The sequence below is a fragment of the Hyperoodon ampullatus genome (genome assembly GCF_949752795.1).
Source record: "Hyperoodon ampullatus genome assembly, chromosome: 17".
Lineage (NCBI taxonomy): Eukaryota > Metazoa > Chordata > Mammalia > Artiodactyla > Ziphiidae > Hyperoodon > Hyperoodon ampullatus.
Window position 1 is genome coordinate 50,427,835 of NC_136930.1, and position 121,896 is coordinate 50,549,730.

Genomic DNA, 121,896 nt, shown 5'->3' on the forward strand with positions numbered 1-121,896 from the left:
AGCTCAGTAAAACTTTAATCCACTTGTCTGCTGATGGGTGGGGCTGAGTTCCCTCTGAATTGGTTGTTTGGCCTGAGGCGACCCAGTATTGCAGGCTACAGGCTCTTTGGTGGGACTCGTGGCAGACTCTTGGAAGGCTCATGCCAAGGAGTACTTCCCAGAACTTCTGCTGCCAGTGTCCTTGTCCCCATGGTGAGCCACAGCACCCCGCCCCCACCCCCCGGGCCTCTGCAGGAAACCCTCCAACACTAGCAGGTAGGTCTGGTTCAATCTCCTATGGGGTCCCTGCTCCTTCCCTCTGGGTCCTGTTGTGCACATTACTTTGTGTGTGCCCTCCAAGAGTGGAGTCTCTGTTTCCCCCAGTCCTGTTGAAGCCCTGCAATCAATTCCCGCTATCCTTCAAAGTCTGATTCTCTGGGAATTCCTCCTCCCATTGCCGGACCCACAGGTTGGGAAGCCTGACATGGGGCTCAGAACCTTCATACCAGTGGGTGGATTTCTGTGGTATAATTGTTCTCCCGTTTGTCAGTCACCCACAGAGCAGTTATGGGATTTGGTTTTATTGTGATTGCGCTCCCTTGTGTCATCTCATTGCGGCTTCTCCATTGTCTTTGGATGTGGGGGTCCCTTTTTTGGTGAGTTCCAGTGTCTTCCTGTTGATGATTGTTCAGCAGTTAGTTGTGATTCTGGTGCTCTCACAAGAGGGAGTGGGCGCACATCCTTCTACTCTGCCATCTTGAATGAATCACTATCAACTGCTGATGCCAATGCTTTTCCTCCCAACACTGGGAAGCTGACTGATTGCATCACTAAGTCCTCTTGTTACTGAACCAAACTTGGGTCTGCTCAGCCACGTGCAGTAAAGCCAGTCTAATGACAGTGAGTTGTGGTGAAGGTAAGTGCAGTGTTTATTTTAGGGAGCCAAGTGAGGAATTCAGGAGAGCTAGTGAAGCCTGAACTCTGATCAGTTATTTTTGTAGAATGGATCCCAATTTGGGTTTTATTGATGTTTTCTCATGATTAGATTGAGGTTATGTTTAATATTCCATAATCTTGCTATTGCTAGAAAAATTACATCAACTGAAATCACTCCCCCTCTGCCTGTCCCTGCTCCCACCCCACCCACATGACCAATGTTCAAGCCCATTATCAAAAGATGCAAAAGAAATAATAATAGAAACATCATGAGCAGATGAAGGTAAAACATTATAATGCTGAAAGAACTTCTAGTAAGGTGGCAGCAATCTGAACCAAATGGCAGCTTTTGCAGCATACCCGTATTATTCCTTACTTCATAGTTTTAAGATAAAAAATTCCAAGTACAATTTTAAAAATTATGGTACATAAAGTTTTCAAAAAGTTGATATTATGCTGTTTCCTCAGGAATGAGGTGGTGCTGGAGGTGGTTGGTGGAATGGATTTAGGGGGTGGGCAGTTTTTTTAGAGACATTGTGCCAGGAAACCAGTCTCTTTCCCAAATAAATCCATGAGGTTGATTAAGTAAGCCCTCCTATATGTAAAAAAGCACATGATTTACTATCTGAAGGATAATATGGCCACATTATGCCCAGTGTGGCCATATTATTGGCCTTTAAGCCAACTTTAGCCAAGAGTGGTCAGCATGACCTTACAAAAAAAAGATGACCAGGGCTTCCCTGGTGGCGCAGTAGTTGAGAGTCCATCTGCCGATGCAGGGGACACGGGTTCATGCCCCGGTCCGGGAGGATCCCACATGCCGTGGAGCGGCTGGGCCTGTGAGCCATGGCCGCTGAGCCTGTGCGCCCGGAGCCTGTGCTCCGCAACGGGAGAGGTCACAACAGTGAGAGGTCCAAGCACCACAAAAAAAAAAAAAAAAAAGATGACCTTGTGTCCTGGTGGCAAAGGTAATATACCTCAGAACTACAGGTCTGAGCAAATCAAACCACCAAAGAGAGGGATAGTTGAAGAATGAAAATTACATCTGCAACAGAATAATATGTAATAATAAATGCATAAGTTAACATTCAGTATATTTTTGTGTGAGTTTTATTTATTGTGAATAAATACTCTTAAGAACGTTTTTCAAGTAAAGAATTCAGTTATAGTTCTATTGCAGAAAATGGAGTCTAGATGAGCTCCAGAGACCATCAAGTCACAGTAATAGTACATAGAGACTCCCAGATGTTTGGTACCCAAAAGGGATGTTTACAAAAACACATTTTTGCAAAAGGACTGTTACATTTGCACAGATGTATGTGTGTATCAGAACAGAAAATGCACTTTGGGGAAATTAAATAAATATTGTTTGAAAAAGTGGACTTTTAAGTATGGTTATAAATCTCAAAAAGAAATAGCTCTAATTTATTGCCCATCTAGGAGAAATTCTGGGTGTACTCTTTCTGGATGTACTTTCCTCTTCATTCTTACAACTACGGCACAGGGGAGTAATTATCAGTTTGTGAATTCTACTGTGAAAGGACCTAAGTGATTTCACTGGAAATCTTTCCCAGAGACTTTCCTTTGCTTTTTAAAATAATATAATTGGATGTGAAATGAATGGCTGGCACATTTTAGAACATATATATTGCAAATGATGGCAGACTTGAAAGAACTAGAAGTGCCTAAATGCTATGGTTGTGCCAGTAACGGAGGCATAGGCTCTTGGGTTTTGTGGGAATGTATTAAATTACAGAAACTTTTAAAAATAAAAAGGTTCTTACAAATAACCTTGTAATAAAAAACAATGTTCATAAGCTTCCTAAAACAACTCTATATTAATCTGGCTTTTGGTAAATAAAACTCCAAGGAAAACTTCCTTCCAAATGTGAACGTGTCACAGTAAAAATATATTGACATGGAAGGAATGAAGATGAAATAAGTAATATTTTCCCTTAAACACGAAGGGATTATAGTTATGATTCACTAAGTAGAAACAATAACATGATTTAAAAGCTATGATGAATTTTAAATGAGAGTTGTAGTAGACCAATTTATTTTGATGGATAATTGTCAGAGTAGTAAATTGAGATTATAAACTGTGCTACATAATGTAGGATATTTGAATTCACTATGATTAAGACAGAACAAAGCAGCCAGTAGATTCTAAATAAATGATTTGATGACTATGTTGAATATTGCAAAAATCAATTAACATGGTATTATGCTTTGTCCTGTTAAATAATGTCCATTTTATAAAAGCCATAAGGCTTATTAAATTTAAGAAGTTGCTTTAGTCTTTCATAATATCTGAAGACATTAATTAAGTAAACCATGAGCATAAGAAAGAAGCATTCTAAAGGGCTTTGTGGGCCAATCTGGCTTGATAAATAATCAAAGCTTATCCCATCTCAAAGAAAATTGGGATTATTCAAAGTTATTCATTTTTGACCCTAACTCATTCTGATGTATTATTATTCTAACTTTTCAAACATGATTTTGTAGGACAAAAAATGGAAATCATAAGATAGCTTCACATTTAAAAAAAGCATATAATAGATCACATTCATGTGTCTTTTTCATTCTGCTGTTGAGATCATTAATGAAATAGTAATTCCCATGGTGTTGGACATGGCATAATCTACTATTTGGCTGCTGGGATAGTTTCCTGATATTTGTCACCAATATTGGGCAGTTGTTCAATCAGATAAAGTGGATTAAATATTTTTAACGTGTACGAATGAAAACTCTTTTTCAAAGGAATGAGAAGGTGAGAGGTAAAACTTCGAGAACATTTGTAAAGGTGCATTTACAGAAAGTATGCTTGATGTTTATGTTGCCAAGTTTATGGTTTTATCTATAGAAGGTATTTTTTAATTTACTTTATAATTACATTATAAAATGTTAAAGAAGAATACAGAAGTTTTGTCACTGACATGCCAGTTTTTTCCTGAGTGTGTCTGAGGAAAGCAAGTTTTACTGGACATCTGAAATGTTATAAAATATGAAGTCACTGTCCTTGCTTCAGAGAGTACTATTGGTGACAAACATTTTTCCTGTAAATATTTCATCTTTCACCTATGAACTAAACATCTCATCTCCACCCTATGAATTTCCCATCTTTTTTACCTACTAGTAGTAAGAACTTGAGCAAATAATTTCATTTCAGGGCCTCATATTAGGAAATGCGTACAATGTTCATTAGTGTTTTTCAAAATATGGGTCATTACTCCATTTGTGGGTCACAACGAATATTTTTATAAAATAAAATGGAATTGACTCAATTTGAATAGAAAATATAGAGAAGACACAGTAAAAGCCTTGTTTGCAAATTTTGTTTCAGTTTTAAATATCTGTATGCACAGTGTGATATAAAGTGTATTCCTTAATATAAGATGTAGGCAAAAAAGTTTGACAAATACTGTTCTAAAGAATCATAAGTTCCTTCTAAGTCTAAAATGAAATTATTCTAGTTTCCAGCTCAAAAACTGTGATATTGACCTCTTTTAACCTTATGTCATATGGTTTATTGCCTGACAGACAACAGTAGCCAGTTATTGGGTTGGCCAAAAAGTGCCTTCGATTTTTAAGTAAAAATAAAAAACACATTTTTCATTTTCACCAAGACTTTTATTGAACAAAGTATTCACCCTTTTGTTCCACTGCCATTTTTCAGGCAACTTCATAATTTCATCTTCCCAATACTTTTTATCTTTTTGAGCAAAGAACAGTTCCAGGTGCCTTTTATGGTCTTCCAGGGAATTGAAATTTTTTCCATTAAGAGAATTTTGTAAAGACCAAAATAAATGGAAATCTGAAGGTACTATGTCTGTTGAATATGGCAGATGAATGAGAACTTCCCAGCCAAGCTAAGTTTTTGCCTGGTGATCAAAGAAACATGCAGTCTTGTGTTATCCTGATGGAAGGTTATGCGTTTTCTGTTGACTAATTCCGAATGATTTTTTCTAGTGCTGATTTCAGTTGGTCTAACTGGGAGCAGTACTTTCTGGAATTAATCATTTGGTTTTCTGGAAGGAGCTCACAATAGAGGACTCCCTTCCAATCCCACCATATACACAACATCACCTTCATTGGATGAAGACTGGCCTTTGGTGTGGTTGGTGGTGGTTCATTTTGCTTGCTTCACAATCTCTTCTGTTCCACGCTCTTGTACAGTACCCACTTTTCATCGCCTGTCACAATTTGTCTTAAAATGGAACGTTTTCATTACGTTTAAGTAGAGAATCACATGCGGAAATATGGTCAAGAAGCTTTTTTTCGCTTAACTTACGTGGAACCCAACCATCAAAGCGATGAACATAACTAGGTGGGTGCAAATGATTTTCAACGCTTGATTTGGATATTTTAAGTATGTTGGCTATCTCCGCCGTGGTATAACACTGATTATTCTCAATTAATGTCTCAGTTTGATTGCTATCAACTTCAACGGGTCTACCTGCCCGTGGAACATCATCTAGTGAGAAATCTCCAGCATGAAACTTCGCAAACCACTTTTGACATGTTCAATCACTCACAGTACCTTCTCTGTACACTGCACAAATCTTTTTTTTTGAGTTTCAGTTGCGTTTTTGCCTTTTTGAAATAATATGCCGAAAATGTTGCTTTTTTCCTTCCATCTTCAATGTTATAATGGCTACAAAAAATTCACCTATTTTGATAAGTCTTTTTTTAAATGCACGCTGATGTGACAGCTGTCATGTGCAATTTAATAAAATTCTTTCAATGAAGTTAAAGACAACTAAGTGCTACTAGAGCCATCTTATGGAAAAAACCGAGCGAACCTTTTGGCCAACCCAATACAAGGGTTAAAGTGAGTGAAAAATATTTACTCCCTCAATTAGTTGTACTCGTTATACCCATTGTAAGTCATTAAAAGACAACTTCTTGGGCTTTCACACACTCTGGGTAAATGCCAGACCTAAGGCAGATAGGAGTTTGCCATGTTTGAGAAACAGAAATAGGTGAGAATGGTAGGTATCTAGTGAAAAGAGACAGAATAGTAGGAGATGAAGTAAATCATGGTAAAGTGTTTAGAGTATATTTTTACTGCCAGGGGAGCCATTTGAAAGCTGTAAGCAGAGGACTTCTGTGGCCTTTTTTTTTTAAGACCAGTAGGATCGCTGAATAGAAAATAGATTTTTACACAGCAAGAATGAAACTAAGAAGGTTAAAAGACTATGACAGTCATTCAGGTGAGAGATGGTTGTGGCTTCTATTAAGGTAGTAGCAGTGGAGATGAAGAAAAATAGATGGATTTGGGGAAAGTTTTGGAAGCATACAATACAGAATTTGCTAATAGACTGGATATAGGGGGCTTGGCAAAGAAGGGAATCAATGATAGTTCCTAGAATTTTAGTTGTGATGGGGAAGAGAAAGTTGCGGGGCATGGTGGCAGGAATCCAGACTTCTGTTTGGGAGATGTTAACTTTGAGATACATTTTAGGCATCTCAATGAACATGTCAAGAAAGTAGAACTGGGTTTCACGGTAGAAGTAAGGACTGCTGGATTTTATGTATTTGGGCATCATCAACATATAAACAGTATTTATAGTCACAGGACTGCTACTTCCATAAGAGTGTCATGCAGTGTCTCTTTTAGTCTTGATAACAATTCAAGGGAGTTATTTTCTTTTTATATCGATATGATTAGCTTCTTTCTATATCTGATCAACTCCTATGCTCAGAGATACATAGGCTAACTGTCAAGCAGCTACTAAATGGTGGAGCCTGGATTCAGATCTGTCTGACAGAGTTCTTGTTCTTTCCATTACACCAGGTTGTTTTACTGAAGTATTAGAATATGTGAATTTCTGTGTGGAGGATTTTTAATTTTTTTGAATGAAGGTTTTTTTTTTTTAAAAGGTCTGTCTAGTCTAGAGAGAATGAACTTCATTCAGAATTGAATCCAAGTTTATAAATTCAGTAGTCTTTTCTATCCTTATGCAACTTCCCTTGGGCAGGTGCCACTGATAGTTCCTTTTTTTTTTTTTTTTTCCCTTTTTAACTCTACTCCTTTGGCATGTGGGATATGACTCTCTGTTTTCCTTTTTCCTCATATGTTGATTTTCTTTTCTTCACTGACCCTTAAGTATACGTGTTATGCAGGAATTTTTAGCCTTCTTTCTTCACTTTACACATTCCCCCTTTACATTTTTATGTTCTCATTGCTTCAAATACTAAATATTCCCTTATGACCCTCAAATTTTTTGCTTCCGCTCCAGACATTTTTTCCCTAGCTCTATCCAACCAGGTCCAAAGGTTTCTGAAAGCAATTAGCCTGGAGGCTCCCCCGTGTGAATAAAGAGGAGCGAAGTGTAGGGGCTGTGATAATTCATCTACTTATAATCATTTACATATCGGCTGCTTTTATGGAGTTTAAAAAATAGAGTGGCAAGCAGACAGTGATCCACGGGGAGCGTTAACTAAGGGTTTGGATTGGCACGAAGCCATTCATGTGAACATAAAGAAGTCCTCGGCCACAGGAACATAACTTGCAGAGCAGAATTCTGCTTAGTTCCTCAAAGAGATTTAACCAGAAATTTTTGAAGTGTATCAGTTCAGCCGAACATTAAAAAGGAAATCGAAGGCGAATCCCATCACGGAAGGAGGAAAGTTGGGGACAGATAACGGGTTCGCGCAGAACGTTGCATTGCAGCAGGTCATGAAGAGAACAAGGCACCGATTAGGGAGTGGGAAGAGAATGAATACACCTATGTAGAAAAAAGTGAAAAGCCGGGAGTGGCACACATTAAAGACCCAGAATTTGTTAAGAATCCACGGTAAAATAGACATCTCACCCCAAACCGGCTTCGGCGACTGCGGCTCCAGCGGCTCCGGCTCCAGCGGCTCCGCCCCCGCGTCCTCACAGACCTTACGCGAGGCGCACCGCCCACCTCGTCCCGCCCCCTTTCCCGACTGCCCCTCGGCAGAGCCGCGTGCACGTGTGCGGCGGATCCCGCCCCCTCCGCGCTCTTGGCCAATGAGAAATGGTGTCGTAATTCGCCGCCGCCTGGTCTCGGGTCGTGTGACTACATCTCCCCGCCCTCTCGCCCGGTCGCCTTCAGGTTCTGAGAAGATGGCGAAGGTCTCAGAGCTTTACGATGTCACATGGGAAGGTAACTGCTGCTGGGGCGGGCGCGGAAGGACCAGAAGCCGAGGGAAGCCGTACGGGAGTACCTGCTGCCCTCGGAGAGCTGGATTTTCCGGTCTCTCTTCGGCATTGGACCGGCAGAGCTGTGGTGGTGGCTGAGGTGGAGGTTGAGGCTGACCCCTTCCTTGGCCCGGCCACCGACTGGGCTCTGCGGTGTTCCCCACTTCTTGCGCCAGTAGGCTTACCGACCGTCCTACCTCCGCGCCAGTCCAACGGCCCAGGGTAGCTTCCATTGTAAGGCGGCCGGGACCTGGGGCTAGGGTTGTCATACGTTTCCTATGGCTGCTGGGCGGCGCGGAGGAGGCGGGATAGTTGCCTGCAGAAGCGTCTTTGCAGCCGAGAAATACACGGCCTGTACAGGCCTTTGAAGTGCTCTGTAAGGGTTACAATTCTCTGTAGTAAAGGTGTGTGGAAAACCCGTGAACATACCTGATTCTTTTACATGCCAGTTTGCATTTCATTCTCTCTTCAAAACTGGGTTTCTGATTTCTCCCCTTGTTAATTATTCCCTGTCCCACTCCCCCTCAAAACACATTTACACACACAACTTCCTTCTTATTCCCTACCAGTAATTCCTTTTCTGAAGGGGAAGTATCTCTGGTTTAATCTGAGGTGGAGTTTGTCTTTAAATTTGGAAGCAGCCAAACTTTGGACGTGTTCTGTAAGAGATTTTCCTTTCTTAAAAACTTTCGTGGGGCTTCCCCGGTGGCGCAGTGGTTGAGAGTCCGCCTGCCGATGCAGGGGACGCAGGTTCGTGCCCCGGTCCGGGAAGATCCCACATGCCGCGGAGCGGCTGGGCCCGTGAGCCATGGCCGCTGAGCCTGCACGTCCGGAGCCTGTGCTCCGCAGCGGGAGAGGCCACAACAGTGAGAGGCCCGCAAAAAAAAAAAAAAAATTTCGTGGGAGGCATGCATGCTTAAGAGAAGAGCCTTGAGTTTCTCTAAGGCATGAAATTTGTGTAATCGAAATTTATATTCCCAGCATTTCACAGTAGACTTAAGTAGCTTATTTATTCGGATATTTAAACAATGGCCTGATAACACGTGGACTGAAAACTATATTGATTGTTCAGTGGTGAGTAAATCTTTCCAGTATTACAAAGTTGAAAACAATAATGGGAAAAGGTAAAATTCTTTTATACTGGAAGTGAGTTCAGTGATTTATTATTGTTTTTGTGGCTTCTAGCACACTGAACCGCAGTGTTTCTATCTGTACTGGGGAATCCATTATATTAAAAGTGTTAAGTTCTCAGTGCTTGGAGACAGCAAATTAAGTAACACAGTCCCTACCTTCAGGGAGTTCATAGTCAAATGGAGAAAGACAGACTTGTAAAATGGTTTTAAAAGGCTTGTGTCAGGGTATATTCCTTCAGTAGATACGTGGCTGTTATTTTTAATGCTTTTAAGAAATGTTTCAAATATTTCATGGTTTTTCAAAGGTGCTATTTTGAAGGTATGTTCAATATAAGTTCCTTAGATGATAGTGTTGTGTAGAATGGTAGGGAATGAGTAGGTGTGTAACTACCAGCAGACAGGGTAATTTAAGTAACTTAGACCTTACCCTGTGGACATTCTAAAGATGAGTGACATAATTAGATTTAGAATAATCAATAATAACTACTTCACAAGTTTGTTGAGGAACAAAAGGGAAAACATTTGTTGAAGTGCTTTTAAACTATTAAATACATATAAAAAGATGATCTGGCTCCTGCCTGTGTCTCCAGCTTTATCTTAAGCTACTCTTCCCCTTGCTCTGTGAGCTGGCCACGCTGGCTTTTGTTGAAAGCTGCTCTAGATGCTCCTCTAGTCTTAAGACTGGATACAAGCTATTCCTTCTGATAGGAGTGTTCTTCCCTCCTGGTTCTATTCTCCTCTTATAGTCTGCTCTACCGACTATACTTTTATCATTTCTCGGAATTCCCCTCAAAGGTCACATACTACAGAGAGCCTTCCTTGACCACCCTACCCCCGCCCATTCTCCATCCCGCCACTAAAATATAAAAGAGAAAAGACAACAAAAACAAGCAACAAAACTTACCCCTGGTCCTTTAACTATGTGTCCTCATAGTATTGAAGTACTTACCCAATTGTGTTAAGTTTAAAAATTTTGTCTCTCCTCGAATGAAGAGGGACCAGGCCTATCTTGTTCTAGTGCATGACGTATTGGAGGAACTCAGTAATCTGTTGACTAAATGAGTTGTTAGTAGGATTAAAAAGTTAAAAAATCATCACAAAAAATACTATAAGTAATTTTCTTAGAGTTGGAGTGATTTTTTTAGTATCTTAGACTTAGGCAACTCACTTAGCAAATAGAATATAGTTTGCTCATTTTAATGTAATCAATAAGTAGAATTAAAATTCTATTTTAGGAGACTTTTAGGAAAAGAGTATTGTAGATTTTTCTTTCAGAGACTTTTGGTAACAAGAGGGTAATGGGAGGACCCTCGGGGTAGTTTTTTGTTTAGATTTTTGGGGGTCGGGAGTGTCAGTTGACCTGTGTCCTTTAAGAATTCCATTGAATAGCATCATGAATTAAAGTACTGGAAATGGTTAGTTCAAAGAGTAGTGTGATTTTTGTGATAGGAAAACTTATCACATATTTATAAAAGACATATATACTAAGTTTAACACTCTGTTAGTCTCTATTGGGCTCTGTAAAAAAGTAGGTATATGGTTTATTTATCAGCCAGTTGAAAGTTATTGATGTTTATTATATAGAGGAGTTTGGAGGTGGGAAGGAGTTGAAGGAGGGTATGGTCAAGTTTGTTGAGAATAGGGTATTTGGGCAGAATATGGATAGGATGCCTCGCACAGTGCCTGGCCTATAATAGGCATTAAATGAATATTTGTTGAAAAAATATTTATTAAAAATGTTTGAGGGGATTTTAGTTGTATATGCTCACTCTCTTTACTTCTCTTTTTATTCAGTCCTTTAAACAACCACAATTTGGTTTCCATGCTCTATTAGTCCAGTAAGATTTCTAGAGAGATCTAATGCCGGGTCTAATGTATCTGTTTTGTACATCTATACTACGTTTGTCATTGCAGGTCATTCCCTCTATGAAAAATTCTTTCGTTGGTTTCTTAATAGCAGTAAGGCTCTCTTTTTACTTTTCAGAACTTTGCTGTGTTCTCTACATCCATTTGCTCCTTAATTTTTTTATTATTTAAAAAAAATTTTTTTTTGCAGTACTAGTCCATGGCCTGGAGGTTGGAGACCCTTGCCTTACCAAATGAGATACTTTTGTTCCTCTACCATGGTTTATGCTCTTTGTTGTAGAATTCATCTAACGAACTCCATTTGATCCTTAGGGCTTAATTCACATATCACAGATGTCTTCTTTAACCCTTTCTCCCTGCCAGGTGAAATTAATCTTTCCCTCACCTTGTTTTCTTAGTGCTCTGAACATAACCACTATCTTACCTTTTATCACATTATTTTGCTGTTGTTTACAGTTTTTCTGTTAACTTGTCAATTTCTTAGGCACACTGGATGATTCTTTTTCATCATTACGTTTATAGCATGTTATAGAAAGTATGTATTAATATATTTTTGAATGACTAATTAGAAGTCATGGGGGACATGACAGTGGGTGAAAGGGAATGATTTTCCTGTAATATACTTTGATTATGAATAAGTAGGAGGAGACTGATGGAAAATTGAGTACTGTTGGTAAATGAGAAATTTGACAAAAAAGGAGATGGGACCAGTTTTTCTCTTTTAGTCTCTAGTTTATAGGAAGGAATTCTACAGTTTCTTTTTTTTTTTTTTTTTTTTTTTTTTTTTTTTTTTGCATTACGTGGGCTTCTCACTGCTGTGGCCTCTCCCGTTGCGGAGCACAGGCTCTGGACGCGCAGGCCCAGCAGCCATGGCTCACGGGCCTAGCCGCTCCGCAGCATGTGGGATCTTCCCAGACCGGGGCACGAACCCGTGTCCCCTGCATCGGCAGGCGGACTCTCAACCACTGCGCCACCAGGGAAGCCCTACAGTTTCTTAAAGGGCATTCTAAAGCAAGTTAAGAAATAATCTAATAGATTAAAAGATAATTCTTAAATTCAAACAGCATATTTTATTAATTCACCTGGGCTAGCATTTCTTAATTTGGGTGTCAGGGTACAGGCAAGGGGTGCAGTTTTGTGGAACAAATCTGTAAAACACTAAATAAATTTATATTCCCGAGGCTCTTCCTATTTTAAAATAGTCTGCCAGGTTGACAGAGAATGTCAACTTCAGACAGTGTAACTATGGTATAGGGGATGTGGTTTGAATGAGTTCTGAGAACCCAAGTTGTGGACCTTGTGGATATATGTTATATGCATGTTATCTTGTGGATGTATGTTACATTGTGACGTAATAAGGTATAATGTATATTTGGTCTTCATCTCCAATTTCTGACACAGAGCTCCTAAACCCTTGTAATTTCCTTAGTGATAGGGTTGATAGGAACATCTTCTGTTATAATATTTGGTCTTAGTCCTGGGTTCCACATATAACATCTTCTAAGATTTATAGTGATACATGTCTTTTTATATGCCACTGAATAACTGGTGGCTGGATAGCTTCAGGATGGGGGCTGGTCACTGGTAAGACCAAGACTTGAGTGAAGGGTTGGAACTTTCAACCCTACCCCTCAACCTGCTGGGAGGGGAGAGGATCTGGAGATTGACTTAATAACCAGTGTCTAAGGATCTAATTAATCATGCCTACCGACTGAAACCTTCATAAAAGCCCCTAAACTTCAGGGTTTGTAGAACTTCTAGGTTGGTGGATACATCAAGATGCTGGGATGGTGACTCACTCGGAGAGGGTACTCCTATGCCCCCGAAAACCCCCTCCCACCCCCAACTCTTTGCTCTGTGTATCTCTTCCATTTGGTTGTTTCCTTTATAAAAAACCAGTAATAGTAAGTGAAGCACTTTCCTGAGTTCTTTCAGCCGCTCTAGCAAGTATCAAACTGGATGAGGGAGTTGTAGAAAGGAACCCCTGATTTTGTAACGAGTTGCTCAGACGTATGGGTATCCCTGACTTGTGTTGGTTTCTGAAGTGGGGGCAGTCTTGTGAGACTGAGCCCTTCACCTGTGGGGTATGAATAACCTACTTTTTTTTTTTTTTTTTTTGCGGTACGCGGGCCTCTCACCGTTGTGGCCTCTCCCGTTGCGGAGCACAGGCTCCGGACGCGCAGGCTCAGCAGCCATGGCTCACGGGCCCAGCGGCCCCGAGGCATGTGGGATCCTCCCGTACCGGGGCAGGAACCCGTGTCCCCTGAATCGGCAGGCAGACTCTCAACCACTGCACCACCAGGGAAGCCCTAACCTACTTTTTTGTTTGCCTGCTCAATTCCTCTTCAACCTTTAAGATTCAGTTCAAGTTACTTCCTGTGCAGAGTGAGAGTCAAGGTGATTTCTAGGTTTCAGTAGAAGGAATTAACTATGTTAATTTGTAATGATTTTCTAAGACTTTTTGTAAATTCACTTGGGGTCTATTTTCATCTTATGATGATTTTTGTTTTCTTTTGTAGACTTCGAACTGTAGGGACTCAGATAATGCATATAAAGGTAGTGAAAATTCCATATGCTTCTCTTAGATATATTCTATAGAAGCATAGCATATTGTTTATTTAACTCATGAGTTCAACAACAACTTAATTCAACTATTTAAATCTGTACAACATGTATGTCAATAGAAGGAAGAAGGTAGTACTTCAGATGAATATGTAAGATTTCCAAGCGGTAAGAGTAAGAAAGCATGTATGTAATTGGTGAACTGTACAGTTAATTCTACCTTAGCCATATAAAAAAGGGATCTTTTTTCTGGTTTAGGTACTCCCCCACCCCACTTATTATTTCTGCTATTGTCAAAATGCTGTTCTTTGAAACTCCAGAGTTCCCTATTGTATTAATATGCAAAGTTATTCTCTCAACTTTTGTTGTTTGCTAGTGCCTTTGACCTTACTTTACATTATTCATTTTTTTCTTTATACATAATCAAAAGATTTGCTTTGTCCTAATTTTTTCTTCTGTTTATTTCCCTGTGTAATTGTGTATCTGTATATGTTATATGGACTGTTGTACTAATGTTGTTATTAAGAGAATTTTGTGATGAATGTTTCTTCAGTGCTGATAGCCTAATATGATACCCTGATTATGAAAATTTTATATTGAGTCAATGGGTAAACTTCAGGAGCACCTTGAATATTTGAGATTTCAATGTATAATTTTATTTGCTTGTCTGAGAAAATAATCCTTAGCTTTTATCAAATTCTGAACATTGTAACCCAAAAAAACTATGATCCATAGTTGCTTAAAGGGATAGAGGATCTTTGTAGCAGACGCATGCCATACACTACTTTTAAAGATAGTTGTAATATCAGTTGTAATGCATTTTCAGTCTTCTAAAGCAGGGGTCCCCAACCCCCTGTCCTCGGCCTGTTAGGAACCAGGCCACACAGCAGGAGGCAAATGGTGGGTGAGCAAGCAAAGCTTCATCTGCTGCTCCCCATCACTCACATTACCGCCTGAACCATTGCTCGCATTACTGCCTGAAACATCCCTCTCCCCCGTCCGTGGAAAAGTTGTCTTCCACGAAACCGCTCCCTGATGCCAAAGAGGTTGGGGAGCGCTGTTCTAAAGGATCTGTTGCTCTTGCTAAATTGATTTTCTGCTTTATGAAATTTGAGATACCATAGACTTTTACATTAGTGTGAGTGTATTTTCTTAAAAAGTTGATTTCATCTTGTCAACTGTTTGACATTAATCAAATATATATATATGTAATCGCAAGCATTTTTTTTTCAGAAATGCGAGATAAAATGAGAAAATGGAGAGAAGAAAACTCACGAAACAGTGAGCAAATTGTGGAAGTTGGAGAGGAATTAATTAATGAATATGCTTCTAAGCTTGGAGATGATAGTAAGTTTTTAAATTTATTGTGTTCATGCTCAACACATGTTTCATTTACAGTTCTTAGTTTAAAAAATATATATATTATTTTTTTTTCTGCTGTTCATATCAGTCTCTCTATGATTTGTTACTTTTTTAAAAACTTCTTAGGAAGTCTTAATGACAACTTTATTTTGAGAAGGACTTATAATTGTTGGTAGTAGTGAAGCTATCAAATAGGCATTTTTGTTTTAAAGCTCACAAGGCTGTAGTCCTGGTCAGGTCAAAATGTATTTCATAATGATCTTTTGAAACAGTAAAAGTATTAAATAATTAGAGTTTTTTTTACCTTATATTAAAATATTTTGCATTGCTGAAAACATAAGGATGCTTTCTTTCCTTAATTCCAGATGTAATACAATAAATCAATTTTCAGTTATGAGTAATGTTCTTTAAAATATCAGAAACAGGAAGAATTCATTATCTAATTTCTGTTCTGAGATTTTTATATTAAATTCAGTTTTTTCCTCTGTGTACCTAGTTTGGATCATATATGAACAGGTGATGATTGCGGCCCTCGACTATGGTCGGGATGACTTGTCATTGGTAAGTATTTAAACTTGTTATATTTTATTTTATATTTAATTTGCTTCATAAATTATGTGTAAGCAGTTAGTATATGGCTGTATTGAATGCTTTCTGTAGCTGGTTTTCAGTGCTACTCTTGAGAAGCTGGGACTAGCTAGGTACTTTGGGACACAGTATGTTTTTATACCTTTGTAACAATCCTTAGAAGTAGATGTTTAGTATCCCAGTTTCACTGAAGAGGTTAAATTAGTTGGTGAAGGTTATCCACTTAATAGGTGAATTATGCCATATTATAGAGTTAAAAATAAGAAGCATATAGTTTAAAACATTTATTTTTGGGATTGTTAAATGACTTACGTAATATATAATGTTAAGTACTGTTTACAATGTTTTAAATATATATGTTAAATTAGTAGAAAATCCTAACATGTACAGAACATGACTTAAAATATTAATATTAGATATTTAAGTGGGGCCTGACATATTATGGAAGTAATTTTAATTTAATTTTAAAATAAAAGAATGATAGCTATATTTTTAAACACTCATGTGCTAGGTGCTATGCTAAATGCTTTACGTCATGGTTTATTTAATCTTTATAATTTCTTAATTTGATTTGTGTTTGGTACTATCACTATATTCATTATATAAATCAGGAAGCAGTGGTTTCTGTTCTTTTGTTCTGTAATCCTGAGCTCTTAAGTGCTCCTTCACACTGCTTCCCCATTTAAGCCCAAAAGAAATACAAAAAAAAAACAGAAAGTAGAAATACCTGAGAACATATGCATGTCTAATTAGCTTTGTCCTTTTCAAGGTAATTAAGTTATGTTGACTATACACATAATTCCAGTGGAGCTACCAGTGATAAAAAATATTCCACGAAACCGTTGTATTACATTTAGAACCTATGAGACATAGTCTTTTGAATACCAACAAAGGTGGCAGCTTATATCTTGAGGGAAATTTTGAAATTGTTTTTTGTATAGCAAAATGCCATTTGGTAAAGTAGGAGATTAAGTGAATAGATAATAACTTCTTTTGTAACACAGTATTTTTTTTTAATGGTTCAGAAGTTCAGCACAGTTAGTTTGATTGAACAAGTACTATGAGTTTTGCATGATGTCAGAGAAATAAATGACCATCATCTTCAGTTTTGACTAACTTGAATATTTTTCTTATTAAAGAATTTATAGCCTCAGACTTTGAAGCTATATTTCCAGATCATATTAAAATTTATTTCGTTATTGGTTAATAGTTTCTTCATTAATTAAAGGCATTTTTAATCACTTATGCTTGGGGGAACTAGAGTGGACCATTTTTATCATGCTTAATATTTCTAGCACTTCCAAGACTCTTATAATCCCTTATAGGTTGCTGAGAACATAGTAGGTGCTCAATAAATATTTGATTATTTGTGTAGTTGAGTTGATGAGTGAATTATGGATATCTGCCAAAAGGAGATTGGTACTCCATTGATACAGTGTCTGTATTTTATGACCCCAAATCACGACATGTGTACTGACAAGGTGATTGATTAGAATATGACTTCAACAGGGCAAAATTAAACAAAGTGTTAACAGTATTTGCTAGGGACTTGAGGTTACTACCAAAAAACTTAATTTTTATCAAGAGAATGTTTGTGCAATAGTTAGGAAGAAAAGGCCAGGAAGCAGTTGTAGTTATTTAAGTGGTGCCTGACACATAATGGAAGCAATTTTTAAGTGATATGGTAGTAGAATTTGAAGAGTTATTAGTGGATCTCATATTCTGCTCATTTTCTTAGTTAAGAGCTTGATCAGTTTCTGAGAACTGATTGTTGTCCTCACTGTAAGTTCAGAGTTCTTCTTTCACCCCATTATTCATTACTGATTAATTTCACTTATGTCATTAGATTTCAGTAATGAAATTATTTAAGAAGAAACATTGAAGACTATATAAGCCGTTCCTTGTAACCCATTTAGTATATGTAATGTAATTATTACTCTTCAAGTCTTTTTTACCAATATATTTTTTTAGTTTTGTCTTCAAGAGTTGAGAAGACAGTTCCCTGGCAGTCACAGAGTCAAGCGACTAACTGGCATGAGATTTGAAGCTATGGAGAGGTAACTGAATCTTGTAAATAGTGTGATCCTGTTTTAAAATGGCAAACATGGGGTCTTACATTTAGGTCCTTCTATACCCGTGGCAACATCATTAATTGTGCAAGGTCTTTAGCTACTGAGCTTCAGAATAGTGTCAGAGTGCTTCTCAGCCTAAATCCTGCCAAGTTACTCTCCTTAAATAGGATTTGACATAAGAGTGTAATCCATTTACCATCTTTGGCCTAGTGGAATTGGGATTATGCTTTGGAGTAAGAACAGGCTTCCTATCCTGTTTCTAAGGATTTATTAGCTATTGACCTGGCAAATTATTTAAGATTTGCAGCCTTACTCTTCTGTAAAACAAGAATATTACCAACTTGTCAGGGTTGTTTTGGGAATTAATAATGATATATGTGTAGTGCCCACACAGGCACTCAAGGTGTAGAAGCTATTATTATCATTATTTTTTTTGCGGTATGCGGGCCTCTCACTGTTGTGGCCTCTCCCGTTGTGGAGCACAGGCTCCGGACGCAGAGGCTCAGCAGCCATGGCTCACGGGCCCAGCCGCTGCGTGGCATGTGGGATCTTCCCAGACCAGGGCACAAACCTGTGTCCCCTGCATCGGCAGGTGGACTCTCAACCACTGTGCCACCAGGGAAGCCCTATTATTATTTTTCTAACTGAGATATAATTGATATATAACATTGTATTAGTTTCAGGTGTATAACATAATTATTTGTTAAATGTGTACATTGTGAAATGATTACCGCAATAAGTTTAGTTAACATCCATCATCATAGTTATAAATTTCTTTTTTCTTATGATAAGAATGTTTAAGGTTTACTCTGTTAGCAACTTTAAAATGTACAACACAATATTGTTAACTATAGTAAACCATGCTGTATTATATCCCCAGGACTTAATTTATCTTATAACTGGGTGTTTGTACCTGTTGACCACCTTCACCCACTTCTCCCACTCCCCATCCCCTCATCTGGCAATCACTAATCTGTTCTATGTATCTGTGAGCTCAGGTTCTCTTTGATTCCGCATGTAAGTGAGATCATACAGTATTTATCTTTCTCTGTCTGACTTATTACACTTAGCATAATGCCCTTAAGGTCCATCCAGGTTGTCATAAATGGCAGAATTTCTTTCCTTTCTTATGGCTCAGTAATATTACATTGTATATACAATTGACCCTTGAGTAACATGGGTTTGAATTGTGTGGGTCCACTTAGTACGTGGATTGTTTTCAATAGTAAATACTACAGTGCTACACAGTCTGTAGTTGGTTGAATCTGTGGATGTAGAACCTTGGATATGGAAGGGCTGATTTTAAGTTATATATGGATTTTCCTTTTTTTAATTTTAATTTTAATTTTTGGCTGTGCTGGGTCTTCCTCGTGGCACGCAGGCTCTTCATTGTGGCACATGGGCTTCTCTAGTTGCAGCATGTGGGCTTCTCTAGTTGCAGCATGCAGGCTTCTCTAGTTGCAGCACGCGGGCTTCTCTAGTTGTGGTGCACGGGCTCAGTAGTTGTGATGCGTGGGCTCTCTAGTTGTGGCATGCGGGCTCTAGAGCATGTGGGCTTAGTAGTTGTGATGCGTGGGCTCTCTAGTTGTGGCGTGTGGGCTCTAGAGCGTGTGGGCTCTAGAGCATGTGGGCTCAGTAGTTGCGGCACGTGGGCCTAGTTGCCCTGTGGCATGTGGGATCTTAGTTCCCCAACTAGGAATTGAACCTTTGTCCCCTGCATTGGAGGGCGGATTCTTAACCACTGGACCACTAGGGAAGTCCCCTATGTATGGATTTTCCACTGTGCCGTAGGTTTGGTGCTTCTGACCCCCACGTTGTTCAAGGGTCAGCTGTACTTACACCAAACTGTTTTAGCCATTTATCTGTCGATGGACACTTAGGTTGTTTCCATGTCTTGGCTATTATAAATAATGATGCAATGAACATGGGGGTTCAAATAGCTTTTCAAGTTAGTGATTTTATTTCCTTTGGTTAAATACCCAGAAGTAGAATTGACTAGATCAAATGGTAGTTCTGTGTTTAATTTTTTGAGGAACTTTTATACTGTTTTCCATAGTGACTGTGCCAATTTACATTCCCATTGACAGTGCACAAGGGTTCCCTTTTCTCCACATCCTTCCAACACTTGGTATGTTTCGTCTGTTTGATAATAGCCATTCTAATAAGTATGAGGTGATATCACATTGTGGTTTTGATTTTCATTTCCCTGATGATTAGTGATCTTGAACACCTTTTCATGGACTTGTTGGCTATTTGTGTGTCTTCTTTAGAAAAATGTATGTTCCGTTGCTCTGACCCCTTTTACTTGGATTGTTTTTTTGCTATTGAATTATATAAGTTCTTACAATATTTTGGTTATTAGCCCCTTATCAGGTATGATTTGCAAATATTTTCTCTAATTCCATAAGTTGCTTTTTCATTCTGTTGATGTTTTTCTTTGCTGTGCAGAAGCTTTTTAGTTTGATGTAGTCCCACTTGTTTATTTTTGCTTTGGTTGACTTTGCTTTTTGTGTTGAATCCAAAAAGTCATCACCAAGATTGATGTCAAGGAGCTTACCACCTACGTTTTCTTCTAGGGGTTTTATGGTTTCAGGTCTTGTGTTCAGGTCTTTAATCCATTTGAGTTGTTTTTCTGTATGGTGTAAAGATAGAGGTCCAGTTTCATTCAGGCTGTCTAGTTTTCCCAACACTGTTTATTGAAGAGACTGTTTCTCCTACATGGTATATTCTTAGCTCCTTTGTCTTAAATTAATTGACCATATATGTGTGGGTTTATGTCTGGGCTGTCTGTTCTGTCCCATTGATCTATGGGTCTGTTTTTATGCCAGTACCATACTGTTTTGATTACTGTAGTTTTGTAATATAGTCTGAAATCAGGGAGCCTGATCCCTCCAGCTTTGTTTTTCTTGCTTAAGATTGCTTTGGCTACTCAAGATCTTCTGTGATTCCATACAGATTTTAGGATTATTCTATTTCTGTGGGAAATGGCATTGGAATTTTAAGAATTGCACTGAATCTGTAGATTGCTTTGGGTACTATGGACATTTGACCAATCTTAATTTTTCCAGTCCTTGAGCATGAGATAATCATCTCATTTATTTGTGTCTTCAGTTTCTTTCATTAGTATCTTACAGTTTGTAGTATATAGGGCTTTCAGCTCTTTGATTAAATTTATTTCTAGGAATTTTATTCTTTTTGATGCAGTTGTAAATGGGGTTGTTTTCTTAATTTCTCTTTCTGATAGATTCTTATTAGTGTATTGAAACACAACAGATTTTTGTATATTAATTTTGTATCTGCAACTTTACTGAATTTATTAGTTGTAACAGTTTTTGATGGAGTCCTTTGCACCAGTAAGCTGTGATTGTATTCGCCTGTCTCGCAGTTTTGGATGCAGTGGTTTGCCCTGTAACTTTAATTGTCTGATGGATCTAAGAAGAGTTGTTGGGTCAGCTTTTTTCTTGCAAGGATGGGAGTGATGACTTCCAAGGTCTTTATGTGCCAGACCAGGAACCAGAAATCTTGAGTATCTTTTCATGCAATAATTGGCCTTTTATATATGTTTTTTGGAGAAATGTTTGTTCACATTGTCTGTTTCTAAATTGTGTTACTTTATTTATTTACATCTTTTTATTATTTAGTTGTAAGAGTTCTTTATAGTCTAGATACAAGTTTTTTATCATATATATGATTTGCAAAAATTTTCTTACATTATGTGGGTTGTCTTTCACTTGCTTAATGGTGTCTTTGATTACAAAGGATTTTGATTTTTTTATGAAGTTCAGTTCATTTTTTCTTTTGTTTCTTGTCATTGTGGTGTTATTTCTAGAAACCATTGCCTAATTCAAGGTCACAATGATTACATGATTACACCTCTTTTCTTCTAATAGTTTTATAGTTTCAGTTTTTGCATTTAGGTCATTGACACTTTTTGAGTTAATATAGTATGAAGAAAGTGTCCAACTTTATTCTTTCTTTTGTGGATATCCTGTTGTTGTTCCATTACCATTTGTTGAAAAGACTGCTTTCCCCATTTAATTGTCTTGGGCAATTAAATCAGTTGAATGTAAATGCGATGTTTTATTTCTGGGCTTTCAGTTCTGTTCCATTGATATATATGTTTATTATATACCACACTGTATCGATCCCAATATTGATATTGTAGCTTTGTAGTAAGTTCTAAAATTGGGAAGTGTGAGTCCTTCAACTTTGGTTTTTTTTTTTTTTTAAGATTATTTTGTCTGAGTCTCTTAAATTTTTATATTCATTTTGGAGTCAGATTGTTGTTTCTTAACTTTTTAACTTGGTGTTTTAGGTGAGACAGGGTTAACTTGTACCTCAGTTGTAGTAGCTTTTTTCACATAGGATCTATTGATATAGTTTTTCTTAACCCTTTTATTTCTTGGCTTTTGGCTTATGTGTTTATGTATATGTATATTTTAATATCTTTGGATCTTCTCAGTTAGCAAAGGGCATGGATAAATAAAAATAAATAAAATTGTATTATTACAGGTTAGCTGAAAATAATTTTGAATCAGAGGACAGAATGGAAGAAATCTGCAAAGGATTGCTCCTGAATCAGTATTCTACTCTAATACCACTTTTTGTTTTACTTCAAGGAGTATGAGTTCCTAGCCCGTACTTAAAATAAGTGAATAGCAAAGCACATCCCAGAGTCCAAGATGAATGATTTTTCAAATTATCTTTTTAACACATTTTAATAGTTATCATTTCTCTAGCCTCTTTCCAGCCATACAAAAAATTGATATGGTAGCAATAATTTACTTTTAAGTATTAACTCAGGTTTCTAAGAAACCTAGTGAACTTTAATTTCTTTAAGCTTTTATTCTTTAATTGAAACTCATATCATCATTTTACCTAGTAAGGTTTTACTGTTTTTTTCTGAAAGAGTGGCTGTTATATGTTTTTGTTACATAGGACCTTTAACCATTGATTCTCATACATGATTGTGTGAATTAGAATTATCTGTGGCATTTAAAAAATATGTAGTTGCCTAGTCCTCACTACTGAGATCAGTCTGTTAGGGGTGTAATGCAGGAGAATAGACAGGTAGATTTGAGAACATTGCTGACTAAAGGTAAATATTTATGGACTTTCAGTGTATTAGGACTCTCTAGAGAAACAGAACCAGTGGGATATATATATATTTATGTGTGTATGTGTGTGTGTGTGTGTGTGTGTGTGTATATACACATATACATATATATATATATAATGGAGATTTATTATGAGGCAGTTATGGAGGCTCAGAAGTCCCAGGATCTGTTCTCTGTGACCTGGAGACCCAGGAAAGCTGGTGCTGTAATTCATTCTGAGACCAGGTCTGAAGGCCTGAGGACCAGGGGAGCCAGTGGTGTAAATCTCAGTTTGAAGTCTGAAGGCAAGAGAAAGTGAAATGAGATGTCCCAGCTCCAGCAGTGTGAGGCAGTAAAAAGAGGTAAATTCTTCCTTCTGCCTTTGTTCTATTCAGGCCCTTGAGGGATTGGATGGTGTCCACCCATATTGGGGAAGGTAATCTGTGTTACTGAGTCCATGGATTCAAATGCTAATCTCATCTGAAACACCCTGAGACATACCCGGAAATAATATTTGATCTCGGCACCCTGTGGTTGACACATAAAATTAATCATCACACCCAGTTTTTACATAAATTACTTTTTTTATTATAATATAACTTAAATATGTTCAAATATAAAACCAGTATTAGTGCCTTACATGTATATTTTCATATAACTGTGAAAACAATGTATGGTTTCTAATAAAATACCAAAAAAACTAGAAAGTACTGAAATTCAAATTATCATTCTATTAATGAAGTGAATGAATAGTTTCCTCTGTCATTTCCAGTATATTTCCTAGAAGTTATATAGTTGGGAAAAGATCCCCAAGTGATTCTCATATACTATGTCTTGTGAGAACCCATGCTCTATGGCATTAATTTTGCCCTTGTTTATATACTTCATTTTATAATTATTTAATGATATTATTTTCTCTTTCTCCATATAGTTGCAGGTTCTTATGACGCTAGCATACCTACTATATAATCATGTGTTTGATGTCCAAACTAATTTTCTTTTTTTGAGCTATTGCTAACTCTGATTAACTTAGTGTGCAGTGATGTTATCTGGCCTTTGCATGGTATGGACATATTTACAGATTAAGTCTGCTTTTATTTTTCTCAGTAGTGTGCTACAGTAGTTAAATATTCTTACCTACTGGCATGGCCACACCACAGATACAGGCTTGGTCACTACAATTGTGGGCCGGTGTTTGATTAAAAGATGTGTCACCATGATGATATAGAATATTCATGTGTTGAATAACATTAAGAGAAAAACTTAAAATTAAAAAATTATCATAGGGAACTTAAGAATAGATCACAAGAGTATATCTGCCATCCCTAGTTTTATAAATACTGCTGTAAAAGTGTTTAAACATCGTTTTTTGCTTTCTCTAAAGATCTATATCCGGAAGTGGAGAAATTGATTGGAAGGGAGTTGGGGTTGTGGATATGGTTAGGAGGGAATTTCAGAATCACTCGACTATTTCCTTGTATCCCAAATAAGATCACAGTATATAGGAGTATATTGTTAGGTAAAGTTTTTTATGTGATTTCTGATGTATCCCTCCCTTTGATTCACTATCATATAATGTTAATTTTGGCTTCTTAGTTATATGCTGCCATATTTGATTATTTTTTCATTTGATAAACTTGTTAACTATTTCCCATATGAGACTAACCCAGCAAAGTGTATTATGTGTGCATACTTAATAGGTACTTAATGAATTGAACTTCACCAGCTCAACTAAGAAAAGCTGTCATAAATATTTATTAAAGGAGAACTAATACTTAGATCATTTCCTTGTGAATATATTTGTTAAAATTAAACTTTCTTTCATGGTTTATTAGCTGTAATTCTATGTATAACTAGGACCACAAAGGTGTCTCTTTGAGCTGCTAGTTTTTAACCTTTCTATTTAGGCCAAATTGAATCAGTATGTTTTTGAAGTAAGTTTTTCTATAAATACTTTATACATTTTTTTTTTTTTTGCTTAGAAAATGACATTGTAGCAAACTTGCTGTCATGTGAAGATCAGAAGAGGCTTGGTAGCAATTGTAAATGCATATAAAGTCCTGCCAGTTTAATCATTTTCTGTATTTACTATTTGTCACTAAATTTTAAGGAAATGATTCTTGATATTTGTTTTTCTTTTTAAATAGATATGATGATGCTATACAGCTATATGATCGAATTTTACAAGAAGATCCAACTAACACTGTAAGTTAGCTGGTTGTGCTGAAGATCAGTTTGTTTTAAGAAGTGAAATTAATTTATTTTGGAAATAATGAAAAAAATACGTGGAACCATATTCTGTTTTGTTATTTTAAATATTTCATCATGGGCCATTTAAAAAAATAGATTTAAAACTCTTCAGTAAAATCTGATTTACAATATCTCTTATTAGAAAGAAGCTAGTTGAAATTTAGAAAGAATGAATTTTATGTGCTTGCAAAAAAAAACACCTAGCAGAGCTTATTGTTTTTGTAATATTTTGAAGTTTATGGAATACTAACTTCTCTGGTTTGGGTAGTTATATTTTAGTTGTCTTCATGAAAAATGAAAGATGTTACCTCAGTAATCAGTATATGGAATTGATGAATGAAGGGTTTTTTTTTTTTTCAGTTTTGCTTTCATCCTTATACCTGAATAGGGATATATATATATGTATATATTTTCCTTAACATAACATCTTTAATTTATTCTGATTTTTTTTTTTTTTGCGGTACGCGGGCCTCTCACTGTTGTGGCCTCTCCTGTTGCGGAGCACAGGCTCCGGACGTGCAGGCTCAAGGACCATGGCTCAGGGGCCTAGCTGCTCCGCGGCACGTGGGATCTTCCCAGACCGGGGCATGAACCCGTGTCCCCTGCATCAGCAGGCGGACTCTCAACCACTGAGCCACCAGGGAAGCCCAATTTATTCTGATTTTGAACAAATATTTATCTCAGTTTATTGGGCAGAAGATTTGTTTCAAATATACTTATGTAGTTTATCTGTTTTAAAAACACCCTGGTGAAAAAAATTTTTTTAATATTGAGAACATTTTAGTTTGCTATATTGGCATAATGGCTTCCCTCAGACTTACCTTTTACTAAATGAAAAGTCAGAGACGTTAGATAACGTATCAGGCGTTTCAGTGTTTCATATTATTCTACTCATGCACACGTATGCCTGCTAAAGTAAAGTAAATATTTTTAGAGTTTTTAAATAATAATCAGTTTGAGTTTGTTTTTTCCTTTTATAGAAACAAATTGTTATGTTAACACATAATACAACTACATGAAGGTTTTCGCTTATTTGGCAAGTAGTTTATTAAAAATATACATTTTAAAAAGTCATATAATGTATGATTGTGGATTAAAAGATGCAGAAATACTGATTGAACATTGGTAACTTGGTTCATTTTAAATTATTTATGCTAAGTTTGGAAGTTAATATTGAAGTATGCAATTTTAGATAGCATTTATACCAGGCATTTATTGATCATAAATCCCTGATCTCTCCTTGCCCCTTTTGTTACTCTATAGTAATATGTATTTTTTTTTTTTTGCTTAAATAATATTTTTTCCCAGCTTTATTGAGATATAATTAACATTGTGTAAGTTACACAACTTGGTGATTTGATATGTGTATATATATATTGTGAAATGGTTTAGATTATTGCTTTTAATATAGTCTCACCCCAGGGATATTTTCTCTGGAAAGTTTCTAGGTGTTTTGTTTTGTTTTGTAGATACTTGAATGGTGAGGATTCATCATTTTGTGAGGATTCTCAAAATATAGAAAGTTCAGGGAAAAGTTTTGACAGAGCTTCAAGCCTACCTGTTATTAAAAAGAAACAGTTAATTTAGATATCCCAAATAAAAAGAGAGTTAAAATTGAGAAGTTCTGAATAATCTTTAAATCTTATTTATCCTAATAGCTTGCCATCTGTCTTAATAAAACAGTCCCTTATAAAAAGCCCCATTTTTCTTTTCCTGGAGATTTTCTCATGTACTTATTTCAGCTCTAAGACTTTATCACAGTTTCAAAGGTATTCATTTTTTACACAGCAATATTTCTGTATAATATGAAATATGACATCAGATTTCTGAAAAAAGTTTGTTTCATGTAGTTTTCTCATACTAGTTTAAAAGATTAATAGTTTGTAATTTATTTTTTTGAATTAGGAGTCATATTTTACTTCTGTGTCAGTTTAAGTTGGGCATATTTTAAATAAATTATTTCACTACTTCAGGGTCTCAGATAGTATGTAACTAAATATTACCCTATCTTTGTAGTACTTTCCATGTTTTATGGTTTGGCTCCCCTCAGACTATGTATGAGGGGGTAATAACTAAATTATTTAGTTGTTAGGTAAACATTTTAGAACAAGGTGACTAAATTCAGCTTTGCTAGATGTATTATTCTTTCACCAAATATTATTTTTATCTAGTCTCCCCTCAGTCCCTCCTGTCCTTCTGTAAATGTTTATTGAGTACCTGTCAAGAGCCACAAAAATGTTGGTGTTACTAAGAATAAAGACACTATTTCTGTTACCATATCCATAGAAAGCACTGTGGTAGACATTAAGGGAGAAAAACAAAGCCATGTAAGACCTAGAACTAATAAAGTCTAGTAGGGGAAGACTTTTCTTATATTAAACAGTAAAGTTACTATGTAGAAGACACGATAGTTATAATTCAAGCTTTTATACTGTAGAGCTTTGCATTGTCTAAAACTGATCATGTGACTCTTTCATCTGCTTCTGAGTTCCTATATATCCAGTATAGAAATGAGGCTGTTCATTAAAGCTTTAAGGAGCTCTCTTTCCCTTTCACATGCATTCATTATTCTTTCAAAAAATGTTTGTTGAGTGCTTGCAACATGCTTGTTGTTGAGACTAGCAGGATGAATTAGACACCATCCTTGACTTTGTTTTTAGAGAGATAGCATGATATAATGAACACATTATGGACTTTGAAATAGACTTATTGAATCCTGACTCTGGTGATTTGCTGCATTACTTTTGAGCCTTGTAGACCTTGAAGGATGAGTATGGCTTAAATGAGACAAAGATGGTAGGCTGGGGAAAGACATTGTATCCCATGAATGGCATGAGTAAGTCTTAGCATTATTAAAGTACAAGGCCTACCTAGGGAAAAAAAGAATAAAGTGATTAAAATGGAGGTTTTCAAATTTTGGGAGGTTGCTAAAATGGGACATCTCATCTATTTTTAAAAAGCTGTAAAATATTCTTTTGAAAAAAGTAACATGTACCCATGTTAAAAAATTACAAACAGTACAGAGTATATGGTGAAAAATAAGTCCTCCCACCCTTGATCTCAAGTCCTCCTTCACTTAGGCAAACGTTGTTAACAATTTCTTAAGAACTCTTCCAGAAATTTTTTCTCATGCATACACAAATAGGTGTGTGTGCATGTGTGTCACTTTTGACAGGGAGAATGGTTGGAAATGCAAATGGTGGCATACTCTTCCTAGCAATATCTTTTAAAGTTCATGCGCTGTCAGCACATCCTTTACCTCATCTTTTAGGTATCTGCATAGCATTGTAATGCATGGATGTATAATCCCTGTCTTGATGGAAAACTTTCTTTAATTAAGTCCCCTTGGTATCTGATACATTCCTCCCAGAAGCAGTGTTGCAGTACATGTCATTTGTAGGATAGACTCCTAGAAGTGAAGTCTCCGAGTCAGGAGGTCCATGTATTTTAAAATTTGATAGTTGTTACCACATTTCCCTCCACAGAAGCTTTTTAGCTGTCTATACTCATTTATTTGGTATACGAGAGTGCTTCTTGCCCTGTATCCTCCCACGTGGTATATTATCAGCTTTTTTTGTGTTTAACCTTTGCCAGTCTAATTAGTTAAAAATGTTACCTGGTTTTAATTTGCATTATGAGTGATGTTTAATATCTTCTAATATGCTTAAAGGGCCAGGTGTATTTCTCTTTTTGAACTGCCTCCTTTAACACGATTTTCGCATGAAACTTCATTTCTATTCTTGTTGAAGAGAGGGCATGGTTCTGGTGCTCTGTGTAGTTTTAACCTCCCCCTTCTTCCCGACTGAATTACTGCTGAGGAAAACTAGGGCTCTAAGGAACAGAATTTAATACCTTTTAGTTGGTTCATTGTTCAGAGTGATGAGTGATACAAGAAGGGGTCTGCATTTGTGAACAACCTGGTATGTTACACTTCAGAATTTTAATTTTTTTTCTGCATTATCAATACAGTTTTATTTCTTTTTTTGTTTTCTTTTTAATTGAAGTATAGTTGATTTACAATATTCTGTTAGTTTCAGGTATACAGCATAGTGATTCGAGTCTTTTTGCAGATTAGATTCCATTATAAGTTATTACAAGATATTGGGTGTAACAGAATTTTAATTTTTATTCTCAGAAAATGGAGAATGAAGTCAAATTTTGATTAGTGAGATCCCACCAGATTTTTTTTTTAGAGATAACTTTGTCAGTAATACGGGAGATGGTTTGAAAGAGGTGAAAAGAGATGGAATAGTAATTTGGAGGCTGTTCTGTCTTAGGCTAGAGATTATGGGGATCTAAACCTAGGATAAGTAGAATTGAAGAGGATGGGGTTGGATGAAGGTATAGTTTGCAATAAAAGCGCACAAATGATGAAAACTTAGATATGAATGTTATTGTAGAAGGATAATTCTGAAATATGAAAATTTTCGTCACCAGCTCATCAAAATCAAGTATTGAATTAGGCTCACTGTGAACTTTTTATCGCTTAGATTACCCCAGCACCAGTCAGTTTTTTGTTTGCCTGCTTTTAAAGTAAAAGTAGGCTTTTCATCCTTTGAAAGCTCTTTGAGGGAAAAATTATGTCCATTGCATGCAACAATGCCTAGCGTATATGCCTTCAGTAAATACTTGTTGAATGAATGAATGCCTTTCAGAAAGAAAGGACAATAATTCTTGTCTTTTTAGTTAAATTTCATATTTCAGAAAGATCAGATTTTGCCTCCAATTGTGAACTGCTTGTTATAATATATCAAATATTTGAAGTCTTATTTTGGAATAAAATTAATTGTCTCTGTGGCAAGAGTGAAGGTGGTTTATTTTTATTTTTTTTAATAAATTTATTTTATTTATTTATTTTTGGCTGTGTTGGGCCTTCATTGCTGTGCGCGGGCTTTCTCCAGTTGCGGCAAGCGGGGACCACTCTTCGTTGCAATGCGCGGACCTCTCATTGCAGTGGCTTCTCTTGTTGTGTGCAGATCACAGGCTCTAAGTGCGCAAGCTTCAGCAGCCGTGGCATGCGGGCTCAGTAGTTGTGGCCCGCGGGCTCCAGAGCACAGGCTCAATAGCTGTGATGTGTGGGCCCAGTTGCTCTGCGGCATGTGGGATCTTCCCGTGCTCGAACCCGTGTCCCCCACATTGGCAGGCGGATTTCCAACCACTGCGCCACCAGGGAAGCCCCTGAAAATGCTTTTAGAATGCCATATTTCCCAGGGTCACGGCATAAGCCTCGGAGGCAGAAGAACTTGGAACTCTGCTTTCCCTTTGTTGGCCAGTGGTCTGTTTCTGTGTCCCAACATCTGGGGTAGGGGGCGTTCTAGTTTGTATTTTGCTGGTATACCTTAATCCTTTAATCATTTTCTAGGTTCTCTCCCTATGTGGCCTCATTTTTTTTTAAGATGTGATATGTCTTTCAGGAAAAATAGCTAGCTCCTTGTACATATACAGAGGCATGTAACAAATTTATGGTCATAAGAATGTTTTGAAGTTTCATATTTTATAATAGAAATTCTGACTCCATTATTAAAATTGCTTGTAAAATGTGTAACAGTTTTCATTTTTGACTTAAACTGACTTTTACAAAGGTTGATCTAAACAAGAAATTAAGAAAAATTCAGAATATTGGCATATTTTATAAGATAAAAAGTATAAGAAAGAAATATAAATGGAAATTGATAGTCAGGACTCTACTTAATGTCTAATTAGTGCTATTTTTAAAACTGTTTTGGCATATAATTGATGTAGAATAGACCGCACATATTTAAGGTGTATAATTTGGTAAGTTTTGACATTTGTATACACTTGTGAAACCATCACCACAATCAAGATAATGAACAAAAACATCATGCTCTAAAGTTCTCTTTGCTCCTTTTAATTTTTGTATTCTTATATATATTCTTTGAGCTTTCTTGTGGGATATAATTAAGTTACTTGCAAACAATTTCATCCTTTTGGGTCTTTGTTAGACAGGACCAGAACAGTGTTTATACTGGGACTAATTAATTCCCCATTATGTTCTTCTGGGTAGTCTGTTCACTGCCCCAGGAATCATGGCATTTTCCAGTCTGGCTGGTAGGAAGGGGCACTATTCCCAGCCCTGTGTGAGCTCTGGGCACATTTTCCCCAAAATGTTTCTGGTAGATCTTTCCTTGGCTCTAGTGGTTTCCACATACACATGCACTGATCAGTGTGAACCTGAGTACTCTAGGGAAACCCTTGAGATTCAAGGGGAATCTCTTCAGAGTCTTTATTCTGTATTTTTCTCTCTTCTCCTGTTCTCTGTCCCATGAACTGTAGCCTCTTTGATCTTCTTGGACTCTGAGCTCCTTATGAACTCACAGCTCAACCTGGTTTTCTTTTCTTGCACAGCACCCTTGAAACTCTCAAAGCAGTCAGTCAGGGCGATAAAGATAGGGCCCACCTCATTTGTTTCTGCCTGTCAGGGATCAACTCTCCTTTTTTGCCTGTCCTGTGCCTTAAAAGTGATTGTTTTATATATATAGTACAGTTCTTTCGTGGTCTCAGGCAAGAGGGTACAACCGCTCCCTGTTACTCCATCTTGGCGGGAAATGAAATCCCTGCTTAATGCTTATTTTAAATGATCATAGTTTTTGTGCCAGAATGTGGTAGTATTTTTCTGTAGAGGGCTGTTGTATGTGACTTAATGATACATTGTTGCCTGTATGATAGTGATTGCCATATAGGTTTTTCTTCAAGCTGTCATGTATAGTTTCATTAGGAAGACTGGCTTTGCATAGTTGAATAGTTACCTCTTAAAAGTGTGTTTTAAACCTTATAATTTTAGGAGATAAGTTACTGTTATCTTAGATCTTACATGGTTAAGCAATGTATTGCTTATTATAGTAGAGATTTTGAGGCATGTTTCACAAATTGATTAGTAAAACCTTATGTTTAAAATCTTTGCTTATACTTCACTGAAGTGTTTGTTAGGTGGAAAACTCTTAGTTTTTAAAATAGGCTATTACAAAGTTAATACTGAATTTCTGTTTTACATTATTATAAAATGATGGCATTCCACCTACTATAAATATACATAATTCAAAATAATAGTAACAAATTAATTTGTAAAATGATGGCATTCCACCTATTATAAATATACATAATTCAAAATAATAGTAACAAATTAATTTGTAATATTTCAGTTTCAGGAACTCTTATCAATAAATCTAGAATGGGAATCAGAAATTTGAGATCCTACTTCTCATCCTACCTCTTTTGATGCATTTAGGTTGTTTAAACCTCTGTTTTTCATTATTTACAAAAGGATTGTTTTTTAAAAAGGCTTTTTAAAGATTAATTATCTTTGAAACACTAGCAGTGCTTTATAAACTGTATTCTGCAAAATGCTGCTGACCTAAAAATTTTGGTGTTTGTTCAACAGTAGAGACTTGATTCTCTTGTCAAATCAATGAGAAAATGAGTTAATATTAGACAGGTGTTTTTAAAAAAACAAAACTAATTTTGTGAATAATGGTGTCCATTACAGTGTTCATACCACATCTCTTACTATGACTGTAGAGGTATTAGTTGCTATTCATGTTTATACTTTGACTTTTTGTCTCTTATTTGTGGCATTTGAATGCAGTATTTTCAACAAGTTTCACTGCATCTATACAATATCTCATTTCAGCTGATACAAATCCTGTAAGGATTGGGGCAATATATCAATATTAAACTAAGCAAGCCTGTGCCAGTTCTTCAAAGATCTCATAGGTAGAGCTTTTGGCAAGGTTTAACACATATATATATATTAAGCATAGACCAAAGGTAAAAAAGAAGGAAGATAACATTTATTCAGTACTGTTATATGCTATGTACTGTGTTAGATACTTCACTTTGATGCTTGGAGATTGGTGGTATTACTGAAGTTTGGGCAGGTCAGATGTTTTGCTCTTGGTTAGAAAGCTCGTAAGTGACAAGAGTTGGGATTCGGTTCTTTGTCTTTTTTTATTTCAAAACCTAGACTCTCCGCTCTAACATATTGCCTGTGGAAGAAGTAGTGTCATCAAAAATGAAATGAATAAACAAAAATGTTTCAAATTCTGTTGAACTGGTGAAATTAGATAATATATGCCCCAAAGAAATTAGTTTCTTAATTATGTTAATTTAATCCTCACCTGTTTTCAGAAGGACTTGGAATAAGGCGTACATTTGAAGTCTAATATTCTTCCTAAAGGCTTTAGGATTGAGTTACTTTTAGAGCTTTACTTTTACTTTCCTTCTGAATTCTTGAGACTTAAACTTTGCATTTATTATGGCGCTTTCATTGTTGTGCATAGTGAAATTATTCCAAAAATATTTGAGTTCCTGCTGTGTGGCAGGTGTTCTGGTAGGCATTCAGCATGAGCCATATAATCAGGGGTATACATTTTTTTTTTTTTTTTTTTTTTTGCGGTATGCAGGCCTCTCACTGCTGTGGCCTCTCCCGCCGCGGAGCACAGTCTCCGGACGCGCAGGCCTAGCGGCCATGGCTCACGGGCCCAGCCGCTCCGCGGCATGCGGGATCCCCCCAGACCGGGGCACGAACCCGCGCCCCCCGCATCCGCAGGCAGACTCACAACCACTGCGCCACCAGGGAAGCCCTCAGGGGTATACATTTTTAACAGATGTGTCATTCTTCCATTACCGAAATATTGTTATCACTGTAATTATAAATATTGCTTTTGGTCATATTTATTGGGAGTCTCTCGATTCGCTCTGATTTTTTTTTTTTTTCTTTTTTGCGGTACGCGGGCCTCTCACTGCTGTGGCCTCTCCCATTGCGGAGCACAGGCTCCAGACGCGCAGGCTCAGCGGCCATGGCTCACGGGCCCAGCCGCTCCAAGGCATGTGGGATCTTCCCGGACCGGGGCACGAACCCGTGTCCCCTGCATCGGCAGGCGGACTCTCAACCACTGCGCCACCAGGGAAGCCCCGCTCTGATTTTTTGACTTTCAGTTTTTCAGAGCAAAAACCCACCTTTTCCACCCCAGGACAGATAGCTCCTTAGGTCTAAAGAGGCCCCATTCATTTTACAGTACTTCCCTTGTCTGTATCTTGTGGAGTGTGTTTTACATAAAACAATGACAATCATGTTCATAATTAATAAGCCTAGCCTAGCCCTAATTATAGTGTTTTATTGTTTAGTCTTTTGCATTGAATTAAACAGAGATGGAGGGGATGTAAATTTAATAATTCACACAGAGCCCTCCAGTCACTTCAGCCCCAAACATGTAGTCTTGATTATACACAATGCTGCCATCTCCTATGCCTTTGCTCCTGTGTTCTCCTACTATGCAGTATCGTCCCTCCACACAACTTTCTTTTCTGCTTTCTTAATGTCTACTTGCACTTTCTCTTTCAGTCCAGGTATCACATCTGGGACGCTCTTTGCTTCCTGTCCTTCCACTTCCTCCCATCTGCCACAGCCTTGTTAGGATCACCTCCGTGTTTCCACAACATCTTAGATATCTCTATTATTGTCTTTTTATTTGATGTCTCTTTCTCCTATCAGACTGAGCTCCTGCAAGGAATTATCTGTTCCTTTTTTTTAATCCATATATTTTCAGTGTCCAGCACAGTACCTGGCAAACAACAGATGTTTATTACATATTTGATGAATGTATAAATAAATGGCATTGATTTTTATATTTATATTTAAAAAGCTTTAAGTTGCAGGTTTTAAATGTTTTGTCTATTATAAAATATTTCTTTCAGGACCTATATTATTCTTTTGAAAGACTCTTAGGTAGATTTTTCTCTTGAAATTGTGAAAAAAGTTATTTGAAGCCATATTTGTATAATGACATTCAAGTGGCCACAGTAAGATTATTTTCTAATCTCCACTATCCCTCTATCTCTTAAGATACAGATCTTATGAATGAGACAGAGTAAAGGACTTTAGGCTGGATAAAGATTAGGATTCCCTGCTGGCTTGTAATTATCAGAATCTGGATGGTTATTTATTTGAATGAAATGATGCATACATTGTGTACATCAAAAGTAAAGCACATGTGATTGTTAGAGGAATGTTTGAACTCCCCAGTGGGATGTCATGGGGTATGTTTATAAACTCCCACTAAGCAGTAGTTCTACAATGGAATTTCACTGGCATTGAGATAATAATTTGCACAGTCAAATTACCTCTTTACAAAAACCCAGGGAATCATGAGGGTCTAATCCTTTATTAATGTCAACCCACAGGCTGCAAGAAAGCGTAAGATTGCCATTCGAAAAGCCCAGGGGAAAAATGTGGAGGCCATTCGGGAACTGAATGAGTATCTGGAACAGTGAGTGTCTTACAAGAGGATTGTGTTTTGTTATTCTGATAAATCTTTTTTAATTAAAATGGAATTTGCATTTGATTTTCCTTTTTGCCTCCATGCTGTTCATTTATAGAATATCTACACACTTACTTTTTTTCCCTTTCCTCTCACCAGATTTGTTGGAGACCAAGAAGCCTGGCATGAACTTGCAGAACTTTATATCAATGAACATGAGTAAGTCGTTAACACATAAAATTTCGTTAAGGAGTGCAATTTTCATCACTGTATAAGTTCAGAAGGCATAGTAGTTTCTAAAGGATTGGTGAGAGGTATGAATCACATCATTTTAAATTAGCAAAATAAATAAATGAAGAAAAACAAATCGACAGTTTGTTGGTTATAATATGTGAATTGCTTTAAGTAGGTCATTTGTGTTTTGCTAAATTATTTTTGTTTGGGAAATGAGTTTTCTTTCAAATACAGATGGCATTCTTTGGAGTTAGAAAGGCATGTATGTGCTGAGCTAAGGTTATTTTTAGTGAATCAAAATTGTGAATTTTTAGAATTTAAATTGTTCTTACATACAAAGAGTATTATACTCCCTGCTGTTTAAAAATTCTGTCAATTGTATGCATTTATTAGCCTTAGTGCTAAGAGAATCAACTCTTCCAAAGTAGAAGCATTCTGTTGCCTGGGTAAAAAACCAAGAATACTCAAGAATGTTGAATGCTGTAGGAACTTGCTTATTGGATATTTAATGTTTTTGTTAGCTTTTTTTTATTGCAGTGACAGGAGGAAATCCCAGTGTGAGAGGATTAGCCCAGTCTTAGTGCAAGTTTTCTAATATCGCAGCATTAACGCTAACCTCTATCTAGAGGCAGGCTTTTTTTCCCCTTTTTTCTTAGTGAGGAGTCTGAAGTATATCACATTGTTTCTTTCCTTCCTTTTCAGAGAACAGAATCAGATTCTCATGCACATATTCTTACTGTGCACGAATACTTAGAATACTTAACCTCATTCTCACAGTACAAATAGCTGACATAGGAAATAATATCGAATGAAGATACTTGTCTCTTGCCTTTGCTCAGGGGTATATATGTATGTGATATAGAGTTAATGTATTATCTGTGTAATTCTAATAAAAGTGGCGAAAATAAAATGTCACTTAATGAATGTGTACTATATTCTGGGAACCATTTTTCATTTCTCTATTATATATGCTGGCTATCAGATTCTCTTTGTTTTTTGTTAGGAAGTTATTTCCTGAATCATGTTTGGATGCTTGTATGATCATATATGTAAATACACTTAGCTTTCTCTTATGTATGTAAGAGTGGTAGTGTATTTGGTTAAATGGTAATGTTTCTATTTTTTATTGTTTTAAAGTCAATATTTATAAAGTATTTTTTTTAAATGTAAATTATTTGTATGCTGGAAACTATAAAACATTAATTAAAGAACTTAAAGAACACCTAAATAGTACCAAATTCATAGATTGGAGGCTCAGTATTGTTTTGTTTGTTTGTTTTTTAGGGTTTTGTTTTTGTTTTGATTGAAGTATAGTTGATTTACAATGTTGTGTTAGTTTCAGGTATACAGCAAAGTGATTCAGTTACACATACATATAATGATTATCTTTATTTAAATTTTTCCTTGGGCTAAATTCTTAGAAGTAGAATTACTTGATTAAATGATATGCACATTTTCAGTGGTTTTGATAAATCATTCCTAGATGTGCACTAGAAAGGTAGTGTCAATTTACTCTCACATCAACAATTATTAGAATGTCCACTTAACAACACTGGGTGCTACTGTTCTTTCTAATCTTTGCAAATTTTGATAAGTGAAAATTGGTTACACTTTTAATAATGATATGAGCCTTTGTCCTGTCAAGAATATATCCTTGTTTATTATGTCTTTTTAATATTGATTTTTTTTAACTTATAGAAACTTTATATTTTTATATGGTCAGATATATCAATTTATATTGCTTTCAGGTTTTCTGTCCTCTAAGAACTATATAAATATATCACCTCTGTTTTTTTCTTCTACTTCTTTATCAATTTTACTTTTTTGCATGTATTTGTAATATTTCTATATTTAGTTCTCAAATAGGTTATACTTTATTTTTAACCTATCATTAAATTTATTATTATTTGCCTCACCTTGTAATAGCCACATTCAGTTTTGCTTTGTTTTGCGTCTCTAAAGAGTTTATTGAGATAAGAGTTGGATGTGCATTTAAGAGAAATGAACTGAAGAATACCAAGAAATCAAGAGATGCAAATACAGAAAAGCACCTGAAAAATAGTTTCTTTTCATGGGAAATGATACTTACATTCTGCCTACCCTTTTATCTTGTATTACAAAACTCTTTTTGGTCTTGAAGCTAGTTACTTACACAATGTCCGTTTATTTTTCTAATTGAACACTTAGAATGAATATTCAGATTTATGGTGAGTGGAAATAAATGTCTTCAGATTTTTTGAAACTGTATGAAAATCAGAATGTTCACTTAATTCATTTAACTTGTTTGAGCAAGTCATTGTCTTCAGTAGGGTATTGTTGGTACAAGTAGTAAGTTACTGTGGAATGTCAGTTTACCACAGTTTTGTGGCCAGTGGCAAAAATGTACCAATTTAGGAATTGCTTGATATATTTAATGTTTTGACATTCTTTTCTTCATATTAATAGTTATAGTAAGTCACAGGAAACATTGCTAATCTAGATGTAGACTTTTTTACTCCAAATAAATTTCCACAGTAGACTGTTCATATAAGTCTATTCAGTGATTTTGTAGAGAGAAAAGGGGATATAGAATTCTGCCACATACTTTTTTTATGTCTTTAAGTTATTTTTATTTAAATTTGCTTCTGATCTATAAATTCTAGATACAGTTATTCTAGTGGTATATGTCACACCAGTTGATCACATTGAGACACTTGCTCTAAGTATAAAAAATTTGTCATGATTTATACCTTAACCCCACAGTACATATTATAAACAAAAATATGTATTTTAAACAAAGATACTGAATTTTTTTTTACTTGATTTGTAGTTAAAACTAGATGTTATATCAGCAAGGAACAGTTAGTAAAGATTGATTATGATTGTGATTATTGTAGGTACAGCCTTACTATAAAATTCTATAACAAAGGGAATTATCAGAATCCTGTAAGGAAAAATCACAGTGTTGATAAAGCAGTCAAGGAACAAATACTGTAACCTATACATATGCTTTTGTGAGGAACAGAAGAACTTCAAAAACTTTAGTTACTGACTCTAATGTAGTAACAACAGTGGTTATTCTATTTTAAATGGATTCCAATTATTTTTACTTCTCTAAATCTTAGTCTCATGAGTTGTATATAAATGAATTAATTTCTTTATATATCTGCAGTGGTATTGGCTATGTACCATCTTGGGAGAAAGAGAAAATAGTCATCACTCAAATCACTTTTGTATGGCTTAATACTCTTGTGTACCCCTGGCTGAGAAAAATTGGATTAGACCATTTCTCGCTCCTTCCAGCTCTAAGTTTATTTGATTCTATACTTTATGCACAAACTTAATTTGATTTTATATTTTGTAAAATTGGGGGAAGGTATCCCCTCCTTGTATGTGATACTAAATAATTTTTGAGAAAAATATCTTGGCATTCATTTTTCATTAGAAACTTCTCTCTGCCCATTTTATCTTACATTATGCTATATAAGAATCAGAGTCACTATTTTGCTCAACCCATTTAAATCTCTAAGAACATTTATTCTTAGCATTAATATGAATTTTTGGCATTACCATAAAGGAACACATTTAGAAGGGAACTATCTTTCTGATGAAGCTGGGTGTTTAAGGTAGAGACGACTTCGCCTTCTACACAATGATGAATAAATATCAGATAGGTAGTCACAATATTTTCTACACATTTATTCAGTCATTTGTTCAGTCATTCATTATATAGCTATCATATGTCAAGAACCAATACTAGGTTTGGGGCATAAACATGAAAAGGGCTAAATAGCAGCATGATCTTTGATGAGAATTATATATAAGGTCCTTAGTAAATTTAAAATGCTGTGATTTTGGGCTAATCTGCAGGGTGTTTTTGGTTCCTCTGGCCCTTTGGGTTTGATTGCTGTACCAGTTTTTATGTTACCGTTGACATATTCATCACTACCATCACCACCTCGATTTTTCATCCTGATGTGTAGTGTATATAGGTAGTATGCATTGTGGTTAAGAGTGTAGGCTGTCTGCCTACTTCCTAGGGTTTTGGTGGGATTAAATAAATTAATATTTGTAACACATCTTGAGAAGTTCAGGATACATAATGAGTACCTAATAAAAGTTAGCTATTATTAGTCAGTATTTCACATGTTTGAAACTGCAACGTATATATTTTGAAAACTAAGTATATCAGACATTAGTGTAAAATAGATACCTTTGTATATTGGTGACAAATGTCAAAAATAACTGTAGGTAGCCTTTTTCTGTTGTAATGTCATAACCTCCTCACTGGGACTAAATCTTACAACACCTGTGTTCTTTAGGATTTCTTGTAAATAGGAAGGATATTCACATGGCTTAAACATATAAAATACATTAAGGGGAATTATAGTCATGTGGTATAAAACTATTTTTCCAGAGCCCTTTGCAGCAGTTTTCTCCTTAGGTTTTCAGTAAAGATTTTGTTTCTCTACCACATGATTAAATAGTAGTAGAGTGCATATCAAAACCACTAACTTGATCTGTTTTTCATGGGTTTAGAAATTCATAACTTCATAATTTTGTATTTGACAGTAACCTTAAATAATGAAAAGTCTTTGTAATAGAATATGTGGGATATGTCTGTAAAGGATTTTTAGTGAATAGAGAATATTTAATGTTTATTTCCTCATTACACTTTAGCTATTTGAATATTTTATTAAATGACCAGTGGACTTGTAGAACTTATTTTATATGTAACCTGATCCAAGATCTTGAAGCCTGTGTTGTTAATTATGTTTGGATGTCATCCTAGTGACCCAGTTTTAAAAATTTAATATCTCGGGACTTCCCTGGTGGCACAGTGGTTAAGAATCCGCCTGCCAATGCAGGGGACACGGGTTCGAGCCCTGGACCGGGAAGATCCCACATGCCGTGGAGCAACTAAGCCTGTGCGTCACAACTACTGAGCCTGTGCTCTAGAGCCCGCAAGCCACAACTACTGAGGCCATGTGGCACAACTGCTGAAGCCTGCGCGCCTAGAGCCCATGCTCCGCAACAAGAGAAGCCACGGCAATGAGAAGCCCGTGCACTGCGTAACCCCTGCTTGGTGCAAATAGAGAAAGCCCGCACACTGCAATGAAGACCCAACGCAGCCATACATGCATACATAAATAAATAAATAAGAAAAAAAGAAAAATGTAATATCTCTTGATAGTTCACAGGCTGCTTTAGGGTTTAAGCTTCTGTTTATTCATTTCATTAAAAAATATGATATTCATATTTATGAATTCAAGATAAGTACTTTATTAATAAAGGTATTTAAAGTATTTTGGGAATAAAATGTGTAATATCACTAAAATTGTTTTTAAATTAAGGTGTAACTGACATAAAATTTATGACTTTTAAAATCAACTCCTTGATGTTTTTCAGCTATGCTAAAGCAGCCTTTTGTTTAGAGGAGCTTATGATGACTAATCCACACAACCACTTATACTGTCAGCAGTATGCTGAAGTAAGTGTTTTCAAAAACAACAATTGTATGTGATTTTATTTTTGTTCATGTTGGGTATTGTTATGGAACTAAGAATATGTCCTTAATGTTAGGCAAGTATATAAATATGTAAGATGTGATGAAAATTGATTTGTGGGAGTAAAATTTTTAAATTTTTAATACTATAATGGAAATACTGACTTTTCAATTAAATGCACTTATTTAAAATAGTGAAATTCTTTCTGTTTTTTTAATTGCATACTGTATTCTTTCCTAATTATGAATTATGTCACAGTTATCACCATTTAATGGCCTTTAAGGCATTTACAGTGATTACAATTTTTACATCCATATTCTAGGAAATTCATATTAAGGTCAGTATTTTGGAAAGTAGGAAGTATTTATCTTATTTGATTAACTGTTAAGAATAGCAATACAATTGAATCCTATAAGGTTAAAAGGACTTCATTATTAAGGAATGTCAGTGCAACTAGGAAAGGACAATTCAGTATGAAGTCTAGATTTATAATGCTAGTAATAGAAAATAAAGTTGTGAAGAATTTGGAAGGCAGTTGAAATAGAAATTATATGGGGTTTTTTATATTGGCAGCATTTTTTTAATTTTAAAAACTCAGTGATCTTAATGTTCATAGAATATAATGATTCTGGAGGGTAGTTTATGCTTTAAAGTTTAGATTAGCTTTAACAACTTTAAGATGAATTCTTTTAACATCTTGCATTTGTTTACAGAATATCTGTTTCAATTACTAATGCCTATGGTATGATGAAACATGCTATATTTCAAAGTAGTAAAATAAACAGGTTTCAGCACTCCGTAATTTTTAACAGGTTAAATATACCCAAGGTGGACTTGAAAATCTTGAACTTTCAAGAAAGTATTTTTCACAGGCATTGAAACTGAACAACAGAAATATGAGAGCTTTATTTGGACTTTATATGGTGAGTTGAGGTGCATGTTTAATGTTATTTTATGAAATGTCATTTAAAGTCCATTAACCATCCCAGTTAATCACTTCCCTCTTTTTTTTTTTTTTGTATTTCATTGATAAGCATATGATTTTTTCCCTCTAGTTAATTATGAGCAATAGGTTGTAAGGTGGTTATATTTTTGAATGTTAATATATCCCAGCTATTTGACATTTTATTGTCAATTATCTTTTACTATATCAGAATTTAAATCTGCCTTTATGAAATTAAATAGGAACAGATACAAAGTTATATTATGTATTTCTTAATTGTTTTGTTATTCTTGGGTTCATGCCCAACATTTTATTTCTTACCTTAAATTATAATTTTATGAGATATTTTTAAACTATGTTTATAAAAGACATATTAGAAATAAAATCTCTAATGCCAAATTAAAACATTTTTAATGGTATAGAAAAACAGTTTGTGGTATGCATGTAATTAAATATTTCTTTTGTTTATGTATGCTAAATGATGAGCTTAGAAAAAGTCAGTTAACAAGAGCTATGGGAAATAGAGGAAGAATTTAATGAACTTCAAATTTATATAAAATGAGCTCCTTTCTACAGTCAGAATGACTAGAAAAATAAACTTCTTTAATAGGCCAGTCCTTTGAAATTTTAATTTATCCTAGTCTTTTCATGGACTTTTGGATGAATATTTTGTTGGAGCTCAGTGAAAAGAATTGATTGCAGAAATGGAGGCAGGAAGAAACGTAAATGAAATAATTTTCAGCAAAGAAATGGCAAAATAGAAAACAGATTAAAGGGATTTCAAAAATTTTTTCCTGGATTCTCCAGTGCCAGTTGTAGCAGCTTGTAGGTACAATATGGTAGCAGTGTCTCTTTTACCAAATAAATACTATTTTTTTAAATAAATAAATTATTAATAATAGTAAAAATACATAGCACTTTATGTGTCAGGTGTTATGAGCTCTCTTTTTTATTTTAAATCATTATATCTTTATATCAACTATTTGAGAAGGTACTATTACTACTACCATTTCGCAGAAAATGAAACTAAGACACAGAGAGTTCTAATTGATTTGCCCAAGGATGGACACAGAGCTACTAAATGATTGAGCTGGGATTCCAGGTTAATTTTTTTTTCACCTGTTAATGTAGGAAGTTAGACTAAATTATTTTTGAGGTTCCTTATATTAATATTCAGTAATTCTATAATTCTGACATAGAAAAGTTGAAGTAATTCAGTAATAAGAAATAGCACCAGTAATATCCTACAGTATTTAAGTGATGATGGAATTTTACCTTCAAGGGCTGTGGTAGATAACTAATAAAATAATTTTGGATATTATTTAAAATATCCTTTCTCTTCCTACTACCTTGAATTATTCTCCGTTTTAAAATATATTTTCATTTGTAAACACTAATTTCATTCAGTTTTATTTTATTTTAAAAATTGTGTTGGTACGGTTTTTAAAAACTCTTTATTATCAGCCCATTGCAATTATGACCCTTACATGTTTTTGATTGTCTTGGCTACATCAAAGGAGTATTGTTTTTGATGTTTCTTTTTTGTTCTTAGTCTGCAAGTCATATTGCTTCTAATCCGAAAGCAAGTGCAAAAACAAAAAAGGACAACATGAAATATGCTAGTTGGGCAGCTAGTCAAATAAACAGAGCTTATCAGGTTAGTATTGATAATTGTATATTATGACATAGGTCAGTTAATGTATTTCTTAGTTTATGTTTTTACAAACTACAAAGCTAGATGTCTATTATTGAACTTTTGTGCTTTTGGGTCTTTATCAAGTGTTTTAACTGTGTAGAATTAGCTTGTAGGATCCTTTTTTTTTTCCTCAAAAGGAGTCAGTTACTATTATGATCCCATAATGAGCCTTATCATCTCAGTAGTTCTACATTTGGCAAATAAAAAAAAGTAATTGTAAAAATCCAGAAAGGATAAATTTCATGATGTATTTCAGAGGCAGATTGGGTATGTGAGTGTATTATTAATCAGATATCTCAAATAATAAAAAAAAGAGGAAGAAAATCCTAAAAGTAAACTAACAAGACTCTATACAAAGTTTATGTACTCTGTTTACAGTCAGATCTTATCTGAAACATCTCCCCTCATTTTTTAGTTTACTGAAGCTCATCCCTAGGAGATTCTTCAGGAAAGACGCATGGAAAAACTCATCTTCTTACATCTTTCATGTTTGTAACTTATCCGTCTATAGTCTTTATATTTGAAGGACAATTTGACTTTTTATACATCCTTTGCTATTAAATACATTTACCTAAGTATTAAGCATATTGTTCCTTTTTTTGTTTTTTTGTGGTTTTTTTTAGGATAAAATATTGCTGTCAACAAGTTTCATGCCATCCTGATTTTCTTTCTCTAATAAGTGACTTTCACTTTTTGTGTGGTTGCCCAAAGGAACTTTTTCTTTATCTTTAAAATCCAATAGTTTCACTATGATAATGTTTTGTTGATATTCTTGGGTCGGTCTTCCCAAATACACTACAGACCTTTTTAATATTTGGATTCAGTCTTCTTTTAATTTGAGAAAAGTTGCTTTTAGAATTATGATTTTGAAATTTTTTTGCTTGATTCCTTAAGTTTTCTTTATCAGGTCTCCAACTATAAGTTTATTGGATCTCCTTTCGCACTTCCTTTTATCATTCATTTTTTTTTCAAATCCTTCTGTCATTTTCTGTTATTCTCTTCTTTTTTTTCTGGTAATAATTTTTTTATGGAGTTAATTCTTTTTTTTTCTGTTCTCTGCATTTAAATAAGATAGTTTTTCTGGGCTGTTAGGAGGTGTTTTTTACCATCTTAGGGGAGTCAGAGATAGAACAGCATAACTTTCCCAGCTTGACCTTTATGTGTTTCCTCTTCTTTGCTACAGAGAACTCAAATATGACCTCTCTATGTATCCAGTGTTTCTTAGAACTAGGTCAGGTTCAGAATGATTTTTCTGGCTGCAGGCCTCTCTGTTCTACCCCTATGGTCTACAGATCTTGAATTTTGAGGTGGTGTTCTCAGTTTTAAATGTTACATTTTGTTGTTGTTGTTTTTTCTTCTGGGATTTTCTGCCTCTGGGCATCACTACCTCCCACTCTCCCCTTCTCCCCTTATCTGAACCATCTCTCCCTCTTAACCCCAGTGTTTCTGCCCTGTTAAATTTGGTTTCAGTTTCTGTAGTTTTCTTTCAGTGTGAGGTTTTTTTCCTTTTGGAAGAGGGTGTTTGCTGGATAATTCAGAGATTTTGAGGTCTTAGACTATTAGATTTGTTTAATGTCACGTTTGCATGCAGTTTTTTATACTTTGATTTGAAGCCTATGAGACTGTCCTAGTTTTGCAAGCCATTTGCAGATGCATCAGTTCATACTTTTTTTACTTTGGTGGCTTATAGAGTAGTAGGTTGCCCTCTTTTACATCCTGTAGTGCCTACCACACAGCTGTTGAGCTTTTGTAGGTCCTGCTACTGTTGGTGGTATAACAACCTTCTAGGGTTTTGAAGGATTGCCTGCAATATAGTTTTTTTTGAAAGATGTCTTTGTTGGGTTTGTTTCCTCTTATTTTGGTCTTGGTTTTGGTGCTATTTGTTTCTTTGTTTTTGTACTCCTGGTTGGGGAGACTAAATCAATTCAGTGCCCTGTGATCACACCATTTAGTCACTTTTGTATAGTTTTATTATATATAATAGAGAATGTTGGTTCTGTTGGCATATTGCAAGTCAGAATATTTATAAATATTAGCTAGGCTGTGCTTCTTCAAATGGAGTTTGAGATGGCTCAAGGGGTTCCACACAGAGTAGGCTTGGGGGTTGGGGGTTGCGAGGGAGGGAGGGGTAGTTTGTGATTTAAAAATAAGACTTGGATAATATGAAAATAATAGTATGCAAACTACATCATTGTTTTTAAGATATTTTTGAGAAACAGCTAGCAGCTCAGAGAGTGCTTTTTTTGACATGGCATGACTGTATTTCTAAAATCAATTTTTATTAAATTATAACATACATAGAAAAATGAACCCAAGTCACAAAGATACATTCCAATGAATTATACAAGTAAATGTATCCAGGTCAATAAATAGAAACATTACAGCACACCAAAACCTTCCTGGTACCTTCTTTCAAATTCTACTCCTTGTATTCCCCTCAAAAGTACAAATTTATAATCCCATAGTTTTGGCCTTTTTTTTGAACTTTATAGAATCATACAGTATGTATTTATTTTTGTCTGGCCTGTTTCATGATATAATTATGAGTTTTACCTTTGTTTAAGTCTGTAGTTCATTCATTTTCATTGTACTGTAGTCTATTATATGAACATACTATTATTTATTCAGTTTTTTAAAAATTTATTTTATTTACTTATTTATATTTGGCTGTGTTGCGTCTTTGTCGCTGCTCACGAGCTCTCTCTAATTGTGGCGAGCAGGGGCTACTCTTCTTTGCAGTGCGTGGGCTTCTCATTGTGGTGGCTTTTCTTGTTGTGGAGCACGGGCTCCAGGCACACGGGCTTCAGTAGTTGCAGCACGCACACTCAGTAGTTGTGGCTCGCGGGCTTTAGAGCACAGGCTCAGTAGTTGTGGCGCATGGGCTTAGTTGCTCCGCGGCATGTGGGATCTTCCCGGACCGGGGCTCGATCCCGTGTCCCCTGCATTGGCAGGTGGATTCTCAACCACTTTACGACCAGGGAAGCCCCTTTATTCAGTTGTTGATAGGCGTTTGGATTATTTCCTGTTTGGGGCTATTATGAATAATACTACACTGATATTGCTGTACAAGTCTCTTGGTGTATATGTACATGTACTTCTTAGGGGTGTATAGCTTTGAGTGGAAATACTGGGTCATAGGATGTACATATATCTAACTGAAGTAGATAAAGCTGGTTTTCCAGATTGCTTGTTTATAGTCCCACCAGCAGTGTTTGAGAGTTCTCATAGTTCCACATTTTCACCAACACGTCCTGTCAGTTTTTGTAATTATAGTCATTCTGGTGTATGTGTAGTGGTATCTTCATGGTTTTATTTTGTATCTCCCTGATGACCAGTGAGGTTGAACACTTTTTCATATGTTTATTGGCTGTTTGGATATCTTCTTTCATGAAGTCTGTATGTTTTTCATTGGTTTATGACTTTTTATTTTGTTTTTTCATTTTTTGATTATGGGCCCTATGTTCATTATATGTGTAGCAGATCTTTTTGACTCCTTAGTTGCAATCACTCTCAAATGATTTTGATGAAGAAAGTTTTGAAGATTATCTTCACCGTAATTGTTCATTTCCTTTATGGTTTGTACTTTTATGTCTGCTTAAGAAATCATTTGCTACTGATGGTCATAAAGATAATCTTGTGTGTCTTTGGAGTTTTTTTTCCTTCTACTTTTCATATTTAGATCCACAATCCATTTGGAACTGATTTTTATGTATTATGTGAAAATAATTTTTCCCCCCTGCGTAGCTTTCCAGTGTTTCTATCTCTGTTTTCTGTCATGAGTCCCATTCTGTGGAAGCTGCTACCTTATAATAGTTGAGAGAGAACATAGATGCTTGAGCCGTATCGTCTGGCTTCCAAGTTTGGTTCTGACATGTGGCCATGGACAAATTACATACCATCTCTGGGCCTAGCTTTTCATTTGCAAGATGGACGTAATAAAAGTTTTCTGAGTATTAAAGGAGTTGATACATATTTTTTACCATATCACAGTAATACACATTATATTGTGTTTACTAATTGCATGCTGTAAGTTCACTTTATTATGTCTGCTATTTTTATTGCAATTACGATAGCACTAACGACAATAACAGTTATAATAGCAAACAGAAAATTTAGTATAAGGTAGGTACTTTTCCTGTTTTACAAATGAGGAAATTAAGGCATGAAAGATTAAATAATTTTCTCCAAGGTGATATAACTGGTTATTGACAGGAGCGGTTTTCAAACCTAGGCAGCCTGACTCCAAGTTTGATGCTCTTAATGGCCACAATATACTGCCTTTATAAAGAGATGTCAGGTATAAATGTTTCTAAAACTGTATTTATAGTTTCCAACTCCCTTCTTAGTTATTTTCTCATGTGAACAAGTGATATCCTTCCCTCACTTGTTTCCCTTTTCATTTCAGACCCAAAGCTCTCCATAGTAACTAAATTTAGAGTTTCATTTTGTTTGTTTGTTTGTTTTTCCTCTTTTTCACTGTCTCTTCAGTAATGCAAGACCAGGCAAGCATGCCCTTCCCTGACATATGAGATGCACTTTACCATTAGACATGAATCCATCATTTCGATATTTTAAGTCATTGTTCATATATCCAAACCCTATTTGTTAGTAATATTTTCCCTCCCTCCCATTCTCTTTAAACAGATTTTTTTAAATGGTCTTATTAGATCCATTCTCTTTTCATAGACTTATTTTGTAAAGTCTCAGTGTTTTGGGAAAGAGCTCTGAGAATATCATCTGTGCTCTTCAGTCTTTGACTTTGGCACCATAAACTCCATAGTACCCAGTGATGTTTTACACATCTTTCCTGAAGGTATGATTTGCCTTTTCTTGACTCTAAGGGAAAGGGTAGTATAAGGAATTTTGGTAAGTTTCTGTCATCTTGGATACCACTCCAAAAAGATAACATCTCTCAGTTGATAATGTCAGGTTTCTGTATAGCAGCCTAAAATACCTCTCAATTAGGAATCACCCATCATGCAAAATTTATTTTTGCCTCTAGACACTAGTAACATTTTTTTTGTTTGTTTTTGTTTGGCTGCGCTGAGCGGCATGCAGGATCTTAGTTCCCTAACCAGGGATCGAACCTGTGCCGCCTGCAATAGAAGCACAGAGTCTTAACCACTGGACCACCAGGGAAGTCCCAGTAACGGATTTTAAATAAAATCTTTTGGTGCTTTTGAAATTTTCATCTCTATGCTTTTTCTACAGAAGTTGGTGGTTTTCTTCATGTGAATCAGATTTCATAAATATTTGTATCTATTGCCTTTTGCTAACATAGTGGTTTAAAATAACGACTTATTTGCTTATGAATCTGTAGGTATCATGTACGCTTGAGCTCAGTTGAGTAATTCTACAGGTCTATAGTGGACTTATTTTTTTTCTACTCTATGCTAGTGGTTGATGGCCTCACTTAAATGTCTGATGGTTGGCTGTCTGTCAGCTGGGGGTGCTGGGCCTTGTATTTCCCATTTGGCAAGCTAACTTGGACTTATTCACATGATGGTTTCAGTGTTCCAGGAGCAGCAAACAGGCAAACTCCAGTGCCCAAGGGTGTTTTGAGCCTCTGGTTGTGTCACATATGGCTAATATTCCATTGAGCAAAACAAGTCACATGGTGAACCCAGATACAGGGGATATAATATTTCACCTTTCAATTGGAAGAGAAATATGTGGTCATTTGGCAATTTATTACACTTTTGTATAACTCCATAGTTCCATCCTTCTGTTTTTGTTTATTTTGCCTTTTTCTTTTTATCCACTTTATTGAGGTATAGTTTACATACAATAACATGCACACATTTTAAGTGTACAGTTGAGTTTTGACAAATGTATACTCTTCTCTCACCACTACCCCATTCAAGACATACAGTTTCCATCACCCCAGAAAGGTCCCCTCTGCCACTTTGTAGTCAGCCCCATTCCACACTGCAGACTAGCACTGATTTGATTTTCATCACTATAAATTAGTTTTGCCTGTACTAAAACTTTATATATAAATGAGATCGTAGCTTATGTACTCTTTTGTGCATTGCTTCTTTCACTCAGCATGTTTCTGAGATTCATCAATCCACTTCTCCATTTTATTTATCTTATTACTTTGTCCCCCCATATTATTTTCCACAAACTGTGTAAATTTGTGAATTTTAACTCAGTTAAAATAACTTATGTGATAACTTACTCCAGTTATCACAATGGGTAAATCATTGACCTTTGAATTTAATAAGCAATTTTTTATTATTTGAGTGGTTTTCTGGTTAGTTTTCTTTAAGATCCATCAGGAAATTATGAAAAAAGTTTACTTTAAGCAAAATCTGTATGAAAAATAAAAATGCAGAATTTGTGATTAATGTGGAAAAGTATAATTTTCAGAGACATTTTAGTAATATCTGGGATCTAATTGAGAACTTTATGATATGTCTAGGCATATAAACAAGTATAAAGTATATAATAAGTATTCCTTATTGTAATGTTTTTCTAGGCATTTAAAAATTAGAGAAAATGAGATTTTAAGAACTGCTTTCTGTCTTTGTTTCTACTTAATGAAACAAAATATGGCTACTACTTGCTCTTCAATTAGGTAATTGGTTTAGCATGTTCAGTAGAGGCAGGCAAGTTTGATTAATGCTCATGAAAAACTTTAATGTCAACCTACTCACAGTAATTTTCCAGATAAATGCTTCTTTGGTACTCTGTTAAATTCGTCTGTGCTAGTGATCCATATGTTATTTGTGATTACAGAGGTGATTCTGTTACTGTCCTTTTGGGAAATAGAAAATTAAATCATGATTTGAGGGAAAAATAGGATTCCGGCTTAATCAGTTAAATTGCCATATAATTCTAGAATAGACAAAATAATTGCATGTCAGGTAAAATTTGAAGTGATAGATTTATATTTCCAACTTTCTTTTTATTTGTTCTGACACAAGTTAGTTTGGTTTATTCTAAATTGCACTGGTTGTCAGTAGTGTTGATACACAATCTTAGGTGGTTTTCTAAAATTAGCTAATTTTAAAAATCACAAATTTTGTATTTATTATTACTTTTATTACATTTAAATACAAATCAAGAAAAATGCTATATTTTAAAATACTATGACTTCAGTGATACACAAATTTTTCATTTTTATTTTCCATTTAAAAAATTAGGTATCCTATTTTGTACCCCTTCCCCCAACCCATCAAAAGCTTTTTCTTAGAATTAGACCTTTAAGTATCTGATTAGGACAATTCCTGTTTACTTTGGGTAGGCAGTGGTAAAAGAAAAGGCTTTCTGTTCTTGGTAAGTCCTTGTGAAAGTGACTCTATCAACTGGGTAATAGGAGTAATAAGCTCACTCCACATCCTTTACTCACCAAGGGAAATTATGAAAGGGCAGAGTTTTAAATGTGGTGTTGCTATTGCCATATTTTAAAATTATGGCCTGTATATTCAGCATTTGAATTCCTTAAGTTAATAATGTCTTATGAAAGGCAAAGTGATCTTGATTCTTACAAGAAGCTTCTTCTCTTTCCCTGGCATTTCCTCTAGAAATCCCCTTTAGTTACTCTGTCAAATCAAGATTCAACCACAGAAGCTAATGGTTTAGGAAATAGGAGAATCATAATGTTAAGCTGCAGCCAGAGAGGTCAGAGGCAGGTTACCAATTCCTGAAGTCTATTGCTTCTAGGATGTTACCTGTGCTTGATCACTTAATCTTTCTCAACAGGTCACAAGAAGTTTGCCAAATTAAGTTAATTACAAAAGAGAAGGAACACATCATAAATCAAGTACTAAGTACCTAAGACAGCATTGGTATTTGAAGGAAAGAACAGTCACTTGAAAGTATACTGAGTGCTTAGATGTTAACTTGAAAATACTGTATGTTGCTAATAGAAAATGTTAATACTTTAACCAGGGGAAAAACAGGTTATTACCTGTTTTTATAATAAGGTTATAATAAACCTTCCCCTTCCTTTACAAGGAATACATACTTATCTAGTAAATCTGTTGTGTTAACTCAAACTGATAAATGATGGGAATTGTCAGTCTAGTTAGAAAACTCATTTTGAAATCAGCATGGGGTATTGAACAGTGTTTTCCCCACTTATCATGCACTATATTGAATTTAATATGCATGAATTTGCTTTTAAATGTACAAAGATAGTATTGAATGACTATGTTTTGTTTTTATTGTAAAATCCAATCCCAATTTGGTATTATAAAATAAATTATGACTTAATAAACTAAAAATGCATATTTTAAAACATTTAATATAACAAAGAGTTTTATTTGATAGGTTTTTGCTGCAGAAACATGATATTATCTAGTCAACTAATAAATCTGGGAAATTTTAAAAAATTGCAGCCCATTATAAGTAGTTTTAGAGAATTCTTGCAACCCTAAAATGTTTGATAAAACTTCATTACGTTTGTATTTTACCTTTGTTTGAAATTGTAAAAAGTTGATTAGAGGCCACACAAGTAGACCACATTCCTACATAAATATAAGCTAAATTTCATTTCTAAATTATGCTTTTTATTTCATAATGCTTTTCTGGTCTGAAGAGGGAGTACAGTTTGAAACTCATATTAATGTTTTTATAGGTTATCATACTACTTAAACATTTAAACTGGCCAATTTCACACGGAAATTTTTACATACGTCAGTTGAAGATGAAACCTTAATGAAAATGTCCTTAAAACCCAAATTTTGTTTTTTATTGAAGAAAAAGAACATATCTGATTTCATGCTAGTGATAAAATAGATAATGTTAACTCTCTAACAATTTGAAAGTAAGACTGTGATTTTGAACCTGCCACTGAAATTGAGCCTAATTGCATTTTCTAAAAATTAGTTTGCAGGTCGAAGTAAGAAGGAAACTAAATACTCTCTCAAGGCAGTCGAAGACATGCTGGAAACACTGCAGATCACCCAGTCTTAAGGTTTCAAAAACTCTTTCACATTACATTTCACAACTGTAAAATTGAGCTCACTGGTTTGTGACTTATTTACTAGATGCCCAGTGCTACTTATATACTGATTTTCTGCTAAGAAGGCAGTTGTAAAGAATGTGTTTATATAAACCTAAAAATGCCATTTACTGCTAAGCAGGAAGATGGGGAAAGCCCATGGAAGAGAGATTTGACAAGATTCTTACTGATTATACATCATTCTTTCCATATCATACATATATAACTGCTTTTAAATCACAATCTGATATAGAAATAACCTTGTTAAATAAACTGATGATTTATTAAACTTGCATATGGAAATTCTAGATTCTTTTTATTATACTCAAATAGTGAGTGACTATATTGTTTTAGAACTCAATTTCTAGTTAACTCCTTTTTATTTGTGATAGGAAATACATAGCATATATAGGTGACAGAAGCAAAATGCTGGCAAATTATTTTCATTCTTTTTATAGCATCAGGTTGGGTTTCGCTGTGTATTCCAGTGGGCTATTATTTTATATGCTGTAATGTTATTCTGATAAATCTTGATTAAAATATATCATTCTCCAAAGTTCAGCACTATCCTTTTATAAAATTTTGTTTCGCTGTGGGACATAACTGAGATTTTTTTAACCTATAAAATGGTTTAAGGTTCATGTATGTTATGATATTCAAATTTAACCCTTATGAAAGTTATATTTATCCAACTTTCAACTCTATGTAAAAGGCATAATTTTTAGAGAGCATAGATAATAGGGATGAAAGGGGTTTCAGTGGCTTGGTTATTTTTACTTTAGGTAAAAATAAGAATATCTAAACTATCTTTAGAAGCAAAATTTTTACAATTCTAATATCTCATTACTCCTCAGTAATAATAATTAGAATTTCTTCTTTTTTTCTCTTTTCATAGTGAACAACCATTACACTACCTTTAGCAGTATTTTGCATGTTTCGCAATAGAATAGAAGGAACTTTGAGAGTTAACCACTTTATTCAGACACAGTTTTTAAAATAGGCAGTTGTTCATTCAGGGCAAATATTGTTAGTATTAGTTTGTAATTTATATACATAACTTATATATTACATATAGAAATACATATATATATGAAATATATATATGTATATATATATTAATTAATTTTAACACATATATAAATTTTAATTAATTTTAATACATATATAAATTTTAATTAATTAATTACCAACATAATACAGAGACTCCAGCATGCTTCTTATTGCTTTATTTGCACAAATTGGAGATCATGGAAGAATTGACAACCTGGAAATCTTAAGGAAGAAAACTATTGTCAGTATCAGCTTTTTAACCTATTGAGTTATTCTGTTAGTAAGTTATTCTCCACATCTAGTCTTTCATTTTGCAGTTTTTTTCATTTTATTTTGCCCTGAGTAATGGGCAGATGTGAAATAACTCTTCCCATATGAAGATAATTCTTATAAATTAATAATTGTTATCACAAGATACACTGTTTTTGCCCATGAATTTAGTGACCATTTTCAACATAATCAGACATTTCAGATTTGTTTGCTATAAAGAAAATAGTGCCCACGTATTATTCCACTACCTTTCTTCCCTTTAATCTCCTCCCATGAGTCACTAGAGTAGTGTTTACTTTAGCAATATTTGTGTAATAAGTAATTTACTGTCCCTTATAACTGTCAGCCTTTAGTTTTACTTTATTTTTTTCTAATTTTAATACCTCCTTGCCAGGAATTTTTTATTTATTAAGTACATTGTTAATGTGTAATAATTTATAAACTTCAATTATATATAGTGGTAATCTCATTGTGGCAGACAGTTGCCCACCCAACTGCTTTTACCTCCTTCTTCCTTGTTAACAGTATCCTATATTGTTCAGATAGGAGCACAGATCCCTGTTATTCCAGGAGGTTTGGATCTTACCCTCAGCCCCAAGGGAAGTATCATGATTGATCTGAAAGAGAAGTGGTTTCATTCCATATGGTCCGTGATATGCCAAAGCAGAACTTCTTTCATTGAAGGAAATATTCCATATTTGTGCTACCTGATGTGGTAGCCACTAGCTGTATGTGGCTATTAAGTACTTGAAATGTAGCCAGGACAACTGAGAAATTGAATTTTTTATTTAATTTTAATAGCTGCATGTGACTCATGGCCACCATATTTGAAAGTGCAAATATCCAAAATCTGGGCATGTGGCCTAATTAGGGCTAATTAAATGAACAGATGCTGTGGGGAAGGGCCTTTCTTTCAAATTAAAAAGTCAAAGTTTTGTGAGCTGAGGCTTTTTGCCTCTTCTGGCCATGAATGCCAACAACAAGCCTGGAGGTATAATAGCCATCTTACAAGCATGAAATAGCAAATATGAGAATTAAAGCTGTATTTCAGAGATGGTTCCGTAGAAAGATTACTGGGAGCCTGGGTCCCTGATTGGTTGAACACCTGAACCAACAAGAGCAATTGCCAGCTTCTGCACTAACTACATGAGAAAAATAAACTCTTGATTGTTAAGCCATTGTTTTTATTTTTTGTTACTTTAGCCATATATGTTTCTGACTAATATATCCATTATTCAGCTTTTTTTTTTAAGATGCAAAACTCTTAGACATGCTAGGGATGCTATTTTAGAATTAATGATTTAAAATTAAGTAGATAATTACATGTAACAAAAGAAGTAGTATCTTGTTCCAACTCAGCATCTACTATTTAAGCCAGCAGAGGTGAGAAAAAGGCATATTTAGAATGTCTTTAATCATGAGGATAATGTTGACTTGGGAACAGAGGAGGATGTAGAAAAAATTGAAATGGAAAATCAATGTTTCAATATGCTGGAAGCATACAATTTTTATTATCAAATATTTAGAAGAATTTTTTTCTTTAATGCTATAATCCCTTTATTCTCAAAGTAACTTATTTAAATTCAAAGAACTATAGTAGGAGTGTAGGAGGGACTTTAGAGAGATTTAGTTGTTCTGCATTTTAGGATGAGGAAGTGAGGTTCTGAGAAATTAAGCTCTTCTGTGACAGAGCAGGTAATTGGACCAGGATGTCAGGCGTTCCCAAGTCAGTGCTCCTTCTAGCATATTCTAAGGCATATGTCTAGTCTCTGATATGTTGTTCCTTGACAAAAATGAGAGCCAGATATATCTAAGTGACATTGCTTGTTAGCAGAGCAAGGACTAGAATTCAGATTTTCTGGCCTGTAAAAGAATTTTTTAATGGAATAATGAAGTCAGAATTTCATTTTTAATTAAATTGAATTTAAACAGAATTACCCATTAAAGAGGTTACTTCAGGGCTTCCCTGGTGGCGCAGTGGTTGAGAGTCCGCCTGCCAATGCAGGGGACACGGGTTCGTGCCCCAGTCCAGGAAGATCCCACGTGCCGCGGAGCGGCTAGGCCCGTGAGCCGTGGCCGCTGAGCCTGCGCGTCCGGAGCCTGTGCTCCGCAACGGGAGAGGCCACAGCAGTGAGAGGCCTGCGTACCACAAAAAAAAAAAAAAAAAAAAAAAAAGAGGTTACTTCATTTATAGTTAATGTGAGAAGTATTTCAAACTATTTAGAACTATTTCAAACCTCTTTCACTTTGAACCTCTAATTTATCCTATCTCTCTTCTCATTCTTGGCAAGTAACCTCTTTTATAGGCTGAATTGTGTCTTCCCCAAAATTTCATATTTGAAGTTCTAACCCCTGGTGCCTCTGAATGTGACTTTATTTGGAGATTTAGTCTTTAAAGTGGTCATTAAGTAAAATTAGGTCATATTGGTGAGCCCTAATCCAATATGATTGATATCTTTATAAGGAGAGATTAGGACACAGACATACAGCGGAAGGACCATGAGAAGACGAAGAGAAGATGTCCATCTACAAGACAAGGAGCGTTTCCTCAGAAGAAACCAACCCTGCTGACACCTTGATCTTGGACTTCTGGCCTTTAGAACAGTGATGAAATAAATTTCTGTTGTTTTAAGACACCCAGTCCTCTGTGTACTTTATTAAGGCAGCCCTAGTTAACTAATATAGCTCTCTTACTGTTTCACAGAGAAAAAGAAGTCATGAGATAAACACATACCCAGTATGACATTCTTGTGCCCAAATTCACCTCTTTTCCTCTTAGAGTAAAAGAAATTGTCCCTATCCTTTGCTGAGCTATTTCCCACCACTGTCTTCCTCATTTTTTATGCTTTAGCCATACTTTAACTTCATGAATTTGCCACACTCCCTTCCTGACTTGCCAAAATTTTGTCTTTTCTTCACATTTGTCCTTAAACTATTTTTTCTTCATTATCCCTTCTCTTTTTTATTTCAACTAGATTCTTCCTATTAACATTAAAATATGCTCAGTTTGCTACCACTTTTTTTTTTTTTTTTTTTGCGGTACGCGGGCCTCTCAGTGTTGTGGCCTCTCCCGTTGCGGAGCACAGGCTCCGGACGCGCAGGCTCAGCGGCCATGACTCACGGGCCCAGCCGCTCTGCGGCATGTGGGATCCTCCCGGACCGGGGCACGAACCCGTGTCCCCTGCATCGGCAGGCGGACTCTCAACCACTGCGCCACCAGGGAACCCCCGCTACCACTTTTTAAAACGTCTTCCTTCATTTCCACAGTCCCACTCCAGCCACTACCCATTTTTCTCTTTTTTTACAGCCAAATTTCCTTACTTGTCTAAACTCATGTCTGTTTTCCCATTCTTTAAATTGCTCCAGTCTGGCATTCCCTTCACCCCCTGCATTGTTCCTTTGAAATCGTTTAGTTCCATGTCACCAATCTAATGGACATGTTCAGTCTTTTTTTTTTTTTTTTTTGCGGTACGCAGGCCTCTCACTGTTGTGGTCTCTCCCGTTGCGGAGCACAGCCTCCGGACGTGCAGGCTCAGCGGCCATGGCTCACGGGCCCAGCTGCTCCACGGCATGTGGGATCTTCCCGGACAGGGGCACGAACCCGTGTCCCCTGCATCGGCAGGCAGACTCTCAACCACTGTGCCACCAGGGAAGCCCTGTTCAGTCTTTCAAGTCATGACCATGTTCCATTAATTTTATGCTCTATGATACACCTCAAATCTATCCACTCTTCTCCATTTCTATTGCCACCACCACCCTAGACCAAGCTACCATTACATGACTCCTAGACTACAACAGTGGCTAGAGAGCATCTTCACTACAATTAGAATGTGATAAAACATCACTAATAATGCCTTTTTACCCTCCCCCTCTTTAAAACTCTTCAGTTGTTTCCCATTTGTTGCCTTAAACATGACCTTTGAGGTTCTGTATGCTGTCAGAACCAGGAAGGAAGATTCATATTTTCTTAATTTTAAACTGTCGTCCTCTACTCTTCCCCTTTGTTTCTGAGTTTAGCTACACTTAAGTTCAATGGCCTTGTTATGCTTCCTTCTACAAACTTGGTACTTGTTGTTCCCTCTCTATAAAACAAAGCCTTCCTTGACTCATTTTTCAGAGGTCACACCCCTCTTTTTTTTCCTACTGTATTTTAAAGACAATGTCTTATTTTATTTTTTTTATTTTTATTTTTTTTAATATTTATTTATTTATTTATTTATTGGCTGTGTTGGGTCTTCATTTCTGTGCGAGGGCTTTCTCCAGTTGCGGTGAGCAGGGCCCACTCTTCATCGCGGTGCGCGGGCCTCTCACTGTTGCGGCCTCTCCCGTTGCGGAGCACAGGCTCCAGACGCGCAGGCTCAGTAGTTGTGGCTCACGGGCTTAACCGCTCCGCGGCATGTGGGATTTTCCCAGACCAGGGCTCGAACCCGTGTCCCCTGCATTGGCAGGCAGATTCTTAACCACTGAGCCACCAGGGAAGCCCCAATGTCTTATTTTAAAATATTTTAAGACTCACAAGAAGTTGCAAAAGCAATGCTGTACTGTACTCCCATGTACTGGTAAGCTTCTCCCTATTATCTTATGTAACCTTAGTACATTGTTAAACCAGGAAATTGACATTTCAGCAATACTATTAACTCAGGTACAGACTGTATTCAGATTTCACAATTTTTACATGCCTTTTTTTTTCTTTTCTGTTTATGAAGGGTTACATATGTAGATTCATTTTACCATCACCACAATCAGGATATAGAATGTATATCACAAAGGAACTTCTTGCTGCTTCTTGATAGGTTACATGTTACATCCTCATCTAACTCTAATGCCTGCTGTCCACTGATTTGTTTCTCTATTGCTATAATTTTCTCACTGTAAAAATGTTATATCAGTGGAGTCATACAATTTGTAACCTTTTGAGACTGACTTCTTTAACTCAACATGTTGCCCTTTAGCTCTATTAGTGTTGTATGTGTCAATAATTTGTTCCTTTGTATTGCTAAATAATCCATTGTATAGAGGTATCACAGTCTGGTAATGCATTCACCATGGAAAGACATTTGAGTTGTTTACACAACGAAGTGGGATTTATTCCAGATATGCAAGACTCTTGCTTTAATATTTGAAAATTGGTCAATGTAATTTATCATATTAAGAAGAAAATAAGAAAAAGTACATGATCATGTCAACTGATATGAAAAAAGCATTTGAAAAAATTCAGTACCCATTTATGATGAAAAAAAACAACTCAGCAATAGAAGGAAACTACCTCAATTTGATAAAAAGCATCTACAAAACTTGCACCTAGCATGGTACTCGATGAAAGACTAAATACATTCAGATTGGGAAGAAGACAAGGATATGCACTTACCACATCTGTTTATTATAGTACTTGATGACTTAGCTGGTGCAGTAAGATAAAGGAATAAAAAGCATACAGATTGGAAAGGAAGAAGTAAAACTGTCTCTATTTACAGATAACCTGATGGTCAACATGTAAAATCCCAGGAAATCTCCAAGAACATCTTGAAATAAGTGAGTTTAGCAAGATCACAGAATAATACAAGGTCAACAAAAATTTTATATGCTAGCAATGAAGACATTTTCATTTACAAGTTGCTAAAAAATACAATATTAAGTATAAATTTAAGAAAATCTGTGGGATGTGTTTGCTGAAAACTACAAATGCTAATGAAAGAAGAGCTAAATAAATGGAGAGACATACCATATTCATGGATTGGGAGGCAACATAGTAAAGACATCAATTGTACCCCAAATGATCTGTGGATTTAATACAATTTCTATACTGAAGGATTCTTTGTAGATAGACAGACTTTCTAAAATTTATGTGAAAAGGTAGAGGAACAAGAATAGCATACACAATTTTGAAAATGGAGTTAAAGTTGAAGGAATTAGACTGCAAGATATCAAGACTTACTATGTAGCTACTACAGCAGTCAGGAAAGTATGGTATTGTTACTGATTGTGTGGTTTTGCCAGAGTGATAGACACGTAGAACATGGAACAGAATATAGAGTCCAGAATAGACTCACACCAGTTTGGCAAACTAATTTATTCAGTGGAGGAATTGTGCTGGGACGATTGAATATTCAACAAATGGTGTTGGAACAGTTGGGAATTTATAGCAAAAAACCCCCTAAACCTAGACCTCACACCTTAAAAAAATATTCAGAATGGTCATGGATCTTAATGCATTGTGTAAAACTAAAATTTTTAGGAAAAAAACATGAAGAAACCCCTTTGACCTAGGGTTAGGCCAGAATTCTTCAGGTGACAAGATGTAATCCTTATTTAAAAATATGAATAAATTGAACTCTGTAAAAAATAAAAAAAATTTGTTCTGAGAAAGACCCTGTTAAAGAAGTGGAAAGACAAGCCATGGACAGAAAATACTTGCAAACGTATTCAATAAAGGACTTGTGTCCAGAATATATAAAGAACTTTCAAAATTTAATAGAAAACAATCCAACTAGAAAATAGGCAGAAGACTTGAACAGACATTTCAACAAAGAGGCTGTAGTGGTGGCACGTGAAAAGATGTTCAACGTAATTAGCTATTATTAGGGAAGTGCAAATTGCAGCTATAATGAGATACCACTGAAAACCTATTAGAATGGCTAAAATAAAACATAACTGTGCTGATGATTATGCAAAACAACTTGGAAATGTCAAATGTTTAGCTTCTCTGGAAAACGGTTTTTCATATACTTTTATATTATCACATACCTTTCATTTGAAGCACTTATCATTTTAATCATTTTCAGGTGATCCCCCCCCCACCCGCCGTAGTCTTTAATTACATGAGGTCAGAGACCATATCTGTTTTTGCCCACTATTGTCATTCCAGTTTTTAGCATGAAAGCTACACACACACACACACACACACAGATGTTCATATACTCATCTCCATTTATATATTTGTATTTATTTTTGCACCCAATTGTAACAATCATAATGAGGTATAGAAGGTATGAACTTTGCATTACAGTAGACATAGTAGAAAGCAAGAATAAATCAAGTCTTCTATACTTATTGTTTCTTAGCTTAAAAATATAATTAATAATTAGATCTTGATGCCCAAAGTTAAATTAGAAACATTGCAACAGACCATTTAATCCACAAATGACTGAATTCCAATAAGGTCAGTTGCACCTCTACTATTTAATATAAAAACACAAACATTATAAGAATGCACAATTCATTTTCAAGTCTAAGTCCTGGAAAAATTGCTCTGTCTCAACAAACTGATGCCACCAAAACAAACTTAGAGACATTAATTTGGCAAATAAGTCACTAATAAGGACGTCTGTACTTGCAGATGTCCAAGTAATCATGAACATTTCCAAACAGTGAATGGACAGTAACTTCGAGGAAACCTGAGTTTATGCCTAACAAACTTGAGAGATACACTACTAAAGAATCCCTAATTGCAAATTCAGTTCCTTTTTAGGCAACTTAAATATTACATGAAAACATGGATACGAATTATGTGAAAATGTGATTGTATCAGATGAATGACCCCAAAAGTTGAAGTTTATCAAAAAGCATGTTCTTTAAAAACTCTAGGTAACAATGTGTACCAAAATATCACATCAATTTAAAATCAATTTGAAGCTCTCCAGAGTGGTAACTGTAGAGTGGTTTCAAGAGTTGGCCTCAAATGACAGCTGATTTTGGATCCAGTTTCACTATAGTGGTCTATGTGTCATGCTCAGTATGACAGAGAGAACTGGAGACAACACAGCTCCACTGGTTGATAATTCCCCAATGTCCCCCCAGTCTGACTTTTAAAAATATGGGAATAAATATGACTACAGTTCTTGTGAAGGGAATCAAAGTTGTGTGGTTCCAGATAAAAACAATTGAAGAAAACTGTCTTGCTAAAAAGAGCTTCAAGTAACATAATATATATGCTGATTTTAAAAAACTAATGGCTTTTGGGAAATAGACATGGTGCAAATGTTTGCATCACAAATTGTTGCATCACAAATGGCGCCCAAGAATCAGAACTCTGATGCTTGCACAAATGCAATCTTAATATTAGAATGAGAGGGAGTTCTAAAAACCAAGTTTTAAAGATGTAAAAATAGTTAAATACAATATTTTTTTTCCATGGGGTGGGGGTTACTGCTAAATATTTCGTCTTTCTCTCATGTGATTTCTCTAAAGTTTTTCCCACAAGACAATATTTACTAGTCTAAAGAGAATCATAATACAGTATTTTCTGTTAATTATATCCCAATTTAGCTTAGCAACTTTAAACTTAATTTTCTATTAACAAATCTCAAATATCATTAGACTAGTTTTTGAATTAACAGTCATTGATTAGAAGTAACAAAAAATGATTTTCAATTGTATTCTTTTCCTTCTACAAGCTTATAGAAGTACGCCACCTAGAGTAAATTTTATAATTTTTAAAGTATAAAAATTGCTGGGCTGGTTTTATTACTCTAAACTACAAAAAGTAGGCACATTTTAATCAAAATCAAGCTAAATATTATAATGTGGAATTTTTCATATATTTTCTGTTTTGATGTGACTTTCTTAATATTACTGTATATAAAATAGACTGTTTTTCAATAGTTCCAGATTAAGCAATTTACACATCCCTCTCGAGATGGTTAACAAATCAAGTTCAGGAGTTATAATTTTTGAAACCTGATTCAATGACATTAGGTAATCTTAACATGCTATTACCAACTAATATAACTATGGAAATATTTGAGAGATAATATAAATAATGAGTTTTGGATATATACATAGTACACACACAGTATACTAGGCAGTGTTAAAAATCATTGACTTTTTTTCTTTGTTTCCCCAACTTTATTGAAATATAACTGACATATAACATTCTGTAAGTTTAAGGTGTACAAAGTATATATTGCAAATTATTTACCACAATAAGGTTAAGTAACACATCCTTAACCTCATATAATTACTATTTTGTTGTTGTTACAGTGAGAACACTTAAGACTTACTCTCACAGCAACCTTCAAGCATGCAATATGGTATTGTTAACTATAAATCATACTATACATTAGATCTCCAGAAATTATTCATTTTAGAATTAAAAGTTTGTGCCCTTTCTCCAGCATCTCACCGTTTCTTCTGATCTCCAGCCTCTGGTAAACATCAATCTATTCTCTGTTTCTATGAGTTTGACTTTTTTAGATTCTACATATAGTGAGTTCATATGGTATTTGTCTTTCTCTGACTTATTTCACTTAGCTTAATGCCCTCAAAAGCCATCCATCTTGTCACAAATGGCAGGATTTCCTTCTTTTTTATGGCTGAATTAAATTCCATTGCATATATATATATATATATATATATATCACATTTTCTTTATTCATCCATTGATGGACACTTGGATTGTTTCCATGTCCTGGCTATTATGAATAATGCTGCACTGAACATGGGAGTGCAAATATCTTTTCAAGGTAGTAATTTCATTTCCTTTAGATATATATTCATAAGTGGGATTGCTGGGTCATATGGTAGTTCTGTTTTTAATTTTTTAAAGGAATCTCCACACTGTTTTCCATTTACTGTTTCAATTTACATTTCCCACCAGTAGTGTACCAGGGTTCCTATTTCTCCACATCCTCTCCAGCATGTGTTATCTCTGGTATTTTTAATGATAGCCATTCTAATAGGTGTGAGGTGGTATCTTATTGTGGTTTTGATTTGCATTTCCCTGTTGACTATTGATATTGAGCACTCTTATACTTGGTGGCCACTGTATGTATGTCTTGTTTGGAAGAAGAGTTTTTGCCCATTTTTAAATTGGATTTCCTTTTTTTTTTTTTTTTTTTTTTTTGCTGTTGAGGTGTGTGAGTTCCTTATATTTCTTAGGTTGCCTTTTCATTTTGTTGATTGTTTCTTTTGCTGTGCAGAAGTTTTTTAGTTTGATATAGTCTTGTTGATTTTTGCTTTAGTTGCTTGTGTTTTTGGTGTCATATCCAAAAAATTATTGCCAAGACTGATGCCAAGGAGCTTTTTCACTGTTTTCTTCTAGGTATTTTCTGTGTTTAAGACCTTAGTCCATTTCAAGGTAATTTTTGTGAGAAGTGTAAGATAGGCGTCCAGTTTCATTCTTTGCATGTGGATATCCAGTTTCCCCTGCATCATTTATTGAAGAAACTGTTCTTTCCCCATTGAGTATTCTTGGTTCCTTGTCAAATATTTGTTGAGCTTTTGTGCATGGATTTATTTCTGAGAGCTCTCTATTCTGATTTATTGGTCTATGTGTCTGTTTTTATGCCAGTGCCATACTGTTTTCATTACTACAGCTTTGTGATATAGTTTGGAATCAGGACGTGTTATGCTTCCAGCTTTGTTCTTTCTCAGGATTGATTTGATTAATCAGGGTCTTTTATGGTTTGATAGGAATTTTAGGATTGTTTTTTGTTTCTGTAAAAATTTTCATTGGAATTTTCATAGGGATTATACTGAATCTATAGATGACTTTGGGTAGTATAGACATTTTAACAATATTAACTCTTCTGATCCATAAACAAGGAATATCTCCCATTTTTTTGTATCGTTAATTTTTTTCATCAATGTCATAATTTTCAGTGTACAGATCTTTCACTTTCTTGGTTAAATTTATTCCTAAGTATTTTATTATTTTTGATGCCATTGTAAATGGGATTGTTATCTTTATTTCTTATTAAGATAGTTCATTGTTAGTGTATAGAAACAACTGATTTTTATATGCAGATTTTACTGAATTTATTTGTTCTTATCTGACTTGGTATCAGGATAATGCTGGCCTTCTAAAATAAGTTTGGGAGTGTTTTCTCTTCTTCCGTTTTTGGGAAGAGTTTGAGAAAAGTTGGCATTAATTATTCTTTAAATGTTTGGTAGAATTCACCAGTAAAGCCATTAGTTCCTGGGCTTTTCTTCGTTAGGAGATTTTTGATTACTGATTTAATCTCCTGACTAGTATTTGGTCTGTTCAGATTTTCTGTTTCTTCCCAATTTAGTTTTGGTAGGTTGTATGTTTCTAGGAATTTGTCCATTTCTTTTAGGTTGTCCAATTGTTGGTGTATGATTGTTCATAGTAGTTTCTTAGGACCCTTTGTATTTCTTTGGTATCAGTAGAAATGTCTCCGCTTTCATTTATAATTTTATTTATTTAAGTCCACTCTTCTTTTTTCTTGGAAAACCTAGCTAAAAGTTTGTGAATTTTATCTTTTTACAAAGCCAACTCTTAGTTTCACTGATTTTTTTTCTATTGTTTCCCTATTCTCTATTTCATTGTTTTCTGCACAGATCTTTATTATCTGCTTACTTCTGCTAACTTTCGGCTGAATTATTTTTCTTTTTCTAGTTCCTTGAGGTGTAAAGTTAGGATATTTATTTAAAATCTTTCTTTTTGTAATGTAAGCATTTATTGCTATGAACTTTTCTTTTGCATAGCTTTTACTGCATCCCATACATTTTGGCATGTGGTGTTTCCAATATCATATGTTTTGATACATTTTCTAATTTATCTTTGAGTTCATCTTTGACTCATTAGTTTTTCAGGAGTGTATTGTTTAATTTCCATGTGTTTGTAAAATTTCCAGCTTTCCTTATGTTATTGATTTCTAGTTTTATATCATTGTGATCAAAAAAGATACTCAGTGTGGTTTCAATGTTTTAAATTTGCTGAAACTTTTGTGACCTAACGTATGATCTACTCTGAAAAATGTTCCACGTGCACTTGAGAATGTATATTTTGCTGCTGTTGAATGGAATGTTCCATATATGTTTTTAGGTTCTTTTGGTTTAGAGTACAGTTTAAGTTCCACATTTCCTTATAGATATTCTGTCTCCATGATATATCCATTGTTGAAAGTGAGGTATTGAAGTCTTCTCCTATTATTGTATTGCTGGCTATTATTTCTTTCACATATGTTAGCATTTGCTTAATATATTTAGGTACTCTGTGTTGGGTTCATATATATTTATAATTGTTATAGCCTCTTGATGAATTGACCCCTTTATCATTATATAATGACCTTAGTTTCCTGTTACAGTTTTTGACTTAAAGTCTATTTTGTCTGATATAAATATAGCTACCCTGCTCTCTCTTGGGTTTCATTACATGATATATATTTTTTCATTCCTTCTCTTTGAGACTGTGTGTGTCCTTGAAGTTGAAATGTGTCTCCTTTAGGTATCATATAGTTGGGTCTGGGTTTTTAAAAATTCATTTAGTCACTCTATGCCTTTTGATTGGAGATTTAATCCATTTACATTTAAAGAAATTATTGATAGTAGGGACTTACTACTGTCATCTTTTTAATTGTTTTCTGGCTCTTTTGTAGTTTTTTTGTTCATTTCTTCCTTTCTGTCTTCCTTTGTAAGTTGATTATTTTCCATAGTGGTATACTTTGATTCCTTTCTTTTTATGTTGTGTGTATCTAGTATAATTTTTTGTTTTGCATTTATCCATAGAGCATCTTAATGGATATAGCAGTCTATTTTAAGCTGATAACAACTTAAGTTTGATTGTATACAGAACTCTACCCTTTTACTCCTCTCCCCACATTTTATGTTTTTGATGTCACAATTTATATCTTTTTATATTGTGTATCTATTAACAAATTATAGTAACTATTGCTATATTTACTACTTTTTCCTTTAACCTTTATTGTAGAGTTAAGTGGTTAGCACACAACCATATCATAGTATTAGAGTATTTTGAATCTGACTGTATATTAAACGTCACCAGTATGTTGTATATTTTCGTATGTTTTCATGTTACTAATTAGCATGCTTTCATTTCAGGTTGAAGAACTCCTTTCAGCATTTCTTATAAGGCACGTCTAGTGGTGATCAACTCCCTCAGCTGTTGTTTGTTAGGAAATTGTTTATCTCACCTTCATTTCTGATGGACAGCTTTGCCAGGTAAAGTATTTGTGGTTGGCAGTTTTTTTCTTTCAGCACTTTGAATATATCATCTCACTCTCTCCCACCCCGCAAGGTTTGAGAAGTCCACTGATAACCTTATGGGGGTTTCCTTTTATGAGAGAAAAATATTTTTTCCTTCTGGCTGCTTTTGCAATTCCCTCTTTGATTTTAGACAGTTTTATTATAGTGTGTCTTGGAGAAGGTTGTTTTGGATTGAAATTTTGGGGTGACCTGTTAACCTAATGAATTTGGATGTCCAAATCTGTCCCCAGGTTTAGGAAATTCTCAGACATTATTTCTTTAAATAAGCTTTCTACTCCTTTCTCCCTCTTTTCTCTCTCTGGGACTTCAATTATGCCTAGGTTGTTTCTCTTAATCTTTTACCATTAGTCCTGTAGGTTTTCTTCATTCCTTTTCAGTCTCTCTTTTTTAAAATTTTTGCTTCTCACTGGATAATTTCAAATGATCTGTGTTTGGATTCACTATTTCTTTCTTCTGCCTTGTTTGTGCCATCTGCTCTTAAAGCTCTTATTGACTTTTTCAGTGCAGTCATTGTGTTCTCCAGTTCCAAAATTTTTCTTTGGCTCTTTTTCGTGTTTTCTGTTTGTTGAACTTTTTATTTTGTTCTTATATTGTTTTCCTAACTTCAATAATTGTTTATTTGTGTTCTCTTACAACTCTCTGAGAATCTTTATAACAATTATTTTGAATTCTTTATTGGGCAATTCCTGGATCTCCATTTCTTTGGCATCATTTACTGAAAATTTTCTGTGTTCCTCTGGTGGTATCATATTTACCTGATTCTTTATGATGCCAGTGGTCTTGCATAGGTGTCTGCACTTTTGAAGAAGCAGTCACCTCTGCCAGACTTTATGGACTGACTTCAGTAAGAAAAGACCTTCACTTGTGTGGTGGGGCATGCTGGCGCATTATGTGACCCTGGGTCTAATGGTTCAGGGCACCAAGTGTGCGTGCATGTGGTGGCTCTGGGTCCTGTGGAGGGGCGTACCGTTTCAATGGCTTGGCCAACTGGAGTACATAATATCAGAAATTATGTGGTCCTTGGTGAGCACTGTGGGGGATCTTCAGTGGCTGCAAGGGTTATTGGTTCTTCAGCCATGCTTCCAGGTCCAGTGGCTAGGGACCAAGCCAGTGCTGGTGGCTGGAGTCAGGGGTATGTGGATCTGGGGGCCAGCTGCATGTTCCTGTGTAATGATAGGGGCTGGTTGCAGGTACACACATAGTGATAGCGGCCAGGGCAAGCAGAACGTGCCAAGATCAACTGGGCATACTGGCAGTTGTGGGGCCCTGGCTGTCAGCATATACTCCTGTGACTGCAGGGTCTTGCCATGGGTGCATTCAGTGTAGCGAAGGTTGGTGACAGGAATCAAACTGGAGGTGTACAAGTGCACAGCTGGAGGAGCTAGCCCCAAGCATGCACATGGCATTGGGGGTCAGCCATGGGGGTCTAAGGCTGTGTTTTGCACTCATGCAGCCACAGAGCTGGGATGCCAGTGCAGATCCCAGGCTCTGATAGGGAGGGAAGCGGGGAGTGAGGAGAGATACTCAGGCATTTGGCATCTGTAAACATGAAAACCTGTGGGGCACAAGCCAGATAAATCTGTAGGGGTTCTATTGTGGTTGTGCTGGTTTCTTCAGTAGCAAAATCTGCTCGGGTTTTCTGTAGAGGAGTTTGCTGGGGATCACAGTCACTTCCACTGTGTGGCTGATACTGGTAGCCCTTGCCCTTCTTCCTTATTCCTAGCTGTATCTATATGTCTCAGCCTCGCCAGTCTCTTGGTGGGCTGAAACTGAAGTGGATTCTTCTTACAGTGAACTGAAAGGCTGGGGAAGCTGATGACTCATGCTGCTTTCTCTTTCCCAGTGAGGGGAACTCTGTTTCTAGCTGGGGAGTTCCTTCCTGGCCTAGGGAGATGAGGGAGGCAAAATGAAGCTGTTCTTCCTATCCTTTTTGTGTGTTTATTCTCAGGGTTTTTGTTCCACTGTGTTGCTAAAGTTTCTTAAGTGGACTCCTGAGTTCTCCCAGAGCTGGCTTTGTTCATGGATAGCGGTCTAATTGTTGATCCTTGTGGGGAGATGGAGTCTGAGGTCTCCTACTTTGCCATCTTGGTGATGTCACTCCTCAGAATTGACATTTCATAGTGAATGTGATGGCGGAAGATTTTATGAAATTGAGTACAAAATATTTTGGATTTGAAACCAAAGCTATTTGGAGAGGTCTATCTTATCTCTGAGACTCTATCTTATCTCTGCTTTAAAAGATCATTTTCTCTTCTAGTTTTTGTGTCTGTTGATAGGTAATGCTTGGAATTTTTGCTTTGGGAGTTCAGAATTTGAAACAGTTGTGGGCAAATGATGCTTCTTGTAACATCCCACAAGGGATCAGATTTTCTAATGAAATATCGCTTTGATTTATTTGTGTCCTTGTATAGGTGATTTCTGTACTTATCCAGAGGAAACATTCCTGCAGAGTAGAGGTCTTGTCTTCAGTTTCATTTCCTTACCTTATCTAACACATACTTTTGCCACAGGGATGCTTATAAATATTTGTTGATATCATATTTTGTCTCCAAGCTAACTGAAGTCAGTGAGGAGTCATTCAGTTGCTAAACTTTAACAGTCAAATTAGGTTATCAGACTATGAATTTAATTAGCAAAGTTTGAAAACTCTTCATGTTTTTTTTTTTTAAATTTAGTATGGCAAGTTTTATTTAAGGCATAGCAAAGCCTCCTTGAGAGCAGTTATGTATTATAGAAGTTCAGAATGAAAGATTTATAAAATTTCTCAACCCACTAAAAATATAAACCAGACAGAAAAATTACCCATTGAGTAATAGTAAATGTCAGTGTTTAAAAAAAAAACTAACTTATTTTTTAGTTACAAGGGACACATGCATTTTATTTATAATATAGCTTCAAGACTTTAAATATGCTGCCCAGAATATCTTCCAGTTGCTATAGGGAGTTCTGTTATTCGTCAATGTAGGGTTTCCTACTTGGCAGCATTATGTATTTATGATGGCATCTGTGTTTGCTGGTTGTTGCATTTGCAGTGGAACTTGTATTTCAGCCAGTTGAAGAAGGAGGGAAAAAGAAAGTAAATTAAACCTGACTTCTTGGCAATGAAGTAGTAGCTTCTTGTTACTTGGACCCATATATTCCAAGAACACCAAACGTAACTGCAGTTGTGTGCCATAGTTACTCTACCTATAATTGACTATATTTGCATTGTAATAAACTTATATAATAATATTAAAACCAAAAAGTTAAAAACTAAAATATTATGTCTTGTCAGTTGACATGCACTTTTCAAGCAGAATTTTAATATGGGAAATTAGCTATTAGAATGATGCATATTTTTTCCTGGTCAAAGAAAAATTGTCATTATCATCAATATCATTTTGTAAGCTTTCATTTACTTAAGTGAAAATCTAAATGAACTAATTAAAAAACATTTTCCTCAACTTTTATGAGAGAAACAGAACAGAAAATAAAAGTGAACTTATTAATATCTAGGATTTCTTTTTAAAAACAACTAGTATATTTTAGAGTCAGTGTACATTTATCTCAAGCCAATATTCCCAACCCATATACATCTACCACATTAACCTGTAATATTTGATGTTCATAAAGGTTATCTTCAGATATCCCAAGAAGTACCTTTTTAATATTAAGAACCTAGAAACACCTTCTTAGCACTGATTCTTAATATACACAACCGAGAATTAACTCCTTAATGTTGACATATGAAATTATATTCATTATAATTTCTAGATTTGTGGATTGTGTTCATTTTAATTTATGTAATTCATTTTATTTTTTAAACACTGGCAGTCTCTGAGGCATAATTTAGTTAAATATCTACTAAGTTAACTTTTAACTTTCTGTTTACCCCAACTATGTTGCACAATTATATTCCCTCTTCTCTGGAAGCTTATGAAATGGATACACTGGTGGTACCATTATGTGTAAAACGGAAGTGAATATGGTGACAAAAATCTAATATTTAGATATTGCCCTCAAGATGCTTACAATTTAGTTTGAAAGACAGTGAATAAGAATGAAAATTCTATTAGTGTACACAGGAAATAACTGTCCAGTAGAATAATATGTGAGTAATTCTTATTGCCTAGTGACTTAATATGTTAGTGTTGTTCAGCTTCAGATGAAGATGTCACTGCAGTTCAGAAGGTTCTGTAAAAACTTGAGGGAAAGGGAGAGACTTGGCCTTGATACTGAAAGATGGATAGTTTTAGATCGAGTGTTGGCATTCTAGGTTGGGGTAACAATTTATGCATCAGTATTAGAGAGGAGAAAACCACCTTCTAGAGGCACAGTGGCTAGGCCTTTTGCTAAGATGAGAGTTTAGAAAAGTAAGTATAGAGAAAGAATGGGGTGAAGTATTAATTATTAGAACAAATATTTCTCTAGCACTTTACAATTTATAAGGGACTTCTATGTAATTCTCATTTACTCTTAAATACCTGTGATACAGTATCTTTATTACTTCTATTTTAAAAATAAATCTAGAACTAAGGCAACTGGGAATTATTGTTACAAAATAAAAATGAACAAATATAAATGTAAGCTTTGATAGTCTAAAGAGAAAATATAACAAAAATTAGGTTAGAGTGGAAAAAATTGATAATCTGTTTAATCTTTCATTGTAAGGAGACGGTTTAAAGGTAAAACATATAGTTTCAAAAGTGACATCAAAGATTTTTATAATTTTTTTTCTTACCTTTAGAGAGATCTTTTACTTCGTAACCGTATCTTCTGTGAAGATTAAATTTTTATGAATTTCAGTATTGCCTTCCATTTATTTAAAAAAATTTTTTTTTTTTTTTTTTTTTTTGTGGTACGCGGGCCTCTCACCGCTGTGGCCTCTTCCGCCATGGAGCACAGGCTCCGGACGCGCAAGCTCAGTGGCCATGGCTCACGGGCCCAGCCGCTCTGCGGCATGTGGGATCCTCGCAGACCGGGTCACAAACCAGTGTCTCCTGCCTCAGCAGGCGGACTCTCAACCACTGCGCCACCAGGGAAGCCCTAAAAATTTTTTAAATTTAAAAATAATCATGATTCCACCATTTTTTCCTGAAGTTATTTATATTTGCCCTTCTGAAGTACTCCTTTGCAAGGTGTACATATGCGTAAGAATGTTCAATAAAAGTTGGCAATGATTATTTTGGGATGATGGAATATTAGTAGATTTTTTAGTTTCTTCCTGGCACTTTTCAGTGTACTTTCTTAACCAAATATGCATTTTTTTTTCTAAAACATTAAAGGCATTATTCTTAAAATTTAAAAATTCCATACAAGTGCTGTTTTGAGGAATATACTTTGGGAATCACTGATGTAGATAATTATTTCCTAACCTTTTTGAATGAGTGATCTCTTTCACAATAATATATGATTTTGCCAACTCAGGAATTTAAAAAATTATTTTCTGATTTTCCTATGGCATGTAACAAAGTAATTTAGCAAAAAGTTTTCATAATTATTTTATTTTATTTTATTCTCATGATGACATAAGAGAAAATCTTGCTACCTATGAGTATGTCTTCACAAATATAGCATTTGATGATAGTGTTTTTTTTGTTTTTTTTTGTGGTATGCGGGCCTCTCACTGTTGTGGCCTCTCCCACTGTGGAGCACAGGCTCCGGACGCGCAGGCCCAGTGGCCATGGCCCACGGGCCCAGCCGCTCCGCGGCATGTAGGATCTTCCCGGACTGGGGCACGAACCCATGTCCCCTGCATCGGCAGGCGGACTCTCAACCACTGGGCCACCAGGGAATCCCCGATGATAGTGGTTTTTATTACCAGTTAAAATAAAGCCAAATTGGATATAATTATCACAGTCATTTATTTTATTAGCAGTGCTTTTTGAGGTACAACAAATACTGGTACACTTTTAAAGAATTTTGATCAGATAGATTGAACTAATGGGTCTGAAGATCATTTTGAGGCAAATTTGCACATTTATCATGTTTGTACTCATTAATGTGTATTTTATTATTTTCTTGTGTTATCTTTCTTCAACCAATGACTGATTATGGGTATAAACTAGGTAATAAGGGACTAAAAATAGATGATTTAAAACTAAGCAATGATTAATACCTTCATGATGACTGGTAATGCTTTGCTGAGTTATAAACTGACAGTGTCTATGTATGGAGGCCCTTCCTCTGATTTCCAGTAATCACTGTACATTCTTACAGCACTTGCACTCCTAGGCTCTCCAGATTTCATTTTAGATGGATATTTTTAAAAAGTTATTAACATATTAAGAAGTAGATACTGAAACAGATAACATTGTTAATTCAACATCATGATTCCTTATAAGACCTTTGTGCACCCATGATGATTACTATTTGGGAAATGGCCATACAGAAACTGATATAGGCATAGGCTTCCATGTAATTCTTAAGGAAAAGAGAGAATTTAGAAAGGAGAGTAGAAAGTTAGGGTTTGAAGTTTAAGGCTTACTAAAATTTGGGGAGTGGAAGAAGAAAAAATAGTAGAAGACAGAGAACTAAGGAAATACAATTACTGAGGAATAACCATTGAATGAATGACATTACATACTTTATCTCATTTCATACTCAGTTTAAATGAGAAAGTTACAACTAAGAAAGATGAATAATTTGCCCGTAGTCACCCAATAAGTGGTAGAGCGATGAGGATTCAAAGCAAGATCTGTAATAAAGTTCATGCTTTATCCTCCTCAGCATTCCATCTCTCTCATTCAGAGATGTCAGAAGAGAATCAGAAGAGGGATTACATAATAAAAATTAAAGGAAGAATTTTTTTTTTTTTTTTTTTTTTTTTTTTCGGTATGCGGGCTTCTCACTGCTGTGGCCTCTCCCGTTGCGGAGCACAGGCTCCAGACGCGCAGGCCCAGCGGCCATGGCTCACGGGCCCAGCCGCTCCGCGGCATGTGGGATCCTCCCGGACCGGGGCACGAACCCACGTCCCCTGCATCGGCAGGCGGACTCTCAACCACTGCGCCACCAGGGAAGCCCTAAAGGAAGAATTTTAACAAGAAAGTATTCTGCATTAGACGTGGCAGGGGTGTCAGGCAAAAAGAGATCTCAGAAAAGATCACCGGAACTGGCAGAGGCATTGAAGGGCCAGGTCTAACATCCAGAAAAGGCAAAGCCATATTCTATGGAGTTAAGGGGACTTGTTTTCTCTGTTAACACAAGACTTGTGCTTTATGCTACTAGTGTGGTATCTTGCTCATTTTTTCCTGGTATCGCTAAGGCTTAGCATGGCATTTTGCCTACAGTAGGCACCAGGCTAAGATCTTGCAAATGTATGGCTGATGTAGATTATAGGTCTAAAAGGTCTTGAAACAGTCTGGTGGATATTGAAGAACCAAAGGGTGATGGCACTCTGAAGGGCGATCCACAGAAGGACTGATGATTTGAAGATGGTGGTAAATGAACATAATATGATTTTAAATGGTGAAAAACAAAGATGGGTGGTATATGAGTCATTGGGACCTGCTTCTGGGGACCAAGAAGGTTGTGCCTCTCCCTTACTCTGTCTCTTCCTAGCCACTGTGAGTCAGTAATACCACCAAAACCACAAGTTTGGATGAAGTTGGGGGGGGGGTGTCACAGAAATTTTGGTCTATTTTAAATTGATGACAACTTAAGTTTTTAAAGAACTTGTTATATAAAAATGTACTAACGATGATAAATGTTTTTTCAATAGGTGAAGAAAAAACATTTAGTATAATAACATACACATTTATGAATTTAAAAAATCAATGAAAATTGGGCAAAGTACATGAACAGGTAATTTAAAGAAGGAGATACTTAGCAAACAGTTCAATAAATATTTATTGAATAAAAAGTAGGCTATGGTAGAATTAGATTTATACCATAAGAAGGAGAAACAACAAGTAGCTTGATTACCAAGAGCTTTGTATGTCATACTTTGGAGCATGGAATTTATCCTGTAGATGGTTGGAGTCTACTAAAGTGTGTCCACATTGAAGTAACTATTTTAGTAGCACTGTAGTTAATGTACTCAAAACAGACTTGAGCTAGTGGAGAAAGGAGGTAGGCAGAGTAGCTCAAGTGAGAAAAAAATGAAACTATGGTAAGGATAAAAGGAATGAGAGAAAATGGACAGATTTAAGAAATATTAAAACTTGTTTTCTAAATAAACTTTTTTTCTTCCAGTTTTATTGAGCTATAATTGACATATAGCACTGTGTAAGTTTAAATTGTACTGCATAATGATTTGACTTAACAAGCATCATTAAATGGTTACCACAGTAAGTTTAGTGAATATCCATCATCTCATATAGTTACAAAATTAAAGAAATAGAAAAAATGTTTTTTCCTTGTGATGAGAGCTCTTAGGATTTACTCTCTTAGCAACTTTCATATATAAGATACAGCTGTGTTCATTATATTTATCATGTTGCAAATTATATCCCTAGTACTTATTTATCTTACAACTAGACGTTTGTACCTTTTGACCACCCTCATCCAATCCCCCCTTCCTACTGCTTCTGGTAACCACAAATTTGATCTCTTTTTTCTGAGTATGTTTGTTTGTTTTAAACATAGTAAGACCTGATGAAATGAATATGGTAGAAGGTAAGAGATAACAGGGAGTCTAGGAAAAATTCTATTTTTCTCAATAACTTGTGTGACTAGCTTGATGATATAATGCTTGATAGGAAGTAAACAGGGTATAATGTGTTTATTACAGATTTTTGAAATTGACTTGAAAAGCTTCTTTTAAATATAATTTTAAATGTATTTTTATTAAGGACTTTAAAAAAGGTTTTTAGAGCACTTTTAGGTTTACAGCAAAATTGAGAGGAAGGTATAGAGATTTCCCATATGCCCGTTGCCCCTACATGTGCATAGCCATCCCTCATCTCTCACCAGAATGGTACATTCATTACCAAGAACGAACCTACACTGACATATCATAATCACCCAAAGTCCATAGTTTACCTTAGGGTTCAGTCTTGGTGTTGTAGATTCTATGGGTTTATACAAAAATATTATGACATATATCCATCATTATAATATCATATAGAATATTTTCTCTGCCCTGAAAATCCCCTGTGCTCTGCCTATTTACCACCCCCTTCCTCTGACCCCTGGCAACCACTGATTTTTTGTCTCCATTGTTTTTTCTTTTCCAGAATGTTTTTTTTTTTAATTTGGAGGTACATGGAGTTATGAATTTTTACGTTAGTCAATTAGTTGTATATGTAATGCCATCCATTCTCCAAACTAGAATCACAAATAAGATAAAACTTGGATAAAAATTTTAAAATTGCTTGTAAGACTGCATGTTTATTAATACTATAGTCATATCAGAAATAGATATGGAAAGATATTTCCCTCAAATGTGATTGAAAATACAGTTGTTGTTAAGGTTCTGGCCATTAGATTTAGTTCTGGTTGATGTTTAAAATAAAAAAATACTTTTATTAATTTCACATAAAAAGGTTAGAAGGGGTCAGTTGTCATTTAATATTTCCCTTTTGTATCAGGTAATGCAGTTTTTGAGCTAGAGGTTCTTTATTGTAGCATAGTATCTTTCCTCTGTGTAGAAGTTCACGTTAACCATAGAAAATAAAGAAGCTCATTGCAGATTAATATAGATTTTCCTACGTAAGAAATTTTAAAATTCAGTTTTTATGGTACATGGAAATGCTTTCAGTCTGTAAAACATTTTGAAAAGTTCATTTAACATGAAAATATATACTGAATTATGATCAGTGTCTTCTACTTAGGCATTGCCACTTACCCAGGTCTGATAGAAAGGTAATTCATAGAAATTCTATTTGTGCACATTCAAATTTGACTTGATTTGGAATATTATAAAATAGAGGAGACTGAATAAAAGAAGAAAAAGAACACCAATTTGTGGCACAAATATAAATGATGACATTATATTACAAGATTAACAAACAGCTTCATTTAATTTTAGATTTTGGTACAACACTTAAAACATTGCTATGGCTCAAAGTAAGTTATTGAATCTGGGTAGCAAGGAAATAAAGAAAATTATTAGCATTGTAACGAAGCCCTGAAACAAAATGTCATTTGGAAAATAGCAAGCTGGCGATATGCCAGGGAGGGAAAAAAATTAGAAACACAAATGTTCCATCAGAGTCTTGGTTTTGAAAATGAATAAAAGAAGTAAATATATTACCATTTAAGTGTTATACTTATTAGACCTTCATTTCTAAAGAACAAATGACAAAAATAGGATCTGGATTTTTATAGAGTGGGAATAGGAGCTACTGCTCCCTTTCCATTTTAAGTTTGGAAAGTCTTCTCTCAATAATCTAGGATTGTTTCATTTTGCGTTTAAAGTTTGGGTAGGCCAGCCTAAACTAACAAATTACATCAAAGGGAAATCTGGAACAGACTGATGTCATTTAGGACCTGCGTTATCATATTATATTTCAAATGTAGTAATCTTCCACTTTTACATACACCAAAAACTTCATATTATTGTTTCGAAATAGCAGAGCAGAAAGTTTTGTAGGTTAAGGCTACAAAGTGAACAAAGTAAAAAACTCATTCAGGGACAACCTTACTTCCTAATATGGTAAAACTAAAATTTTGTTTTGTAACAAATTATATTGCTTATAGAAAACATTCTGCCCCACAAAGCTCTATCTTTTTAATAGTTTAAATTCCCAATGAACAAAGATATTAGTAGGAAAGGAACTCAACAGTCCTAAAATCCTTTGAACCTGAGGTAAGAGGTAGAATCTGATTGTACCTATGGTGAAGATGGCCTCCTTAGCTTATTAGGTGTTTTAAGTGTCACTAATTATTTTTCTCTTGCTAAATCTCTAAACACATCTCTGATTTGCTATGGTGTTAGCTGAATTTTTAGGATTATTTAGTTTCACTTTAATCAGTTGAGGACTTAACTACAAATACAGCTTCTTCTTTGATGAGTCAGTAACTGGTTCTTGCATCTTCAAATTTAAGAGTTCTGTTCTCCTGTCACTTGCTTGCCTGACAGTTTTATGCACAGTATGATTTAGTTAAAAGGATATTTAGCATTGTGGTTGATTTGTATTGCATGAAATAAGATAGTCAGCTGGTGGAAGCCAATTCAGGCCACACATACTGTATTTAAGACTTAAATGCTGAACCTTTATGGTACATATAGCTGTTTTGGAAGTTGCCAAACAAGTCACACAGCCTACGTGCAACAGACTGGGTGTGGTAAAAAATGGCCTGAGCTTTCCAAATTTCCTGGCTTTTTTTCATCATTTTGGATTACACTAAAACAATTTCGTTCAGGATTGAAGCATCTGGCTAGCTCTTATAGTTTCTTTTTTTCTTATGATTAAGGGAGAAAAATAGATTAAGGGGAAAAAAAGCTATGGCTCAACCCAAAGTCTGTGCTAAGGGTAGACCTCAGTGGCACATTTTTGTGACATAAAATTTTACGTTTGGCATGCAAATTATTGATTTGATTTTGATTTTCTCAATTTGCCAATGATTATATCTCAATATGGGGCCTTTACTTAGTGACGTTTAAAATAATTCTTTACTGTAATACCCTATAGCTGGGAAAATCATCCAACTTTACTCTGCACAAAAAATAAAGCTTCTCCATACTCATGATGAATTACTGTTGCTTTTGGTAGCATGAAAAACCACAATCTATTTTTCCTCTCGAGTGGCAGGTCTCTCCTCACTTTTCCTTTTTCTGATTTTAATTCTCTCCCAGCTGCTTATCTCTTCTATTCGTTAACCTTTCCTTAATCATAGGAATCAGCAATGTGCTTTTTGTCAGAACTTTGTTCCTTTAGTGAAATAGCAGTCATCAGAAACAGTCACCTTTGGACATTCACATGTGTGTTTACTTATAAAATCAGTTATTATTAAATCAATACATTTGATTTCAAATAGATGAGACTTGTTACGATAACTAAGCAGAACCCTAGTTATTGAAATTGCTTCTTATGTACAATACAGCTTTACCTCTAAAAAAAATCAGCCTTCTAACAACATCTAAAAAAACACTGACAGAGGAGATAAATAAAAGCATTGTATACTTCAGTGATCCCCTGACCGTCCTTTTGTTCTACACTAGATATAGCAACCCTTGGTTTATTAGAGGCCATTTACTGGCTTTGTTTATTCGTTTGTTGGTTTTCAGAAGCTTGAGACAATGTACCTGTACCAATGTACTGCCAGATTAGCAGTGTCGGCCTGGTTTAGCTACATGTACTGTCTAAATCTGTTTAGCCTTTCACTGTAGCAAAGGAGCATAGTCATACACAGTAGAGAACTGCAGACTCAACATCACAGATCTATAAGCAGTGGAACAGGGTTAAAACAGAATGTATTCTACAACATGGAAAGCAAGGAAGTTGAGTTTACCATTAAAGGAAGATGGAGACCTGGATGTATATTTCTGGAGATTAGTTACTCTAAACCACCCTTTGAACAGATTTTAAAAAATTGGATAAAATAAAATCTTATGTATATTTTTATATATATTACATGTATTATGTATGTACTTTTTTTTGCATTGATGACCTGGCAAGCAGCCAGATCCAAAAACAGAGTAAACCAGGAACCATAAAAGATAAGTGCCAAACCTAGTCTTGTTCTGAGGATTTCTGCTGAATCCTGAAATACTGGTTTTCCATTTGACAGCTTCTTGGGCCATGTGGGATACTAGTTAAAACTGAAGATCCACCTATGGAAGGAAACCTACCTAATAGGATACCCGTACACAAAGCTGAGATGTGTAGGAGTGAAATAAAGATGGAAACACCAAGGAAATTCTCCAGTAATGCTAAGTAAGTGAAGAGTAAGTAAAAATTTCCTTGAGAATATATAAGTACAAACTGGCCCCTCAATGGGTCTGAAAAGCCTCAAGGAGTTTAGTGGAGAGCTTAGCTTAGAATGTTTCCAGCTGGTAATGCCCCCAGATGACTGGCAGAAACAAATGAAAATTATTTGGAGGAATTCCAACTTCAGTTTAGGCCTCAACCACCAAGGAAAATGAACTTTCATGGTAAAAAAAATCATAAAGCACCCAAGAAGACAAGACATCATAAATGAGAATCTACCAAAACAATCAAAACAATAGACCTCCCAAAACTATAAACACTGGAATTATGAGACAGAATGTACAATCATGGTTAATATGATTAAAGAGATAGAAGCTTGAAAACATAAATAGGTAACAAGTAGATTTGAAAAATAACTAAATAGAAATTCTAGAAATTATTAACATAATAATTAAAAACAGTGAAAAGATTAACCATCAGATTAGACACAGCAGAAAAGAGAATTGGTGAAGTAATTTCTGAAGAACTTATCTAAAATACAGTCCAGAGAGAAGTGAAAAACATGATAGAGAAGTTAATAGCTGTGGAGAATGAAGGGAGAATATACTTTTTATCAGAGTTCTAGAAGGAGATTATAGAATCAATGGGAAAGAGTATTCAAAAAGAATTCCTCAGAATTATTGAAAGGCAGTAATCCTCACTCAAATCAAGAAAACCAAATGAATACCAAGATTAAATTAAGAATTTCTCTTCATCAAAAATCACCATAAAGAAATAGAAAGATAAGTTACTGGGAGCCAATACTTGCAATCCATATAACCAACAAGGGATTAGTATCTCTCCAGAATACATATATAACATATATTGTATATACTAGTATGTATAATAAAAATAAAAATTATAATATGTTTATATATATATAGTAGAGAATAATACATGTTATTGTGAATTAATCAGAAAACTACACAGAGAGCAGCTCCGTCTAGTAATTCGGGTTATAAACTTCCAAATTATCTTAAACATGCCTCTGAATTATCCTAAACATCCCCCCTGCGTATCTATATCCAATATCTCCCAAGTCCTTGTGATTTTGTCTGAACTGTCTTGTAAATAGTCCCCTTTCCTTCTGGCTTCACTGACAATAACTTGGTTCAAGTCTTTATTACATTCCCTTTAACCTAGGGGAATAGATTTCCAACTGATTTCCCTCTCTCCCTTTAATCATTTCTTTTGCAATGCCAACAAAAAGTTTGCTTAATACATTTAGAAAAAGTTTTGTTATTCTTTCACTCAAAAATTCGCCATGCTCTATAAATCATGGATGTTCATTTTCATTTTATCAAATTATACATACACATAGCTTAAAGAGTCAAGTAGTTCTATAAGGTCACTTCTTCATCCTTTTAACTTACCTCCATTTAACTTTTGTCAGTATATTGATGTCTTTACTTAACAGGTTTGTGTTGTTTCTTCTTGATTTTTCCATTTTAAGCATTGGTTTTCCTTTATGGAAGATGAGGATTTAGCTCTCTTTCTCCATCCCTACCACATATGAACACCCTTCTCACATCCCTCTCTTCCTACTACAGTTAACATTGTAATTTTGATCATATTAACATTTAGTATTTTACATAATTTTGACTATGAAAATACCATTACAGCTGGTCCAAATATTAAATTGATTTTACTTTCCTGGAAAAATTTTGTGTTCTCTATCTTGCTCTTTTATTTTCTTGCCATTATTATTAATTCAAATCCAAACTCTTCCCAGTTGCCCAGTTCTTATCTCAAGACATTTCGATACATCATACATTCGATCAGTTCCATCATCCTGAAGAAGTCTTTCATAGAACATAAATTCCTAGCATTGTACTTTTATATGTTAGGTTATCAATAAATATTTATTGGTGAATTAACTGAAGTGCTACAAACTGAGCAACATAAATATATTTCTACAGTTTATTTCTTCTGAGAAGAACTAAAGTGTGGGTCAATTCAGATTTTGCACGATTTGGAGAAGCTTCAATTTCCTAATCTACAAAGTGGGAATAAGAATTTCTACTTCTAAGGTTGTTGTCAGGATTAATCATATAATAATTATAAACAGTAATTGGCACTTATGAAGCACTGAATGGGTGGCAGGTACTGAGTAAAAATAATGGTTTTATACTACTACTACTACTATACTACTAATGATGAAACATGGGTCCTTATTATAAATTTCCTTAGGGATTTCCAGTGATTTCCCATCAAAAGAAAGAGTTGGAGAAAAGTTTTCACTATTTCAAAATCTTTCATGAGAATTCCTCTGACTGTTTTTCTTGGCCTACTATTTGAGGGGTTTGGGATGCCTTTCCTCTTCTCTAAATACTTTGCCTCAGGGACAACTTAAGTCCTCTCTCAGTTTTGGTAATACTCTGTATCAAAGCATATAACTACCAGACTTAATAATTTATTACATACTTAACTTTATTTAACTATTTCATATTTATTATCCTCATCTCTTTATTTCATAGGCTTTTAAAATGCCATGTGAGATAATTGCTTTCTATATTTTGTACTTTTTCTCTGCATTTTTAATGATATTTGGCATCATAAATTATAGATGCTTAAATGATATTATATTAATTGGTGTAAGTTTCAGGCAAGTAAGAAAGAGAAGGAAGAAAGTCTCCCAGTGGTGTGCAAAATTTTGGGGAGCATATAGACTTGATTCTTAAATGCTCCATAGCTGGTTGTACTATTTTTCAATTATTTCTTCATTCCTCCTCAAGATTTTTCTCCAAGAAGACTTTTTAGAAATTCTGCTTTATGTTGGCTTTTGAAATAATGTATTAAAGCAGGTTGACTCAGGGCTGCCACAAAAGAGCCCTTCAGTCAGCAAAGAACAATCTCCAATAGCAGAGGGGTCCCCAGTCAACAATTCCTAACAAGGCTGTTCTTATTCCTAATAAGGCTATTCTTATTCCTAATTGTGCCTGACCTATAGGGATTTCTGATGGATCATTTGGCATTTTCATTTCCCTGACATACACAGAAGGCATTTGAAGTTGTCCAATTAAAGATGTCTCTATTACATTAGACTTTTTGGAAATCTCAAGTAAAAAAATGACTATCATTGCAAAAAGAGCTAAACTAAATCTCTCCCTTTCCTAGTTGAGCTATTTTGTTTGTTTGTTTAAACTTCAGGTATAGCTGGGAAAATATGAGGAGATTATTTTTAAATTATCAAACATTGGGGTGTATTTTAAAATTTGAAATAATTGCTTTAAATATGGAAATTTTTTTAGTTTTGCTTATTAAGAAAATAACATTAACAGTGAATTTTCATTATTTCAAAATGATTTATTTTTAAACTATTAATTGTACCAACCAGCAAGGTAAAAAGGAATTCAGCTAAAATGTAGAATTTCAACTGATGAGTGAAAATATCAGAAGAAACTCTAGAAGATAATTCTGTCTGCTTATAACCACCTATTGTATATACTCCTTGGGATGCACTACTGACACCTTAAACTCAAGTTGCCCCAATCATATTCATTATACTTTTTTCTTATACCTTTCTTATTCACTTTTTTGGTTAATTTATTTACTATCTTTTTAGTCACTGAAGTATAAACTTTGAACTCCTTCCTCCTCTTCATGGTCATTAAGTTCTGTGGTTTAGCTTCTGAAATGCCTCTTGACTGTCTTCTCCATTCACTTTTCATTTCCTTGTTTCAGAGCTTTAGTAAGCTACTGCATTATGCTCCTAACTAGTCTTCCAGTCTCTCTAGCGTCCCTAGGTACCTTAGGAACCTTTGATGATTTTGCATTTTTTTATGGAATTAAGTCTAACTTTCTTGATAGGACCATTAAGGCCCTTTCTTGCCTCAGGATTGTTATTGTTGGTGAATAAAGGTAGAACTTTAAGGTCACACAGAACTGGATGCAAATTCCATCTTTACCACTTCCTGTGTGATTTCCTCAGGCAGGTTTCCTAACTTTACTAAGAATAGTTTCCATATCAATAAGTTGGTAATGATAAGAACCATAATAGTTTTGAACTCCTAGAATTTTTGTGAGGGTTAAATTAGCTATAACTTATTTTCAATGCTCAGTGTGTGGTAAGCATTCAGTATGTTAGTTTTCATTTTTATTTCCCTTCATTTCAGCCACCATGCCTATTATTTACCATGCTGTGAGTTTTCATATTCCATCTATCTGCTTATGTTTTCCTTTCTCTGGCTGATGAACTCCTACGTGTTCTTTACTACTTTCAATTTTTTTAGATGAGCAATCACCATTCAAAGCCCTATTTAAATGCCACCTCTTTTGTGAACTGCATTAATCACTCTCTCTTCTGAGAATCACATTGCATATTCATACTAATAACTGGGTTCATAACATTGTGTCATAGCTATATTTGTAAAAATAAATTTACTTATTTATTTATTTTTGGCTGCATTGGGTCTTCATTGCTGTGCACGGGCTTTCTCTAGTTGTGGTGAGTGGGGGCTACTCTTCGTTGCAGCGTGTGGACTTCTCATTGTGGTGGCTTCTCTTGTTGTGGAGCACAGGCTCTAGGCATGCGGGTTTCAGTAGTTGTGGCATGCGGGCTCAGTAATTGTGACTCACAGGCTCTAGAGTGCAGCCTCAGTAGTTGTGGCCCATGGGCCCAGTTGCTCTGCGGCATGTGGGATCCTCCAGGACCAGGGTTCAAAGCTGTGTCCCCCGCACTGGCAGGCAGATTCTTAACCACTGTACCACCAAAGAAGTCCCCATAGCTATATTTTTGACAGGTCTTTTCCCTTATATATTTGAAAATCTTCAAGGGTAGAGATCATATCCAATTCATCTTTATATCCATAGTGCCTAGCATAGTGTTGAATGCAAGAAGACACAAACATTTCAACTTGTATCCTGGTTTTAAGCTCTATTTCTCTTGAACTGGTTACCTCAAAAAATAGACACCTGAAGATTGTTCCCAAAGGTAATTTTAAAAATAGTAAATTGAAAACACTTATTACTAATTTAACAGTGCTACAGAAAGTTTGTAAGATAAAATAAAAAGCCAAACATAATCAGTTTGTTGTTGTGTGGTTTCTGTTATTCTTTTGGTGCTTTTGCTTCTAATTGGTTTTTTTGTTTTTTTAATAAACATTATTTGCATAGTTGTAATTCTAATGCACATTCAATTTTTATGTTTGGTTTTTTAAAGCATTATATTTTAGGTACTTCTTATACTATTATAATCAGAACATCTATAACCATTAAAACCCTGCTTACTTCTTCAAGTGAGTATTTAATTTTTTATTATATATTTCTGTCTATCCTTCTCTCCTTTCTTGCTTTTATAAATTATGCTGTAGTAGACAATTGCATGACAGGAGCCTTTTGTATATGTTTAATTAATTTCTTGATATACATTCCCCAAAGTGAAATTAATGCTTTAATGATAAATCACTTCAGTCATATACTGTGCTGGGACTATAACTACAGTATTTAACCAGGCCCATAGTAGAACTGGAAAATGCTAGGGTGGAAGATTAAGGAAGGGAGAAGAGGTAAGTATCTTTTCAATAAAACTGTATACTCCTTAAGGAGAGTTACCCAGCCTTATAGTTCTTTGCTATTTCCTCATATGAGGAAACAATGTTCATTTATTAAATATTTATTGAGCACTTATTTATTGAGTACCCTTAGCCTAAGCATATACAAAAACATAATGCCTGCTCTCAAAAAGCTTACAGTTGTCTGGGAGAGACAGACATGTAAACAGGCAATTAAAATACACAGAAATAAGGACTATAAGGGGTGTAACTACATCTAGGTATTAAAGGATACACAGAAAGAACAGCTAAAGCCATACTGTAAGGTTAAGAGAATCCATTCAAAAAAATTCTGTGCCAGTCACTAGAGATATAATCTTGAAACTCGAGATTCTGATCTAGTGGAAGAGACTGACATGTATTTTAAAAATAGCTATAGTAGATTTAAAATTCCAAGTGAATTTTTAAACAAATATAAAGATTTCAAATGAAATATTTGGAAATCTGTTTTATGACTCAAGGAGGGTATTGATGAAGTGAAACATTGAGAGAGAATTCATGAGGTGGACTCAGGAATAGCAGCTAGTGAGTTGCGTAGAGAATGAGCAAGAACAGGAGAAGAAACAAGCCACACCCCACTCTCTACATCCTATCTGCAGTCAAGGCTACATGGGGGAAATGGGCAGAAATTCTTACCTTTGAATGAAAGCACGGGTTGGTCAATATTTTGGACTGGCTCTTTTAATTTCTAAATCAAGATGGCATTTTTGTGACCTAAGTAAGTATAAATGATCTCTTCCAAAAAGAGATCAGAAGAAATAAAAATGAAGGGAATACCCAAATTTATATCCAGATAAGGGCAGTATTACTCCAAACTGAACAAAAAGATAATGGGAGATTCTTTTTGATGTTGTACCATTAATCTTTCGTAGTCAATTTACCAGTTGCAGTGGTTATACACACAGTCTTAATCTCCTAGATGGTCAAAGGCTTGATATAAGTCATAATATGGTACTCAGCCTTTAAGGAAATGTGGTAGAGCCAACTAATTACTCCAAATCTACCTCTTCATTCTTTTGGTTAGAGAACCCCAGGACTTTTAGGAGGTCACAAAACTGCCCAGCTATAGACTACATTTTCCAGCCTCCCTCACAACTAAGTGTATCCATGTCACTAAATTTTGGCCACTGATATATGAGAACAATTTATGCAACTCTGGGTGACTTCCTTGAAAAAGGAAGCTGATGGCCTTCTAATAATATATTATTTAATATATTATCAGCTTCATCGTAATATATTTTCTGATATTAGCTGATATTATAATATCAGCTATGATGATATGTTATTTAATATATTATCAGTAGTATATCAGCTTCCTTCTTATATATATAATATAATATATTTTCTAGTGAGCTAAATCCGTTATCCCCAAGAGGCTATTCTGTACTATACCAGGGGAAAGGACAGCTAAGATGAGTGATTTTTTTTGGCCTGGCCTAATCATATTCATTTGGCGATATTTACACTCACCCCTCCTTTGAGTGGTGTATCAAAAACTTGGGGTATCTAAACCCTTGCCTATAACAGATTCTCTCAACATGCTTTTCTTGCCTCTTATGGATTTTCAGCAGACATATTCAGTGAATAAGCTGAGGATCTTTATTTTGAATAGAAACATTCACCAAAGTTCAGATTTCTCTTTGGCCTACTATTTTTTATTTTTTGATAGAGGAAGAGACAAAGCAAGTATAACTATTAAGAGGGATGTTTTTTCAAACATCAATATCTAAAGCAATGTCAGTACTAGGTCACCTGACCATCCTATCATGAGGTCTAAAATGCTGTCCAATGGAAACTGATTTTTATAATGATGATCCTGAAATACTTAAAAAAAAAAACCACTTTCCAAATCATTAAGGAAACATTGATTTCCTTAATGAGAAAGTATTTATTGATTATCAGCAAGTATTTATTGATTACTATGTCCCAACAACCAAGTATGTTTAGTATGGCTAGCTCTTTCTTAGAGATGAGGAAACTCAGGCAGAGTTTCAAGATCCTGCTCGAGGTTTTGCTTAGAAAGTGTTGAAAGAAGAAGTAGTACCAAAGCTCACAGTAGTTTAACTTTCCTCAAGGAGTTGGCAATCTGGATGGGCAGATAAGAAAAAATAGAAAAAAAAAAAATATATATATATATATATTTTTTGCGGTACGCGGGCCTCTCACTGTTGTGGCCTCTCCCGTTGCAGAGCACAGGCTCCGGATGCGCAGGCTCAGCGGCCATGGCTCACGGGCCCAGCCGCTCCGCGGCCTATGGGATCCTCCCGGACTGGGGCACGAACCCGTATCCCTTCCATCGGCAGGCGGACTCTCAACCACTGCGCCACCAGGGAGGCCCAGAAATATTTTTAAAAATAGAGAATAATTAAACCCAGAACCATATGGTCAAGACTATGGGTATAACATTCAGAGGATAGAGTTTAACGAGGATTTTAGCAATTAGGCTTCAAGCAGAATGTTAGACTTGAACTAGGTCTTGAGGATGAAATGGAACTTGCATAGGCAGAGTGGAGGGAAAATGCAATTCAGTCATGGAGGAAAAGTCAGAGCAAACTAATGCAGGGAGAAAAGCAGAGTGTAAGTTCAGAATATTTTCAGTGTTGCACACATTTAACTTTATATTTCTTCTTCAAGTTTAGTACCCCATCAGCATACCCCATTCCTAACTAAATAGACCTTTACTAGGAAAATTAGTTTTAGACTTTTAGAGCTGAAAGAAATTTTAAAAACTTGTCCTGAGAATTTGGGCACAGTGAAGATTTGTAATTCACAGAAAGTTATTGAATCACTTTATTGCTTATCTGGGATTCAGTTTGCTTTCTGCACCACCACACTGCTCTGGGCAGATAGGGTATGGGTAATGGGGGTGGGAAGAGAGAAAGCCTCTAGTACTGGGTATTCTCAAACTGTCTCCTTTCCAAGTACTAAGCAGACCCAATTCTGCTTAGCTTCCCAGATTGCAGGGCTGTCAGATGGAAAGGAAAAACAAAGTACATGAAGTTTCTTTTAAGGTCACATGTGGACTGGTGTTTCCTTTCTTGGCTGTTAGAAGGCACCTTTATCACGGTACAAAGGAATTTTCTTGATATTGTGGGGATTTATTGGCACAAGTTCTAATGTGCCACAGAGGCACTTTTTCTCTCTGTAGAGTTATGTCTGATGGGTGACAAAGCAAATACACAGTAGGCTTCAGAGGTATGATGTGCAGAACCTGAAAAGAAAGGAGTTTCGAGATTGGAAAGTAAGGAGAAAAAAAGGAACAGGGAGATATATTTTCTCTTTTACCTCAACCTTGCTCTTATTATGGAAATCATACTTTTAAAAAAACAAACAAAACAGTCCATAGTTCATAGACATTAGCTTTTGGCAAGGAGATGAGAGCTATTCTTTTAGCACACAGGTAGGCTAGAAGGTGTAGAAGGAAAGTGAAGTTTAAAGAACTGCGTGATTCTAGGAAGATTCTTGGAAGGTCATTCAATGGATGTTAAAATCTACTTGGAAGGTCTCTAAAAATAGGAGTGGCACATTCATATCTTCTTTGATACTTTTTCATATGATTCTGCCTACAGATGGATGTACACAGCTGGACTAGATGACCTCTACTCCTGCCTTGCAAATCTTTGATTACATTCAAGTCATTTAACCATTGGCCATTAGATATTTATAAGTATTTAACTGGGACATATTAGAAGGTCTATCTTATCAAAATGAAATGACACAATTATTAATACAGTTTAAAAATTGGGCAGAAGTTTCAGAAGGAATTCCTAAAGCCTTTGTTAATTGAGAAAGTCATGTCTAAATAAATCTTGTTTCCTTGCAGTAGAGGGAGTGCCTTGAGATATTCTGTATTTATAACAACCATATAAAGAAAAAAGTCTGTCAAGGAGGGCTATGTCCCTTCCTGTGTCTCTGCCTTGCTTTTGTATTTTTGGGCATGCATTCCTAAATAAATGAGCAATGAGCCTTTAGGAAATCGGGGTCTCCTGCCAGTATAGATGTTATACCTGAAAGGGGCATTGCATGCTATTGCATTGTTTGTGGAGACTTTACATTCTGATTATATTTTACAAAAGCTCCTCATTAAAGTGTAGAAATTTGAAATGAATAGGAAGTTGTTATTCAAAGACTTGTTCCCTCCCATATTGGTCTCTTGGGCTCCATTCATTAAGTAGACTTCTTTGTGCCAGGTGTAATTCAAAACACTGGGAATACAATGGGAGTAGCTTGATGTAGTCCTTGCCATTAAATATTCATTGTCTGGACACACAAACTCTTCAGAGAATATCATACCCAGTAATAATTTTATGTAATTAGAAGAACATTTCCTTTTTATAAAGCCAGATTGTTGCCAGAATTATTGCAGTATTTACAACAGAGAATTTTAAAATTGGAAAGGACTTGTAAAATGTTTCCTTTTGAGTCAACAATCCATTTTAGAAATCACTGGTAGTTCTATATAAATCAGATTTTCCAATTTATTCATAAAGTGGTAGAATGAAGTATATTTTCATAGATCTGCAACAGCAGGATTGGTAAGGGAGGCATGCAACAAGAAACCAATTTCAAATTTTGTTTCCTATTTCTGAAATGGTTTTCTGTCATAACTCTGGAAAACCAACACCATGAATTTTTCAAATTATCATTAGGCAGCTCTGGCATAATTTATGTTAAGAGGTTTTGGCCTGTTTATATACCCTGGAATTTGCCAAAATTAGTAATGTGATATTCCATATTTAGCAAACCTATAGAGCAATAAATAAGGACATATGACTATTGGGGAGTGCTGTTTGTTTAAATTCTTTTTTTTGTGGCATTCATGAAATACAAGGGACTTCCAGCTCAAATTCTGCAGTATTAGGCAGCAAGTTGTACTCTGAACCAAACCAGATGGTGATCAGCTCTATTCCTATTATCAATTCAATGCAGCGATGGTTACCAGACCTTACTTGCAACTTTAACATTTGGAACAGATTAACAGCAGTTAGGCTGAAATGAGAAACCTCCATTTTACTAAAAGGTTCAGAAGATATCATGCTGTAAAATCAGAAAGACTAGTAAGAAAAATTATGAGGGAAAGAGTTCACTGTCTACCTTGGTTTCTTCTTGCAGGACATGCTATTTCCCTTTTATGAATGCCTTTTTCAAAGCAATTTTAATGTGGAGTATTGTGACGATTACGGTCTATAAGCCTATCAGCCTCCTGCCCCACTACACAACCTGTTGTTGAATTTACCTCAGTGTAGCCATGAACAATCTAGACCTCAGGCACACAAGGAGGATTGTTTTCAGTTTTGGGGGTTTCCTTTGCAAGAAAGTCTCTCTCTCTCTCACACACACACACACAGTACAAGTTCAGAGGTTCATCCAGCTGCTGAAATTCATGAAGCATTTGGGCTGCCCAGGTTTGATCTATGGATTTGAATGTATGTGGCTAAAAGCTTTGGCTTGTCTTCCAATGCCACGTGCTATCTCCAGCAATCTTTTCTTTGTGGCATCTATTGGCCAAATCGATTCCCAGGGCTTTAAAGGACCAGGAAAAGCTATATATGTTCTTCATGTCTAATTTTGTATACAAGGTGAACACCAAGGCCAGCAAATCTTACAGTTACAGCTATCAGGACAAAATTGTAGAAATAGACTTATGACTGAGCTCAGCTCCCATTGTGTGGTGTAGGAAACTGAGGTGCTGAGATGTTAAAGGATTTTCCTAAAGACACACAGTTGGTGTGAGAGGTAGATGTGATGAGGAAGGATGTGTGTGTTGCTAATGTATCAATATTCTTCTATGACCATGATTCAGAGACAAAGACAAAAAGGTAGATCCTCCACTTTCTATACCCAAATGATGGCAGCCCTGCTCTTGTTCTGGTAAACTGAATGGCTTGCCAGAGAAACCCATCAGAGAGAGGCCAACGGCCTTTGTGCATTTTTGTTTATTCTTTAGCCAAGACCTTGCTTCAGGGCTGATTGAAAACCCTTCTGCCTATTTTTAGGTATGATAGGTAATATGAATTCCTCTTTAGGAATGGGTATTTGAAGTTTCTTTTTTATTTATTTATTTGTATTTATATATTTATTTAATTTTTAAAAACTCTTGTGTATATGGAAGACTTCCATCTTTTAGTCTATGTACTTTTTTTTCATCTTTATTGGAGTATAATTACTTTACAATGGTGTGTTAGTATCTGCTTTATAACAAAGTCAGTTATACATATACATATGATCCCATATCTCTTCCCTCTTGCATCTCCCACCCTCCCTATCCCACCCCTCTAGGTGGTCACAAAGCACCGAGTTGATCTCCTTGTGCTATGCGGCTGCTTCCCACTAGCTATCTGTTTTACGTTTGGTAGTGTATATATGTCCAAGCCACTCTCTCACTTTGTCACAGCTTATCCTTCCCCCTCCCCATATCCTCAAGTCTATTCTCTAGTAGGACTGTGTCTTTATTCCTGTCTTACCCCTAGGTGCTTCATGACATTTATTTTTTCTTAGATTCCATATATATGTGTTAGCATACAGTATTTGTCTTTCTCTTTCTGACTTACTTCACTCTGTATGACAGACTCTACGTCCATCCACCTTACTACAAATAACTCAATTTCGTTTCTTTTTATGGCTGAGTAATATTCCATTGTATATATGTGCCACATCTTTTTTTTTTACATCTTTATTAGAGTATAATTGCTTTAGAATGGTGTGTTAGTTTCTGCTTTATAACAAAGTGAATCAGTTATACATATACATATGTTCCCATATCTCTTCCCTCTTGCGTCTCCCTCCCTCCCACCCTCCCTATCCCACCCCTCTAGGTGGTCACAAACCACCAAGCTGATCTCCCTGTGCTATGCGGCTGCTTCTCACTAGCTATCTATTTTACATTTGGTAGTGTGTATATGTCCATGCCACTCTCTCGCTTTGTCACAGCTTACCCTTGCTCCTCCCCATATCCTCAAGGCCATTCTCTAGTAGGTCTGTGTCTTTATTCCTGTCTTACCCCGAGGTTCTTCATGATATTTTATTTTTCTTAAATTCCATATGTATGTGTTAGCATACGGTATTTGTCTTTCTCTTTCTGACTTACTTCACTCTGTATGACAGACTCTAGGTCCATCCACCTAATTACAAATAGCTCAATTTCGTTTCTTTTTATGGCTGAGTAATATTCCATTGTATATATATATGCCACATATTCTTTATCCATTCATCCAGTGATGGACACTTAGGTTGTTTCCATCTCCAGGCTATTGTAAATAGAGCTGCAATGGACATTTTGGTGCATGACACTTTTTGAATTATGGTTTTCTCAGGGTATATGCCCAGTAGTGGCGTTGCTGGGTCATATGGTAGTTCTATTTGTAGTTTTTTAAGGAACTTCCATACTGTTTTCCATAGTGGCTGTACCAATTCACATTCCTACCAGTAGTGCAAGAGTGTTCCCTTTTCTCCACACCCTCTCCAGCATTTATTGTTTCTAGATTTTTTGATGATGGCCATTCTGACTGGTGTGAGATGATATCTCATTGTAGTTTTGATTTACATTTCTCTAATGATTAATGATGTTGAGCATTCTTTCATGTGTTTGTTGGCAATCTGTTTATCTTCTTTGGAGAAATGTCTGTTTAGGTCTTCTGCCCATTTTTGGATTGGGTTGTTTGTTTTTTTGTTATTGAGCTGCATGAACTGCTTGTAAATTTTGGAGATTAATCCTTTGTCAGTTGCTTCATTTGCAAATATTTTCTCCCATTCTGAGGGTTGTCTTTTGGTCTTGTTTATGGTTTCCTTTGCTGTGCAAAAGCTTTTAAGTTTCATTAGGTCCCATTTGTTTATTTTGTTTTTATTTCCATTTCTCTAGGAGGTGGGTCCAAAAGGATCTTCCTGTGATTTATGTCATAGAGTGTTCTGCCTATGTTTTCCTCTAAGAGTTTGATAGTTTCTGGCCTTACATTTAGGTCTTTACTCCATATTGAGCTTATTTTTGTGTATGGTGTTAGGAAGTGATCTAATCTCATACTTTTACATGTACCTGTCCAGTTTTTCCAGCATCATTTATTGAAGAAGCTGTCCTTTCTCCACTGTACATTCCTACCTCCTTTATCAAAGATAAGGTGACCATATGTGTTTGGGTTTATCTCTCGGCTTTCTATCCTTTTCCATTAATCTATCTTCCTGTTTCTGTGCCAGTACCATACTGTCTTGAGTACTGTAGCTTTGTAGTATAGTCTGAAGTCATGGAACCTGATTCCTCCAGCTCCATTTTTCGTTCTCAAGATTGCTTTGGCTATTCGGGGTCTTTTGTGTTTCCATACAAATTGTGAAATTTTTTGTTCTAGTTCTGTGAAAAATGTCAGTGGTATTTTGATAGGGATTGCATTGAATCTGTAGATTGCTTTGGGTAGTAGAGTCATTTTCACAATGTTGATTCTTCCAATCCAAGAACATGGTACATCTCTCCATCTATTTGTATCATCTTTAATTTCTTTCATCAGTGTCTTATAATTTTCTGCATACAGGTCTTTTGTCTCCTTAGGTAGGTTTATTCCTAGATATTTGACTCTTTTTGTTGCAGTTGTAAATGGGAGTGTTTTCTTGATTTCACTTTCAGCTTTTTCATCATTAGTGTATAGGAATATCAGAGATTTCTGTGCATGAATTTTGTATCCTGCTACTTTACCAAATTCATTGATTAGCTCTAGTAGTTTTCTGGTAGCATCTTTAGGATTCTCTATGTATAGTATCATGTCATCTGCAAATAGTGACAGCTTTACTTCTTCTTTTCCGATTTGGATTCCTTTTATTTCCTTTTCTTCTCTGATTGCTGTGGCTAAAACTTCCAAAACTATGTTGAATAAGAGTGGTGAGAGTGGGCAACCTTGTCTTGTTCCTGATCTTACTGGAAATGCTTTCAGTTTTTCACCATTGAGGATGATGTTGGCTCTGGGTTTGTCATATATGGCCTTTATTATTTTGAGGAAAGTTCCCTCTACGCCTACTTTCTGCAGGGTTTTTATCATAAATGGTGCGTTGAATTTTGTTGAAAGCTTTCTCTGCATCTATTGAGATGATCATATGGTTTTTCTCCTTCAATTTGTTAATATGGTGTATCGTGTTGATTGATTTGCGTATATTGAAGAATCCTTGCATTCCTGGAATAAACCCCACTTGATCATGGTGTATGATCCTTTTAATGTGCTGTTGGATTCTGTTTGTTAGTATTTTGTTGAGGATTTTTGCACCTATGTCCATCAGTGATATTGGCCTGTAGTTTTCTTTCTTTGTGACATCCTTGTCTGGTTTTGGTATCAGGGTGATGGTGGCGTTGTAGAATGAGCTTGGGAGTGTTCCTCCCTCTGCTATATTTTGGAAGAGTTTGAGAAGGATAGGTGTTAGCTCTTCTCTAAATGTTTGATAGAATTCGCCTGTGAATCCATGTGGTCCTAGGCTTTTGTGTGTTGGAAGATTTTTAATCACATTTTCAATTTCAGTGTTTGTGGTTGGTCTGTTCATATTTTCTATTTCTTCCTAATTTAGTCTTGGCAGGTTGTGCATTTCTCAGAATTTGTCCATTTCTTCCAGGTTGTCCATTTTATTGACATAGAGTTGCTTGTAATAATCTCTCATGATCTTTTGTATTTCTACAGTGACAGTTTTTATTTCTCCTTTTTCATTTCTAATTCTATTGATTTGAGTCTTCTCCCTTTTTTTCTTGATGAGTCTGACTAATGGTTTATCAATTTTGTTTATCTTCTCAAAGAACGAGCTTTTAGTTTTATTGATCTTTGCTATCATTTCCTTCATTTCTTTTTCATTTATTTCTGATCTGATCTTTATGATTTCTTTCCTTCTGCTAACTTTGGGGGTTTTCTGTTCTTCTTTCTCTAATTGCTTTAGATGCAAGTTTAGGTTGTTTATTCAAGATGTTTCCTGTTTCTTAAGGTAGGATTGTATTGCTATAAACTTCCCTCTTAGAACTGCTTTTGCTGCATCCCATAGGTTTTGGGTCGTTGTGTCTCCATTGTCATTTGTTTCTGGGTATTTTTTGATTTCCTCTTTGATTTTTTCATTGATCACTTCATTATTAAGTAGTGTATTGTTTATCCTTCATGTGTTTGTATTTTTACAGATCTTTTCCTGTAATTGATATCTAGTCTTATAGCGTTGTGGTCAGAAAAGATACTAGATACAATTTCAATTTTCTTAAATTTACCAAGGCTTGATTTGTGACCCAAGATATGATCTATCCTGAAGAATGTTCCATGAGCACTTGAGAAAAATGTGTGTTCTGTTGTTTTTGGTTGGAGTGTCCTATAAATATCAATTAAGTCCATCTTGTGTAATGTATCATTTAAAGCTTGTGTTTCCTTATTTATTTTCATTTTGGATGATCTGTCCATTGGTGAAAGTGGGGTGTTAAAGTCCCCTACTATGAATGTGTTACTGTCGATTTCCCCTTTTATGGCTGTTAGTATTTGCCTTATGTATTGCGGTTCTCCTATGTTGGGTGAATAAATATTTACAATTGTTATATCTTCTTCTTGGATCGATCCCTTGATCACTATGTAGTGTCCTTCTTTGTCTCTTCTAATAGTCTTTATTTTATAGTCTATTTTGTCTGATATGGGGATTGCTACTGTAGCTTTCTTTTGGTTTCCTTTTGCATGGAATATCTTCTTCCATCCCCTCACTTTCAGTCTGTATGTGTCTCTAGGTCTGGGGTGGGTCTCTTGTAGACAGCATATATATGGGTCTTTTTTTTGTATCCATTCAGCCAGTCTGTGTCTTTTGGTGGCAGCATTTAATGCATTTACATTTAAGGTAATTATCGATATGTATGTTCCTATTCCCATTTTCTTAATTGTTTTTAGTTTGTTATTGTAGGTCTTTTCCTTCTCTTGTGTTTCTTGCCTTGAGACCTTCCTTTAGCATTTGTTGTCAAGCTGGTTTGGTGGCTCTGAATTCTCTCAGCTTTTGCTTGTCTGTAAAGGTTTTAATTTCTCCATGAAATCTGAATGAGATCCTTGCCTGGTAGAGTAATCTTGGTTGTAGTTTTCTCTCCTTCATCACTTTAAATATGTCCTGCCAGTCTCTTCTGGCTTGCAGAGTTTCTGCTGAAAGATCAGCTGTTAACCTTTTGGGGATTCCCTTGTGTGTTATTTGTTGTTTTTCCCTTGCTTGCTGTTTTCTTTGTATTTAATTTTTGACAGTTTCATTAATATGTGTCTTGGCGTTTTTCTCCATGAATTTATCCTATATGGGACTCTCTGTGCTTCCTCACTTGATTAACTATTTCCTTTCCCATATTAGGGAAGTTTTCAACTATTATCTCTTCAAATATTTTCTCAGTCCCTTTCTTTTCCTCTTCTTCTGGAACCCCTATAATTCGAATGTTGGTGCGTTTAATGTTGTCCCTGATGTCTCTGAGACTGTCCTCAGTTCTTTTCATTCTTTTTTCTTTATTCTGCTCTTAATCAGTTATTTCCACTATTTTATCTTCCATGTCACTTATCCGTTCTTCTGCCTCAGTTATTCTGCTCTTGATCCCTTCTAGAGTATTTTTAATTTCATTTATTGTGTTTTTCATCGTTGCTTGTTTCCTCTTTAGTTCTTCTAGGTCCTTGTTAAATGTTTCTTGCATTTTCTCTGTTCTATTTCCAAGATTTTGGATCATCTTTACTATCATTATTCTGAATTCTTTTTCAGGTAGATTGCCTATTTCCTCTTCATTTGTTAGGTCTGGTGGGTTTTTATCTTGCTCCTTCTCCTGCTGTGTGTTTTTCTGTCTTCTCATTTTGCTTATCTTACTGTGTTTGGGGTCTCCTTTTTGCAGGCTATAGGTTCATAGTTCCTGTTGTTTTTGGTGTCTGTCCCCAGTGGCTAAGGTTGGTTTAGTGGGTTGTGTAGGCTTCCTGGTTGAGGAGACTAGTGCCTGTGTTCTGGTGGATGAGGCTGGATCTTGTCTTTCTGGTGGGCAGGTCCACGTCTGGTGGTGTGTTTTGGGGTGTCTGTGGAGTTATTATGATTTTAGGCAGTGTCTCTGCTAATGGGTGGGGTTGTGTTCCTGTCTTGCTAGTTGTTTGGCAAAGGGTGTCCAGCACTGTAGCTTGCTGGTCGTTGAGTGAAGCTGGGTGTTGGTGTTGAGATGGAGATTTCTGGGAGATTTTCGCCATTTGATATTATGTGGAGCTGGGAGGTTTCTTGTGGCCCAGTGTCCTGAAGTTGGCTCTCCCACCTCAGAGGCACAGAACTGACTCCTGGCAGCAGCACAAAGAGCCTTTCATCCACACGGCTCAGAATAAAATGGAGAAAATGTGGAAAGAAAGAAAGAAAGGAAGGAAGGAATGAAGGAAGCAAGGAACGAAGGAAGGAAGGAAGGTAGAAAGAAAAACAAAGAAAGAAAGAAGGAAGGAAGGGAAGAAGGAAGGAAGGAAGAGGATAAAAGAAAATAACATAAAGTATGATAAAATAAAGTTATTAAAATAAAAAATAATTATTAAGAAAAAAAATTTTTTTAGAAAAGTAAAAAAAAAAAAAAAAAGGACGGATAGAACCCTAGGACAAATGGTGAAAGCAAAGCTATACAGACAAAATCTCACGCAGAAGCATACACATACACACTCACAAAAAGAGGAAAAGGGGAAAAAATCATAAATCTTGCTCTCAAAGTCCACTTCCTCGATTTGGGATGATTCATTGTCTATTCAGGTATTCCACTCCACAGATGCAGGGTACATCAGTGGAGATTTAAGCCACTGCTCCTGAGGCTGCTGGGAGAGATTTCCCTTTCTCTTCTTTGTTCACACAGCTCCCAGGGCTCAGCTTTGGATTTGGCCCCGCCTCTGTGTGTAGGTCGCTGGAGGGCGTCTGTTTTTGCTCAGACAGGACGAGGTTAAAGGAGCCGCTGATTCGGGGTCTCTGGCTCACTCAGGCCGGGGGGAGGGAGGGGCACGATGCGGGGCGAGCCTGCCGTGGCAGAGGCCGGCGTGACGTTGCACTAGCCTGAGGTGCGACATGCGTTCTCCTGGGGTAGTTGTCCCTGGATCCCGGGACCCTGGCTGTGGCGGGCTGCACAGGCTCCCCGCAAGGAAGGTGTGGATGGAGACCTGTGCTCTCACACAGGCTTCTTGATGGCGGCAGCAGCAGCCACCTTAGCGTCTCATACCCGTCTCTGGGGTCTGAACTGTTAGCCGTGGCTCGCGCCCATCTCTGGAGCTCCTTTAAGCTGCGCTCTTTTTTTTTTTTTTTCATTATTATTATTTTTTTATTTAACAAATTTAATCAGTTATACATACACATATGTTCCCGTATCCCCTCCCTTTTGCGTCTCCCTCCCGCCCTCCCTATCCCACCCCTCTAGGCGGTCACAAAGCACCGAGCTGATCTCCCTGTGCTATGCGGCTGCTTCCCACTAGCTATCTACCTTATGTTTGGTACTGTATATATGTCCATGCCACTCTTTCGCTTTGTCACAGCTTACCCTTCCCCCTCCCCATATCCTCAAGTCCATTCTCTAGTAGCTCTGTGTCTTTATTCCTGTCTTACCCCGAGGTTCTTCATGACATTTTTTTTTCTTAAATTCCATATATATGTGTCAGCATACAGTATTTGTCTTTCTCTTTCTGACTTACTTCACTCCGTATGACACACTCTAGGTCCATCCACCTCATTACCAATAGCTCAATTTCGTTTCTTTTTATGGCTGAGTAATATTCCATTGTATATATGTGCCACATCTTCTTTATCCATTCATCCAATGATGGACACTTAGGTTGTTTCCATCTCCAGGCTATTGTAAATAGGGCTGCTATGAACATTTTGCTACATGACTCTTTTTGAATTATGGTTTTCTCAGGGTATATGCCCAGTAGTGGGATTGCTGGGTCATATGGTAGTTCTATTTGTAGTTTTTTAAGGAACCTCCATACCGTTCTCCATAGTGGCTGTACCAATTCACATTCCCACCAGCAGTGCAAGAGTGTTCCCTTTTTTCCACACCCTCTCCAGCATTTATTGTTTCTAGATTTTTTGATGATGGCCATTCTGACTGGTGTGAGATGATATCTCATTGTAGTTTTGATTTGCATTTCTCTAATGAGTAAAGATGTTGAGCATCCTTTCATGTGTTTGTTGGCAGTCTGTATATCTTCTGTGGAGAAATGTCTATTTAGGTCTTCTGCCCATTTTTGGATTGGGTTGTTTGTTTTTTTGTTATTGAGCTGCATGAGCTGCTTATAAATATTGGAGATTAATCCTTTGTCAGTTGCTTCATTTGCAAATATTTTCTCCCATTCTGAGGGTTGTCTTTTGGTCTTCTTTATGGTTTCCTTTGCTGTGCAAAAGCTTTGAAATTTCATTAGGTCCCATGTGTTTATTTTTGTCTTTATTTCCATTTCTGTAGGAGGTGGGTCCAAAAGGATCTTGCTGTGATTTATGTCATAGAGTGTTCTGCCTATGTTTTCCTCTAAGAGTTTGATAGTGTCTGGCCTTACATTTAGGTCTTTAATCCATTTTTTTTTTTTTTTTTTTTTTTTTTTTTTTGCGGTACGCAGGCCTCTCACTGCTGTGGCCTCTCCCATTGCGGAGCACAGGCTCCGGACGTGCAGGCTCAGCGGCCACGGCCCACGGGCCCAGCCGCTCCCCGGCATGTGGGATCCTCCCAGACCGGGGCACGAACCCGCGTCCCCTGCATCGGCAGGCGGACTCTCAACCACTGTGCCACCAGGGAAGCCCTTTAATCCATTTTGAGCTTATTTTAGTGTATGGTGTTAGGGAGTGATCTAATCTCATACTTTTACATGTCCCTGTCCAGTTTTCCCAGCACCACTTATTGAGGAGACTGTCCTTTCTCCACTGTACATTCCTGCCTCCTTTATCAAAGATAAGTTGACCATATGTGCGTGGGTTTATCTCTGGGCTTTCTATCCTGTTCCATTGATCTATCTTCCTGTTTCTGTGCCAGTACCATACTGTCTTGAGTACTGTAGCTTTGTAGTATAGTCTGAAGTCATGGAACCTGATTCCTCCAGCTCCATTTTTCGTTCTCAAGATTGCTTTGGCTATTCGGGGTCTTTTGTGTTTCCATACAAATTGTGAAATTTTTTGTTCTAGTTCTGTGAAAAATGTCAGTGGTATTTTGATAGGGATTGCATTGAATCTGTAGATTGCTTTGGGTAGTAGAGTCATTTTCACAATGTTGATTCTTCCAATCCAAGAACATGGTACATCTCTCCATCTATTTGTATCATCTTTAATTTCTTTCATCAGTGTCTTATAATTTTCTGCATACAGGTCTTTTGTCTCCTTAGGTAGGTTTATTCCTAGATATTTTATTCTTTTTGTTGCAATGGTAAATGGGAGTGTTTCCTTGATTTCACTTTCAGATTTTTCATCATTAGTATATAGGAATGCCACAGATTTCTGTGCATTAATTTTGTATCCTGCTACTTTACCAAATTCATTGATTAGCTCTAGTAGTTTTCTGGTAGCATCTTTAGGATTCTCTATGTATAGTATCACGTCATCTGCAAACAGTGACAGCTTTACTTCTTCTTTTCCGATTTGGATTCCTTTTATTTCCTTTTCTTCTCTGATTGCTGTGGCTAAAACTTCCAAAACTATGTTGAATAAGAGTGGTGAGAGTGGGCAACCTTGTCTTGTTCCTGATCTTACTGGAAATGCTTTCAGTTTTTCACCATTGAGGATGATGTTGGCTCTGGGTTTGTCATATATGGCCTTTATTATTTTGAGGAAATTTCCCTCTACGCCTACTTTCTGCAGGGTTTTTATCATAAATGGGTGTTGAATTTTGTCGAAAGCTTTCTCTAAGCAGCGCTCTTAATCCCCTCTCCTCGTGCACCAGGAAACAAAGAGGGAAGAAAAAGTCTCTTCCGTCTTCGGCAGGTCCAGACTTTTTCCCAGACTCCTTCCCGGCTAGCCATGTTGCCATAACTCCCTGCAGGCTGTGTTTACGCCGCCAACCCCAGTCCTCTCCCTCTGCTCCAACTGAAGCCCGAGTCTCAGCTCCCAGCCCCACTTGCCCCAGCGGGTGAGCGGACAAGCCTCTCGGGCTGGTGAGTATTGGTTGGCACTGATCCTCTGTGCTGGAATCTCTCTTCTTTGCCCTCCGCACCCCTGTTGCTGCGCTCTCCTCTGCAGCTCCGAAGCTTTCCCCTTCTGCCACCCGCAGTCTCCGCCCGCGAAGGGGCTTCCTAGTGTGTGGAAATCTTTCCTCCTTCACAGCTGCCTCCCACTGGTGCAGGTCCCGTCCCTATTCTTTTGTCTCTGTTTATTCTTTTTTCTTTTGCCCTACCCAGGTACATGGGGAGTTTCTTGGCTTTTGGGAGGTCTGAGGTCTGCCAGCATTCAGTAGGTGTTCTGTAGTAGTTGTTCCACGTGTAGATGTATTTCTGATGTATCTGCTAGTGTTGGAAGGTCTCCTGTAGAGGCAGGGGGTCACTCTGTCTCACCATGAGGACAAGGACACTGCCCGCAGAAGTTCTGGGAAGTACTACTTGGCGTGACCCCTCCCGGAGTCCACCATTAGCCTCAACAAAGAGTCAGGGTAGGCTTCAGTGTTGGGTCACCTCAGGGCAAACAACCTGAAGTTTCTTGTACTGTACAAATTAGGGAGGATGAAAACAATGCTTAGTTCCAGGAGGTAAGAATACCTCACATGTGTCTGCTTGAACTGAAATTGGGGGTACAGTTGTCCATGTAGACAGTTTAGTTAAGAGGGACCTCGAGGACAGTGGCAAGAGGTGAAAGAGACAGAGACAGAGACAGAGAACCAGGCAGGGAACAATCATTGCAAATTGCAAGGAGGAGATTGTTCTTTATCCTAAAAGTAGAAGGAACAGTTTTAAGTATTTCTAACTGGGAATGATATGATAGTATTTGCATTTTGAAACAATATGGCTGCAGTCTAGAAGAAGTAGGATTATTAGAAGACAGGAGTAGATGAAAACCAGTTAGGAGGTTATTGTAGTAGACCAGGTGAATGATAACTTTGACTAGCATGGTTCTTCAAGTCTTTGTTCCATTTATATCTGTATCTCTCTATAACTATAGCTGTATATAAATATGTATATTTATAAAATTGATTATACCATGCATACCGTTTAAACTCCAATTTTTTTAACTTCACAATCTATTGTGAACATTTTTTACCATTCACTTAAAATTTAATGGCCACATAATATTCCTTCATGGGGGAATAGTATAGTAGTTTACTGAATCATCCCCTATTGATGGATATTTGAGTTTTCAGTTTTTCAATAGCCATGACTGTTATGACTATCTGTGTAAATACATCTTTGCTCACATCCATGACTATTTCATTTGGATAACTTCCTAGAAACTCTTTGGTACATAGAGTATTCAAAAGCCTTAAATTTTGTAGGGTATTGCTAAATTGTACATGGCCACAGTTCAAGTTCCTTTTGCAGTACAGGTGATACTCAGGAAGCTGCATGTGAGTTGTATGTAAGATCTCCACACTGGGTGTGCTCCTCTTCCCAAATTTGTTAGTTGTGATTCTTCCTTATGGTGTAAAAGTACCTTGTAAATAATCAATGTACCAGTTACCTCTCTTATTCTAGACACTAGAGTTAAAATTTGGAATTGGAAAAGTCTTGTGAAATTTGTGTTAAGAATCCATTTTTAAAATCACTGGTAGATCCAAATTTATTGATTTTCCAATTCATAAAGTGAAAGAACAGACAAAATTTTATCCATATTAGACATGAAAAACATAATACCTGGTCGTCAAGCATTTAAAAAATTTTTAATAGACTTCATTTTTTTTGGGTAGTTTTAGGTTTACAGAAAACTTTAAACATTTTATAATTACAACAAAATTGAAAGAAGAAAAGAAAAAGGAAAATCGGGACATAAATAGATGTATATTTTTGAAGTGAAAGAGAGCTATTATTTTTTTCCTTTTAATCTTTTAGAAGGTAATATTATAATTGGTTAACATTTGGGACTGCTTACATCAAGGATCTATCATTTCACAATAGCCTAAAACATAAGCATATTCTCATTTGCTTTTGAAACTCAAATCATGGTGAAGCTAAACGAAACTAGGCGACAAAGTAGAAAAGGTGATGTATTTATTCTATTATTTCGTGCTTTCCTCCCCTTCCCTCCCCTCTCCTCTATTCTCTTCTCCCCATCTCTTCTTTCATGAGAATTAAATATTCATGAGAATTTGCTTAGTGGAAGACATCTTGAACATACTGGCTACCAGAGAATTCTTATTCCCACAGTGGCATTTATGTTTCTAATGAGATGAACATTATGGCCTACTTGGAACTCTCATTTTTGTTTAATACTATTCCTTGTTACATGTTTACATGCCACAAACTTACCTTTCAATTAAAATAATTCCCAACTCCACTTCTTTTTTTACTTACTTCAAACACTATCTTGATAAATGCTAGGTACATAGTAGATGCTTAGTAAATGCTTGATTAATTCATTAATCTGGAAAGTAGCTGTTAATAAGTTGAAGATTCTTATTATGGGATCTTCCTTGCTGTGAAGATTAGTAGCAAAATACTGTTTGTTGGTACCAGAAAAGCATATTTAATGTAATCAAAAGGAGTGCAATAGCTTGAAATCTTAACTGATATTCTGGGTCCCAACAGCAACTATTAACACCTCAGTAATGTTTCACCAGTTAACTATGTGCTTTCAGAAATCTACTTGTACTTACATTTTCTCAACTGCTCTGTGTTCTCAAATAGTTTTTTTAAAAAAAGAAAAATAATGTTTGGCAGAGCATGCCAGCAAAAAGAATAGCCTAGCCAGATTCTAACCAAATCATCAAAGAGAAGCTGTGTTTGTTTAGGACCTCACAGGTCCTGCGCCATTTTTTTTAAATTTTAAACTTAATTTTATTTTTGTATACAGCAGGTTCTTATTAGTCATCCATTTTATACACATCAGTGTATACATGTCAATCCCAATCACCCAATTCATCACACCACCACCCCCACTCCCTGCCACTTTCCCCCCTTGGTGTCCATACGTTTGTTCTCTACATCTGTGTCTCAATTTCTGTCCTGCAAACCAGTCATCTGTACCATTTTTCTAGGTTCCACATATACTCATTAATATATATTTGTTTTTCACTTTCTGACTTACTTCACTCTGTATGACAGTCTCTAGATGCATCCAGGTCTCTACAAATTTCCCAATTTCGTTCCTTTTTATGGCTGAGTAATATTCCATTGTATATATGTACCACATCTTCTTTATCCATTCGACTGTCGAGGGGCATTTAGGTTGCTACCATGACCTGGCTATTGTAAATAATTCTGCAGTGAACACTGGGGTGCATGTGTCTTTTTGGATTAGGGTTTTCTCTGAGTATATGCCCATCCAGTAGTGGAATTGCTGGGTCGTATGGTAGTTCTAGTTTTAGTTTTTTAAGGAAACTCCATACTGTTCTCCATAGTGGCTGTATCAATTTACATTCCCACCAACAGTGCAAGAGGGTTCCCTTTTCTCCACACCCTCTCCAGCATTTGTTGTTTGTAGATTTTCTGATGATGCCCATTCTAACCAGTGTGAGGTGATACCTCATTGTAGTTTTGATTTGCATTTCTCTAATAATCAGTGATGTTGAGCAGCTTTTCATGTGCGTCTTGGCCATCTGTATGTCTTCTTTGGAGAAATGTCTATTTAGGTCTTCTGCCCATTTTTGGATTGGGTTATTTGTTTCTTTAATATTGAGCTGCATGAGCTGTTTATATATTTTGGAGATTAATCCTTTGTCTATTGATTCATTTGCAAATATTTTCTCCCATTCTGAGGGTTGTCTTTTCATGTTGTTTATGGTTTCCTTTGCTGGGCAAAAGCTTTGAAGTTTCATTAGGTCCCACTTGTTTACTTTTGTTTTTATTTCCATTACTCTAGGAGGTGGATCAGATAAGATCTTGCTGTGATTTATGTCAAAGAGTGTTCTTCCTATGTTTTCCTGTAAGAGTTTTATAGTGTCCGGTCTTACATTTAGCTCTTGAATCCATTTTGAGTTTATTTTTCTCTATGGTGTTAGGGAGTGTTCTAGTTTTATTCTTTTACATGCAGCTGTTGTGTTTTCCCAGCACCACTTATTGAAGAGACTGTCTTTTATCCATTGTATATCCTTGCCTACTTTGTCATAGACTGGTTGACCATAGGTGCGTGGATTTATCTCTGGGCTTTCTATCTTCTTCCATTGATCTATATTTCTCTTTTTGTGCCAGTACCATATTGTCTTGATGATTGTAGCTTTGTAGTATAGTCTGAAGTCAGGGAGTCTGATTCCTCCAGATCTTCTTTTTTCCCTCAAGACTGCTTTGGCTATTCAGGGTCTTTTGTGTCTCCATACAAATTTTTAAGATTTTTTGTTCTAGTTCTGTAAAAAATGCCATTGGTAATTTGATAGCGATTGCATTGAATCTGTAGATTGCTTTGGGCAGTATAGTCATTTTCACAATATTAATTCTTCTAATCCAAGAACATGGTATATCTCTCCAACTGTTGGTATCATCTTTAATTTCTTTCATCAGTGTCTTTTAATTTTCTACATACAGGTCTTTTGTCTCCCTAGGTAGGTTTATTCCTAGGCATTTTATTCTTTTTCTTGCAATGGTAAATGGGATTGTTTCCTTAATTTCTCTTTCAGATTTTTCATCATTAGTATATAGGAATGCAAAGATTTCTGTGCATTAATTTTGTATCCTGAAACTTTCCCAAATTCATTGATTAGCTCTAGTAGTTTTCTGGTGGCAACTTTAGGATTTTCTATGTATATTACCATGTCATCTGCAGAGAGTGAAAGTTTTACTTCTTCTGTTCCAATTTGTATTCCTTTTATTTCTTTTTCTTCTCTGATTGCCGTGGCTTGGACTTCCAAAATTATGTTGAATAATAGTGGTGAGAGTGGACATCCTTGTCTCTTTCCTGATCTTAGAGGAAATGCTTTCAGTTTTTCACCATTGAGAATGATGTTTGCTGTGGGTTTGTCATATATGGCCTTTATTATGTTGAGGCTGGTTCCCTCTGTGCCCACTTTCTGGACAGTTTTTATCATAAATGGGTGTTGAATTTTTTCAAAAGCTCTTTCTGCATCTACTGAGATGATCATATAGTTTTTCTTCTTCAATTTGTTAATATGGTGTATCACATTGATTTGCATATATTGAAGAATCCTTGCATCGCTGGGGTAAATCCCACTTGATCATGGTGTATGATCCTTTAACTATGTTGTTGGATTCTGTTTGCTAGTATTTTGTTAAGGATTTTTGCATCTGTATTCATCAGTTATATTGGTCTGTAATTTTCCTTTTTGTAGTATCTTTGTCTGGTTTTGCTATCAGGGTGATCGTGGCCTTTTAAAATGAGTTTGGGAATGTTCCTTCCTTTGCAAATTTTTGGAAGAGTTTGAGAAGGATGGGTGTTAGCTCTTCTCTAAATGTTTGACAGAATTCAACTGTGAAGCCATCTGGTCCTGGTCTTTTGTTTGTTGGAAGATATTTAATCACAGTTTCAATTTCATTACTTGTGATTGGTCTGTTCATATTTTCTGTTTCTTTCTGGTTTAGTCTTGGAAGGTTATACCTTTCTAAGAATTTGTCCATTTCTTCCAGGTTGTCCATTTTATTGGCATAGAGTTGCGTGTACTAGTCTCTTATGATGCTTTGTATTTCTGCAGTGTCTGTTGTGACTTCTCCTTTTTCATTTCTAATTTTATTGATTTGAGTCATCTCCTTCTTTCTGTTGATGAGTCTGGCTAATGGTATATCAATTTTGTTTATCTTTTCAAAGAAACAGCTTTTAGTTTCATTGATCTTTGCTATTATTTTCTGTTTCTATTTCATTTATTTCTACTCTGATCTTTATGATTACTTTCCTTTTGCTAACTTTGGGTTTTGTTTGTTCTTCTTTCTCTAGTTCCTTTAGGTGTAAGGTTAGATTGTTTATTTGAGATATTTCTTGTTTCTTGAGGTAGGCTTGTATAGCTATAAACTTCCCTCTTAGAACTGCTTTTGCTGCATCCCATAGGTTTTGGATCATCATGTTTTCATTGTCACTTGTCTTATGTATTTTTTGATTTCCTCTTTGATTTCTTCTGTGATCTCTTGGTTATTTAATAACGTGTTGTTTAGCCTCCATGTGTTTGTGTTTTTTATGTTATTTTCCCCGTAATTCATTTCTAATCTCATAGCATTGTTGTTAGAAAAGATGCTTGATATGACTACAGTTTTCTTAAATTTACTGAGGCTTGATTTGTGACCCAAGACGTGAACTATCCTGGAGAACGTTCCGTGCGCACTTGAGAAGAAAGTGTAATCTACTGTTTTAGGATGGCATGTGTTATAAATATCAATTAAATCTATCTGGTTTGTTGTGTCATTTAAAACTTGTTTTCCTTATTAATTTTCTGTTTGGATGATCTGTCGATTGGTGTACGTGAGTTGTTAAATCCCCCACTATTACTGTGTTACTATCGATTTCCTCTTTTATAGCTGTTAGCCGTTGCCTTATGTATTGAGGTGCTCCTATGTTGGGTGCATATACATTTATAATTGTTGCATCTTCTTCTTGGATTGATCCCTTGATCATTATGTAGTGTCCTTCCTTGTCTCTTGTAACCTTCTTTATTTTAAAGTCTATTTTATCTGAAATGAGTATTGCTACTCCAGCTTTCTTTTGAGTTCCATTTGCAAGGATTATCTTTTTCCAGTCCTTCACTTTCAGTCTGTATGTGTCCCTAGGTCTGAAGTGGCTCGCTTGTACACAGCATATATATGGGTCTTGTTTTTCTATCCATTCAGCAAGCCTGTGTCTTTTGGTTGGAGCATTTAATCCATTCACGTTTAAGGTAATTATCGATATGTATGTTCCTATTACCATTTTCCTAACTGTTTTTGGTTCGTTTTGTAGGTCCTTTTCTTCTCTTGTGTTTCCCACTTAGAGAAGTTCCTTTGGCATTTGTTGTAGAGCTGGTTTGTTGGTGCTGAATTCTCTTAGCTTTTGCTTGTCTGTAAAGCTTTTGACTTCTCCATGAAATCTGAATGAAATCCTTGCCTCATAGACTAATCTTGGTTGTAGGTTCTTCCCTTTCATCACTTTAAGTATATCATGCCACTCCCTTCTGGCTTGTGGAGTTTGTGCTGAGAAATCAGCTGTTAACCTTATGGGAGTTCCCTTTTATGTTATTTGTCGTCTTCCCTTGCTGCTTTCAATAATTTTTCTTTGTCTTTAATTTTTGCCAATTTGATTACTATGTTTGTTGGTGTATTTCTCTTTGGGTTTATCCTGTAAAGGACTCTGTGCTTCCTGGACTTAGGTGGCTATTTCCTTTCCCATGGTAGGGAAGTTTTCGACTACAATCTCTTCAAATATTTTCTCTGGTCCTTTCTCTCTCTCTTCTCCTTTTGGGACCCCTATAATGCGAATGTTGTTGCCTTTAATGTTGTCCCAGAGGTTTCTTAGGCTATCTTCATTTCTTTTCATTCTTTTTTCTTTATTCTGTTCTGCAGCAGTGAATTCCACCATTCTGTCTTGCAGGTCATTTATCCGGTCTTCTGCCTCAGTTATTCTGCTATTGATTCCTTCTAGTGTATTTTTCATTTCAGTTATTGTATTGTTCATTTCTGTTTGTTTGTTCTTTAATTCTTCTAGGTCTTTGTTAAACATTTCTTGCATCTTCTCAATCTTTGCCTCCATTCTTTTTCTGAGGTCCTGGATCATCTTCACTATCATTATTCTGAATTCTTTATCTGGAAGATTGCCTATCTCCACTTCATTTAGTTGTTTTTCTGGGGTTTTATCTTGTTCCTTCGTCTGGTACATAGCCCTCTGCCTTTTCATCTTGTCTATCTTTCTGTGAATGTGGTTTTTGTTCCACAGGCTGCAGGATTGTAGTTCTTCTTGCTTCTGCTGTCTGCTCTCTTGTAGATGAGGCTATCTGTGAGGCTTGTGCAGGTTTCCTGATTGGAGGGACTGGTGGTGGGTAGAGCTGGCTGTTGCTCTGGTGGGCAGAGTTCAGTAAAACTTTAATCCACTTGACTGCTGATGGATGGGGCTGGGTTCCCTCCCTTTTGGTTGTTTGGCCTGAGGTGACCCAACACTGGAGCCTACCCTGACTGTTGGGGCTAATGGCTGACTTGGGAGGGCTCACACCAAGGAGTACTTCCCAGAACTTCTGCTGCCAGTGTCCTTGTCCTCACAGTGAAACAGAGCCACCCCCTGCCTCTGCAGGAGGCCCTCCAACAGTAGCAGGTAGGTCTGGTTCAGTCTCCTGTGGGGTCACTGCTCCTTCCCCTGGGTCCCGATGCGCACACTACTCTGTGTGTGCCCTCCAAGAGTGGAGTTTCTGTTTCCCCTAGTCCTGTTGAAATCCTGCAGTCTAATCCCACTCGCCTTCAAAGTCTGATTCTCTTGGTATTCCTCCTCTCGTTGCCAGACCCCCAGGTTCGGAAGCCTGACATGGGGCTCAGAACCTTCACTCCAGTGGGTTGACTTCTGTGCTATAAGGGTTCTCCAGTTTGTGAGTCACCCACCCAACAGTTATCGTATTTGATTTTATTGTGACTGCGCCCCTCCTACCGTGTAATTGTGGCTTCTCTTTTGTCTTTGGATGTGCGGTATCTTTGTTGGTGAATTCCAGTGTCTTCCTGTTGATGATTGTTCAGCAGGTAGCTGTGATTCCAGTGTTCTCATAGGAGTGAGTGAGAGCACGTCCTTCTTCTTCGCCATCTTGAACTAATCTCACAGTTCCCCTTTTAATAGGCCCCTTCTTCTGTCATTCTGCTTCTAGAATACTAAGACCACTCTGATGTCTCATTAGCCAAGAACATTTTCTCTTTTAAAGCCTTGTCAACTAACACTTCAAAGCAAGAGTTTAAGGCATTAATATTTTCTGGAGTAATTGCATTATATTAGGGGGATGTTTGAAAAGGAATCTTTATAACTCAAAGTAGCAATGTATAATGGAGGGGATTTTAGGTGAAGACCTATAAGTGCCATTTGGAAAGTTCTGTTTAAGGTGTATATTTGGAAAAATACTTTCTTTTCACAGCTTATCACATCAGATAAGTTGATGCCAACTTAATTGAACCAATCTCTCCCCTCTCTGAATTAAGGCTTCTTCGTATAATCTGCCTCTGCCTATTATTATCTTAAAATCTGTGATGATCCAGAAGCTGAATCCAATGGGTACTTGTTAGCACCCATCCAATTTGACACCTCCTTGCTAATCTTTCCCTTTTGGTTTCAGCATGTTCTTCTCTTGATTCCCTTTCCCCCTCTCCCAATCCTTTTTTTTTTCCATTTTCTCGAACTTTTTCTCTTCTTCTCACACAGTAATGTTGATACTTCTCATATATAAGCAAGCCTCTTTTCAATTAGTTATGGAGTTTCTCCTTTTTATTTCCTCCACTCTTTTGTCTTTAGCTATTATCTCAATGCCTACCACTCCCTGCCATTTCATCCTCTAGAGTTTCAGAAATCCTTCTGGACATTGCCACTTGGATTTTCTTAAGATGTAAATGAAACAAGCCCAACATCAAGCTCATTATTTCCTACTTGAATCTTTTCTTGCATTTTCTATCTCAGTTAGTGACAACACCGTTTCTTCAACAACCTTCCACTCCTAAACCTGCCTGATAACTCATTTATCCTTGAACTCTCACTTCCACGTCCAGTTGACTGGATGTTGCTGGTTCTCCTAAAATTAATTCAACAACTTCTCTCAATCCTCATTTCTCTTTTTTTCCCCCAAGGGCCACATACATACATACATACATACATACATACATATATTTATTTATTTATTTATTTATTTATTTATTTATTTATTTATTATTTATTATGGAGTATAATTGCTTTACAATGTTGTGTTAGTTTCTGCCACACATTGAAGTGAATCAGCCATATGCATACACACATCCCCTCCCTCTTGGACCTCCCCCCATCCCACCCAACTAGGCCAACACAGCACTGCACTGAGCTCCCTGTGCTATACAGCAGGTTCCCACTAGCTATCTCTTTTGCACATGGTAGTGTACTTATGTCAAACCTAATCTCCAATTCATTCCACCCTCCCCTTTCCCCACTGTTTCCACACGTTATCTTTTAGTTTAAACCTTCACCTCCCCTAACCTATCTTATTGCAAAAACCTACTATATATAGGCAGAGTGCCTCCGTTGTTCTCTTTCAGCAATGATGCTTTTGTCACACTGCTGCCAGATGTGATCATTTGCTTCTTCATTTAAAATTTTGATGGCGGGCTTCCCTGGTGGCGCAGTGGTTGAGAGTCCACCTGGCGATGCAGGGGACACGGGTTCGTGCCCTGGTCTGGGAAGATCCCACATGCCGCGGAGTGCCTGGACCCGTGAGCCATGGCCGCTGAGCCTGCGCGTCCGGAGCCCCTGCTCCGCAACGGGAGAGGCCACAACAGTGAGAGGCCCACGTACCGCAAAAAAAATAAAATAAAATAAATAACATAAAAAATAAAATAAAATTATGATGGCTTCCTATGCTTATGAGACAAAGCAGGTTTTTCATTTAGCCATTCAATTAATATAGTGAATACCTACCATGAGGCTGACACTGAATAAATATTGGTTAATGAAGTATAATATTCTCTATGTTTTTCCTCTACTTAATAATCTAATTTTAATGTAATTCTATGGATTAATTTTTTTCTTCCCAACACACCCTCCCCCCATGTCTATACCTCCCACTGGTTCATTCTTTAAAAGATATTCTGTACTCCAGCTATTCAGATATATTATACATCCTGCTAAGATATCATGCTATATTATCCTGGTGACTTCTGCTTGTTGAGGGACAATTCTCCATGGATCACTTACATTTTTGCATTTCTTCTGAGCAGAGGCACTCACTGCCTTTGTTCTGGATTATCTTTTCCAGGATGTTTGTTGGCAAGCAGTCTTGGAAGACTGGATAGTGTCTTCCTCTGGAGCAAAGGGCCGGCATGTTTATTGCCTGTTGTAAAAAAAAGTTGGGCTCCCTAAGCTCAGGGTTTCTCCCCTGTAATGCAGCCCACTGTATGTGCAAGTGTTACCTGGCCCTTGTTGGGTTACCCGTGGGAACTGGGGCCCAGGAACTGGTATAAGAATGTGCTAACAGTCTGGCTATGATAGCTGTGAGTAGTAAAGATCTTTCTGTTTGATTAAGGAACTTAATGTTTTTTGCCAGCTTCTATGAAACTGTTGCAAGATAAGTTGTTAGTTTGCTAATAGGATAAAATCTCAACACTTCACAGTTCTTGACACTATTCATCTTTCAAGATCCAGCTTAAATATTTCCTATTTGATGAAAACTGTGCTGATTCTTCCAGGAAAACATTTTTGCAGATCTGTGATTTTCCAGAGCATTGCCCTTTAGAGTAATTGATACACCATGTTGTGACTATGCTTTCCAAGTCTGTCTCCTTGCTAGATTAATAGCCCTTTAGAATCAGATACTAAGTCCCAGTTACCTGCATCTCTGGAATGCACATTAATATATTCAGTGAATATTGATGAATCAATGGATATAATTTTCTTTCTTTTCCTGATTTCATCCTAGTCATTCTCATCTTCTTTCTAATATCTGAGGTATTGAGGAACTTATTTAAATTTTCCTTTCAAAGCAACATCCTCCTACTGTCATTATGTAACCACTGGAAAAGATGACTTGTATACCCTCTAGCCCAATTAGAAATTTCCCCACTCTAGAAATGTGTGCTTGTTTGAATTGCATCTCCAGTTGTGATATAAGGCCAAATTCCCAAGAATACAGAAAATAACTCCTTATTGAACATCCTTGGTTCCAATATTTTATATAGAAGTGGCTTTATCTTACTGTATATTTCCTTGTACCTAATTGATACTCTCTTGTTAAAATGTTTGCATTTTTCTTTTTAACCCTTAAGATGTTATAAACCACAGCTTGACATTAACTTAATGTCTTCTTGCCTCTTATTCTTGATCTGGGGCATCACATTGTCATCAGGCTGTTTAGTTGATACTGTTAGTAACTATTCTCTGAGTTTTCCACCACCCAGTCTTCTATTATTCAGGCAACTTTTTCTACAGTCATCCAGTCTTCTATTATTCAGGCAACATTTTCTCCAGTACTGGTTTTTGCCTAATTATCTTTTAGAATTTGCCATAAAAAGAGTCAGAAAACCATATGTAGGAGAATGGTGGACAGGGCAATAGAAAGAAACAAGTTTGAGTATTAGTCAAGATAGTACAAGCCTATGCTTCATAGCACACAAACCACCAAATATCACTGGCTTGACTCAGTGGGTCCAGGTGACTCTCTAGGAAAACTTATCTTCCATACAGTAACTTGACATTTGAACCTACTTAGATCTTGAGGCTCTCTTTTCTCCTCATCTTAGTAGATGTCTCAACAGGGGAAGAGTGAATGGAGAGTTCATAACTTCTTCAGATCCCACTGGCCAGAGGTAATCACAGGGCCCCATCAAACTACAAAGGCAGAGAATACTGGTAATCATTACTAATGAGAACAGAAGTAAATTTATCTAAATTTTGAGAGAAGGGGTTCAATCATGTGAAAGTACATCAAGTTTGAGAGGAAATGAATATTAACTAGGTACCTACTGAAGAAGTCCCCCAATTTTTTCTTATTTATGACATCCTCAGAATTCCTAGACCAAAGTAAATAACTGTACTGTCGATTTGAGTGGTTAGGTCCAAACAACTTAAAATGTATTTATATACTAACAACTTAGTAGTTTTTTGAGAAAAAAATAATACACATAGTTGAAGGAAAAAAAATTTTTAGTCTTAACCAAGTCACTTACTGACAACATGTGTGGGCCTCTTGGGCACTGCGTACCTCTCAGACATTGAAATCAGATTGGATACCACTACCTTCATTTCCTGTTCTACATTGATTTTCATGCTTATTTGCTTTTTGTCCAGCAACCAACAAAACTCAGCTTCACAAAGATATGATGTCACCGAAAGGAATGTAGTATGATCTAATGTTGAAACTGTGAACTACCTGGAGCTAGTAGTTCACACAGTGGCTGACAGATTTCAAATATTGCTGTAGTTTCCTTGAAAATTTAAAATATCCCATGCTGCCTCTATAAATGTGCTGCAGTCCCCTGGGGTGCCTCAGTGCACAGTTTGGGAAACATGGGCCTATTTTCCTGGGTACTATATAGAGATCACTTACTCCTCACAATAGTTTGGAAGGTAGATGTTATTATTGCCAAGTTGGATGAGAAAACTAAGATCTGAAAAGGGCATGAATTTACCCCAAACCTCCTACTTAGTAATTAGCAGAGCAGAGGCTTGAACCCAAGCCTTCTGGCTCCAGACCCCATTGCATCATGCCATGTGTCATGGGATTTGCAGAATTAAGGTTTTCACAACTTCCTCTCCCCATGACCTTTCCTGAGTTTCAAGCAACATTGAAATGACTATTTTTTTAAACATGTGGAAGTGCTTGAAGCTCATAGAAAGATTTTAAGTCATGTCTACATTTTTAGTTTTAAGGCACACCTGCTAGAAAATAAATTCTCTTGAGCAGAGATTAAAGAACTTTAAAATGGTCTTAATATAGCCCAAGGAAGATTGTTTAAGCTTTGAAATCAAGACAGTACATTTCTAATTAACTTGTAATTATTTACTGCTAATTTTTAATATGACATTCAGTATGGACCACATATCACTTTTTTTCCAGCTGTCAGGACAGTCCCTAAACTAAACCTTCTTCACCAGCTGTTGCCTAATTTAATATGGTCCATTTTGGAATTTTTCCAACTCTGCCTGCACATAATTTCTAAGTCTCAACAGACCTGTGCAAAAATGAACCATAACTATAATCTTTCATGTTACTCATAGTTCTACTTAATTATCTGAAATACTACCTGATAAATAGTGCAATCAGAAGAATTCCAGTTTAACAGTAACTACTTCCACATCACTTTTTTGCTGTCATCTAATTTGAAACAGGTTTTGGATTACTACCTCTAAGTTATGTAAACTACTAATCAATGATTAATTTAAGAATCTTCAGGCTGCTGCCTTTTTTCTTTTTTTATGTGGTTCCTAAGTATCAATAAATTCAGGCCTAGTCAAATAAAATTTTTTTCTTCCCTAGACTTTTTAGACCTTTATTTTCTACTGAGTTTGTTGAGGAGACAAAAGATAGGTGGTTAGAACCAAAAAGAGTAAATCCATACAACAGAAAATTGTTTCCAAAGCAAATGTTTCCTGATATAGAATTAAAAGTACATTTGTATTAAATGCCTCTGACACAGATTATAGTTCAGAGAATTATCTGAAGGTAAGTGGAAAAATTGTTCTTCATTTAAAACAAAATTCGTCAGTGAATGGAAAGAGAGTGACATTTATCGAGTACTCTGTAAATGCCAGGCATTCTCATTTATTATTTTGTTTGAACCTGAACACAACAGTGGGAGGTCATTGTTATTACCTTCATTTTGCAGATGAGGAAACTGGAAGCTGAGACTTCGAGGAAATCTCCTAAGTTTACAAATGAATATTACTTAGATCTCACATTCAAACTCAGGTGGGTCTGACATCAACATTGCAACATGGCTTTTGCCCACAAAGGTGTGCTGCCTCTAGATCAAGATATGTAGGGATGGGCTTGTGTCTTTTATGATTCAGAATATGAAAACATGATATTAATTTTTTAATTTATCAGATATTTATTGAGTGCTGCAATATGACTGGTAGTTTTCTAGGAGTTAATTGTGCTAATTGTGATTATTGACATTTATTAAGTTGTATAACTTATTTGCATCTTCTAAAAGTCTGAATTATTTTTAACTCTTCTGTTGTTTGACATTAGGGATCTCAGGGGATCCCAGTGAGTTGGTGATTATCTACAGTATTGAAAAAATGTTGGACTTGATCCCAAGAGAACTGTGAATTCGTGTGTGTTTTTCTACTTGGTACCTTTGTGGTCAAGAGTCAATTTCTATGTCCTGGCTCTGTTTTTTCATTTGCATAATGAGAGGAATGAAATGTCTCATCTCTGAGGTTCTTCTGAGTACTGATATTCTAAGCATCCTCATGTTTTATAGGTCATTCACAATGATCCATGTGATTTCTGAAAGAAATGCCTTTGGATTTGTCTTTGGGAGGTATAAGTGAGGTACAGTGAATGAAACCTTTAAAGCACTATGCCAATTGTATTAGATTTCTATTGCTGTGTAATGAAGTACAACAGATTTTATGGCTTAGAATAATACGTATTTGTTATCTCACAGTTTCCATGGGTTAGGAGTCTCAGCATGATTTAGCTGGATCTTCTGCTCAGGGTCTCACAAGGCTGCCGTCAAGGCTAATTCATTTCTGGGGCTTGGTCTTTTTCTAAGCTCTGGTTGTTGGCAGAATTCCTTTTCTTATGGTTGTAGAATGGAGGTCCCCATTTTCTTTTTGGCTGTCAGCCAGGGGTAGCTCTCAGCCCCTAGAGGTTGCTGGCAGTTTCTTGCTCTGTGGCTCCCTCATAAGCCCTTTCAAAACCTGGAAGCTTACTTCTTCAAGCCAATGGGAAGAAGTCTCTCCCTCCTGTCTGCTAAGACTAAGTCTTATATAACCATACTAGGTTGAATAGTGTCCCCTCAAATTCATGCCTACCTGAAACCTTACAAAGTGACCATATTTAGAAATGGGTTTTTGCAGATGTAATTAGTCAAGTTAACATGAGGTCATACTGGAGTAGAGTAGGTCCTAAGCTAATAACTGTTGTCCTTGCAAGAAAATAGAGGCATACAGACAAACAGAGGGAAGACAGCCATATGGCAGCAGAGCCAAAGATTGGGGTTTGGCTGCTATAAGCCAAGGAACCCTAAGGATTTCTGGTAACCACTGAAGCTAGAAGAGGCAAGGAAAGAGTCCTCCCCTAGAGCCTTCAGAGAGGTCATGGACCTACAGAAACCTTGATTGCAGACTTTTAGCCTCCAAAACTGTGAGAAAATACATTTCTGCTATTTGCTGAGCCACCAATTTTGTGGGACTTTATTATGGCAGCCCTAGAAAACTAATACAATAATATGATGTAATCACAAGAATAACAATAGCCCATTACCATTGCTATATAACATAACCAAATCAAGGAAGTGACTGACATTCTATCATCTTTGCTGTTTCTGTTGGTTGGAAGCAAGTCACAAATTCCTCCTACACTGAAGGGGAAAGGATTATACAAGGTAACTCATTGGGATCACCTTAGGATGTACCTGCCACATCAATGCAAGTTTATCTTATTTTGTGAGAGTAGACCCTTCTATTATGTAGGAATTGAATTAAGCAGCCCTATCTAACTTTCTTTACCATTTCTAATTATTTTAAAATTATCTGAAAAGATATTTTAATAAAAAGATTCATTGTGACTAATATTTTTTTGAATGATGGCTCTTTAAAGTCTACCACTCAATATTTTCTATGCTCTTAATTGTTTTTTTAAAATGGATTTGTTGATACTTTGGCTACAAGTTGCCCTGAAGATGAAAGTTAGTCAATCCTTTGAAAGTATAAAAAAGAGAAACAGAAATTTATTAGCTAAACACTGCCCTCTTAAAAAACATCATTAATGGGGAGGACCTTCAAGATGGCAGAGGAGTAAGATGTGGAGATCACCTTCCTCCCCACAAATACATCAAAAATACATCCACACGTGGAACAACTCCTACAAAACACCTACTGAACACTGGCAGAAGACCTCACACTTCCCAAAAGACAAGAAACTCCCCATGTACCTGGATAGGGCAAAAGAAAAAAAAAAAAAGAATAGGGATGGGACCTGCACCTCTGGGAGGGAGCTGTGAAGGAGGAAAAGTTTCCACACACTAGGAAGCCCCTTCACTGGTGGAGACAGGGGGTGCGTGGGGGTGGGGGAAGCTTCAGAGCCACGGAGGAGAGTGCAGCAACAGGGGCGCAGAGGGCAAAGTGGAGAGATTCCTGCACAAACGATCTGTTCCGACCAGCACTCACCAGCCTGAGAGGCTTGTCTGCTCAACCACTGGGATGGGGTGGGGCTGGGAGCTGAGGCTCGGGCTTTGGAGTTCAGATCCCAGGGAGAGGACTGAGGTTGGCTGTGTGAATGCAGCCTGAAGTGGGCTAGTGCACCACAGCTAGCCTGGAGGGAGTCCGGGAAAAAGTCTGGACCTGCCTAAGAGGCAAGAGACCATTGTTTTGGGGTGCGTGAGGAGAGGGGATTCAGAGCACCACCTAAACAAGCTCCAGAGATGGGGTCAAGCCGTGGCTAACAGCGCAAACACCAGAGACAGGCATGAAACGCTAAGGCTGCTGCTGCAACCACCAAGAAACCTGTGTGCAAGCACAGGTCACTATCCACACCTCCCCTCCAGGGAGGCTGTGCAACCTGCCACTGCCAGGGCCCCATGATCCAAGGACAACATCCTCGGGAGAACACACGGCGTGCCTCAGGCTGTTACAACGTCACACCAGCCTCCACCTGCTGCAGGCTCCTTCCCCCCGGGCGTGAGTGAGCCAGAGCCACCTAATCAGCTGCTACTTTAACCCCATCCTGTATGGGTGTGGAACAGACATCCTCAGGTGACCTACATGCAGAGGCGGTGCCAAATCCAAAGGTGAACCCTGGGAGCTGTGCGAACAAAGAAGAGAAAGGGAAATTTCTCCCAGCAGCCTCAGGAGCAGCAGATTAAATCTCCACAATCAACTTGATGTACCCTGCATCTCTGGAATACCTGAAGAGAAAACAAATCATCCCAAAATTGAGGCAGTGGACTTTGGAAGAAACTGTAGACTTGGGGTTTGCTTTCTGTATCTAGTTTATTTTTGGTTTAAGTTTATCTTAGTTTAGAATTTAGAGCTTCTTATCATTGATTTGGTTGCTCTCTTTCTTTTTTTAAAATATGTATATATATATTTTCCTTTTTCTCTTTTTGTGTGTATGTGTACTCTTCTTTGTGTGATTTTTGTCTGTAGAGCTTTGCTTTAACCATTTATCCTAGGGATCTGTCTGTCTGGTTTTTTCTTTGTTTGTTTGTTTGTTAGTTTTTAGTATAGTTTTTAGTGCATGTTATCATTGTTGGATTTATTTATTGCTTTGGTTTCTCTCTTCTTTTTTTATTACTTTTTAATTTTTAATAATTTTAAAATTTATTTTAATAACTTTATTTTAATTTAATTTAATTTTCTTTCTTTGTTTCTTTGTTTCTTTTTTTCTCCTCCCTTTTCTTCTGAGCCATGTGGCTGACAGGGTCTTGGTACTCCAGCCGGGTGTCAGGCCTGAGCCTCTTAGGTGCAAGAGCTGAGTTCACAACATTGGTCCACCAGAGACCTCCTGGCCCCATGTAATATCAAACAGTGAAAGCTCTCCCAGAAACCTCCATCTCAACACTAAGACCCAGCTCCACTCAACGACCAGCAAGCTACAGTGCTGGACACCCCATACCAAACAACTAGCAAGACAGGAACACAACCACACCCATTAGCAGAGAGGCTGCCTAAAATCATAATAACTTGACAGACACCCCAAAACACCACCAGACACGGTACTGCACACCAGAAAGACAAGATACAGCCTCATCCACCAGAACACAGGCACCAGTCCCGTCCACTAGAAAGCCTACACAACCCACTAAACCAAACTTAGCCACTGGGGGCAGACACCAAAAACAATGGGAACTATGAACCTGTCGCCTGCAAAAAGGAGACCCCAAGTGCAGTAAGTTAAGCAAAAAGAGAAGACAGAGAAATATGCAGTAGATGAAGGAGCAAAGTAAAAACCCACCAGACCAAACAAATGAAGAGGAAATAGGCAGCCTACCTAAAAAAAAATTCACAGTAATGATTTAAAGTATCATTCACAATAATGATAGTAAAGATGCTCCAGGATCTTGGGAATAGAACGGAGAAAATACAAGAAGTGTTTAACAAGGACCTAGAAGAACTAAAGCACAAACAAACAATGATGAACAGTAAATGAAATTTAAAATTCTCTAGGAGTCAATAGCAGAATAACTGAGGCAGAAGAACTGATAAGTGACCTGGAAGATAAAATAGTGGAAATAACTACCACAGAGCAGAATAAAGAAAAAAGAATGAAAAGAATTGAGGACAGTCTCAGACACCTCTGGGACAACATTAAGTGCACCAACATTTGAAATATAGGGGTCCCAGAAGAAGAAGAGAAAAAGAAAGGGACTGAGAAAATATTTGAATAGATCACAGTGGAACTTCCCTAATATGGGAAAGGAAGTACTCAATCAACTTCAGGAAGTGCAGAGAGTCCCATACAGTATAAATCCAAGGAGAAACATGCCAAGGCACATATTAATCAAACTATCAAAAATTAAATACAAAGAAAAAATATTAAAAGCAGAAAGGGAAAAGCAACAAATAACATACAAGGGAATCCCTATATGGTTAACAGCTGATTTCTCAGCAGAAACTCTGCAAGCCAGAATGGTGTGGCAGTACATATTTAAAGTGATGAAAGGGAAAAACCTACAACCAAGATTACCCAGCAAGGATCTCATTCAGATTTGATGGAGAAATTAAAACCTTTACAGACAAGGAAAAGCTAAGAGAATTCAGCACTACTAAACCAGCTTTACAACAAATGCTAAAGGAACTTCTCTAGGCAGGAAACACAAGAAAAGGAAAAGATCTACAAAAACAAACCCAAAACAATTAAGAAAATGGTAATAGGAACATACATATTGGCAATTACCTTAAATGTAAATGGATTAAATGCTCCAACCAAAAGACATAGGCTGGCTGAATGGATACAAAAACAAGACCCCTATATATGCTGTCTACAAGAGACCCACTTCAGACCTAGGGACACATACAGACTGAAAGTGAGGGGATGGAAAAACATATTTCATGCAAATGAAAATCAAAAGAAAGGTGAAGTAGCAATTCTCATGTCAGACAAAATAGACTTTAGAATAAAGGCTATTAAAAGAGACAAAGGAGGACACTACATAATGATCAAGGGATCAATCCAAGAAGAAGATTTAACAATTGTAAATATTTATGCACCCAACATAGGAACACCTCAATACATATGGCAAATGCTAACGGCCATAAAAGGGGAAATTGACAGTAACACAATAAGAGTGGGGAACCTTAACACCCCACTTTCACCAATGGACAGGTCATCCAAAATGAAAATAAGTAAGGAAACACAAGTTTTTAATGGTACTTTAACAAGATGGACTTAATTGATATTTATAGGACATTCCATGCAAAAACAACAGAATACACTTTCTTTTCAAGTGTTCATGGAACATTCTCCAGGATAGATCATATCTTGGGTCACAAATGAAGCCTTGGTAAAGTTAAGAAAATTGAAATCATATCAAGTATCTTTTCTGACCACAACACTGTGAGACTAGGTAACAATTACAGAAAAAAGTCTGTAAAAAATACAAACACATGGAAGCTAAACAATACACTACTAAATAACTAAGAGATCACTGAAGAAATCAAAGAAGAAAACAAAAAATACCTAGAAACAAATGACAATGAAAACACGATGACCCAAAACCTATGGGGTGCCAAAAAAGCAGTTCTAAGAGGAAAGTTTATAGCAATACAATCCTACTGCAAGAA

At 36.2% G+C, this 121,896-nt stretch overlaps 1 protein-coding gene across 4 annotated transcripts; it reads left to right on the forward strand.

Moving 5' to 3' along the window:
* Positions 1-8,011: 8,011 nt before the first annotated feature.
* On the forward strand, positions 8,012-115,849 carry EMC2 (ER membrane protein complex subunit 2; the record flags this gene model as incomplete). Of its 4 annotated transcripts, none has more annotated exons than XR_013811331.1 (13): positions 8,012-8,051; positions 14,881-14,994; positions 15,506-15,570; positions 17,569-17,654; positions 24,913-24,970; positions 35,216-35,301; positions 35,452-35,511; positions 40,915-40,996; positions 41,825-41,935; positions 43,508-43,612; positions 52,487-52,574; positions 66,723-66,842; positions 115,767-115,849. XR_013811331.1 is itself a non-coding variant. In XM_079722200.1 (12 exons), 11 exons carry the CDS (start codon positions 8,012-8,014, stop codon positions 52,571-52,573), a joined length of 894 nt encoding a protein of 297 aa, XP_079578326.1. In that variant the 3' UTR covers position 52,574; positions 56,386-56,557. The 4 variants fall into 4 exon arrangements, 2 of the variants coding, with proteins under 2 accessions (XP_079578326.1, XP_079578327.1); XR_013811332.1 differs by lacking the exon at positions 115,767-115,849 and adding an exon at positions 79,542-79,599; XM_079722200.1 differs by lacking the exons at positions 66,723-66,842; positions 115,767-115,849 and adding an exon at positions 56,386-56,557.
* Positions 115,850-121,896: the final 6,047 nt, after the last annotated feature.